The 118781-nt window shown below is 38.8% G+C and overlaps 3 protein-coding genes across 4 annotated transcripts; 1 reads left to right on the top strand and 2 right to left on the bottom strand.

The window, feature by feature from the left end:
* Positions 1-7601: 7601 nt before the first annotated feature.
* On the bottom strand, positions 7602-23395 carry BST1 (bone marrow stromal cell antigen 1). The gene is made up of 9 exons (XM_058024619.1): positions 23223-23395; positions 19359-19488; positions 18199-18334; positions 17634-17716; positions 16965-17041; positions 14349-14441; positions 12788-12874; positions 12279-12338; positions 7602-9206 (listed from the first exon to the last, which is right to left on the bottom strand). Exons 1-9 carry the CDS (start codon positions 23387-23389, stop codon positions 9092-9094), a joined length of 948 nt encoding a protein of 315 aa, XP_057880602.1. The 5' UTR covers positions 23390-23395; the 3' UTR covers positions 7602-9091.
* A 5134-nt stretch (positions 23396-28529) lies between these two features.
* FBXL5 (F-box and leucine rich repeat protein 5) lies at positions 28530-62504 on the top strand. Its single transcript, XM_058023992.1, has 11 exons — positions 28530-28655; positions 40086-40301; positions 41984-42079; positions 42866-43049; positions 45297-45479; positions 47818-47943; positions 48421-48569; positions 48764-48846; positions 50635-51357; positions 54096-54244; positions 61864-62504. Exons 1-11 carry the CDS (start codon positions 28530-28532, stop codon positions 61938-61940), a joined length of 2112 nt encoding a protein of 703 aa, XP_057879975.1. The 3' UTR covers positions 61941-62504.
* Positions 62505-63294: 790 nt separating this feature from the next.
* Positions 63295-116647, bottom strand: CC2D2A (coiled-coil and C2 domain containing 2A). Of its 2 annotated transcripts, XM_058024527.1 has the most exons (35): positions 116572-116647; positions 111046-111134; positions 110436-110537; positions 108537-108638; positions 107539-107715; positions 107223-107370; positions 105921-106057; positions 104832-104963; positions 102729-102938; positions 100473-100576; positions 97582-97722; positions 97010-97166; positions 94713-94942; positions 93643-93820; positions 92305-92461; positions 91063-91210; positions 88939-89077; positions 87905-88108; positions 84454-84546; positions 82559-82650; positions 80631-80798; positions 79095-79200; positions 77610-77719; positions 77394-77490; positions 76046-76144; positions 73350-73526; positions 72522-72542; positions 71217-71420; positions 70652-70741; positions 69760-69873; positions 68332-68466; positions 66469-66591; positions 65801-65859; positions 65176-65353; positions 63295-64140 (listed from the first exon to the last, which is right to left on the bottom strand). In XM_058024527.1, exons 1-35 carry the CDS (start codon positions 116618-116620, stop codon positions 63952-63954), a joined length of 4659 nt encoding a protein of 1552 aa, XP_057880510.1. In that variant the 5' UTR covers positions 116621-116647; the 3' UTR covers positions 63295-63951. The 2 variants fall into 2 exon arrangements, with proteins under 2 accessions (XP_057880510.1, XP_057880511.1); XM_058024528.1 differs by lacking the exon at positions 72522-72542.
* Positions 116648-118781: the final 2134 nt, after the last annotated feature.

The raw sequence follows: 118781 nt of genomic DNA, 5'->3' as shown, positions 1-118781 counted from the left end.
AGAATAAGGAGAGAGCAGAAGCAGGGATGGACGGTCTGGGAGGAATGTAGAAGCATTTCCCAGACTGTTAAATTATGTAGCAAAGCTTATCTGCACACCCACAAGGGACCTTGGAGAAACAATGGCAGAGTGGGGAAACCAAGTAATATTCTTCCTGAGATGTATTGTGGGGTGCAGGAGAAAAGCAGTTCATGATCACACAAGACTTGTACTAAGACATTTAGGAGGGGAAGCAACGGTGGGACAAGAGGGATTTGGGTAGATTGTGAGGAGCAAGAGTGGTAAAATAGACAGGTAAGGGACTTAAAAGGGCAACTGTATATGAATAGCTGACTGGTCAGTTCACTTGGCAGTGCTCTGTGTCTGCTTGGGCCAGTCTGTCCTGCCTTCTCCAGCTCCTTCCCAGCCCTTCCCTGGGTGATTTTTTCCAGTCTGTGTGCCCAGGTGTGTACTGGGGTGTGAGTACAGCAGTGGGTCTGTGTCCCTGGTGCTGGTGCCTGCAGTCAATGTGGGTGTGGGAGTGATGGTGTGAGCTGGTGAGCAGGTGGCATGACTTGGGAGAAGGGGGTGAATGTGTCTCTAAGGGTCCATTCTGGATGAAGCAACACCTGGGTGTCTCTAAAGTCAGGAGCTATGGGACCAGGGGAGTCCTAGCTGGTCCTGTGTGTGTGACAGACAAGCAGGGAAGAAATTAAGAAAGCCAAACTTAAAGCAAAGCTAAAATTGGTGAGGTGTAGAAGGGTACCAGGAATGGCTCCAACAAACAAAGCTGAAAAACACGAAGAAAAAGATAAAGCCACAGCTGAACAGAGTAGGTGACCCAGTCTCAAAGAACACTGATAAAGCAGAGGTGACTGACAAACTTCACTTTCTCTTCACTGGCAAGGTCTGTTCTCATGTCTCATGGGCTCTTTGTGCCTACAACACTCACACAGGAGTTTGGGGCAGAAAATGACACCCCCATAGCAAAGACTGATTTAAGCACACGTGTTGAATCCAAGTCCCAGAGGAGACACATCTGAGGGCCATAAGGATAAGTGGGCTTATGTCACTGCAAAGCCGCTCTTGTCCTTCAGAGGAGCCTCAGGCTGTCACTCTCTGGAACCATCATTTCCTGGAAATGATTTGCAGAATGTTTTCTAATGACTAACTAGTGGAACTAAAGAACTTTATCAGACAGATCCCCAAAGATACTGGGATTTAGGGAATTGAAGATAGATGGAAAACTAGCCAATGTTTCCTTGAAGAAAAGAGCTGAAGCCAGTTACATGTAAGAGAAACATCCAGGTAGCTTAAGGTTGACTGTGAATGCAACATACTGTGGAATATTACTTGTGCTGCCAAAATTAGAATTTTAAGTGTTCTTGATAAAACATATTAGGCATCAGGTTTTAAAATAAATAAAAATAAAAATAGCAGTCATCCATTATGACTGCTAAAATTCTATGTACGGCCATAAAAATAAAGCTGTCTTTCCAGTTAGGCAGTAGTGTCATTAAATAGAAAAGAGACAATACTATGTGTGACAGGCTCTTCCAGAAAGAAGACATTTAATCATTTCCATTCTTAGAAAACTTAAAATATCACTGAATGATGTAGGGATGTCTGCAGATTATCTGGCCCCAGCAATTCCTCAAATCATGGCTAACTATAAGGTTAAATTTGGGTACTCAGGGTGTTCTTCAGTTCTTCAGTTTTTTCTTCCATCTCTGTGGATGAAGAATCAAGAATTTCTTTGGGAAGCCTCTCTCATATTTAATCAGAATTTCATTGCTGCACAGTTTGTCCTTTGTCTTTTCACTGTGTACCCCTGAAAAAGAGTATAGCTTCATCTGGACAATGCTCTCTAGATAGTAGAAGAAATTATCCTTTGTGGAGAACTTTCTGATATTCTTTTGGAAGATTCGTTGCTGTAGCATACAGAAGTGTCTCATGGAGAGCTATGGTGTTCAGCCTTTCACAGGGTTCTGACTCCCATCCACATGACTTTGTAAAGATTTTAATGAAATGCTTCCTCTTAGATCAGTATTTTTGGAAGAAATTGATGAGATTAGGGGAAGCTGGGGTAAAGAGTTTCAGCATGGCTGTGTCAGCAGAGATTAGGGGTTTTTCCCCCAAAAAATTATTTCCATTAGGGATTTCATAAAGCAGAAGTTGTGGACTCTGAGTCCTTGAGTCCTAAAATACAATCTCCATATCACCTAATCTGTGTCTTTCCAAATGTGCTTACTTTCACATGGGAGATCACTAAAAGAAGATAGGAAGAAAACTATCTTTTCCCCTCTTCAAACACTGTGTTATGGCATTGAGAAGAAATCTTTTATCAGTAAGTGCAGTAACTTTTCGAGATCAGTAAATTAACTTACAAAATCTTTCTGATTGCCTGGTAAGGTATGTTTGTCTTTGTATGGATGGTTACTGCCTGTTTTCCTGTGAAGTTCTCCTTCAATTAATGGTTCAGGGATGTTTTGAAAAGTTTTTTAAATTTTGTGTTTATATATTAATTTCTCTAAAAATCTTCCCAATCAGGAAAGTTCTACCAGACATACCATAGAAAACTATGGTATGTCTGGTAGAAATTTTTTATTTTTTTATATAAACTCAAATTTTTTATATGACATTGTTTCACCCTAGGCTATGGAGACAGCATAACAAATAAAAGCTTTTCAAGGCCAATAACAGAGCTTAAGATTCCTGAATTGATTGTCTGCTTTTTCCATTGGTGTTGTGCTCTGCTGAAATGGCACTGGAATGACACATTTTAAATGGTTTCTTTCTAGGATGTGATATATGAACAGTCATATTATTTCAGCAGAATCAAGCAACTGGTGAGATGCCCTGACATGAACAGAGACATACCCTGAGCAGTCTCAGGAGTGGTGTCATCTGTCCTTCAGCTCTGATGTTTCAAATTGCACTGCAGCTTTGACTGCCCTACAAACTAATACAACATGACTGGATGTGCGTTCAAAGCTCATGTCCAGGCGGGGCTGTTTGGAAACAGCCAGTCCTTGACCATTCTGCATGCAGATAGCACAGCCTGGTTCCTGTCCCCTGTGTGTCTGAGCAGCCCAGCCTCTCTGTGTGCTGGCTGTGTGAGCTCTCTTGCTGCCAGCTGGAGCCCTGACAGCACTGACGGTGCTGCTCTCTGTCAGACAGGGCAACACACACCAATTACTGATTTCTTTCTTTGTTCATGGTAAACAAAGATCCCAAAGGATCCAAAAAATTCTCCCTCTTTGGACCAAGTGTCTTCCTCCCCTTTCTGTGCTTGTTTCCCCTGCTGGCTCTCTTCAGTGTCACCCCATCTGCTCCTTCCCCTTCCCTGGGAGAGCCTGGCAATTCTACAGGTGCATCCTGAGCTTTGCTGTTCCTGAAGAATTTCCTGCTGCCACCAGTGCTGCTTCTTGTATTTTGCAATTCCCAATTCCTTTTTTCTTTAGCCAAAGTGCTGGGTTTGTAACAAAACAAAGTCATAGCTGAGGTTTGCACATTGATTTTGTCAAGGAACGAGGCAACATGCCAAGAGATTTCTTACACACCAACACACTGCTCCAGTGGGGAGGGATGTGGAGTAGCTCCAGAACAGTTTGGGGAAACAGGTTGCTTCATTCTTTTGTATCACCTTCACCACTTTTTGTTATGCCTTTCAGAAAATTTTGCCCTTGGCAAACTAGAAAAACACATTCCAAACTATATTGTTTAAAACCCAGCTCTGAAGAGTGGGAGGGCCGTGTTTAATGACTCATTAATTCTACTTGAATCAGAATATGAAGAAAGTGTTTTTTACTCAAGACATATTTAATTTATAAAAATTTTTGAAGAGCTATGATAGTTGAGTTTGCAAGTAAGTGAGAGCTTTACCAAAGCTACATCCTATCAGTGAGGAATCTCTGATGATTCTGGTGAGGTTGCTGTACTTTTCTAGGGCAAAGCATTTTCAAGGTTTAATTCAGTGCAGGGGAAAAGCACATGCAGTAATCCTACCAACTTTCATGAAACTGAGTGCCTGTTTTCTAGCCAGGACTAATTGTTATGCTGCTCACACATTCTGAAGAGAAATACCCATAAGGCTCCCATCTCACTGAGGCAGCCAAGGAAACACAGTTGATACAGAATTAGGCTCTTCAACTCCAGGAGTGCGTAAATAGCACAATTACTCCTAAAATAATTACACAGGGTAGGCAGGCCACTTGTAAAGGCTTTATGTGATGGCTCAAAGGTCAAAACCCAAAAAACTTGACAAAGAACTTGTCCAGTTAGCAGCTATCTAAAATATGTATTTGTATACATGTGTAGAAATATTTGTCTGGGATTTGATGCTGCATTTTACAAGACTATTGGTTATGCTTAGTGTCCTTAACTGCTTTTGAAGTGATATATGTCAAGTGATATATGTCATCTAACCCCCTGCTAATGTGCAGTAGTGACAGAAAGTTCTGGGTGAAAGCCCAGAGCATACATTCTGAGTTGTGGAAATACCAGCTTTGGATCTTCTGGTACCTTTCATCAAAGCAAAGGGATAAGTAAAAATGAACTCAACACAGGCCAGCACTTCCTACAGTTGGAACTTGGTATCAGAAGATTAAAATTTCCATGGGATACTTATTTCTATTCATTTTCTTCTTTGCTTGCTGCTCTTCAGAATGGCACAAAGTAACCTAGGATCTTTTCCACATCTGTACCTTGACACAGAGTAGCAGATAGAACACCTGTAATTTCTTTAGCACTCTTTACTTTACCAGCACAAATAGGGAAAAAATAAAAAATCTTCCTGCAGTTTGGTAACTCAGAATTCCCCACAGTCTTGACTTATAATTCTGATTTCTGCCTATGATACTTAGATTCTTTGTTAATTATTTATTAAGTATTGTAACTAAGGGCATAAGATACTCCAGGCATACTGGAGGAATTCTGGAGGATCATCTCTGTCTGCACTTATGGAATTTACCACATTTACTGCCCCCACAGCCCACAGGTATTCCTAGTCAAATGGCCACAAGTGAGAGACCACTTACATCACTTCCACAGCACTGCCTGCTGCTGGGAGGAAATGTACACTATAATTTCCAGCTTTGTTTTCCTCATACAGGAACCGCATCACTTTCTGCTCACATATTCTGCTAAAAATCCAAAGTAGCTCATCTGAATGGAGATCAGGTTCACCTTAGCTGCAGAGACAGGGAGAAGGTAGGAGGAAGGGGCTGCCAGCAGCACGGGCCCTCTGGCACAGGGTGAGGGGACATTGGTGCCACCCTCCCAGGCTCCAATTTCCTGCACCAGCCTCCCTGCCAGCCTGCACTGGGAATGCTGCTGCTGTCAGGGAGCGAGGATCTCTGAGCTTGCCTTCATGATTCTCAGGAAGCTAGGAAATCAGATGCCTGCAGATTGTAAACAAAATCTGACAGATTATATTCTTTGCCTCTTACATAAAATTGCATGCAAATTTTGGCCGGGGAGAAGCTGGAATTAGGAAAAACCTGAAAATCAAAAAGAACTTGTGAAGTGTTTGAGCCACCCTGACATTCAGCTAAATTAAGATACTGTGCCTCCCCATACTGAGCTATTTTAAACCAAACTTCTTGGCTCTGCTAAAAGCACTCTTCTTCCACTTCACACTATTGTTGAAGCAAAACACATCAGAATTATTTCTAGGTAATTCAGTTGAGAAAAACACTATAAAAGAGTTATCTTTAATGGAACAAAAAGTATTATTCAAATTCTTGAGGTTTCAGGTCACATTTCACTACACTGAAGATTGTTGATTGAAAACATAGTCATGTCAGCTGAATATCACATCGAGACCAATATGACAAAAATAAACACCGGCAGTGTAAAAAGGGCAGAGAGGTGATCAAGTTGTCCTCACTTTATTCTCATAACTTTTTACTCCAGAGCACTCAGGACTTTGCATTTAAAAATAGGCAGAGCAGGTGTGAGCAGATGTACATGTGTCCATGCATATACAAGCTGGAAAAAAGGAACTACTCTAAATTGGCGTTCAGCTTCTGCCAGATACAATGACTGAAATGCATGTAGCAAAAAGAAAAAATAGGTTAGTAGGAGGGGAGACTAACTTCTATACAGGAATGAAGAATGTGAGATAACTGAGTTCTTACGTGGTCCACAAAATGGTCACAGCAGGAAATACTGCCTCAGTCTCAGTAGCTTCCACAGGTCTGTCTGCACAAATGCAGAAAACCTTGTAATGCTCCTGTACCTGATGTTTTCATTTGCTACAAATAGTTGGGTAGGAATAGATTTACACAGGATTTTGGCATCCAACAGGACTCAAAAATAAGTGATATACATATTGTTTTCATCTGAAACATTTTCTCCCTCAAATTCACATCTGGAGATAGCTGGTTTTGTAGTACTGCTAGTACAAATATGAATGCTTGAAACATTTTGAATTTATATTTGTGAATTTCCCCAGGCTTGAACGAGTTTAAGGAAAAGGGTAGATGGCTTTTGGACAGTATGATTTCTCCACATTTGGCACAGCTCTTACATTAGACATTGCTAATCAGAGCATTTTCTGAGTGTTCAAGACATAGCACAGGCTCACCTGGCTGACAGTCACCACTTCACTGTAACGTTTATCTGCAAATAGTGCTATTCACACCCTTATACACATAGAAAAAAAAAAAAAAAAAAAAAAAGTCATGTTCAAGTCTCTCCCTCCCTCTGGGAGTAACAAATGACCTTATTGTTTCTTGCTTTGCTGACACTCCTGCCCCTCAGCCTGAGACACCAGTCACACTGCTCTTTGCAGAGATCAAAACCATTATGTTAAACTCAGAACAAATGATTCACACTCACCTTGAAATCTGCTGCCTCTAAAAGTCTCAGGAAACCTATGCATCTAGAACTTTGCCTTGTTGCTTTTTTTTTTACTAGCTATATTATTTGGTTAGCTAAAAATCTTCACAGATATTCCCAAGTTTTTTAAGCAAGTTTGAGACACTTTATTGAACAGGTATTAGAAAAAAAATTGCTATCATTGCTACTGAGTTGAAGTAATGGGAAAAGAGGAAAGAACATTAGAAATAATAAAACACTGCAAGAGGTTCTGAGTGTGTTGTTTTTGAGATAAGGATATTCATTAAATAATCTCAATTGTTTAAACTGAAGTGATCCTATTTAATATTTTAATTTTTTTTTTCCCAAAACAGAATTTCTACAGAACACTTTCTACAGAATGTTTGGTACCATGTGTAAGTGCCAGCACTGACTGTGCTGCTGGAGTCAATTACATGCAGAGGCCGGAAAGCTTTCATAATCTGGAAAGCAAAAGTTGGCCAGCTGGGATGCTTGGCTTGTGGCTGCAAGTTGCCTAAGAGGCACATGGCTGGTTAATGGGATTAAGCTGCTCTCTGGATCTCACACACAGCTCAGCAGGTAGCACACACCAGCCCTGATGATGGCTGGGACACCTGGGAGCCTCACACACACAATCTCTACAGCCTGTGGCCCAAAATGTGTCTGATATGATCTGCTGTGGGCAAATACAACTGATGCCATCTGCTGTGGGCAAATAGAAGATTGATCAGAATTGCTTGGCTTTAGCTATCTGAGGTGTTACAGATACCTTTCTTACTACTCTGGTGGCTGCTGTAAACAATAAAACATGAAACAAATCAATAAAAAATGAACAGGATGCTCAAGGAACTAATCAAAGAACTAAAGTAACAGCACAGATAGGGAACAATTTTGAGGCATAATACAACCCAGATTTTTAAAGGTCTGTAACTTTTGATTTCAGTACTTCTGTACTTTCAGTACTTTTTTGTGTCTGAAACAGATACAAAAATCCTCCAGGCTGGAGCCTAAACCCTCCTGTGATGTAGGCAAAACCAAATATGTGTGCAATGTAAAGAGATTTGCATTAAAACAAAATTAAAGATTATTACAGGCAGGGAAGCAAGACAAATAAGCAACTACAACATATTTTAAATACTTTCTCTTTCAAACATACAGCATGATACAGTTGCATCAGGAATTGAAAGGATGCAAATCTACTATGGACCCTTAAATCAGTTTCACTGAGATAACAGGAACATCCTCTCCAAATTTCCTGGCAACCAGTCAATACAAACACAAATAAATAATACAGAGGCTAAAAGGTGCAAAAAATAGCGACATACAATTATTCTCTGTAGAATGACTATTTTTTTCTGAAGACTTATGGGCCATCCTGGTAGCTGGATGTCCTGGTGGTTTAGAGGAGCCTCTAGCTGAAGCACTGGAATTCACACAAGTAACCCAAGAAACCACCAGGATGGCATCTGCTGTCTCCTCAGTGTGTTCTGAACCCTGTATCCGAGTTCACGGCAAGCAGGCCAATGTCTGACTTGGCAGGTTCTCATCTGAATTTGATATACCATAAATCACACTGTGCTGGAAAAACTGGGGAACTTTCTAGACCTGGTATTTCTGACTATTTGCTATCCAGGGGCCAGGAAACAGCCAGCTGAGGAACAGCTGTGCAGATGATGAAGCAATTGACATTATGTGTTAAATTACTGCACGCAATATGCACCCAGAATCTTGCTATACCCCAGTTTTGAAGCTTGGCCCAAGTACTGGACCACTTATGAAAATGAGTTTACTTTTCCACTGTTTTACCTATTGCATCTTGTACCAAGTGAGTATCAATTTAAGATCTCTCCTACTTAAATTTATGTTTCACCTTCCCAAAACATGATAATCAGTCATTTCGTTTCCAAGGTCAGATGCTAGGATAGTTTTACAAACAAGTAATCTCTGTGGGTGATGTATGCATAGTATCATTTTTCTTTCTGAAATATGTGAACAGGAAGTATTAGTCTTGGTTTAATTCTGGAGAATATAGATAAGAGGAAATAGCCATGAATTTTTCTAGAAAAAGAAAATGAAGGGTGAGGCTTTCTAGCAGCAGTGGGATAATTTTTGATATGGAAACAAGCCACTATCTAGTATGCAAGGTTTTAATATGCAGGTTTTGCAGTCCCAAAAGTAGGATGAAACTGCAGTTAGAAATCAGCTGAAGCAAAATTTATAGCCAAGGCAAAGCTAAGGCAAACATAGGATATGGATTCAGTTGATTAACTCAGTACACTAAAGCAAATCTGAACAGAAAGCCTGCAAAAGAAACAAACATGAGCTTGTTCCAGCTGCCTCCTCTGTCTGAAGATATAGGTCCTCTTTGTGCTGCTGGTGCAGATCTGAAGAAGAGAAAACAAACAGGATGTTCACAGCACAGAGCTGAGTTAGGATTCTTTTAAATATCAGGGGTTTGTTGCCAAGGGTGAAGTTTGTGGCCCAAGTGCTAAGCTAGAAGTTTCTTTATATGAGCCTGCCAACAGATTCCCTTTGGCTGTCATGATTCTATAAACAGAATATCTTTGCAAAACCCTGGGAACTCTTCTTTCTACCTTCACTCAAGTGCCTTCTTTTCTCTTCACATCCATGTGCTGTCTCTGGCCTTATGCTTGTGATTTTGTAGTGCTCTCCTAGACAGCAGTGGTCCTGGAGGATTGTATTGCACTGGGGGCAGTAGTACCCAGATCCACTTCCATGTCTCCCTGACATTGCAATAATGCAAATAATCCATGCCACCACTAACAGCTTGTCTGGCTTCCCTCCTGCTTGCATTTGTAAGCCATCGCTGCCATCTAGTGGGTGTTTTTTACTCACAAGTTTTTTTCTAACGTCAGGGCGTCACCTTAACAAGCCGAAGTCCAAATGTGACTCGGCAGGAACATCGTTCAGGTCTGGAGAGGAGGTAAGGGGCACCACCACCATGCAAGAAGCCCCAGGTACATTACAGCACCTTCATGCCCTCTGCTGCCCTGGCCCAGCTCTCTCCTTTGCTATGCCTGCGTAATGGGAGTTGTGGTGACATAAAAAGTCACTTGTCCAACTCTGATGTTTTTGGGCTCAGGACATTATTCTGTGGAGGCTGAGAGGGCAGCCATCAGCCTTGGAACAGCAACCAGCCCTGGTGAAAGGGGATGCACGAGCCCCTGCATGCCTGCCCCACTGTTTACTGTGGAAGTGTGAACACTGACAGCACCTGCTCTGCAAAGGAAACTTTTCCTAACAGATACCCACTCCAATTAGTGATACCCCCACTGACCAGCCCCCAGCCAGCTAATGGACCACCACAGAACACAGAAAAAGTGCCTAAGAAGGTAATCAATCATCAAATCATTTATATGCATCTGCTTAAGGCTCTTTTTGAAAAGGCAGCTCGTTTCTATGGAGGTGGTGTTATTTGCTGCAGAGAACTGAGTGATTCTGGGAAGAATGTAAGTATTCATTGGCTTGAAATATTTAAATTACTTAAATTTCAGGGAGAGGAAATGATAGTTTTGCATTTAGATTGGGAAGCTCTGTTGTGATTTGGGATAGATAAGAAATTAATCAAATTTATTACAGTGCCATGCATGGAGGATGGAATACAGAGCTCATGAAGGAAACAAGCAAGGAAACTTTTCCTAAGGAGGATGAGAACAGCTGAGTTGCTCTGGAGTTACCCCAGGAGAGGGTGAGGCTGGTGTTTCAACTTCACCAGGGATTGTGTTACTGTGAGCACCGACAAGGATGGGAGGGAAGGGGCGGCTGCTCCCCTGCTTGCACACTGCAAACACCTTGTGGCAATACTGCAGAACTGCATGCTCACTCTCAGCTGAAAGGAAAAACACACTAGTGGTTTCCAAAAACCTTCTCATCCAGGCTTCCTCAGCTGAGTAGCACACACACATCACAAAACTTTGAGGAAAATTATTTAAAACCTGGGAGAGGAGAAAAATCTTCTGTCAAGACCTCAATAAAATATTGTTTTTTTCAAAGTCCTGTGCTCTTCTTCCAGTTTGTTATTATTATCATTATGTTCACAGCTATTATTTTGAAGGGGATAACTGTGTTTTCATTTGACACGTTGTCCTGGGGTGACCATTCAGTTGCAGAACAAGGAAACCCTATTTTAATCCACTGAGCAAGTGGCATTTTGTAACCAATCAAAGCCCTAACAGGACGTCTGTTCTATGACCTACTGCCCAGAGGTCTGGAGCTATCAGTGGGATTTATAACCCTGCCATTTGCATAACATTTATATGCTAGGATATAATTTGCATGCAAGAATACATGTTGCATTGCAAGGTGAGTAAAATTTTTCAGTGACCAGCAAGAATAGGGAATACTCACTTTCTGTCAGTGAAGAACTGACATATGTTACAGAACTGGGCATATGTTACAGAAGGTGCTGTCCACCTCCTTTTCTGTACTGCAGGAAGCACTCCATCAATATATGAATGCATGTACAGCCCCTCCCAGAGGCAGGCAAGCTGGAGTTGCACCTCTGCTGCCATAACCAGGGACAGCAAATCAGGACTTTCACTGCAGATGTTGTCATTGCAATATCACACAGGTATTAACAAACAAAAATTTGAATAGGGAAGAAAGAAATAAAGCATGGATTATCCATAAGAAGAATATAACCACAAATCAGTGTTTATGTATTGATATATTCTACAACATTCCAAACAGTGAGGAAGTTCTCATTCAGATGTTCAAGTATCTCATGTGTACCTATATATGCCATAGCATATAGATAATGAAACATAGTCAGAATTGAAAACAGTAATCTTTACTGTAAATTCACTGAAATACACGATAAATTAATATAGTGCTCCTCATATAATATAGATAAATATGGATAAGTAGGGAGTTTGGGAGCAATGCTTGCTAATCAAGAAGTTATGTCTTGGATGTAATCTGCATTCTTTGTAGATAACTCACTGACCCAAGGTAAATACATCAAAATATAGAGATTAAGTCTCACACAAAATGGAAGATAAAAGAAAACTTCCTCAAAATTTAGAACTGAAAATTCCAATAGTTGGGTAAATGTCTTTTAGATCTGTTGCCATTTGATCTACAATTTGATTATTCAAGAAATTTTATTAATGAAAGCAACTTCAAATTTGTAATAGATTTTATATCAGAACAGTGATATGTACAAACTTCACATCATCAATGATATACAGTGTTACTGTGTGATCAATGAGAACCCATTAACACCTAATTTTGAACAGCAGGTTCAGCTCACAGACAGCTGTGCACAATTTGTGAATAGAAACTGCTAATTCAATCCACAGTAACTAACAAATTCAAGACCACTGTGTATTGCATAAGAAGAATATATAACAGGTGGTAGAGGTGGGATCTGTTGACTTCTGCCTAATTTATTCAGTTGTAATGACACTGGGCTAGGTTGAACTTCTTTTACTTACGATGCAAAGGCACACTTAGAATGATCAGGATAATCCAGGCAGAGTAAGAACATTACAGACCTGTGAAAATACCATTTTATTTACCACCTTTCAGGCAGACAACTGAGAAAAAAAAAAAAAAAACATGAAAAAATGAAACAAATTCACAGTACTATCATGCTTAAATCTTCCCTTCATTAAATTTATCTTACAATCTATAGGAAATACTAGAGCTGTGAAAGCTATTGTGAATAACTGGTAATTCAGCAGACATTCAATAGTGTTTTTAACTATTGTTTAGATTTTAAATCCAAGTACGTGAGGCCATCTTCTGTGTCTGACATTAAGAACAATGTTCCACTCAATCATACAGTAAGATGCAGTGTTTTGCTCAATAAGCAATCAAAAAATGCCAAGTCTTAAAAATGTGACATCATCCCTCCAAGATATCAGTCCCTCCTGAAGACATGACATTTATGGCACTTCAGTATTGCACAGTAAGAATCAAAATAGGTAAGGTTTTCACTTACTTGTAATTGTCAGTGCAAGTGACATCAAATCCAAGAGTTTTCAGCCTGGTTTCTAATGTCTTTACACTATTAGTTCCACAGGAATCTCTGTGAAGAAGGTTTTCAATATTATTGCAAATCTTCTGTTTTATATTTTTTTCACTGAACTTGATGGAATTAGTAAAGTAAATCCCCATTACTTTGCCTCTTCTGTATTCCATAACACCACTAGAAGAATGGTGTACATTGCTCTTTATGTTTCATTTGCTTACATTACTGTTGTTTCACAATTCATCCTTTTCACAGTTTACAGAGTCTGGAAGATTAGCTTCAGCCAGTGTAGCATTTTCAGATTCTATTCACTAATAATCCTATGTTTAATATTTGATAGAATAGACAGAAAAAGACCTAAATAATTTTGTAAAATATTGTTTTGTTTGTAATATTTTTGGCAACTATTTAGGTAGTGATAAAGTTGATGTTATCTGTCTTTACACAATAAGTATGTTATAATAAATGAGAATTATACTTGTTGTTTGAATCTTGTTCTCTCTCTTGAATACTGAATAATAGAAAAATACAGAGAGAAAAAACTCAGAAACATTCCTAAACACAGCTCTTGTTTCTAGCACTGATTTTTAAATTTGTAGTCCAATTACTATAAGAAAGTTTACAGAACCTACTGAGACATCTAAACCTGCACCAACATAAAATATTAAGGCCAGTGCTACTTATCTGCTGGTCAGTAAATACCCATGACTAAAGAAAGCATATAGAGACCAACAAAGTAATTGTAGGAAACAATTAATAAAAATATACAATTACTCCCATGCATCCATTTACTACTAAGATTCAGTGCGTCTTAGCTTTTCTTTGTAAAAAGGGCAACTTTTGCAAAGATTAGCTTTATGTTTTTTCACTCCCAGAGGGTATGATTCTTTGATTTAGAGAGACTGAAAAATGCTAATCTGAACTATGTCATGTACACTCAACAGCATTGTGGTAAAATTCACAACAGACAGCCCAAACTGTTTGGACTGATCAGTTTTGTTATATTTGCTTATTAATTATTTGTTTGCTTTATTTAAATTACCAAAATTAGCAAAATTAGACACTTTTAAAGCCTACATTTTATTACTGGATTAATTATTGAGAGAAAAAGAGCCACCAGTTGGTATTTGCCCGCTTCTACAAATTTTCAAACAGTTAAGATACGTGAAAATGAAAAGAATGCATATGGCAAGGTGAAAGAAATATCACTAATCAGCACTTAATCTGAAATTCAGATTGACTCTTAGTAAAACTGTTCATGCTCTATCTTCATTCAGGGTCTGAGATCCACACACACATCTTAGCAAGAGTTGGCTCCAGATCTAATATTAGAATTTATTTATATTTTCTCTAATTCTGATATTTCTATACTCTCTGAGAATGGCAGGTTGTGTCTCCTGTGTACATGAAAGCATCTAAAATACTTTGCTTTAAGTAGTATGCAAATACAATCAAACAGAAAGATAAGGTGAAATTATAAAGACAGGTTCAAAAGGGAGAAACTAATTTTTATTTTGAAGACACAACTTACCTATCTGGTCCTTCAATATCATCCACAACCCAAATGACAATCTGTGAGATTTTGTCTTTCTGGAAATTAGGTATTTCATAATCTGCAAAAAAACTGATTGAAGAAAAGAAAATTAACTATAAAGAACATGAAAATCAAATAGTCCTTTTCCTCTTCTGTATTAATGTATTCACCTAAAAGTGAACAAGAATGAACTTTCAAAAATGCAAAAACAAATCAAAAAGCCTTTGGTACTTCCTCATAATATCTAATCTAAGAAGCTATGAAATCCAAAGGTTGATTTAAATGTCTCTAGATTGATTTTTTTTTTTGTGAGATGCTGGCATTTCAGAGCCATAGATTTCTAACCCTTTTAGCAAGATACAGTGTAATGATTTCTTATCTTTTAGGGGTTTTTTTTCACTCAGAAAGCTTGAAAGGGCTGAATGCCTGGTCCAAGTCTGGGCCTGGGTCTCTCCTCTAATTTACTATTTGCTATCATGTGTCTTTTTAAATGTCTGTATCAGCACTACAGTGTCTCTGAGCCCTTTTAAATGTTCTCAGACCTCCACAAAGGTCTCAGAACATTTAAAGAGAAGAAGGGACCATTATTTGCCCTTCCTGGGACCAGCAGTGACAACGTGGGTCTGTTCTCCCAGCCCTTCAGGCTCTGCCATGCAAGCACAGGACATGTGCTGCTTGCCAGGGGCTGGTGCTTCATGAAGTCAGCAAATTATTTCAGATTTCTGGAGAAGTGGAACAGGAGGACAGATAGCAGGAGTTGCTTTCTCTGGTCCAGTCTGGTGTGGTGGTAGCTGACCAGAGACCAGCAGCAGCAACAGCACGTTTGCCTTTCTGTCCAAGGTGTCCAAGCCTGCCTAACACATAGTGAAAATATAACAAAAAATAAAGATTCCCACTCATTTACTCAGTCATGCATAGGCTATTCCCAGAAAAAAAGAAGTTTGCTCCCAAATTTGGAGAAGTGTTTAACTAGAGGTGTCAGAAACTGTGGAGGAACAATGTACAACTGACTTCAGTAAAACCGATTTTTGAACTGGCTTCTATTATTAAAGAAATCTGCCAACTAAATTCATACTGTGTGAATGAGCAAAGTTATTTTGCCATGAAATGAGATATAAATCTTAACTGAAATGATATCAGGTGACTTAATGGTGATTTAAGTGTACAAACTTTAAACTGAATAAACTTTGAAAAGTACTTGAAATACTTGAAAACAGACCAGAGAGATGGTTAGGAAGACAGGCAGATCTTTCACATTACTTTTGCTATTAATTATTCAACTTCCAGCTTTTTTCAAACATGATCTCTCAAACAAATTCAGTCATAAATGGACCAGAAGATACAGAGCAAAGAAAACAGATGGAGTTACTGGCTTTGTTTTCTCCTTGGCAGGCTGAGTTCCAGGGGTGATTTCACTGGTTAAAATACCACCAGACTGGTAACCCAGGGGGCTGGTGGAATTAATGTGTGTGTGAGATGCTTTTTGAAATAAGGAATCTGTAAATTAACAGAAATAAGGAATCCATTTCTAAAATAAGGAATCTATAATAGATTCTGGGTATTGACCTGCTGCCAGGTATTACCACCTGCAGAAGATTTGATCCCAGCTGACCATTTGACCAGCCCAAGAAGACAGTTTAAGTCTTTGTGATTGGCTGAAAGCTGTGTACAGAGATGGATGTTTTGGGGGACAGAGTAAGTAGTTAGGAGGTGTTTTGGAAAACATTGTTCTTCTTTCTCTCCCATCCAGAAATAAAATTGCCTTTCAAAGGTTATTTTTAGTGAATAATGAATACACAGGAAGAAAGTCTCTTCTAAGGGTTTTTAAAAGATGTAATTTTTTGATCTGCCTTGGACAGGACAGTTGCTGAGGCAATGAAGGATGCATTTCTTACCACAGGTAAGCAGTCACTACAGATACATAGTAAAAGTTCTAAAGGTTGTACTTTTACAATAAATTCTGAAGGTAAGCTTAGATAAGCTTCTGCATGGTGGTACACCTCTGAATCAGGAAAAATACACCTGTCCTTAATATAAAAGGAACTAAGAAGAAGAAGAAGCTCATCTTTGCTATTATCCTCCTCAACAAACATTTTTTTGCTTTCTGAAACAATAAGAGACTTCAAACTACATTCACTCTTGGTCATGGAGAAACAAATACTTTCCCTTTAGAACTTACCAAGTTTGCTGGTAGGTCTGACAAAAGCTACACTCCTTATAACAATATACTCTATTTAGACATGTCCCTGAAGAGAAATTTCATTGACTCTCAACTTTTTGAAGATCTACACATTTTGCCACAGTACATTGGCTGACTCTAGGGCAGCCTTTAGAGCATTCACCATGCTTGCCACAGCAGTTTGTAAAATGCAGGAGTTGAAAGGATTGTTCCCATCCAGTATGTATTATTCCTTCAGCTAGGGACAATTAACAGTTGTCCCCACAACTCAGCAGCCTTTGATGCAGCAGGTCCTTTCAGCCACACTTCCCATGCTTTGTGCAGCAGACGACCCAAACAATTGGTTGACTTTTCTATTTTTTTGTAGTCATCCAGACTCTACACAGAAAATCACACTACACAGACTCCAGGCAGAAATCAGTCGGTTCTCTTACCCTGGCTGTGGATAAGCTCCTCCCTCTGCAGAACCATTCAGCAAGACCTGGATCACCCCAGAGCTGTGCTTTGCATACTGCAATAGATAACAGTGCTTTTCAGATCTCTCAGATTTGTCATGTAACTTGGTATTTTATTGCAAACAACAGTAACCGAGGAAAGAATTTTACCACAAAGACTATCGGAAGCACAAAAATAATCTAGACTAGCACCCTAGCAGGTCACTGAAGTAAAAAGGACAGGAACCAAACAGGCCATGGTTAATTCAATGATTCTTCTCAAGCTATTTTCTCACATTTATAAGTATTCTTCAGCACAAAAAGAAAGCACTTTGGCATTCTCTATTGAGTTTGATATGTAAGTAAAGGGTTTTCAGCAAAGCTGTCAAATTAGGACCTGTAACCAGTAGACAATCAGTATGCTTACTCTGCTTAGTATATCGTTTTTATTAACAAAGCTAACAGAATTTTAACATGTTATCTAGCTAAGGTGAATGTTAAGTTCTCCTTGCTAAAACATTTGCAGCTAGTCTAAAACAGTGTATTTCTATCAGGGGAAATAATCCAGTAGAGTTACAGGTTTAAGTCTGCTGTGAACTAGCAGTGTTTTCCTGAACCACACTGGACACACTCACAGATGTATGAAGTCAGCACTAATAAAATATTTACAGTGACTGAGGCAATCCTCCAGAAAGAATCCACTGCATTGTTCTCACATTCCGCCATGGTGGGGCAGGATTCATAGTCCAGGCCTGTAGGAAGGCAGGGGATTTGTGCCATTAGAGAGATGATAATGACTATAAAATTGACTTTAGCAAGCAACTAAATATATTTGTGCATTACTCACTGACCCACAACCTATGTTTGACATAGCACTGAAAGCTGTTGTATTTTTTCAATTATCTTTCATCCTCTGTAGTTTACACAAACAGTGACATTCTGAGGATTCAGTAATTTGGCTGAAATGGCTCTAACTCTGTTCCTGGGATGCAAGGAGCTCCATGTTCAGAAGACTTAATTAGAGGTTTATCCCCACTGCAGGACCATGTAGATTTCACTGTGTGCTCCCCCGACTGCAGTGTTAAATATTCACATGATACAAGAGAGAACAAGACAGTGAAGTTATCCCTGATTTTTCATGGGGTAAGAGCAAATTTAGCTTCTCCAGGACACAGCAGTTGGTCTCCATTATGGTTTTACAGATAAATGTTGAACATAGCTCTCATTGTCTTACCAGGGCTGTCTGCCTGCCCACACCAGATCAGAAAATCTGCAAGGAAGCCAAAGAGAGTATCACCCACAGACATGTAGCGACGTCCTCTGGCAGCAAGGCTGGTGACTAGCAGCTGATTATTTTCCCAGAAAAGAGACTAGAAAAAAAAAACATAGAGAAGAAATGTACCAACACCTGGGTGCAGACACGGTGAGATTATGGGGTATTGAAAACAGCTGAAAACATGTTTTGGTATTTCTTTCAAAATCAAGCTAATAACCAGAAATGTTATCTATCTCTTTAAAAGAATAAAGTTTTTTAATTTTCCAGAGGTGTAAATTCTGATCACAAGTGACTTGAGGAACAGTAGTAGTTTGATGAGAAGGGATATCGTCCTACTTTAAATATAGTTAGGCCTAGCTTTGCCTGCCTCAGCAGACAGATTTAGGGGAAGAAGAAAAAAGGAAGATATTTATAAACCAGATATATGTCACCAGAAATCTCTCAACGTTGCTATGTTGGCTTATGGTGTGAAAAAAACCCCATATGTCTAGATGTTATTTCTGTGTTTGCAGAACTCCTCATGAATTAAGCCATGTTGACAGTAGTATTTGTTGGTTTAGCTTGTAGCATTTAGAAATGAGGAATAATTGTTCCAGAGGCACAACACATCTTTTGCACTTCCATGGTTCTTTGCCAGCACATCAAACCCTTACTGTTCTCTGGCACACAACAACACCCTCTCTCATTTCTGCTTTTGCTTGTTCAGTGTGTCAATGTTGTCAATGGCACTGCCATGAGACTTAGCTGTGAGGAGTAAAAGCAAAAGGTGATAGCAGGCACAGCATTTGCAGCCAGAGCACCTAACTTAAGGAAAAGCAGAAGTGGAAGTTCAGGGACTATGGCAGAGCTCCCAGCACAACAGGAAAAAGGGGAGATCTCTGTAGTATGAAAAGAGAGACATTGCTGAGAAGTTACTGCATAAAATAAATGGAGCCAAACACATTGAAACATGCTATCAAGTCTGAGTCTAGTTTATAAACTACAGAGTCCAGTTTATAAACTACAGACTGGTCAAAAGAGTGACTCACAAATCAGTTACAGAATGACTCGTCAGTCTTGAACTGTGTCACGTAAAATCTGTTGAATGTCACAGGGCAATTAACATAAAAAGTTATTACCTTGTTAGGTGGAATCGTGTGAAATGTGAGGTTGATAAATAATTCATAATCCTCAGGTAGAATGCTGCAAGGATCCTTGTTAATAAATGCATTTTTAAATGCTTCCCATATCTGTGAACAATTCTTCTCACTGTAATCATTAAAAAAAAACAAATAGCAAAATTGTTTTTTCAAAGCTGAGCAAGAAAGATGCATGTTCTCAACTCTTTGAAGTACCTCAATTAAAATTCATATAAGGTTAAGGCAGAAAACTGAAGTCAGGGTAGCTCAGGAAGAGCATAGACATCTTGTCTTCTGAGTCATAACTGCAGCAGATAAGGAAGAAGTAGCAAGGAAAATATTAGCATTTACAGTGTGGAATTAGAAACACATTATGATTCAACAAAAACCTTAGTAGGTATGGTATACACAGCAAGTTTGCTCTTCAACACTGTAGAAATACTGAAGAAATAGCTTTCTTTAAAATTTTTCAGATTCAAAACACCATTTCAAATAAACCATAGCTAAACATGCAATGCTGCTGGAATGCAATACTACTCTTAAAATGTCAGATTCAAATGCAGGACAAATTGCTAAAAAGCTTTGATGGTAGAGTAATGATGGTGACAGATGCCTTCAGCTTCTAGGCCCTGGGACTGTGCAGTTTTCTCTTGCTGGAATGAGTACAGTGACCAGGGACACACACTGTCACTATGCAGTAGTTACAAGAAGTACAAGTATGTTGCTAGCATTCAACACTTGGAGTGCTGAAATAAGATGCTAGGCTGTGCACTCCTACATTTCCCTTCTGCCAGCTCTGTCTTGGGGACAAGATGGGGACAAGAACCTCCATGGAGGGACAAGACAGGCTGTCTAGAGATGGAAGTGTCCTATCTCTTTGGACTTTCAGGATCTCACCTGTCACAGCTCTGAGCCTGCCTGTAGTAATTAGGAAGGGAATTTCTGTTTTCACCACTTTTCCACAATACCTTCCCCACATAATGCTGTGACAATATCTATGCCAGGAACACTCTGCACAACAGAATAATTACATTATGTGCATACAGCCTTCCTAACATGAATGGCTGTCATTGCAAAGCTCTAGCTTGAACAACAGTAGTCCTGATAAGTAAACCAAACTTTGCCATTACAGTGCTTTGCTCAGTTAGTATTATCCATATACAGCAAGGTTTCTGCTGGTACAGGTTCTTTAGGAGCTGCTTTGTGACACTGAATGTCACAGACACTTTAAAGGAGCCCATGTGATGAGCTCTGCAGGAAATAGACCACAGATTTTCTTAAAGAAATCTCTTGTCATGCTTCCAACAACTATATAAAAATTCCCTATATACTATAAGCAGATATGGATCTTGACCTGAAAATTTTCAGTGATGCAATATGATCCTTGATCACTCGTTTCAAGGTTTAAACAGATTTACTTAATAAAAGAATTTGGACCCTATTTCTGATTTCAAGCTGTTATACTTTGGCTTCTGACAGTTGTATATACTTAGGTCTCATTTTGCTAAAGAGCTTTCTACTCAAAGCACTTACGTTAGTACTTGTGGGTTACGATCAACTGAACTTTTAAGATCTTTCTTGGCAGGTGCATCCATCAGTAATTTTCTGGTTAACTCACATATTCCTTTTTTTTTTTCATGACTTCTCACCCAGTTTTGAACAGCTTGTAAATCAAAAGGATTATTCTGCTCTGATACTCAAAACTTGTTAGCTGGCAAAAACACCTTTTGAAACTACAGGGTTGGGGAGGCCTGCTGTTCAGGACAATTCCCTCTAATCTTACTAGACATTAATAAGTCAGATTAATTTCACATTATTTAGTTAAAAATTGTTTTCAAAGCTTTCATTATATGCTACAAATAAACAAATATGGATGAATTATGCATATGATTATGAATTATATGCATTATAGGAACCTTAGTGTTGTTTAGCGTACTCCTGTTAGGAAATGTCAAATATGATCTTAATTCAAATTCATCACTTCTGCATGGCCACAGCATTTTGTAAAATGCCTCTTTTGATTGCCATTTTGCACATTCTGTTTTAACATGTGGGAAAGTTTTTCTTCTGTTCCTACAAACATTTTTATGTTTTAACAATCTTGCAGTGTAAAGACATGTTTTGCTAGCTTCCTTTAAGTTAGCAAAGTCTTTTTAGAAAATTTGCACATAAATTCAGAAGAAAAACCTATCCAGGTGGTCACGTTTCTATAAAAGCTAGCCAGAGGCAACTAAGAAACAGATAATGAACAGAATGGGATATTAATAATTAGAATATCTATTTTGCACCTGTGCAATATGAAATTTCCATTTTCTTTGGTTTACATTATTAGCTTCTAGAGCTAAGGGAAAGAGAAAAATCCTCACATTATAAGAAATCAGTTGAGTAGCTCTTCTTTTAATAATGCCATTTTTGGTCTAAATTCAGGAAAGTAGTCTTAATGTCCTGCCTGGCTTCATGCTATCCTGAGCATTGATGAACATATTCAAACATCTAAATTTTAAAATCATGTTGTGAAAATGTAGCCAGAATTCAGTAAATCACAAAACTATCATAAACATGAGACACACAGAAATGTTTTCCAGAATATTGCATTTATATCTCTAAAAGTCCAACAATTAACAATACAGTTCAAATTTCTACAGTAACTATCCTTTATGTTGCTCATTTTAGCATATTCTGGATTATTATTCATGTCCTGTTTCAGATATAAATGAAGTGGCATCTGTTAAGTCCTGCAGAAGCTCTACCTATCTATAGCCTACTGCATTACCAGATTACCTACACAACTGTAAATTAAGTTCACATATTTTATATTATGTAATATATTGTAGGAATGTAGAAATCTACCCTTAAAGTTTACTTCCACTTTCCATTGTGACATGTTTATAAATTTGGTAAGCTTGAACTGTTCCACTGAAATTCATGCATTGTGTTATTTGCATGACAATGATCTTTTTTCCTTCATAAAAAACTTAAAAGAAAACACTTCTAATAGGTTAAGAGTATTATTGTGCAGAAGTATATTGTTTCGCCTTTGTTAAAAGGGAAAAATTTGTTTTAAGTCCTTTATCTTCCTCTTTTGCAACAGGAACTGAAAATGGGAGGTTAGGGAGTGGAGGTGATATTTGCAATATCATCTAATCCTGTTTAAAGAAAGCAATTCAATGCCATTGGAACACAGATAGAGCCCCACTGCAAATACCTCTTCACCCTTTTAGGACAACTTTTTAGTGGTAGAATAAAGGGTTGAACTCCAGGAGATTGTCCTTCTTATTTTCTTCCTCTTTACTGAAGCCCTTACAATGCAAGGAAGACAGAAAAGTGCTTGTTTTAGCAAAGTGTGTGATTTACCTCCAGTTCTGTAAAATTAGCACAGCCAATAGAAGCTCACAGATAACCCCACTGGAGCAGTTGATTAGCACTTGATTTTTCAGGTGGATGGGCTAAACAGTTCCTTCAGTACCACAGGACAGCTGTAAAGCGAAGTGTTCCCTTTTGAATATGATCTGACACAAAGACATGCAAGGTAAAGCTGTCTTCCCAGGACTACTGTCACATTTGGTACTTCCAAAACACCATCCCTGTCATTTCTGTCTGTTGTTCTCCTTACAGAAAGAAAGGTGGGGTGCAGTGGGCAAAAAAGTGAAATAAAGAATGGAAGAATTAAAAATCTTGCCTCAATTAGACTACTTTAGTTAAAATATGACATCCATCAAAGTCATTTTGTTGTTTCCAGACAGCTACAAGCATGTTGGCTTCAAAAGGATCACTAGCATGGCTAGAAGCATAACATCCAGCTTCTGATTAACAACCATTTTGTACAGAACATAAAAAACTAATCCAGAAACAAGCAAAACTTACCCAACAGCAGGGTTCACAAGTCTAATATACTCATAGCATCTTCCAATGACAATACTTTCCAGGTTTTGAGTAGTACCTTCACCTTTCCATTTCTTTCCCTGCACTGCTGAGAAGCTGCTCATACATAGAACAGAGACAAATAAAAGAGGGAAAAAAAGGCTCATCATAATGAATTCTTGACAATCCGAATTCTTGACAATCCAATACTTAACAGAAAAAAAAAATAAAAAAGGAGAGTTCAATGATACAATTTAAATGGAAACCTGCAGTCTGAACATTTAATATTTTCAGTACTAGCGACAGCTCAGCACAGAAGACAAAGGCGGAAAAAAAAAAACCTTGCTGGAAACTATAACCTAACTATTTCCTGGAACGATTGCAGCACAGGGATACATCACTTCCTCGTGTCTAAACTATTCCCCACTTCTGAAAAACGAGAAACTTTGAAGGCCACCTGGTGATAACTGAAGAGAATTGCAGTATATATCCATAAAGGGAGGAAAAAAACCCTAACCGCTTGAATACTTAGGATGCCTTTGGGTCGCTTAATATTCGTTGCTGTGCTTCCCTTTCCTAAACCATTAAGAAATGCTTGCAAGCAAAACAAAACAAAACAAAACAAACAAAAAACCCAAACCTAAAATATGCAGTTACAGCAAAGACAGTGTAAATATCCAAGTCCCTGAGTTATCTTATCAGGGGTAACATTAGTCAGCTCTTTTTCCATCTCTGCCCTGGGCAGTGACAGTGGCATTTTGTTGTGATGACATGTGCATCATGTGTTCGTGAAAAAACCCTGCCTTGCAGTCATGAATCAATCATAATGAGAAACATAAGGGTTACAGTTTATACCCTGTGCACTGAACAAATGTCTTCAGCTTCTGTTGTCATCCTCCTCCAGGTTCTTTCCCCTAAGTACTCTGTTAGAACGTCAAAAGGCACCAATCAATCTAATCTTCAGAATATTCCCTGGTACACACTGCTGCAAATACAACCACATTGGGTTTTTTTCCTTTAAAAAAAGAAATTCAACCTCCAAAACCTCCAAGTATTTTTGCACTCACATTTCTGAGGAACCATGCTGGTTCTTTCTTTCTTTCTTTCTTTCTTTCTTTCTTTCTTTCTTTCTTTCTTTCTTTCTTTCTTTCTTTCTTTCTTTCTTTCTTTCTTTCTTTCTTTCTTTCTTTCTTTCTTTCTTTCTTTCTTTCTTTCTTTCTTTCTTTCTTTCTTTCTTTCTTTCTTTCTTTCTTTCTTTCTTTCTTTCTTTCTTTCTTTCTTTCTTTTCTTTCTTTCTTTCTTTCTTTCTTTCTTTCTTTCTTTCTTTCTTTCTTTCTTTCTTTCTTTCTTTCTTTCTTTCTTTCTTTCTTTCTTTCTTTCTTTCTTTCTTTCTTTCTTTCTTTCTTTCTTTCTTTCTTTCTTTCTTTCTTTCTTTCTTTCTTTCTTTCTTTCTTTCTCTCTTTCTCTCTTTCTCTCTTTCTCTCTTTCTCTCTTTTCTTTTTCTCTTTCTCTCTTTCTTTCTCTCTTTCTTTCCCTCAGTGAATTTATAACTTCATTTTTTGTGTACTTATTCATGTAGTGTTATACTTCTGTTGATACACTGGTACTCAGCTGGTGGATTTTGCTGAAGGAAAAATCTGGCTAATCATTGAGTAAATTCCTGATGATGGATTTCTGCTATAAATGTGATGAAATATAGCCAATTGGTTGCTACCTGCAGCAGAGTCTTCAGGAAAGACTTACTTCAGATTTACTCAGAAATGGATGTGAAATGTTGTGCTTGATATAGTGGAGATACAGGAAATTATGTACTTTACTCCTGTTGCTTCTCTAATGCTTTTTATTCCTATTTCTCTCCCTAACCTCTCTATGTCCATGCTGATAGGGCACCAGAACAATAATAAAATGGTTTCAAGCCAATACTTTGGATTCAGGATTAGAAAGTGCAATAATCATGGAAGTCACTGAACATTTTCTTTTATTATTGACTTTGCTGCAATCAAATTTTGCTCAGTAATTTCAAATCTAACAGAAACCAGAATGTGATGTGATCTTCTATAGAGAAATGTGCAGAAATTGTCACTGATTTTTGCATCAAGGTTAGAACTTTTGCTTAAATTATACAGTATAAGTTAAGAAGTCACACAGATACGGAACGTTTCTCCAAGTGCACACCTGGTTAGGACACAGCACCTTGGGAAAGAAGATGTGGGTTCCTTAACAAATAGACAACCTGTCAAAACATCCCAGAGGAACTGGATCCAAGAGTTGTTAGGATCCCCATTTCAGCTCCTGTCAAGCTTCCCTTCCCCACTGGCAATGTCCAGAAACACAACATCAGGCCAGGAGGGCCTCTGATCTGACTCAGCACAGCCATTTTAAATTTGTGTTCATATTTTTGCTCTAAATATTTCATATTTTGTTCTAAATATTTTAACAATTTCCAGGGTTCCAGAGTTGAGAGTAAAACCTTAGCTCTGGCCTGAACTTGTCTACTTCTACCTTCCAGTCACTGAATCTCATGATATCTTTTTCTGTTACATTAATGAAGAATCCCTCCTCAGAATCATCTCTCCATGTAAATTCTTGTCAAAAATTACCAAGTCAACCCTTAAACTAGTCCATGAAAATTCAGTATTTTAATAATTGTATCAGGTAATTTTTCTTGTAGTATTGTAATTCACTGCCACAAACTGGCTGCCCATCTTGCCTCCTGAGATCTGGCAATTCATGGTGGATGCAGATCACCGTTCCTTCCTCTCTGTCCCTTCTCTCCTAGATTATGTTATTGCTCATGAAGAAAAGTCAGAAAATTGGCAGCATATTGTCTCTGGAGATACTGCAGTTCACTGTGACTGTGGTCATAGGGGTTCTTGGATGAGGGAAGAGACGAGAATGTTGACTCCATATTTCAGAAGGCTTGATTTATTATTTTACGATATATATACATATTACATTATAACTATACTAAAAAGAAATAGAAGGAAAGGTTTCCTCAGAAGGCTAGATAAGAATAGAATAGAATAGAATAGAATAGAATAGAATAGAATAGAATAGAATAGAATAGAATAGAATAGAATAGAATAGAATAGAATAGAATAGAATGATAACAAAAGGCAGCTCTCTCAGACTCTGTCCGAGATAGCTCGGCCTTGATTGGCCATTAATTATAAACATCCACGATGGGCCAATCAAAAATCCACCTGATGCATTCCACAGCAGCAGATAACCAGTGTTTACATTTTGTTTCTGAGGCCTCAGCTCCTTAGAAGGGAAAAAATCTTAAGAAAGGGTTTTTAGTGAAAAGATGTCTGTAACAGTTCACAAACTGAATATTAACCCAAGCAACCATGAAATGCAGCAAATGTTTACATTCTGAACCCCAGAAGATGAGGAACCAACATGTTCTCTCCTGTTATTTCTATCAGTTGGGAGTGGTAAGTTCCAGCAGTAGGAAGGTGTAACAGATGGTAACATTAATCCTCTGCTACTACTCAAGCATGAATTTCTGAAAAACCTCAACTCTGTATGGCCACATGCTCTAGGCCTGGAAATAGGACCTCATATTCACAAGCTCCTCTGTAAGCAATGAACTTCAAACATTGTTTCTTAAGGTTTGTGTCTTCAGTGCATCAGTCACCTACAGCAGTAGCACAAGGTCTCACCTGCTCCTTTGTGTGCCAGGGCACTCTCTCTGTGAAAGTCATGCTCCAGCCCAAGCCCAGAGCTCTGCTCACTTGCCAAGCAGTAAACACAGCTGTGTGCTGGCTAGCCAGCTGTGTAACACCTGTGCTTCGCCTTCCTTTCTTCCCTCCTGTGTAACTGCTTTCTTTTCCCACACCAAAGTTGTAAGAATTTAACCTTCCAAGGTTTGTACATATTTGCAAATATGGCTAAGTAGGTCAGTGTGTTCAAAAGTCCTTTGAGGTGGAAGGGATTCACGGAAAAGGAAATGCCTAGCTCTGCAATTGCTTAAGACTCATTTCCTTAGATAAAGAGATAAAAAGATTATTGTGCACAGTGTCAGCTAAGTAACACTCATGAGCTCTTCTGCTTAGTTCACTATTTACTGCTTTTACCAGCATTTTATTCCCAACATTAGTATGTTGAGAAATACCAGACTAAAAACTCACATGACTTTGCTGAAAATATTTCAACACATTTACAATTAATTGCTTACACCTGTGACCTTGCTAGCTCTAATACATTTAATATCTGCAACATAGACCTTGTATAGTTTTCAGTCAGAAGGGCCTGCTGCATCTATTGTGTGTTTGACAAAGTATTTTGGTGACATTTACTGAGCATTGCAATGCTGGTCAACAGTTTTACAACACTAGGTGTTGGTTGACAGTTACAGCTTTTGTCAAACGGATGTGCAATCTCAACTTGGGGCAGTGTTCCTGTTTGCTTTGAAATGTTGCACAAGCAGATGAGTATGACAGGCAGGTGTTTCTGGTCCATTTGCCTCGTATGTTAAACAAACAGACTTTACTTGTTTGGCACAAATGCTGCAAAGGGTTGGGTGCAGATTCCATGCTGCAGCGTACACAAATAGCTTTCCTAGGACTTTTCTTGGTGAGGTCACACTGCAAATCCTGGGTCCTGTTCTGTGTTCCTCAGTTCAGGAAGGACACTGAGGTGCTGGAGCCCATCCAGAGCAGGGCAAGAGCACAAGCCCTGTGAGAAGCAGCTGGGGGTGTTTAGCCTGGGGAGGCCAAGGGGGTGCTCAGCGCTCTCTGCAAACACCTGGGATGAGCTGTAGCAGGCGAGGGTCGGTCGTTTCCCCCAGGCAAATAGCTGTAGGACAGGACAGTCTTCAACTGCTCCAGGGAAGGCTCTAGGATGGACATTAGCAAGAATTTCTTCACAGGAAGGGTGGTTAGACATCGGAATGGGCTGCCCAGGGAGGTGACTGAGTCACCAACCCCGGAGGTGTTTAAGGAAAGGCGACGTGGCGCTCAGTGCCATGCTCTAGCAGACAAGGTGCTCGGTCACGGGCTGGACTCCATGACCTCAGAGCTCTTTTCCAACCTAACTGATTCTGTAAATGTTTTTTACATCCGCAAGCCGCTACCTTGGCCTTGCCAAGGCATGGGATCTCCAGTCGGGCAGTACTGCAGCCCACAGGGACGAAGCTAGAGCTGTGCCACCGAGCAGCGCGCATCCCACAGGGAGCCCCGCCGGGCCGGAGCCGCCCGGGCCGAGGCAGCCCCGGCTCTGCCGCTTCTGGCGGGAAGGGGCGGGGCCAGCCGCGCACGCGCGGGGCGGCGGGCGCGGTCACGCGGGGCGGGCGCACGCGCGGTGCGGATGCTCGCGCCGCCGTTCGCGGCGCGGCTCCATGGGGAGAACATGGCTCCCTTCCCCGAGGAGGTGGACGTGTTCTCCGCCCCGCACTGGCGCATGAAGCAGCTCGTCGGGCTCTATTGCGACAAGGTAACGGGCCGGGACGGCCCCCGAACCGCTGCCCCGGGGCGGGCGGGAGGGTTTGGGGAGTGCGCAGCTGTCAGCGCCCCGGCCCCGCCGGTAACTTCTGCCCTGCGCTGCCGCGGGGCTCCTGAGCCCCTCACGGGCCGCCGGTGCCGCTCCCCGGCCGCGCAGGGCTGGGGCTGCCCTCGCTGCCCTGCCGGGAGCCGTGTCCCGCCGGGCCCGGCGCGGAGGGGCGGCGGTGCCGCGCAGGGAGCGCCCCCCGCCCGGGCAGCCCGGCTGAGCCGCCCCGGGCCTGGCGCTCCCTGCGCGGGCAGCGCGGCCCGGCCGTGCTTGCCGTGCTTGCACTCAGGCGGGGCACGGGACCGTGCTTGGGGTCTGTGCACAGCGTTCTGCTGGTCGCTGGTGTAAAGGTACCCTAGGTATGTGCTTTTATTTTTAATAGAAGTAATTTGGCTCGTGGACAAAGGTAATTTTTATTCTTGCATCAGAGTAGTTAAGTAATCAAGGCTGGTGTGTCACCTGAAAGGCAGACTTCCCTGCAGCAGCTTTGAGTGTTGTGGGAGGGTTTTGGGCAAATACTTCACAGCCGGCACTCCTACTGCAAGAAGTTTTGCCTCCCATCTCCGGGCATAAATGGCTGTTTGGGAGAGCCAGATTGGCCAGAGAGATTGAAATGAACGGTGGAGTTCCATGAGAGGCAGTTACAATGGGTTACTGCTGCCAGCAGCATGGGAGAGCTCATGCTTCCCGATTTCCTCATGGCACCTTGCACTGCTCTGCGATTCACCGCATCCTTTCGTGTGCCTCTTCCATTTGCTAACAGGTTAAAGAAAACCTACAGCTGTTTTTTGCAGGATTTGCTAACTGTGCAGGCTGACCACAGGGTCTGGGGGCAGGAGAAGGGGAGACCTTGTGTAGTTTCTTTCACTTTGCCTTTTAGTTGAGAGTACATTTGCAATTAACTTAATCTGTGGTGGCAGAAAAATTTGTGCTATTGGAACAGAATGGATTTATTTGAATGAAAACAAACACCCCCACTGACTCCAGGTAGCTGTTTTAGTGTGTTATTGACAGAGCTAAACAGGTTTCATTTAAACATCCAGATCTTGTAGTTTCTTGGGTTCTGTTCCTAGAGAGGCATTTTTGTCACTTTTATTGAGCCTCCCACAAAGTTTTGACCAAATTTACCATGCCTGATAAAGCTTCCTGGGGAGCAATTACTGGTTTTCCTGAGTATTGAAAAATTTTATTAAAACTATCCAGTTTGTAATGTTCATAGCCTTTCATTTTCTAACAGTTTTTATACAGGAATTTTCTTGCTCCCCCTTTCTTTTGAATAAGGGCAAACAGGAAGGAATGGCACTTTTTTAAAGTGTTCAGGTTTACATCCTTTAACCCTGTTGCAGAACTTGGGGTGTGTGCCATGCCTGTGACTTTTTATAATGTCAGCTTTGCACCAGCAAAGCTCCCAGTATTTGCATTTCTTTCTTGTGTGATTGAGATGCTGCAATTAGGTAAGTCTGTAGTTCTGCTTATATGGCAATTGTAATCTCCAAAGCCATGCTCTTGGTAAGTTTAGTTTGACCTTGAGGGTTCTTTGATTTTGTGAATTACGTGTTACCTGTGTTCATCAGGTTCCCTTTATGCTGTAATATAGTTGCTGCTAGTGTCTGAATGTGGTAAATTCCCCCGAATGTTAGTGAGGGTGAAATGGGCTCGTCCATCTTTGCTTCTCAGGAGAACAATTACATTGTTTCTGATGGATAAAGTACGTAGGCACTTAAATGATCCTTTAGGACAGAGATACACAGTTTATTTTGTTCTCCCGGGACTTCATGTGAGACAGAACAGTAAACTGGACCTTTAAGCTGTTTAGTGCTTTAGGAAACTTATTCTACTTTTTTTAGCTGTTGCTAGCGAAGATCTCCCTGTACCTTTGCTGCATTCCTAAATGACTTTTTTACCTGTATTGTATACACTGCCCTGGACTTGGATAATGTGAGTAATTAGGATTACGTTTAATAAGGAGATCCACACTGTTGCCAAATCTATCTCCTACTCTGATGATGAGAAAATTCTTCAAGTGCTGTGAGGATGTCCCCCCTGTAGGCAGTGGAGTGCTACAGCAGGCAGTCTTTATAACTGAAATGCTTGTCCTGATGCCTGACGTCATCTTTGCTACAAATAGAGCAGATTCTGTTTTCCCATCTCTAGTGAACCGTTCTCCGTTTGCAGAAGGATCTTGTGTTGATCTGCAGTTGTAGCCCTGTCCTCCATCTTAGCTTAAGCAAACGGATTCATTCTCCTCCATCACGTGGGTCCGGCTCGCTGTACCCCAGTGTACTTGTTGCTTTTGTCAGAACTAAGCTGCCATTCTCTAACAGTTTAAGCTATGTGACTGCTGCTGTTGTGATTGCCTGCCTCTCTGGCTCCCATCAGTGCTTGAGGTGACTCAGGCTCCAGACTGGCAGAAAACATTTTTTTTCTGAAGCAGGGTAGGTTTTCTGTTGATGTAGTGCTGCCAGCAAGCCCTGGTCAGATCGGTAGTGAGGCCAGTGGGAGGCAGGGAGTGGGACTGTGACAGACAGCAGCTGCATTGACTGAAGCTGCTGTGAAACCTCAGCCTGATTATGTCTGCGCTTGCCTGAAATCTTGTGCACAACGGGACAGCACTGGTGTCGAGGAGAGCAGATTTGTTGTTCTGCAGTTCTTTTTTTAACAGCAGTGTATTTGCTTTGTGCTCCTCTAATCCCATACTGCTCTGAGGACTGATGCTCAAATTCCCTTTCATTTTTGTCATTAGGCTCCTGTCCTGTATGGAGCACTGTGCACTGGTCCCAGTCAGCGTGCTGATGTCCAGTCTCTGTTGTCGCATTATGGTCTTGTGTTTTCTGCACTCGAGAATGTGCCGCTTGTGTAATACCAGCTTTCCTAGCTGTGTCTGAAAGCATTGTATCTGTCACAAATGAAACACAGATTTCAGCTGGTAATGAAAATCCCATTTTGGTTTGGCTGGAGACTGGTAGCTTGGGCTTGAGAGCACTGTTTGCAAGTGTTTGAGCTGCCCTGTGAATTCCTGCAGGCTCAGTTACTTTGCTGTAAGGCAAAACAATACCAAAAACCTTAGAGAGATCATGATCTGTAACATGTATCATTTTTCTTTTAGGTGGTTTGGTTGTCTTATCAAAAGGAAGTCAGATTCTTTTCTCTAAACAAATCTGTGCTGGCCAGTTATTACTTCTTATAGCTTCAAGATTGGGACTACTAAAGTAGCAGACTGGTCTACCTACAGACTGCACTTAAATTTTGGCTAGGCCTTCCCCAGAAACAAGACACCATGTCTTCCAGTATGGGATTTCAAACTTCTGCTGGCTTGTGGAGTCACTGCAGCCAGAGCTTGTTTTCAAATCTTTGTGGTACAGAATTGCCCAGCAAGTTTAGGGTGCTTTGGGAGTACATAAAATGTTGCACTCGTAAATGCTGTAATGAAGGTACTGGTGTTTGGTTGGTTGTTCTCACCTCCTTGTGTCTGCCTCTCCAAACTGGTGTGGATTCATCCTGTGGCTGAGTGGCTGTAATAACTGGCTGCTGCTGGAAGGGTTAATTGCTGATGATATCCTTCATGCTTGTCTGGCTGCTTGATGAGCAGCTAGTTCATCTGGGCAACTGAAGCGAAAGGTGATTCAGTAAAACTGGCTCAGTAAGAGGTCAAACAAGCTCCAGAACCAGGTTGTCAGTATGGGAGGGAACAAGATGAACCATGGCAGGAGGGAACAGCTGCTTTAACAGCTCAGCTTTGTTGTGAAACCTTTGGGTGCTCCAGCAAAAGGATCTAAGGTCCTTCTTTTGTTTGCCTGACTCCAGTCTCCAGTGACCTCATCTTTCTACAAAAGACCTCTGCAGTTATTTCTCATGGTTCAGTAATTGCTTTGGCTAGTTCTTCCTGGAAATTTAGATCAATTTTGTCATATTCTGGTGACTTGAATGCATTCAACTTGCATAAATATTTAACTAGTATTTTTCTTTTCTAGTCTACACTTCTGACTCTTTGCTAAAATTAATTGCTGTTAATATTTTTCCTAGTTAATTTTTTCATGTAGATTTGAGCAAAGAAGACATTATTTTTTTCTGTTGTCATCTGCCTTTCCTGTTAGATAGTTGACCTAAAGTATCATTTTTCTTCTCTTATAATCTCTGTTCTCTGTCCTCTTGAAGTCTAAATGCTTTGTTCAAGTTACCTGCACTTACCTTTGGCTTCTGCTGAATAGAATGAAATGTTTTCATATGTTAAATTCGTGATTTTTTTGTGTCATCTGTAGTGTGATGAAACGTTTAGAAGTGAAAAATACTCAGAATTGAGTGGATTTGGCATTGTAAAGCATTGGACGGGTCGTTATATAAGCACATCAAGATCATGCTTTTTCTGGCAGCCATGGGGACTGAAATCTGAAAAATTCAACCAATTAACTTAGGACTTGCTGTTTCAAAGTGAAATGTTTTTCCCTTGATGCCCTTGAGAGCAGAAAATGCATGTTCTGAGAAGATAAGTGTATCTGTGTTTCTAATAAAAAAGTTGGTAAAGCTTTTTTCTCCTTTTGAAATCCCTTTTCAATATTTCAGTACACTGCCATTCATTTTCCAGTGTTGCTTCAAATAAGTGTGTGTTTAGAAATTCATAGTTTTTGGTTATTCCCAATTAATGTGCTGTAGCATTGAGCATCTGCCTTCACCTATGTTTGGGAAGAAAGAGCTGCTTGAGGTGTTTAGTCCTGGTAGATCTGCAAACTTAGGCAGACTGTGCTTTCACTGCAGGCAAAAGATGGAAGGAAATTCCTTCATTGATAGAAGGAAATTAAATCTCCTCATTAGCATCCAGGGACAGAGGGGCAATTTGTTGTCTATGTCTGTTTCATCAGGAGCTGTACCAGTTATCTTTCTTGAGGTTTTTCAGAGCTGTATAGCAATTTCACTTTTTTTTTCTGGACACTTCCAGCACTTGTTGCTACCCTCTCATTGTTTATTTAATTTTGTCTATCAAAACACCTATTTTTTCTTGCTTAGCAGATTCTTTTATATCTTTTTTTGCCTGCCAGACATGGTAGCAGTTTTTTCTCCCAAGTAATTGCTTATGAACTATTTTTGCCCCAGCATTATATGAAAAAAGTTTTCTCTTCACCTTTCACATACTGCTCTGATTTTTCATCCTCTCTCCCAGTCTGCTCTGGAGAGCAGTAACAACCCACCTTTGTCCTTTTTGCAACAAGTTATTCTCTCCTGTTCTGTGTTACAAGAAAAAAAAAGAAGAAAGAAAGAAACTGATGTCTTCTAAAAATCCAGGGACTGAGGAACTGTAATTGGTGTGTATCAGTGTTAGTACAGGTTTTGTGCAGCTATCCTAGAATATGCTTTAACTGATTAAATACTGCAAGTTGTAATTGTTGAGACTTGGCTTTTTGCTTTCACAGTTAGTGCCCAAGATGGATTGAGCTGGGGTGGTGAATTTTTCCCGTGTTCACCTTTGTGTTAGGAACGTGGAGTCACACTGGTGCAGAGGTGCAAAGACATTTTTGCTCTGGTTCTGTTTTGTGAGTTGCTGCAGTGGGAGATTTCACTCCTGGGGCTTCAGGTATGACCTTGCAGAGGGCCAGAAGAGCAGGTCTTAGTAGGAACCTGTATCCTTGAGGGTATAAACCAGGAAAGAAGTCTTCCATGGCATGTAGAATAGTGTGACACAGGTAGATAAATAACAGCATAGTTGCAAGTGTTCATCATGATTTCATTCAAGGTCCTTGTAGCTCATATATTTAGTAGCTTTTTAATTGGTTTTAAAATTTTTTTTGCTTGTTTCTTCTCTAGAGACCTGGTGATATCCTTTTTTCTTCCAGCCTTGGTGAGCTTCTGCCTGTGGAAATCACATGGTGAAAGAGGCTTAGCTGATTTTATCAATGCATCTTGGGCTGTGCTTTCTACTGTGAACCCCAAGAGGATCTGACATTTGTAGCAATTGCATCACTGAAAATCTTGGTTGAGTTAGTCCCATGTTGTAATTCATATCTCATTGTGAAATGCTCTTCATGATTCAAAACCTCATCTATAGGTGTTCATTAGACAAAATTGATGTGGATATAGTACAAGACACTGATATGGAAGAAACCAATGAAAATGGAAATACAGGAGGTTTTTTCACTGTGCTGATGTTTGGCATTTATCAGCTTGATCTTAGCCTTTGAAAATAGAATATGAGGTTTCACCTTCCCTGTTGCCAGTGTTCTTTGAAAACAAAATAATTCTGTAATTCTGTGTGCCTGAATCTTCTGTGCTCTTTCTTGGTTGGTTTTGGTTTGTGGGGCTTTTTGTTTGGTTTGGGTTTTTTTATTTGAGTAGTTGGATTTTTTAAAAAGCAACTTCAAGACTTTAGTGATGCTGCAAAACAGCTAGAAGATTACACAGAGGATGGGGTGGCATTGAGAAGACAACATCAGAAAAAAGGGCATGGGAAAGCTTTGGATTTCTTGTTGAGTTCTGCCACGTTCTGTCCTTCCTGCTTAAATAATTGCTATTATTTTGGGTTGACCCATTGCCAAGAAAAGTGCCCAGGGTGGAAAACTGATTTCTCCCCTGGTTTAAGGCTTCATGCACATAAAGGGGTGGGAGTGTGGAGCAGTTTAGCTAATTCTCTTACTGTTTCACATAAAGAGCAAGCCAAGGAGAGGTGACACTGAGGACAGCCATTCTCTTGGCTTGGCTACCTCAGCACCTGAGTTCTTCCTTGGGGACAATATCAGCTGAACTTCTTGGGGGTTCCTAAGTAGGACATGGCTTGTAACTGGGTGTTACCAGTGCTCCAGCCTGGTGAGGAATGAACCCAGTAAAAGGCAGAGCTCCTCCCTGGATCAGTTCACCAGAGGGATTCATGGTGCAGCTGCATGATTGCCAGCACATCTTGTGGGAAGCAGCAGGAATGTGCAGTCAGAGGCAGGGCAGCTCCCTCGGTGTGTTTCCTGCTCCATGCCCACGCCCTCATTTCCAGCAGATTAACTATAACATGAAACCACATGCTCTTGCTGTTGACACAGGCACACCTTGTTATAGATTTTGTTCCTCCATTTTATTGTGCCTGGAATTGAGATAAATGCCTTTGCAGAGTCCAGGTTTGTCCTCTGAATTTTAGTGCTACTGCATGTGCAGAGTGCTAATATCTTAGAATGTAACAGTGAAAAGATACAGCTGGCTGGTAATGCCTGCTCCTTTTTTCTCCTGGTGCTATTTTATTCTAAAAATCAGTTGGTTTCTTTCATAGAATGGTAGAATAGGATAATTCTGAGTATTCTGAGTTGGAAGGGACCCATCAGGATCATTAAGCTAATAATTCTTGGCCTTGTGCAAGAATCCCAACCCCAAGAGTCACACCATGTGCCTGACAGCGTTGTCCAAAAGCTTCTTGAACTCTGTCAGGTTTGGTGTTGTGAGCACTTCCTTGTGGAGCCTGTTCCAGTTCCCAGCCACCTTGTGGGTGAAAAACTTTCCTGATAATTATCGTGATATCTTTTTTCTTTTAATCGGAATGGTCTGTCAGCTCCATAATGAAAAATATTTTATTATTTTTAAATTAGTTTTAAATCTAATTAGTTAACTAGTGGTAGAACTCCACTCTACATTGATTATCAGGAATATTATATCTTTTATTTCATCTCCTATGGCTATCAGCTGATTGTCTTGATGTGGTTATACACAGAAAATAGAATATAGAGGAATGACCTCTCAAAAATGTAGCTTGGGATGACACATGAAAATGAACAATTGATCAAGAAGACCAGGAAGAAAAAATGCCTTCAATTTTTTAGCTTCCAGACTGAATTTTTAAGGTTAGTGGTGTTCACAATTCATGTGCTTATAGCGAAAAATTTCATTTGAAATTAAGCAGCTTGTGAATTTGTAGCCACATTAAACTTTTTAACCTTGAGAAAATATTCCATTTTAAATTAGTGAAATCTGTAGGGAGAGTGGAAAAATAAATTTTTTTGCTCCTATTCTCCTTCCTCAAATTTTTGTTGTTTTCCAGCTTGTAGTTGGGAATAGAGATACTTGTAACTGGGAATGTTAGCATGCAGCATAAGCTTTGCTTATGGCTGTGCTGGTCTGATAAGAGCAGTGTACTTTTTCTTTATTCCTCTTTGCTGCTTTCTCCTTGTTGGTTCATAGTATGCTTGGAAGGAAGAAGGAAACATTTTTCACTACTTAAATGTATTTTTGGCATAGTTAGTAGGAAAAAACTGTTTCAATTTACTCACTGTAAACTAACATTGCTGGAAAATTAATTTCCTTCTTCTAAGAAGACATTTTTCCATGTTGGCACATGTGTAAAACACTTCCAGAAACCAAGTTAAATACTGTGTTTTGTTTGGTTATTTAATTAGCAGTTTTGAGCTTCCTTATTTATTCACAACATTTTGGATAGACATGTCTATGTCTTCATCAGATAGAAAGTTTCACTTCTTTTTAATGAAAGCACTAAAGCCATGAGGGAGATGCAAGAGTTGAGGGTGGAGTTATTTCAGTTGAGTGTTGTGAACGTGAAGCACTGTCTAAAGAGCAATTGCTGTTAGTATTGCCAGGATTGGTATCTTGTTCTTAAAGCACAAAAATTAAACAGTGTGTTTTAGTAAGGAAAGATGAATGTTTGCTACAAGTCTGTACATTCACCTTGACCATGTTAATGGCTCTGTTATAGTCCAATAAGGTGGACACTCAACTAAAGCTGGCATATACTTGTCTGAGCTACAGAGATTTTTCAAGTATGGCTATGCTTTAATTGCATCATTTATTTTCTTTAAATAAAAGTTTAATAAATAAAGTAAATTTAAAAGCTCCTGGCTACTTCTAGACAATGCCTGTATCAGCCATAAGTCTCTGAAGTGTTTCAAACAGACATTGCAGTCCAAAGGACTGAGTGTTGTTTGGATGGTTGCTCAGGCTGTTTGGGTTGTGAATAATTCTGAATTTCAGGAGCCACTGAAACCGTTGCTCTCGTGGTACTGCTTCTCAGTTAGAGTTTGCATTCCAAACACAAAACCAGTTGTGCTGTAAGGTACAGCTGTTTAATTGTAATGTCTTCACAAGCCCAGAAAGTTCCCGAGTTTCTTGAGCACTGAGGGCTGTGGTTTAGTGCTGTGTGTTTTAAGCCTGTTCAGGGTTCTCACATGTGCCGTGCTTTATATTTTTGATAAGTCAAAAAAAATCCATTATACAGTCCATTTCCTCTTCCTTGCCATTCTCTCTTTGAATTTGGGGGTGTGGGATTTTTCTACTTGCCCTGCTAAAGTCCTGCACTAGTTTTCCTTGTTAGAGTTGGTGAAAAGTGGACCTTGGAATGGAGTAGCTGCTGTCTGTTAATAGTCTTGGTCCCCTATCAGGAGACTTCATCAGTCCTGGTAATGAAATTACAGGTCTGACCAAGTGACTTTGTTGCTAGGCTACATGTCCTTTGAAAAGCCAGTTCTCAGCTTTGGCTGACCTTTTTAATGCAGTGATTTCTGATTCAAGTATAGTTACTGAGCTTCAATATCCTCTCCATAAGTCCTAATCTGTTGGATATCTGCTGGAAGCCTCAGTAGCAGAGGTGAATATACAAGTGCTTCATGCTACAGTGGCTTCTACAACAATCCATTTCTAACAGGCGTTCTTAAATTCCATGCACAAAGAGATTATTTATTTATTCCTGATCTGTGGATGACAATAGGTAGATTCAACAGAACATTTTGAGTCTTGAAAAGGCTTTGAGTCAAGATGATGAGAAGATTCTAGTTTTTTATCAGAAACAATTTCATGATTTGTTTTTAAAGCAAACAGCAGAATACAGCAGATTTGTGGAACCTTCCTGTTACCCACTTCAGCAGTCTTGTTTACATTTTTTAAGTCAATCAAAGTGCTAAGCATTTGGGAGCACGTGGGATTCTTGGAGGGAAAAGGGTCTTTGGAGATTGCCTTCAATCACTTTGTGGATCCTTATGGGTAGAATGAACTATATCAACACTGTCCTTAATTAATCAAAGGAAATGGCACCTGAGAAACCCCAGTTAGTTATTGAGATGTTACCCACAGGTGCTGGGAGGCGAGGAGCCTGTCCTGAGGAGTTGTTTCTGTGCCCTTTGCCTGTGCTGGCTCAGCCTTCTGCTTTTCAGTGCAGAAAGTCAAGCCCTCAGTTTCATGAAGTGTCACTGCTTCTAGGGCTGCGTTCTCTGGGCCTAGTGGGGGATTGAAATGGCCTTTGAAGCCAAAATCTTTCCCCATTAGGAATACAGCACAACATATGCTTCAAATCCTAACAGTGTGTTACAGACATCAGTTTTTTCTGACTTCTGTCAGTAATTGGTCTAAGGAGTATTGGAAAAAAAAGAAAAACTAAAAACCGCTCTTAAGCCTCACTTGTGCTTTCTGACTTCTGGGGCTAAGTAACTTTCTTTTTCCATAGTGAGAGTCATTTTGCTCATATGTACAGCATGTCATGTACAGTACGCACAGCTGACTTGGAGTTGCATAAGGATTTGGCAGGTGTCCAGCATGTTTCAGTTGCATTTTGCTGGTGCCTGCCACGAAGTGGCAATGCAATGTCACAATGAGTAAGTACATTTAGGGGTTTTTAATGAAAAAAAGTTTTGCATATCTCACTTTGTAGTTGTTTTTGATGTAACTAATATGTATGTCTCAGATTCCCATTTCTTGTAAAACTCAGATTCCAGAGTCTTTGTAGGTAAGCCACTTTTGAATATTGTGGAAGCTTGTTTTCTGAATTGCAGTCTACTTTTAGAGTGCTTGGTCTTGTAGCCTACTACTGCTGTAGGCTATGATTCAGCTGCACTTGGAATGAAGCATAAGAATGGAAAAGTCTCTGGTTTTCTGCCTTCACTGAAGAAAAATGCAGTTTTTAAATGTATTATTGCTGATGGTAACTGTACACATGTAAAAATGGCATTACTGTATTACCTAGAATTTTGATCTCTCTTGATTTGTTGGGTTTTGCTCCATTGGGAACCTTCTCCAGCAGCTAATGTAGTTTGTATTCACTGGTAGGAGTCAATGTTCCCTATGGGTAGTACATGCCTAAGGATGGGCTCAGGGGTCTGTAAATGGCTTTTTGGTATGGACAGAAATGTGCATTGGGAAAGGTCCTGTCAGGGATCTGCTGGGCTGGGGAGATTGCATTGACTTCTGCCAGGAAATCTTTCTACATTTGTTTACCTCAGTGTTTCACAAGATTTAGTTTATGTTGCTTAAATATAACTTTGATTTTAATGGCTTTGTTTTATGTTAGAAACTGACGGTGTTTACCTTTTATTAGTAAGGGAAGTGATGAATTCCTTGGAGCTGATGCCTGTTCTAAGGATTTGAGTTTGACATGATTTTTATTGTTTCTTTATGAACTTTTCTTTTTCCTAGCTTTCCAAGACCAACTTCTCCAACAACAATGATTTTCGGGCTCTGCTGCAATCCCTTTATGCTACATTCAAGGAATTTAAGATGCACGAGCAGATTGAAAATGAGTGTATCATTGGTTTGCTTCAGCAGCGCAGCCGGACCGTGTACAACGTGCACTCGGACAACAAACTCTCCGAGATGCTTAGCCTGTTTGAGAAAGGGCTAAAGAATGTCAAGGTGAGTAGGCTGTGAGAGATTTGTGACCTGAGGAAAACATGCTGTGATTACATATGAGTTTGCCTTGGCTCTTCTTCATATTCGTTATGAATGAAACTAATGAGGAAGAAGAAACTTTTATTTCTAGTCCGAAACACAAATTCTTTTGCCATTCACCACAATTACTAAGTTTCTAGTAAAAAGTCTTTTCAGAGATGTGTTTTGTGACAGACAGTCTTCACCATATAATTTGAGGTGTTTTGGAGAGATAGCAGGAAAGTTTCAAATATAAAGACTGTTTGACTAATTGTTCAGAAGTTCCTGGCTATAGAAATAATAGGGTTTTCTTAATTAGTTAGGAAACCTTGAGGATCTTTTTTTTTTGTGATTGTTGTCACAAGTGGAGATGATTCCCAGACTTACAGAAAAAAGCAGCATTGTTTTATTCTGTGACTCATATACTCCTTCCAGTAATCTGTGGCTCAGCAGTCCTGTTAGTAGTCTAGTCATCAAAGAACTCTAAATATTATTTCTGCATCTGGCTTTTTTGACAGTGACTTATCTCTAAGTTCTTCTCCAGTAGAATTTTTCTTGAATTCTTCCATGTCTTTCTCTTGGGGTACCCAACTCATCTCCTCCTTCCTGCCCTGTAAGAACTATAGTCTCCAGTTTGACATCCCACATTACATTTCTAGTATGTGTGGTACAGATTATCAGTAAGAAAAATACTAAATATGGAGTTGATTGACTCAGTTTTACAGTCTAAGCCTCATTTTGACTTGGGAACCCTACAAATGATTTTTCCCCTATGCATAATAAATCTTAAATTTTGTTTTGTGTCCATTAACTAATCAGGAAATGGAGGAAAGAAGGAAATTGAACACTTGGCTTTGTTTCACCTTCTCTGGTAGGATGCTAGTGTTATTCTGTTACTTGATTTCTTAAGTGTGCAAAACCAGATTTCTTCAGTGGCTAATTTAAACTGATGGCTTAATCTTGTCTCTGTAATAGTCAGGATTTCTTGATGTTGTAGAGGCTTGAAAAGAAAAACAACATTCACAGTAAAGAGTTAGAAGGAACTTCAGTGTGTTGCAATTACTGGGCAGATTTCAGAACCAGCTTCTTACTAGTGACTCAGAGAGTACTCTTAACAGATTTATACATGAGGTTGGATGAACGTTTACAAGTCAGTTACATCTTTATTTAAGAGTTCTTTCCATTTCCAAAGTAAAAATCTATATAGCAAACCTGACTGTAAATTTTGATTATAATTTGGAAGTTAGAATTTTAGAATAACTAAGGTAAAATGTCGTCAGTTAAAAGGTCAAGTAGAGCTGTTTTATCGTAGAACACTTTATATACAAACCATGCAAATACTTAAATTAGTCTCCTACTACTTTGAACTTTGTGTGAGATTGTAGATTGGCAGATTTCAGTCTTTGCTTCAAAGTAAAAATGGGATTAGAGAAATGAATTCAGGTATGCTAAGACAATAAATGGGACCTTTGCTCTGCCTGTTAACAGGCCAGTACAGTGTCAGCATCATTAAGTAAACACATTCTCACCATGAAATAGGGCAACCCTGCTGCATGCATGGGAAGGGCGTAATGGGCTTTCCTTTGAAGCACTGCTTTATTGGACAGTTCAATCCTTGGATGACTGGATGAGATTGGGTAACCATTAAGTCTTTGCTTTCTTCTCAGAACGAATATGAACAGCTAAACTATGCCAAACAGCTGAAGGAGAGATTGGAGGCCTTTACCAGGGATTTCCTTCCTCATATGAAAGAGGAAGAGGAGGTAGGTAAAGATTTTCTTCAAATGTGATGAAGACCTTCCTTGGAGTTTGGAATAACTGAATAGGGACAGCTGGCTCAGAGGTTCATTGGTTTTTCAGTTCTCTGTTTTTATTGCTATGCTGATTCACATTCAAGACTGTGGTGTCATTTTTCAGTACTCTGACTGAAAAGTGACATGTTCTGAAACTGAGAATATAGGAAGTTTATGCTGAAATTCTAATTCTTAAAAAAATTGATAACAGAAGTCCATTGGGGCTAGGATTGTTTGCAGCAAGTGGTTTAAATGGATATGTAGCAGAACTTAAATGAGAAAAGAGACGTCCTGTAAACCAGTGCTTCATGACTCAAACTGACACTCCCAAACAGCTTCTGACCTATATTTGAAACACGGACTAGTACTGCCAGTCTGGTGATTTATGTGTATCCAAAAACTGGGAAGCATCTTGTCAAGTCTGTCCATGAGAAGTCTTTTCTCATGTTTTTCTTCCTTTTCACTTTGCCTTCCATGTGAGTACCTTGATAAGTTATATAGGTTAAACAACTTTAATCCCTTCCTTATTCTGGTGGGGAAAACAATTAAAACAACTTGCCTGATACTGTGCTGTGTTCTGTCAGAAAGGAGAGAATTAGAATTTAAAATTTCCATGGTCCTGTCCTTAGGTTCCCTTAAGGCATTACATGTCTTTGAGAGAATTTGAAACAGGAAATTCTGTTTTGGTAGATCTGTGTAGCATTATTGACTATTTCTGTCAGCACCAGATTTTTTTCCCTTTTTCCTTTGTGTTAGGTTTTTCAGCCAATGTTGATGGAATACTTCACTTATGAAGAGCTGAAAGATATTAAGAAGAAAGTAATTGCACAGCACTGCTCACAGAAAGAGGCTGAAGAATTCAGAGGTCTCAGTAAGTGGAATCAAGCAGAAGAGCTTCAGAAGGTCTTTAAGTATTCTGTGGATGAGAAGGCAGATCAAGGTGAAGTATCTAATTAAAGTAACTTTCAAACTGCAGTTTTTATTTAAAAAACACACCTAGTGATGTACCTAGTTATGGATGGGCAGAAAGAGTAGTTCTTATAGAATGGGCATATCTGCAAACCAGTTTTGAAACTTCAGAAACTTTGTTGTTTAATATGAGCATCTTGGCAGGTTGTAAGGTAGATAGTACTTCACTGTTTACCTGTTGTCAACAGTCTTCTTCTCTCTTCCCTCCCATATTAATATTTGATACAATAAACAGATGGAAAATGTAATTAACTTCTAATTTCATGCTTCCATTGAAATTATATTTTCTATTTCCAGACTCTGCATTTCTTTCTTGGTTTGTAAGCTTTGTAAGCTTTTTCTGTTGATGTTTTAATAACACAGAATAGTTACCCAAGTGACAATATTTCAGATTAAAAGCATTCACCTTCCCAGCTCCTCTACCTAACTTTCCTGGGCCTCTCAGGAATGAGAAAGGATCTGTGAGTAATGCAAGTGAATGAATCTGTGCAGCATGTGAATAAGTGAGAGGAAATGTGTGTTCTGAAAGTGGGTACTTACTTTGCATTTATCTCTAATTACCTTTTCTGGTGAAACTTAGAATAAATAACTACTAAAGTAGACTTCAGGCTCATTTTATGACTCCTGAATCAGCCTAAGTTGTCAGTATTTAGAGTTTTCTCTCTTAACAGAAGAGAATTGATGCCACAAGGAAGGGGAGTTAATGTACCAAAAGTGTGAGGCTGGTGTGAGTCTGATATGTAGAGCGAGCTCTCAAGGGCTGAGATTGTGATATTGATAAGATGTGCTGCTCTCATTAGAAAAACTTGACTAATTACTGTGTATCAGATTTTCTTGATAAAACTTGACTTCTCTGAACTACTCAACTGGTCGTTTTCTGCCCTCCAGGTGAAGCCTTCAGAAAAGATCATGGTCCATTCTGTGAAATACTATTGAGTCTTAACAGATGAATGTGACAGATGTAGCTTTGTGGCATTACTTGCTGTTAAATCTAGCTGGAATAGCAGTTTGGGGACAGTAATTCTGCAATCATTGTGTTTCAGGCTTTGGGAGAGGAGAATATGTGTTTTTCATTAATTTTTAAGAAAGAGAAGAAAGTAAAATAGCTTGCAGTCCTGTGCAGGCTTAACTGTATTTTCCTGCAAAATTCTCTGTAATTCATGCAGCAACATGCTAGTTGTACAAATAAATACATTGATTCATAAGTGAAACTGTATTTAATTATATTTTTTGAAGTAGCAATAGCTTATGACGTGGTAAAGTTTACATTATGCTCACTTTTGGAGCTTCTTTGCAAAACAAAAATCTAATGCTTCTCTCTCTGTAAAAGTTCTAGGCACTTTAGAAGTAAAACTCCACTATTAGTAAAGCCTGCTCTTTCAAAGTACTCCTGGAAACTCCTTTAGAAATACTTTTTTCAAGCAAATTTTTCTGAAAAAAACCATTAAAAATCTCTTAAAACAGCCAAAGGCCTCACTAACCAAAGCTCTGAATTTTTTATTTTATATAGTTTGCAGCTGTCTTTGCAGTATGGTGATCAGGGAGAGCTGTTGGAAATAGTTCCTACTGCTGTCCATTGAAGTATTAATTATAGTGGTCAAATTTTAGTCTCTCACCTAATACTTAGCATTATCTCATCTTAGTATTTATTACTTTACAGCCTGAATGGCTCATCACCATTCAGAAGTTAAAATTGTCAATGCTAAGCAGCTAAAGCTAGAAATAAAATTGAAGGCAGGTGCCAAGAGTTGAGCATGAACTTTTCTGTGTCCCAGTCAAGAGGCTGAGTGCTTCCAGCGAGAGTGGTCCCAGCTGGTAGGTTCTGCGTGCTAGTACTGTTTCCTGGGAATGTGGCAGACCAGGTACAGATACCATCTGCAACAGAAGGCATTTTTCTTAAAGCATTTCATTTATAGCAGGTATGGCTTTCATCTTTCTGTGGTTGAGTAGCATTAATTTACTTTTTTTTTTTTTGAATGAATGAGCCAGATGAGAAAGTGGCAAACAGAAAACTGAGCCTGATTTGTTGTTGTTGTTCAAGGTGTTTCATTACAGTGAAAGCTTTTTAAAGCCAAACCAATACCTATCTTTAACAGTTGTTAAAATTTTTTCAGACACATTTTTTGACTTTTGGTTTTCAAGTCAAAATGTGAGTTGCACTGCTGTTCTTAAAGCTGTGAGGCTGTGCTTCAATTAACACGTGCTTTCTGTATTTCAGAAACCGAAGTAACAGGGCACACCACAAATATTACTAATCTCCCTCCTGAAGTAATGGTGACCATTTTCAGTTACCTTAATCCCCAAGAGTTATGTCAGTGTAGTCAAGTAAGCACTGAATGGTCACAGTTGGCTAAAACTGGATCTCTGTGGAAACATCTTTACCCTGTTCGCTGGGCCAGAGGTAAGTCCCATGTATTGGAAGCACATCAATTATCAGAATTTTTGGGCCTGAAAAAAAGTGTGTTTTAGTATAGGCTGAGCCTGGCAGCTGAGCAAGTGAGGTGTTTCCTTTCTGACAAGGATAGTGTCCTGAAACTTGATTGAATGTTAAAAATCCCCAAAATATACATCAGTCTTGTAGAATTAAGAAACTAGAAGTTGTCTTGATTGAAACTCCTGAGCACATTTTGCATCCACCTTACCTAGAAAACTGAGGTAAAACCCCACCTTTTTTGCTTGTATGAATGCTGATAATATGTTCACTAATACAACTTCTGAATTATTAAATAATCTAAGGAGTTTTGAATTATAAATACTGCTGTTACACTTATGTCAGTAAAATTATTTTCTTAGGTTACTAGGTAAAAATGAAATGCATAACTGCAGAGAGGAAGTTTAAAATAAGTAGAGTTCTAATGTTTCCTCACAATCTAGTTAAGCTTCAAAGAAAACTGAATAAATGTTTAGTTTTAGTATTGATTCTTTAGGTATGGTATATTACTTCAGTAATTTCTACTGCAGTAAGTGTTTTTTTAAAACTTTTTTCCCTCAAACTCTTCTGTTAATTAGAATTTCCTATTGAGGAGTATAACCTTTGCAAAAGTACCTGTTCAAATAGACAAAATACTCTGTATTCCAGTGAGGCCACTTAAAAGTCATCAGTGTATTTGTAGCCTTATGTCCATATTTATGTGAGTATTAAAGAATCACTGGAGTGTGGAACTGCAGGCTTCTCAGTGCTGTCACGTCAGTGTAGTTCAGTGAAAGGAGAAAGTCTGTGCTGCTTAATAAGTCTTTTGTATGCATTTGAGATTTTAAGAGAAAAAGCTGTGTTTATATAACTTAGCTTTAGAGATACATAAAAAGTAAATACTTTATGGCTTCTAAAATTTGTACAAGGCAGGGAGGAATTAAATAACTTCTTGGTCTGATTTTTTTTTATTTGGGTAAATCTTCCTGAAAGCAATAGTTTGGTTCCTGAGCTTCCAAAGACTGAGTAGAGAGGCTCCAAAGTTCAAATTCTTAAATTTGCTTTTGCAGTACAGTGTCTTGATAATTCAGTGCTGCACACACACACAACAAAAAAAAGGTAATAGGCAACTGCTAAAATGAGTGCTTCTAAATCTGATTTGGCACAACACAGGAAGCAGCTCTCGTGATGTACTGTTTGTACTACTGCAGTTGTTTGTACAGAAGTGCTCTAACTGGGTGGAAGCTTCTCAGATGGGATTTACTGCAACAGGGAGGGGAAAAAATTTGTATTTTTATGTAGGCTTAGTTAAATTTTTTACTTTTTTTCCCCTCCTAGTACGCAGAAGGCCTCTGACGTTTCTTATGCAATATGAAGATGGATTAAAGATGATGAGAAATGTTACCAAAACCTTCATGGTTGACAGTCAATTAGGATTTCAATAACACAATAGCATTGTGTTATTCATAGAAGAAACATTGTTCTTTTAGCTATGACTCAACAGGAGTTGCTCTTGCTTTAGGAAGAGTAGGGTTCCCCCCTGTGAGACAGTTCAATAAGGTGGTTTGTTTTTCAGTATGTGTACATTGAGGGAGGCTGCAGAGCTGCTTATCCTGAGCCCAGTGCTGCCATATATCCAAACTGGAAGTAAATTAATGCCTGTGCAGTAACCTCAAGGGGGAAGGGGTGCTCCACCAGCTAAAACAGCAGAGCTGTTGCTGATCTTCATGTTCATCCAGATGTTCTAAAAAATGATTGTGTATTGATTTGAGTCATATGTATGTTACAAGTATTCTGTAGCTGTTTTAAGTAGGATACTTGCAGAATTTGGTGTTTTGTGGTCTTGGAGTTGTCATATGCAGGGGCTAAAACCAGGCTGGTTAACTGTATATTTGTGATATTTCAGAGGAAAAGACAGATCTCTTCAACCAAGTATTAAACTAAAAGCTGATGAATAATTATTTACCAGAAGGAACTTGAGCACCTAGACAGTCCAAATATTCCATAATTGTTTCTGTTATTTTTGTGATCACATTGGTCCCTACTAAGTGAGGACAGCAGGTGTGTATCAGACAGGCAGACTAAGCTGTGACTTCTGGGGTGGTACTGAAACAAATTCTAAGAATCTTTTGAAGCTTAAGGATAAAGATCAAACAAATAATTATTTTAAGGTTTAGTCCAGTCTTAGTTGAGATGAATTTGAAATTCATTTATGTCTCTTAAATCAGGTCACAGTATACTGAAAAGCTTTCAGTGCTGATTTCTGCTGCAGTGAGAAATTTTTATTAACTTTTTTTTCCTTCTTCTTTTTGGGGGTGGTGGTGAGTAGGTGATTGGTACAGTGGTCCTGCTGCAGATACTGAGACTGAACCTGATGAGGAATGGGTGAAAAACAGAAAAGATGAAAGTCGTGCTTTCCAGGAATGGGATGAAGATGCTGACATAGATGAATCTGGTAGGTAAAATTGATTTTGGTGAAGATGACATAGCTGTAAGAAACAAGCTGAGTGGAAAAATGGGAGATGGAGTTGGTAGGAGACAAGCAGGCATCTGATTTTAATGACTGGAATTAATTTGTCCAGGGAAGAGAAAACATGAGAGGAGGTAGAAGAGTTATGGAGATGTGTCTGAAGGTACAGACTAGGCTTCGTCTCTTCAGAAAGTTTGGATTAATCATCTTGCATCCTGATGCACTCTAGGCTTGATCTAAAATTTATCCTAAGATGTTAAATTAATAGATATATCTAGATAGATAGATAGATAGAGAGATAGATAGATGTATAAAATGCTCTGTGAGATAGAATTTCAATATCTAAAGCAAGTTGTTGGAAACAGCTGCTCTGGGCTGCCCTGAGCAGTACATAACCTGTAGTAAATATTTCTCCAAGTCCTTTAATGATTTTAATTCTTTCTCTCTGGGTTTATTTTGCAGAAGAAGCAGCTGAAGATTCACTTGCCATTAATATAGCACAAATGGAAAAACGTTTACTTCATGGCCTAATTCATCATGTCCTCCCGCTTGTAGGCTCCTCAGTGAAGACACTGGTACTGGCCTACAGTTCTGCAGTGTCCAGCAAAATGGTGTGTGATTTGAAACTTTTAATTGTGCAACAATAATAATTGTGGCTATGCAGTCTTTAATTAATAACTGACGTGTTTGGGGAGTGTAAGTGGGTTGCAGTCCAAAACAAGGCTAATTTGTAAGTTGTCTCTAGACACTGTGTGCAGCCATACTGGCTTGTATCTTTGCTGATTATTTTCCTTTCTTTTTTCAGGTTAGACAGATCTTGGAGCTTTGCCCCAACTTGGAATATTTGGATCTCACTCAAACTGATATTTCAGACTCTGTATTTGAAAGGTTAGATAATTGTTGTTTCCTTTAAAAAAACTTATAATCCAGGTTTTTTAATGTGGGGCAGAAACATTCAAACATTTCTTAGTCCATTGCCAAGAATGAAAGCAATAAAGATAAATCAAATTATTAACTCCCATGTGACTTGTGACTAAGAACTAAACCAGGGTAACAAATCACTAAAATATGAAGTAAAACATGTAACTTTGTAGTGGCCATTTAAAATTCTCTGTGTTCACTCTTGGATGCTTTTTACCTATCAGTGTGTACCTACCCATAACAATAGTTGTGGTTTTTTCTCTAGTATTAAGAACTTGTCCATAGATTTTTATGGAGTTGCTCAGTTAAGGAAGTTCTCTTGGCCTGCTACAGCTGCTAGGGTGTGGAATATTGCTGTTTCAGACACTCCAGTCAAATGACAGGCAAAGCTCTAAGGCTTAGGTGTATTGTCTGAGGGTTCCTGAGTGTTACTGAGGCCTGCAGAAATGTCATTGATGTCAGTGGGATGGTGTATGGATGCAGAACCTGCACCAGTGGGTCTGACTGTGGTATTGAAACTCAGCAGGCATTTCAGTGTTCTGCATTTATGTCATGTAGTGCTCTCAGGTAGTGTGAGCACCACACAAAATCTTACCAGCATGGATGCTGGTAGCAACACCCTGCAGCTTGTATAAGAAGTTTTGTTTGAAATAAAAGCTTAATAGAATTTTCAGGGCTCAGAAGTCAGTATCTAGTGAAATTTACCTTATTTGCCACTCATCATATATCTGTATTTACAACACTGCAATTTGTAACTCAGAAAATGAGTTTGGCTTGCTCTAAATATAAATAGTCACTTATAGAGGTAAATTACTTACAGTAAATTTATAGTAAAATCAGATAAATTATTTATATAAATTAAAATTTAATATTAATTTACTTATAGTAAATTTACTTAAAGTAGTAAATTATGGTAACTTTAACAATGGATAGGTAAAGGTGAGTTAAATCACTTACGTACTTTTATAGCTAATAATGTAAAAATATTACTGTAGGTAAAATTTCCATTCCACTTGAAAAAGGTAAGACTAAGGGAGTAAGCTTTTGTTAAAATGGAAAAGTCTGATTTTTAATTAATGATGGAATAATTAGAAACACAGGTTCTGTTTCAGGAATCCATCTAGTATTCCTAGGAAAAATGGGAAAGGAGGATATATGATCTAAGTACACTGTCATTTCAGCCAAACTTGAGAAACTCAAAATTCTAGAAATTACAACTGTTACAATACTTCCAACTGAGTATGGAATCTCAGATGTATTTTTTGGGGATGAAATTTTGGGGGTGAAATTTGCTGGTTTGGTATTTTCAGCCTTTTAAGAAGTAATTTTAATGTTTAGTAACTCAGATGTCTCGTGGTAGCTTCTGGTGAGTATAATCCACTTGTTTTTCAATATTGTTATGTGTGTATTTGGTGCTTGCAGTCTGATCTATTATTCAAACATTTATTCAGTATATAGTAACTTTGGACTTCTTTTAAGTCTCAGTACATGGAGAATATAAGTTGTTACTGATTCATGAATGATTTCATGTTTCTCGAGACATAATTTTTCTAGGTGTATACAGAGCACTTGGAGTATCAAATCTAATCTGCCTGGGGTAGCTTCTCTATATATTATGTGAATTAATAAAAGTACTTTATTTGTGAAATGTTTTTTCATACTTTTAGCCTTAACAGTTGTTTCTGAGCAAAACCTATAAAAACTTCACCACCACCACTCAACCAAATCACTTTTTTTCCCCCCCCCTGATTTCAGTTGGTCTTCAGTTGGGTATTGTCAAAATCTACGCCACCTTGATCTGTCTGGATGTGAAAAAATTACAGATGTGGCTATAGAGAGGATTTCCAGAGCACTGGGTATCATATCAACTCATCACACCAGAGCTATTCTGAAAAGCTGCAGGAACAGGAGTGCTAAGACTTTGTGGAAAAACAGAGAGATTACACTGCAGTCTAACCAGAAGAATAATGGTTTGCATGAAATCAGCAATGAAAATCTCATTCAGGGAGGAAATGGTGAGCAGCACTGGACTAAACCTGACGGCTCAGAAAACTTCAGTTCTGCTTATGTGTGGATGCTAGATGCAGATGATTTAGCTGACATTGAAGATGCTGCAGAGTGGAGACACAGGAATGTTGAAGGATTTTGTCTTATGGAACCAACATCCCATATTAATTGTTCTGCATTGTGCTACAACAGAGACATTTATGGGTTAAGGACTAGAGGGTGGCAGCAGCACTGTGCTTCTACTGACTTCATTTACTGCGGTCACTCCTTTTGTTGTGCTGGGACAGCACTAAGAACTATTCGAGCACTTCCAGAGTCCTCTGCACTGTGTAGAAAACCAATAAGGACTAAGCAGTCAGAGAAAAAAGACTCTGCATACTCTGGGAGTGAAAAAACAGAGGAAGAGACTGCACGAGTTCTTCAGTTCCTCAGTCTGTCAGGCTGTTACCAGATAACAGACCGTGCTCTCAGGTGAGGAGATGTTTTCAAACTGTTTTGCTGTGGGATATTTTTTCTGATTTTATTTGTTGGACCGTTTTGGGATGAATGCATAATTTCAGTAGAAACATTTTTATTGAAGAAACTGGTAAGTTTTAAGTGGTCTTTCCCTCTTAAATAGTTACAGTACTAGACTTGAAAAGTTTTTCCAGCTTTTCTTTTGGAGATAACAGTAAAATCTTTTATATATGTCTTTTGAAGTCAGGTATTTTTGTGGATTTGTTATTCTAGACAGTATTAATGCTTTTAGACTTGTTAGTGATTTATTGTTAAGGAATTGTGTTGATTCACTAATCTTTTCATTATGCCTGCAGTATGCTTAAAATTCTGTAAAACTGGAGTAACATCTCGATTAACCTGTCTGGGTAACAATATAATTTAGGGACAGGCTGAATCAATGAGCTGAGGCCAGTTGTTTGTTCAATGAGGTGAAGTACCAGGTCCTGCCCTTGGGTCACAACCACCCCAGGCAGTGCTGCAGGCTGGGACAGAGTGGCTGGAAAGCTGCCTGGTAGAAAAGGACTTGGGGGTGCTGATTGATAGTGAGTAAACAGGAACCAGGTGTGCCCAGGTGGCACCTGGCCAGTATCAGCAATAGTGTGCCCAGGACAGTGATTGTCCTTTTGTTCTTGACACTGGTGAGGCCACACCTCAAATCCTGTGCTCACTTTTGGGCTCCTCATTGCAAGGAAGGCATTGAGGAGCTGGACTATCCCCAGAGAAGGGCAGTGGAGATGGGGAAAGCTCTGGAACACAGGTCTGTTAAGGAGTGGCTGGGGGGGCTCAGCCTGGAGGAAAGGAGGCTCAGGGGTGATCTTCCTGCTCTTCACACCCACCTGAAAGGAGGCTGTAGCCAGGTGGGGTCTCTTCTCTCAAGTAACAAGAGAAAATGGCCTCAAGTTGCACCAGAGGATGTTTAGATTGGCCATTAGAAAAAAATTCTTCACTGAAAGGTTTTCAAGCATTGGAAGAGGCTGCCATGGGAAGTGGCATACCTGGAGGTATTCAAAGGCTGTGACACTTGGTGCTGTTAGTGGTGGATTTGGCAGTGCTGGGTTAACAGTTGGATGTGATTATCCCAAGAGTCTTTTCCAACCCAAATGATTCTCTGATAATTCTGTATGTGCAGAACAACATGTTCAATGCAGCCTCATATAACAGTTAAAGGAGGAGAAAAAATGTTTGACTTGAACATGGAGATGGCTTTGTGAGTTACAGAATTTTCTGTTTGCTGTTGCCACTGATACTTTGTATTGTCAGAAAAATGTAGTTACTGCTTTGTAGTGAAAATGGGAGGAGGCTGGGGTACTTGCAGCCTCCTGCTCAGGTGTGCTGCAGCACTAAGGGCTAATTAAAGCTTCTTGGAGTGGGAAGACTTCATGCATTTCTGTGCTGTTTGCTCTGGTAAACTGAGGAGTAGTGTGAGGTGCTGCTGGCATCAATTTGTCTCTCCTGAGATTCTGTCCCCATTTGATGTTCACAAGTACCAGCTATTCAGGTGTCACTTGTGATTCTTGTGACACTCCCTCACCAGTGTTACCCTTCCTCAGGGTATGCTTCAGATAGCTGGGCGTCTGTTGCAGCTTGTTTCTCTTCAAGTGTTGCAGTGGACTTGTCCTGACAGATTTTGTTGGGTGCTGCTTAGGTTGTGCTGTGTGTATTTTACAGGTTACTGGTCTGGTTTTTCATGACTCAGTAGTGTGGGAGCAAAGGGAGATTTGGTCACTGAGTCACAGCAAGGGTTTAATTGCATTGCTGGTTTCCTATTGGTGCTTTCTGGGTAAAAGTATTTAGGAGCTGAGAGTGTGTTGCAACAAGTGCTTCTTGTAGTCACAAGAGTACTGGAGTCCCTGGGGGAAGAGAGTGAAACCCCCCAATACAAACACATGCCAGTCCATTTTTACTCCATGTGAGTTGTTACCTGATGGCTGCTTTTGTGGCCTGCCGTTCTACTTCTCCCTGCTGACAGGAGAAGATTGTACAGTGATGCTCTGAAGGCATCTTCAGTTGTAAATCCTGGCTTGAATCTGCAGTTTGGTGATTCAAGCCTGGTGGGATTTTTTCAGGTGGGTGAGCTTGTTTCTGCTTGAGCTTGGGCTGGCTCACAGAGAAGAGAGCAGGTTCAATGGAGTAATTGCTCAGGTGTGGCACATGTGTGTGCCTGTTGAATCAGCAGCCAAATTCTCTTACACTCAGAGAAAGCTAGAGAGCTGCATTTGAACAATAAAGGTGCGTTGGCAGAGAGAAGCTCTGCTGTCAGTCCTAGGAAAACACTAATTTGGATTCCAAAATAAGTCTAACAAAAAAAGGGTCATACTTTGGGAAGCATAAAAATAACCAAACTTGGGAGTGTGTCATGTTTTAGTGTGAGATGAGGAGTATACATCACTTTGGAAGAGCTGACAAAATAATTGGTATTTTGAAGAAGAATGGCTTTGTAGTTCTTTGAAATAGTCGGTCGTGTCTGGTGTCATCCATAAAAAAGTGGTTTCCCGCTAAAGTCTTGCTTCTGTAGAAATCTGTTCAGGTCTGTTGTGTGGCTCAGGGGTGATCCCCCTCTAAAAGGGAGTACAGAAGTGCCAGGTTTGAAGCTCAGTGGTTCCCTAGGAGTGTGTGTGTTGCAGGAGGTGCAGCAGCTCTGTGATGGGATGGTGCAGCATGGTGTCTGTGCTTGCGCTGCGGGCTCCTAACGCTCTCTTGTGTCCCCACAGGGCGCTGACTCTGGGAGGAGGACTGCCACATCTGGAGCACCTGAACCTCTCAGGCTGTCTCTCTGTAACTGGGGCAGGCCTGCAGGAGCTGGTTTCTGCATGCCCCTCTCTGAAAGATGAACACTTTTACTACTGTGACAACATTAACGGTAATGTCTTGCTAGGAAGATGTGGTGCTTTTCTGGGGAGTGATGCTCGGTGTAGGGAGTTTTTAAAAGAAAAAGAACCACCAAAACTCACCTGGTTTTAATGTCTGTGTAGCACTGGGTTTCACAGATTAATTACAAAATTATGACTGTTAAATCAGTTTTGCCTTTTTTTTGTTTGATTGGTTTTTTTGGTAACACTAGTACAGTTCTGTATTACATAAGAAAGCATTTTTAGTGCCTGTGTCTCTTAACTTAGTTTAGCCTAACTAATAGCGGTAGAAAGTAAGTCTCCATATAGCTGCTATTACACACTTGCCCTGTCCATATTTCCACTGTAAACCATGCAGTTGTGTGTTTTCTGTATGGTCATAACCTCAGACAGAGGCTTCATTAGGTTGGTACCAAAGCAGGGATTTTTAGGAAACCAATGTTGTGTGTTTTGCCATGCAAACCTCCCATGTTGCACTAATTTTGGTATAGGATATTTTTGATTCTACCATCACACGTCCTTATGGAAAATGTAATTCAGTTTTTTTTCTGGTTTTGCTTGAGTCAGTAACTTAGGGATGGATCTGGAGAAGGATGTGTAAAAATGCATAAAGTCTGTTCATGGTGCAAGTCTTTTTGGTATTTTCCACATTGGAATTCAGTCTATTAAGTAAGCTTTCCAAGCATTAGAGATGGGAGCCATGGTGTGACTGGTATTCTGTGTGTGAATTTAAAACAGGTAAGTGCAACAGAAGGCAAGGGAAAAGGAAGATGATAACCAAGTTCACAGGCCTGTACATCTAATTGTGTGTAAACCAAAATTGTATTACCTGCTAGTTCATGGTGTCCAGCTCAATAATTGCTTCTATATTGAGATGCAGTCCCAGCCTGGGAATCAGATGTCAGAACTTTGGTATGCAAGTAAATCTGTACTGATATTTGGTATTCAATCCATTGAAATAGATACAAGATGATACACTTGGATTGGATTGTAATATTAGAAGTGAAAGTACTAAATCTTACCTTGTTTCCATAATTTTTGCACTTTATGCACTTTTTTGACCCTGCCTTTTTTTTTTTTTTGAGACACTTGCTTTTTGTTACTTTCTTGCATTCTGTCTGGACTACAGCATTTAAAAATCTGCTTTCTGTTGTCTTTCATTTCCACCTGAAAATTTTAAGGTACTTTTTTAAAAAATCCTTCACTGACTCTCTTTCCTGCATTGAGTTTAAAGATGTCTTCAAAGACCAGTTAAAATCCTGTTCCTTTTACATCTGATTGCTTGCTACTTTTCCTCTGTTTATACTTCTGCCAGTAAGACCAGACATAATTTGTCCTCAGACATTTTTGGTTTTCATCTTGTCCCTATAAAATCCACCAAAACATCTTTATATTAGTTTACTATGCCCAAATCTGTGTGAGTCCACCACTTTAAAGCTTGGCTGTTTCATAGTATCCTCAAGAAATTATTTCAATTTAAACAATATTTTTGAATCATTCTGTAAAGTTGTCTGATCCTCTTGCTGTTTACTTCCTTCCTTTTACTGCCTGCTGGAATCTGTGAGCCTATAAGCTCTGCTTAGTTCTCTAAAGCCTCCTGCATGCCTTTGGGTCAACAGTTATTCCTGTGGAGAGGAGTGCACAGGACAGAGAGCCTCTAAGGGTCTGACTTCTTACATCTCTTGAGGAATAATGTCATCTCAGGAGTTTATGGCTTTATGGAAAGTAGCCTTTATAAATCAATTCCCTGCAGTTTTGTCTGGGTTTTGTTCCTTGCATTTTCAATCAAACTTCATTGTGATAGGGCTGTTCAGTGTGAAACTGATGGGTTACTCCATTCTATGGGCAGCAGGATTTCTACAGCAGCTGTTTCTGTATCATTTGGTGTTTCTAAAGTAAGTAGGGAAAGCAGTAGCTGTTGCAAGTTTAAATCAATCCATACCTGAAGCTGTTTGTCTGCACATTTACAGATTGTATTACTAACTGCTCTACAAAGTTTACTGATCTGTAAGCATGTACAGAATAATTTCATAATTTTCTTTGCCCACCAGCAAAGAAAATTTCAGTGATTATTTTTGGGGAGGGAGTTGTACTCTGGGCTCAGAGATTGGAAAACCTGTCTGAAAAAAGCAAGGAGCCAACAGCATGGAATTTAGCCATCTATGAATAATAAAGATACAACTTTGTCATCTGCTGATGAATAAGGGCTTTGCTTTTACCTGCAGCTTATATTCGGATTATTTTTTTCCTATCAACACTAAGCCTAATGGGACCCCTTAGACACAACCCAGCCTCATTGGAATGTCTTTGTGGAGGGCTTGTTTGGTAGGCACATTGGTTGCAATTTTTGTATTTTCAGCAGTTACTATTCTACCTTTTTAGTAGAGCAAGATTAGAAAAGTAGAGCAGCTATGGTGACGTAGTTGGGTTTAAGTCTGACTGCTGTTGCACACCAGTAACATGGTACAGTTTTTATGACCAGAAACCATGAATTTGCATATACTTCCAAATCTGTTTTGTGTTTGTTTACTGTTAGCTTCACTTCAGTTTTTGGTTTGCATACTAATGTTTAGAATCTCTTATGTTTTTCACAGTGCTGGAGACTTGGAGTTATATAAATCTCAGCTGCAGCTGAAAACAAATCTGTCAGTGCACATCCCTACTAATGGCTGATTTCATTTGCCTAAAACTAATTTGGTTGTGGATCACACTGAACTCAGCAAGAAGAGTTTAATGTTTGAGTTGCATCTTGCCACTGAGTTCTTACTGTCCTCAGGCTGTTTTCTCCAGTTGTGTCCATTCTTCTGACTCGTTTCTCCATTTCAAAGCCTGGAGTGCTTTCAGCTTGGCATTAGAAAAATGAGCTCCTTAATTTCTGCAGCAGTAGCTCTTTGCAGCATTTAAGTATGATTGAGTTTCTAGAGGTTTTTTTAAATTATGTAGTCCTCAGGTTCTGTAATTAAAGAAATAGGGCATTAATAAAATAAAGTTTGACTCTAATTATTCACTCTTCCGGCATTTAAAAGTCACTGGTCATAGTTGCTCTGTCTTTCAGGTGTCAGGCCAAGACTTTGCAAGTTCTTTTAAGGATCATGGACCACTGTGTGCAGACTTCTGTGGGAGCACAGTGTTCCAAGTGTAGGTCTCAGTCTAAATTCTGCAGATTACCAGTGTACTCACAAATCTCTGGAAGGATATTATATGCTGGTGGCAGCCAGTTGCCCTGGCAGGAGAGGTTCTTTTACTGTGGTATTGATCCGTGTTGTCATGTGTTCTTGGTGGAATGCCAAACTTCATTCTAGGGAATTCTGACTAATTTTTGTTCTACTAGTACATGTAACAAAATGGAGTAATCAGATAGATCTGCTCCTCTCCTACATTACCAAACCTCTTTATGTGTTTATATGTTCACCACAAGTAAACAGACCTCACCTCTATTCTGAGTCCCCTAAGCATCTGAGTAATCAGATGTGCTTGTAAAGAGCATTACAGTAATCCAGTTTAGAAGTCACTAAACCAGTAATGTAGACTGTGGCAGGTTAGATGAGAATCTGAATAACTTTGCTTTCCCAGGTGAACCCAAAACACATTTAATTGAGCACTTCACTGCTAGCACCTCCTAAGCTTTCAGAGAGGGAAATACCCTTCTTATGTTCCACTGCATGTACTGTTCCTTCCCCACAGCTCCATCACATGTTGTTTTAAAAGAACTACATTTTGGGCTCCTTGTTACATCCAGCAGTGATGGTATCTGGCTCATCCCTGTCAAGATGTTCTATTACATGAGCCAGAACCTGACACTGCAAACACCCAGTGGTTGCTTGCTATACCTGCCCATCAAAACTGTCAAAGTTCATTCAGATCATCAGCTGGTCCTCAAAGTGTGCAGTGTGTGAAGTTGCTGTATGGAGCAGTGTCCCCTGGATACCCAGTGCTTTGCTAACTGGGCTGTGCTGAAAGCAGTAATGGGCAAGTGAAGATGGGAGATAGTGGAACAGGTTACCCACAAAGGTGGTGCAAGACTCATCCCTGGGCATGTTTGGAGTTAGGCTGAAAGGGGTTTCTGAGCAACCTTATCCAGTTAAAGATGTGCCTGATTATTGCAAGGTGGTTGGAACTAGATGGCTTTTAAAGGTCCCTTCCAACCCAGACTGTCCTGTGATTCTGTGGAAGTGATTCATCTCCACTGTTAGGTTGAAATGACCATCACACTAGCCAATATGAAAGGAATATGCAGTTACCAGAGTGCTTAACCTTAATGCTTCAGTGAGGTGAGAGGAGTTGGGAGACCTCGTATACAGAGTCCAGAGGAAACAGAAGAGATGTGTTCTTTTGGCAAGATTGAAGAGGCCATTTGAATTTAAACAGAATTCTAAAACAAAGTCTGGTCCAAATGAGGTCAGTAGGAAAGACTGGGGAAGTCAGAGGTTACAAAACCAAAGAGATGTAGCCAAAGGTCAATGGTAGTAAATAAAGCCAGGAAAACAAACCCAGTGTCCGTGGCTATCAAAAGTAAAGGCATTTAAATTTTGCTCTCTGTACCAAATGTAAAAAAGAGCAAAGTAAGCACTAGGGATTTTATAGAGGAGGTAAATGACTTATAATGGAGGAGATCAGCTGACATGTCAAACCATAAATAGCTCAAACCCAGATAGCCTTACTGTTAAAACAGCCATTAATGATACTTACTGCCTTGTTATAACAAGAACATAGAATACACTCCAAGTGATGGGAGTTGCCCATATATGATAAGAAAGAGTACAGGGAGGGCAGATTTCAGAAGATGTGGTTGAACACTGAATGTTTTATTTTATCTGAATTCTTTATTACAGGCTGTAAAGGAAAGTTAGTGGTGGTATGAGGATTCGACATGGGGCAAGAAATGCAGTGTGGGAAGAAGGGTGAAATTTCACTGTGATATGCTTAATGTAATTTGTAAGTCAGTGCCTAATAAATTGGGAAATGAACATAGAAGCATTTCAGATGGTTCAATTTACTTAGAAGTATCCAAGTTTTTCACATCTTAAGTTGCTGTTAGAGTGGCCTAAATTTAAAAACTGAAAGCTAACTAAAGGATAGGAAGAAAGGGAAGAAAGGGCTTAATGGTCACTGTTCAGGAGAGGAACCTGGGAGGTGACAACTTTGTCCCTGTTCCCCTCCCAAGAGTTCTGTGCTGAGATCAGTCTTACTCAGCATTTCTCTTATGTTGTGGTGTAAGAAATGCACACAGTAATTTCCATGTTTTTGAGTGGTGCTTTGTGGTCTTCAAGTAATGACAGTGATACTGATGATTTCTGGAAGCTTCACTGTAGCTGTATGTGTGTTGAAGGTCTGGGTGGCTGGGAATAATCAAACTGTGATTGCATGAAACAGAATTCAGAGCTGGCAGGTGCAGTGTGCAGATAATGATTTCAGAGAGCTGTTGGTGCTAATTCTGAGATCTTTCCTATTTGCAGCAGCAGCCAAAAAGCCACCAATGTCACCATCGTCAGGGTGGTGAGAACAAGATAGAGGGTGCTGTGCATGGTCCTGGAAGCCTTGGGGCACTCACAGGTGGAGCACTGCATGGTGGGCTTGGTCTCCCCATCCTGAGGAGAGAGAGTATGCACTGGAGTTACAGAAGATACAGAAGAGGCCTTCTAAAAAGTTAGGGAACTGAACACTCATTAAGCTGGATGTTTCAGTGTGGGAATGAGGTCGCTGAAAAGGGAGCATGACTGTTACAGAACTGGGAAAGCAGTAGATGAGGTGAATGTGCAGTGGTAGTTCTCCAAATTTTGCAGTGTTAGAGCTCAAGGGCAATGGGTGAATTTTACACAGATGCACAGTGTAGTGAACTTTGGAACTTGGTCCTGTGGAGAATTGTGGAAGGAGGTTTAAAAAGAGGTTAAAAACCTGCATGCACAACTGAGCCATAAACAAGTACTGAAGGACATTGACTTCAGTGTCCCTGAGGGAACAGGTAGGGTAGTTGGAAAAGCACAGAAGGTGCATGATAGGCTTACATCGTGTCCCTAGACACCACTTGCTGTTGCCAGTGGTGAAGGTATTGTTAGATGGAGCATTGCTCAGACCTAGAAATTGGTATGTTCTAGTTAGGAGCATGAGGAATAACAAAATGAGCAAGAAAAGGATGGAAAACAATATTAAATTATACTTAGAATTCCCTTCCTTGAGATGTTGTGGTTCTGTATGTTTGTCAACAAGCATTTTGCTGGAAATGTGACAGTTGCTTCAGCATCCCTGCTGTGCTGTGCAGCTGTGGCAGTGCTGGGAAGGTCAGCCAGCTTGGGAAATGCTGCTGCACAGAACGTGCTCTGCCAAGGGCTGCTCAGGAGCACCGAGTCTTCTTTCTAAAGGACTTACGGAGAAGCTTTCAAACCCTAGCTCGGAAGTGACATGGAGGATCAACATTTAGTTCAGGTGAATAAAAGGATTTGAAAAAGAAAATGAGTTTATTGACCAGTGAAAAGTTCACTATACTGTAACTCTAGTCTGTCATTACAGTTTCAGGTTTCATTCAGTCTTATGTATCTTAATTTATTTACAGTATGGAGTATTGCTTATTGGTCTGTTGCATAAAGTAGGAAGCTGTTTTCAAGACCCCAGACTCTTGGAAATTAATTGAATTATGGCTTTACTGTTGAAGGTGGTAAAAAGCCAAATATGGCATGGTGCCCTAGTTCATTAAAAGATATTCTAAATACATTAAAAACAGCTGAAATCTTTGTTGATTTGTTTCTCATACAAATGGAGAAAATTTCTGTTGTCCTGGTTAGGTCTTTACCAGCTTGTTTGAGTTGGCTCAGCAACCCACTTCCAGTGTTTGTTGGGTGCCAGAGTTGAGCCAGCCCGAGTGTAAATGGGTCTCAAAGCAGGCATATGGCTGCAGGAATTTAAACCCTGTTTGAATAAATGCAGTAATTTCTTATCTCATGGTCACTTTAACATTTTGCATGAAAGGAGTAAGTGAAGGTAAGTGGAGGTGGGTAGTTACAGTGTTGGTTTGTGCTTTCAACTCATTATTTTTTCTGAATGGCTCATCTTTAGCCTTATGGCTTCTGATGACTACAGTGATGTTAAGGTGATTCTATTTATAGTTTTTGAATTTCCAGTCAAGAGTATGTGAGAGTCTGGCTAACCATGAAGTGTTCATGGAGAAAAAAAAATACTTCCAGGCCAAAAAACCTGTTTCCATTATCACAGACATAGTTTCAGAGGTTATGGTTTCTTTGGTAATGATCATCTGAATTTGAAAAATGAGAATTAAAAATACACTGTCAAAACCACTCTGTTCTGAAGCTGTGGCAGCTTGCATAAAGTTGCTCATTTAGCGTTGCTTATGGTACTTCTGTGTAGCTTGGGATGTGTTATCTTCATGGGACTAAGCTGTGGAGCAAAAATCTCTTCAAAATAAAGCTGTGGAGCAAAAATCTCTTCAAAATTCCTGTTCCAAGTGAGGCTTTTACACCATGATAGTACCGGCAGCATTTCGGACTTCATGGTACTGAGTGAAGTGTAGTGCATTGTGAAAAATGAGATGTTTTCTGAGTCGCCACCAGTTCATGAGGATTATGAATCTAAATGAGTGGCCTTTCCTTCTTTTCACGTTTGTGTTGTTTTTGTGCAGGTCCTCATGCTGAAACCGCCAGTGGATGCCAGAATTTGCAGTGTGGTTTTCGGGCCTGCTGCCGCTCTGGCGAGTGACCGCTGACGTCTGATCCTCTACTCCATTTAGCTGAGCAGGCTTCCTCTCATGCACTTTACTTACAGCTCGCATCTTGTGTTAACAATCCTTGGAGTGAGACTTGGTATACTAGCCTGACCCTGCCCACAACTTCAGAATCTTAATTATGAGTGTACTGTACAGTGTTGTAACAATCTCACAACCTCATTTGGCTTGAAGGGTGTTGGGTTTTATTTTACATAATTTGGGGAAGATGGGAAAATCTTCAGTTTTTTTTTTAATGCCACTTTATTCCAATTTTGGCACTTAACTGTACTTTACTGAATTATTTTGTGTTAGGTGACTTTCTGTTTTTAATTTTGAATCCGTAAGTACAATATAAACCTCCGCAGAGAATTTGAATTTTACTGTTTGCATTTGGATAACAATTATACATCTTTAGCAGCCTGGTTTCTTCCCCTTTTCTCTCATCCTGAAGTTGTTCTTTTTATTGCAAAATTAGGGAAATTGCCACCTTCCTTTTGCATTTGGTTTTGTATTTGGGCTTGAAAGACATAAATAAAACATTCCCACCAATAAATAAATGTGTGCAGCAGTTGAATATCTGTGCTTTTAGAGTGCCATGCCAGAAGGCTGCAGAGGTTGGGCAGGTGAGTGGGTGTTGTCATGGTTGCAGAGCTGTCAATGGTATAAAATGTATGGGGGTTTTTCATTTGGTTTTATGGTTCCCATGACTCTGCTAAGTTGCATTTTTGAAGTAGCTTCCAAGGGAGTCAGTTTTCATTAATCTGAACTCTGTGAAAAGACAGCAATGCATTTTCCCTCTTGCTTTAATAGTTAGAAGGATTCCTCTCTGGGCAGTGGAGACTGGCAGGGAGCAGAAATTCTGTTGTGATGAGTGAAACATGTGCTAGGAAGCGATGAGTAAATAGATGAGTGTGTGTGTGTGGTGGTGTGAGGGAGAGCCCAGTGGGTGAAGGATGAGTACTGGAGCCCTGCCACTGGTGGTGTCCCCCAGGGTTCAATACTGGGCTAACTTCTTCATCAGGGACTGGAATGAAGGTCCAGTGCCTCCTCAGCAGCTTCACTGACAACACAAAGCTGGGAGGAGCTTTGGCCTGGTCCCCTGAGTGCAGTGCAGCCCTTCAGAAGGCCCTGGGCAGGGTGGAGAGATGGGCACAAAGGAACCATCTGGAATTCAACAAAGGCAAGTTCAGGGTCCTGCTGAACCTTCTTCCTAAGCTCAGCCCAGTGTCATTTTTACTTGAAGAGTCTGATTAGCAAGACAACAGCAGGAAAAGCATATGTATATCAGTATTAACAGCACAACTACTTACATACTAGTAAGTGGATTTGGTTTTTATTGATAATCTTCTACTTGCAAGTTTGCTAACTTGCAGACAAGGATTTCACACTCCTAAGTAATTTAATCAAATTCTTGTATAAAAGGAATGAGCTTCTGCTTATGGTTCAATAAAAATATTTATTAAAGCCTTCATCTTTAACAACTTAAGAAAATGTCTTCCGCCTTTAAAAAAATTGGTGCTGGCATTATACAGATATAAAATAGAGCAGGATATGAAGCAGCCTCTTAAAAATTGACTCTTCACTGATGGCTCTTAGGTATATAAAATTTATTCATAGCTAAAAATTCAGGAACTGAGGTAGAAGAATTTTTTTTATTTACAAGTGTCTTTTGAAGAGGAAGAAGAGCTGTAGATAAACTGACTAGCTACAGGGATACCAAGGAAACATTTTACTCTGCACTCTCACTTATGTGGAGATGTGTAATGCTTAAAGTGTGAGGCTCCACAGGGAGCTATAAAAGACTATATAAAAATCACCTATTAGTACTGGAAATTTATGCTGTCAGTCTCTTCCTTAGCAGTAATTAGTGCTTTTAGGGCAAATAAAGCTACTAAAAATCATGTTATTTGATTTTTTAAATACTTGGAATAGTTCAGTAGTGAGAGAAATCATATATTTACACCTATATAAGCAAATTTCTTGCAGTATTCAGACTGGTCTGTACTACCTATTTCGCACAAGTGAAGCAACATAAATCCATATAGAGAGAACATTTTGGGGATAAGCATGAATATACACAGCCAGAGCAAATTCAACATTGGAAACATCAATGGTGTGAACTCTTGTGCTGTGTACAGCTTCTATTAGAGGTCTCACTTCAGAATATGGCATATGAATAGGAAATCCAGAGACCTGGAACAAGAAAGAAAAGAAAACATGTGACAAGAAAAGATGAAGGCACCTGAATAAATACATAGTTAAAAAAATTTACATGCTGAGTAAAACAAATTCTCTATTGCCAGCCTGAAGTGATGCAGGTGATGCATAGAAGAACCTAGAAGAACCTATGTTTGTATTTGATAACACCTCCCTTTTTCACATACTCCAGGGAAGCTTCTGCCATTTTTCCTCTCTAATTTGGTTTAAGTTGTAAGTGAAGTTCTTTAGAATCCACTAGAATGAAGTTATATTAATGAACATGGATAGTGGAGCTTCATTGTTTTTTAGCCTTGCAGCTTAAAACCACTCAGGGGCTGTTTTAAATCACTGTGTTCTCCTGGCTTGGGATTTCAGTGCAAATGTCTCCTGCTCAAGAGGAACTGAAGCCTCAACTCATTTTGGAGCTGGCCAGAGCTGCCAACTGTCCCAGGTGTTCCATGTGGAAAGCAGAAAGCCCTTCCAACAGCCTGGAGGAATGATGCACAGGCACCCAGTGGCTGCAGTGAACACATCAGTCAATTTTCCTCTGTCTTTAGAGAGTGAAGCAAAGACTAGAAAGCTGAAGAAAAGCATGTTGTGTGGGCTCCTGCACCTGTGAGCAGACTGTGTGTGGCACTGCTCAGCACCAGCAGCAGGTTCCTACTGACCCTGAGAGCTGCTGCACCAGTCAGCCCCAGAGCAGCTGGTGCTGGGAGGCTGCACTGGTGTGGATGTACTGGCACTAGTGGCTGTTGTGCAGCAACACATTTCTGCTGAACATGAGAATATAGAATTATTGGGTGCATTGTTGTTTTATCTTCAACATTACAAATGAAATAAACCAGATCATCACTCTTTCACTCTATTAATATTATAATGGTTTCTCTTTGGTATAAAATCTCTTGTGAATTTTGGCAGTAGAAGAAATAACTAGCCTAGGACACTCTTCTATACCACAGAAGGCGATACTAAAACCTAGGGATTTAACTTCTTGCTTCTATGCACAAGGCATTTATGTTCACAGTGTACCCTGTAATCTCCCAGCTGTTTTTGCAGCTCTGCCTGGTGGTCATCTTCTACATCTTTGCCTTGATTTTGTTCCAGCAGTGGCAGAAAGTTGCGCAGGGTGGAGGTGCAGTATCTGTTCCAGCGTGTTGGGCGCGTTGGTCTCCATTCCATAATCTTATCCTTTAATATTTTTTCAATCCTGCAGTAAGATAGACTGATTATTACAGTTCTAGTATTGGACATCTGAACTGATCTCCCCTGGCAGACAGTACAGATTCTGAGAACCACACATGACCTCAGTTAAACTACAAATGCAGAAAAGCCAACACAGCTGTGTAGTAATGAGTGCACTGTCAGTGTCTGCATGGAAATCCATGGAATTACAACACCTTTTAGTTTACACCCTCTCCTCTCATCCCCCCACAGCATTTTCTTCTTTGTAAAATGGTGGAGCAATGACTGATTAGTTCTTTCTACCTGGCAATCTCTATTGAAGAAGAGAATTTTAAAAAGCCCTGAAACAATAGCTTCTGATTTTTTAGGCCATTCTCCTGGCACTGAAAGCAAGTTTTTAGGAGCTAGGCATGAATACCTAGGAATGCTCTGGTATTAGCACTGATGGCACTTGTTCTGGAGGTGGCATTACCTGCTCTGCAGTTCCAGTGCAGCAGCCTTATCCAAATGCTCATAAGTTAGTTCTTCAGGCTAGTGATAAAAAAATAAATATTAAAACGTGCAATCTCTTCTAAATATATAACAATGTAACATCAGGAGTTTCTGCCTTGATAATGCTCAGAGAAGTTTACAATTATGCAAAAAGAATCTATTCTTTAACAGAGACATGATGAAAATTTAACTAGATATTTGTGTGTAATTCTGGGGTTTTTTCCCCCCCAGTAAATTTCAACTGCTTACACCTTTCATAACTGTACAGGAATTTCTGGCTTTTTACTAGTGATATTCATACATCTTGAAAAAAATGCCTTCTTAGCCATGAGACAAAAGTTGATTTTTTCTTTATAATACTGAGCTAGTACTTTAGATATGTTTGTTTAGAGATTTTTTCCATTTACTTCACTGTTGCCCTGAGATCTCAGATAGAGGGCAAAAACATTAAATCTGTATGAAGTCAACTTTTTTCAGTATTCCTGCTTTAATTTTTTAAAGGATTAACTAGGAAATCATTTAAAAAACCAATGCTATTACATAAATGTACTTAACCAAAGAAGTCCAAAGAACTTAGTATGTGCTTCTTTATACCAAGTCTGTGATGTCTCAACCCCTCTTTTGGAGCTGGCAATAATCCATCGATACCTGAATGCTGCGGAGACCAGGGAATGGCAAACTTCTTGAAAAGAAAGGCTTCCAAAGTTTTGGTTTGCTGATATCAAAAGATATCCTTCCTGGGGAATCATATTCTTGCATATTAAACCAAATCTGCAGGAAAGCAAATCTGGTTTAGCTTTCAGCACATAATCAACACCTATGGAACACATTCCACTTACGAAGCAATAAAATCCTGTATGATGTTAACCTCCTGTAGCTGCTTTTCTGCTGTTCTGAGCTGCATTTCCACCCCTCTGGACTGCTGCACAATTCCTTCTGAATTCTGATTAGATTCCTGCAAGAGCCCACCCCAGTGCTGCTGTGGCTGTGATGCCTGGTAGCTGCTGCACCCCTAGAGTACTGCTTTTTTAAATGTACCTTGCAGAATACAAGCAGAGACTGCTGACACACAAGTCACAGCTTCTGTGCACATTTTGTCAGAAGTGGCGCCCATGTCTTACACTCCCCTTCTTTACAGATATTCATTTTGGCCTCTGTGCCTGGTCTGGAGCATGCAGGCACTGTAGGATTCTTGTTCTAACAGCCTTTAAATAACTATTTCTAAGGCTGCAAAATGTACCACCACTTACTATGTAAATGGGTGTGACCCTTTGTAACTGAGGTTCTGTGCAGAGCCTTCTAGGACAGCTGGTTCTGCCCCAGTTGGGTGTGAGCTGGTGTGACTCTCCTGGCTGAGACTGCCCAGTCTCACTGAGAATGGAATTAGGTGTCTTGAAAGGTGGTGTTGTGTTCTGCAGCTCAAGTAAGTCCTTAGTTGCTTCTGCCAGCAATTAACAACTGAGTTACATTTTTCTTAACTGCAGGTTTATCATTGCTTACAAAAACACCAAACCAAACAACTCTACCACTCCCCAAAATGCTTTCAGTGAAAGAAGTGACACTTTTAAAATAAATGTGCTTTAGAATATTAAAATTTCATCTAAAGTTAGGCTTTGTGTTTAGAATAGAACATAGAAGATTAAATAACAAAACTCATAATGCATGGCATTCCAAAAAACTGAGGAGCAAACTTTTAAACTCAACTTCCAGTTTCCATTCAAATAAACACTAGGGTTCTTTTTTTAAGTTTGCCTTCTATTTTCTCGTTTTCAGACTTTCAAGCATCTTTCTACCTCGTTATCATGCCCCTGTTTGTGTCCCCAGAACGTGGGAGGTCTGGCTCCCAGCCAAGTCAGGGAATGCTGCTGCCAGGACACTTCCAGGTTTCTGAGCCTCCCAGCCTGTGGCTCCTCCTTCCCCTGCCCAGAGCTGCACAGCTCTGCGATCTCTCCTCTCTCCCCGCACTACCTCTGAGAGTTTACAGCCACACAATTAATCATACATTATGAACATGCACCAGTATTATCTGTCAGTTTTCAAATAAATGGGGGGACTTGATGCCAAGCTGAAAATCAGTGTTGTTTTGTGCCCTGAGGTGCCAGCTCTGTGTTGTGCACGTTGAACCATTCAGGCTGTGTCTAATGTCACATGGGCAACTCAAGTGACTCTTTATACTTTTTTCCTCATTTTCAGTCACATTTCACCTGCAAACTATTATCTTTGAGGAATGACTACTCACCTAAGCAGCTGTAATCTTAGGCCACCCACTCTGGGAAACATGTAAGTAAAACTCAGTAATGAAAATTACATTAGCAGATCTCTTGATCTACCTAAATGCTGATTTAAAAAATCTTTCTTATTTAAAGTAGCTGAAAAACCTACTTAAGATTTAATAATATTTCTGATAAATGATAGCCTAAACATGTTTACAATGATGAACAAATGATGCCAAAAAATAATCAAGTTATTAACTCTTATGTATAGAATTGTGACAAGACTGGGCACACTTACATTATCACAGCTGATCAGACAGTACACATTTTGTAAGGGGCAGAAAGTATCATACTGCCCATAAAAACATCCAGTACTGGGGTTCCAAATTACATATTGACTTTGTTCCAAAGTTAATACATATGCAGTTGGGCCCTAGGAAGGGGAAAAAAAAAAGTATGAGAAAGATGTTTGCAAACTGGCTACAAGGACAGTATGCTTTGTTTTCCTTGTAATACTAAATTTTTACTATTGAGTTTGATAGTGCTTTTTAGGGCAAACTGCTTGGAAGAACTGACAGGTTCATTACAATTCAACACTTATATAATAATGTGGGAGAGAAATGTCAGACATGCAGAGCTCCAAGCCAATTTTTACATATAGAATCTGAAAGCTCTTGTCTCAGCAACAACCAGATGTGAAATTCCACATACAGGAATGTTTACTAGATGCACTTCAGTATCAACACATCCTGCTTGGCTACTGCCCCAGCCCTCATCCATGGGCAACCTCTGAGCTGAAGGATTTCCATCCAGGCAGCACACTCTGTGTCTCAGCCACCAGCCTCACTCTCAGGCATGTCAGGAATTTCCCAGCTCTCTTCATATGCTCTATCAGGAATCCCTAAACTGCTCTCCTGTGTTCTTGTCATCCCTTGTATTTTCCAGGTATCTTGAAATAACTGGAGTAAATTTCCTCTTTATAAACTGCATTATTAGTGACTAGCATCTCCATCAGATCTTGAGGGGAAGGAATGTATCTGAGTACCTGCTCCTGTCACTGCAGTATCTCAAAATGTGCTTAAGAAAAGAGCTTAGAAATTTTTACCAAACAAACCTTTCATATGTATGTAGAAATCTGCATTATAAACAGTTAGCACCTTTTAAAAAAGAGCAGTAGTGGTTAGTTGGAAATCTGAGTATTTCCCTGAAAACAGAGGCATCTCCCAAGCAGTAAAACAAGCTCTGCTTCAGTTCTGGGCCAGTCTGAGCCCAGCTGCTGCCACAGTGGCTCCCAGCAGCCCAAGGCAGATGTGTGTGACCACTAAGGATCCCTGGCATGCCCCTAGGCCTCTGTACCAAACCCCACACTAACTCAGACCCTGTGCATCCATGACTGACATGCTGTCAAGGGACTGTCTCCATCAGATACACCATTTATACAAGCCAAAGTCAAATCAAGGGTTACAGATGCTTGCTACTGTATTGTGATGACAACTACTACCAGTTTAAGCACGGAAACTGAGGTCCAGGAAAAAAAACCCAGACATATACTAAGATAAACTTTCAATTTTTTATTTACTTCTCTGAAAAGAATCAGTGCCCAGCACCAATCTTTAGATAATAGCCTGGAAAAACATCCCAGCAAGAAACAACTGTCCATTGTTGGGGGCCAAAGACTTCACAAAAGAGAAGTTAATACTTAGGCCAAATGAAAGAATGCTCTTACCTCAGGAATGGCATTTCCAATGATGAGCCAAGCTTTTTTCCCCATTCCAAGGAAATAATTACACAAGAGCACGGCGTGTTCCTCCTCATCTCCCGCCAGAAGATAAAGAAATTGCTAATTGAGATATTAAAAAAAAAAAAAAAAGGTTTTTCTAGGCAGTTACCAACTTAGAATATTTGATAATGTTTCTTAACACATCTGAAGCAAGGAGTCTCTCAGATCTTTGCAACTGATCTTTATTGTTTATTGGTCACTGCTTCAACACACAGGATGAAGAGTGAATGGTGTGAGACTACATGAGATCTGAGATCACAACAACCAGGGTCTTTGTCTTTTTTAGAAAGACCATTCTCCATAAAAGTTTTGAGATGATAAAAACTTCATCTATGATAAACAATGTCTGCTGTTATTCTCTAAATTACAGGATTTGTGTGACAGAATACTAAATATCTCATTATTGCTCACACTACATGCAATGTCTTTCCTGTAGTTCCTTGGAATGACAATGATCCATTTTAAGTCTAGTTGTAAAGTCTCCATCAGTCAGCATCCCTTCACTTGAGCATGTCTATGACATCATGGACTGGTTTGTAACTGAGAAAAAATGGGAAATGCTTTGAAGCCCTAACATATTTTTACTTATTGAAACCTATTAAAGTTAAAACTTTTGGCTCAGATCAGAATAAGCAACTTCTTTCAAGCTTTGGTCCTCATCCTTTAAAATAAATGGCTCAAATAAAAATATTCCTCACAATAACAGAATCACAGAATAATTTAGGTTTGGAGGGACCTCAAGAGCTAATCCAGTACAACCTCCCTCCAAAAACACAACCACTAGGATGTACTATCACATTCAAGAGGATAAAGAACTTCTTTTTAATACATTGCTTACATCTGATGTGCTCCATAAATCACAAATTCCAGCAAATGACACACTATCTGGCAAAAAAGGAATCAAAGCAACGTATCGAGCCACCAGTTCCTGCAAGAAAACAAAACAGAGCAGGTCACCCCTTTAATTCAAAATGCTCTAATGTTATACCAGATGTGAAGAATATTGCTGCTTCCACTTAGTGACAAAACACTGAGTAACCTCAGTACAGTAGCAGCTAGCTCATTGTAGAATTTGTATCAAAGACTGATACGATTTACTGCCATTGAGGTTTGACAATTCTTTGTCTTTTAAAGGACAATACTCATTAATACACTTATTTTTTCCCCAGAGAAAACAAATATTATTTTGCAGTATCATTATAGTTGGACTTACTGTGTATTACACATAGTAATTCACAGTCATTACTACTTTTATTTTGTATCTGTAGTTTTTCCTTTGCAAAAGGTGCAGCTCTGCAGCAGAGACACAAAGCTGAGATTTGCTTATGTGCATGTGCACAGGCTAACAAACAAATCTTGCAATCTGTATCCCAGAGACTTCACCATCTTTTCTAAGTACTTACTGCTGCTGTTTGAGATCTATTTAGGACAGCATCAAGAAGCTCCTGTGGTGGATTCAGAGGTTTGATGTATCTGGTAATAAAAACTGTTTTTCCATCAAGGTCAATTACAGTTGTTAGGCACTGGCGGCTTGGAAACTTTGATGTACATTCAGCTTCGTATTTTTCTGCTGCCTGGAGCAGTTTCTCATCTTCTTGGGTATCAAACTTCAAAAGACAATAGAATTTATACAAAACCAGTTTTATTTATAGTTTGGACTTAAGTCTTTACTATATTTAGCCATATTTCACCATTTAGAGGACAATAAAAATATTGCTAAATTCTTTTCTAATAGCACTTTGAACTTGCCTTGTAGTATAAAGTTTTGATTACAGACATAAAAGGAAGGTCAAGGCAATGGAAAATCAGGTAATTTGCACTTACTTATGAATGCCCCTAATGATCAATACATATAAACTGGCTTTATTAAAGCACTGAAGAATGTAGTGAAAGTTAAACTGTAGCCATCAGTTAAAGTTATGGTCAAGTAACATGGGGGCATGAGGATGTAACATCACATATTAAGTAAAAAATAAACAATTATAGTTAGGTACTAATCCTATGTGCTATTCCCACAGCACTCCATTGAAACCACAATTGACATTAAGCATAAAATCCCAATGACTTTTATATAAATAATACTGCAACAACACTGCTCAATGCCAAAATATTTGCAGACAAGGTTCAAGTGATTTTTAGACGAATCCTTATAATTCAAAGGTGTCTAGAATTTCCACATTTTTAAATGGGGTTTTTCAGAAGCAAATGTAGGACTCAAAAGCACATATTCATTATATAACAATGACAATTATTTCATGATGATACCTAAGATGTCATCTTTTAAAGGTATTAAGATTGGTCAAAATGATCTATTTAGAATTCCTTATATACTTCTAGTGCTGCTGAGAATTAAAGTTCATCCTTTGTAGTATTTTTGTTTAAAATAAGTCACTTTTGTCATTTGTTACTCTTCTTAAACTAACCTGAGGTGGAACAGCTGGGCATGCCCTGCAGCTAGAGCTCCAAGTTAGAAGAGAAGGCACACAGTGGTGATTCTTCTCAACCATAATTAAGAGCAGAAAGTAGAGCCTCTGGCATGTTGTAATGTAAATGTAGCAATTTACTGCAAATATTACTGGCAAATAAACAATTACTATGTCACAGTCAAGTAACACAAACTGCAAAGAGGTTGCTGAATGGCACAAACCCGAGCTAAATCTTAAACTGGGAACAACAGGAGTATCTCAACTAATTTATTAATGTTGTACCTTCTTAAGCATTTCATTCATCTAATAGAGGTTCAGGAAGGACAGCAGGAAAGAGAGGAAAAATAAGTAAAGAAACAAAAAAGGTATCATAAAATTAAACTAAAATTAAGCTTAGCATCCTAAAGCACTACACAAGCATTTCAAATTAACTGCAGGTCAGGAAGAGGAAGAAAGTATGGCAAATTATTTAGGTTTTTTTTTTTTTCCATAATATGCCAAACTCTTTCTATAATAGGTGTATGTGTTGCAGCTGGAGAGTTGCAGCAAAGAATTGTAATGACTACTGCTGTTAGTCTAAGGCACTTCTGGTTTACTAATGAAACTGAAAAAAACAGCAGCTGTTGTTCAGGAATTATCTTCAAGATCTCGAGGCATGCATGAAGCCATAAATAATAAATGCCCATTTGAACAGTATAAACACAGAAGCAAGAAAATACTCTTCGCACCTGCCACCTCCTTTTTGTCCACTAAATCCTTTTGTTCACAAATACTCACACAAATGCTTTATTGTTTACACAGGAACATGGGAAAACTACAGGCTCACAGACAGGAATGCCAATTTGCTTTCTCTGAGGACTAAAATTAGATACCTGGGCAAAGTTACTTCTCATGCATTAAGTGCACACCTCACTTAATGGTGCATCTAATTATACTGAATGGAGATCTTTATTTCAAAAAATTTGAAATAAACCACTCCAAATTTGTATGAGTGTCCTTCTGTACTTGTTCATGTCCTTTGCTACACTAAGGAGAGCTATTAATATGCATCTCAAGAACTGCAGCACTGGAAACAAAGAGCAAGAGAATGATGAATTAGTGATTAGTTACCTTCTCTCTGACAGACTCTCCAGGGATGAGCTGTGGTTCAATGGTAATGAACAGAGTTATATATGAGCCCTCACTCAGATTTCTCACAGAATCAAAACCTCTCTCCATGCCCACGCTCTTTTCTTTGCTGTAGCCAAGGAGGACTGGAGGAATATTGACCTTAAATGTACCATCAATCTACAAGAGATACAGAGAAATACTTCTCATTAAAAGCAAAAAAGCAAAAGTTCCCTCTCACATAAACTTGCTACTTGTGTCTGCATATTTTCTTCTTTTGGTTATTAAAATTACAAAATGATAAAATGAGAGAATATGACATTTATGTTGATTAACTGTGGGGAAAACACAAGGTATCTCACTGTTAAATGCATTAATCACAACTTGATTTCAGCCTCTCTTGCATATTATGAACACTAATATTTAATGGAATAGAAATCATACACACTAGTTCACAGAGAAAGAAAGAGTGCTGGCCTTTCACTACTTTCATTTCAAACAGCAAACTCTAAATGGCTCTGTTTATCTGGAAAAATGAAAAAATGGCAAAATACAGGTTGGATGTCTATTCTTCTCAAGGCAGCAGCAGACCAACAGGCCTTTGCCTATGAGTGCTGTGGGAAGGATGCTCCAGCATTCAGATGGACCCTCTTCCATGCACAACCTACTGATGCTTCTTGGGTGGAACTGGAACTGGACCATTTATCATGCTTCTGTATGGAAGTGCTCTGCCAGCCCCACCAGCCCTTACAGCTCCCCCTGCTAGCACAAACAGAGAATAAGGACTTTCTGAAGGGCTGTCTGAGACAAGAGATGGCAGGCCCACACTTGCTTGGGCAGGTTTCCATAGTGGAAGTAGCCAACTTTAAAAGAAAAGCAAAATCAGTAAGCTCCTGATTTGGACACACTTGAGGTGACTGCCACCAGAAAGGGTATCTTCAGTGGATGAGGGAAATGAACAGATGACTCACTGGCATGGCTCATCAAACACTTCAGAACAAAATTAAGTTCTGATGAGGAAAAAACTAAACATATCACTCAAAATTTCTGCTCCAGTGTATTAGAACAGGATGATGAAATGCTTTATTTGCTACTGAAATTTAGCTGCTAGATGCACCTTGATATAAGCACTGTGCTGATCAGGCTTTTTCAAATTCCACATGAAATCCTATTCAAATGCAAAGAATTTCTACTGCTGGGAAAATCTGTACTAGCACTCACACTCTGCTTAGGCAATCACAAACTCCAACACCTCCTCAAAGAGACTCAGAAGTGTATCTGACAGGAACTCTGGTTCTACAGCAGAAAGACCAAGAAGCTGAGGAACAGAGGTTGACATCAGTATGGGAAATCCTTAAAGATGGATTGTGGATGGTGGTAAGCAGTCTGTTAAAATGTCAAATCTGCCCATTAGGTCTCTCTGTGAGCAGACACACTTCTCAGGTGGATTTCATTCATTCAACATGGAACAATTCCCTAAAAATGAGCACTGAGTCATGTTGTTTCCTGTTTGCTGACCTACAGCAATGGTGATCACATTATGTGACATTTTCTGCACAGGATGGTCAAAGACTCATGAAAAGAAAGTCAGATCTTACTACTTACATCTTTAAAATCAGTGAAAGCTTCATGGTACAGGGCACCACAGCTCTCAAAGAGAAAAATTAACTGATTAATCTCCCAAGCTGAAGAGCACATATTACTAATGATGTAGCAGAAACAAGTGGACTAAGCCTGGTTAGACACACACTGTCCAAGATTTCTCAGCAATGAAAAGTGCTTTCATGCTTTCCTAAATCCCCTGACAATCACATTATGTTATGCTCTGCAGACAGCCCAGTAAAACCACTTTGATCATCAAGCATTGCACTCAAATCAAATGAGACTCCTACAGACCTTCCCTCCACCCAAAGCATCTGGGAGGCTCAGAGTATGCCTTGAAGTCCTTAAGGTTCTGAAAAGTGCCCCTTAGGGCCACAGAATACAAATGAATGTGTCATTAGGAATGCAACTGATGTCTCAGTTTCTTACTTCGTGAAGATTCTGACTTGTGTGATCAGATGACTTGATCTACACCATGCAGAAGCCCTACAGCTGTGTTACAATGTGATAGGACTATCAATGGAAAGAAGTAGCTTCCTTAAACTAAGTCCAGGATGAGTAGCTGGACAATAAAATATTTCCTCTGAAGAAGAGCATGTTTTACAACTACTCCCATGACTAACTGTGGCTATTTCTTGGAGAAAGCTTCTCTTGAAAAGTTCTAGAAATGGAAGAAAGAAGGGATTGGGAGAGGCAAAGATCAAAATCGTGGAAAGTGTGAAAAAAAGTTCAAATTTCCTCTTGTATCTGGGTGATTCTATTCCCAGTTCATCTATCCAGGCTGTGCAATACCACAGCCCTCAAAAGCCACTGAGAAAACCACCTAAAAAATCGGTGCTTTTAATGTTGCTACTGAAGGAAGTCAGGCTGCATTGTCACTGTTGAGTATATTTTATCTCTTCTCCCTTTCAAAATCTTGAACTTACTGGGGAATACTCAGCAAATATGTCAAAAAATCCCAGTGGTTTCAAAGACATGTTCAAACAATTCCATAAAAATAAACTAACAATTACAAAGAATATAATTAAATCTGACATTCCATTTCCAGCCCTTTTCCATTCTCAGTTCTGTACTTTACTTCAAATAAAATCACTTACCCTTGCTTGAAAATATATGGTAGTAAATGGAATCTTAACACATCCCAGCCAGTGTCTCTCAATACGAGTGTGGATTCCACTTCCTCTCTCATGATCATCCTATTAAAACGTTGCCCAACATAACACTTTGTAAGATATCTTCATTTCCTTAAATTGAATCAACAACTGAATCCAGGCATTAATAAAAAAATCTGTATTAATTTTCTGTAAGTATCAGCTCCATTACTTGTACAGCAGTCATTATTCTGCACAATTTCAAGCACACCAGATGCTGAAAACATATAACAACATCACAGTCCATGACAAAACATGCTTGCACTTTAGGGTTTAAGTCCTGTATAACCAGTGATGGAGAACTTAAAGCTCTGACAAGGAGTCCACAACACTCTTCTCAGACAAAGTAAATGAAGCTCTGGTCTTCTAACAAAATATTTCATTAATATTTAGAAAAGCTTTTTGAAGTTACAATTGTAGGAAAACCTAAGTAAACCCTGTGAAATGGAAAAACTGTTTTCATGTGTACTGCCTATCAGATTTCCAAATCTTTCATGATCAGCCTAGAATTATTTTTAAAAAACCTCTGGCATGACATCCAAGTTTCAAGTGTGTAGCTTTCTTCCTTCTGCTTCATCAAGTATCATTTCAGTTTTGAGGACAGAATTCTGTTCCCAGTGAAGTGTGTGCATTATTTATTTCTGGGCTATGTTTTCAAGAATGTTGAGTGCTGCTATTTTTGTGTCTGCTGAATTGACTAGGAAAGCTTTCACTGGATTCAACACGGGAAGGAGTTATGCCATCACTGAGAGCTTACAAAAATTTCTTGTTACTAGTACTTGCAATTCTTGTCTCATTAAAAGAAATTAATGCAAACAACCAGTAGATGGTTTGGGCTGTTTTTTATAATTTCACCAAAGAGCTTGTAAAACAAGATGAGACAAAGCACAACAAGATACTTAGCAAAAAATACAAGAACTGAGATCACTCATCTGGAATGAAGTAAAAAGCTCTGATTAAGGTTAAGAACAGAAGTCAGATTCTGTTGTTGATGTCTCTCAATTTTAGGATCTTCATTAAGGATCAGTAAAACATATTACACACTTGTGATGTGCTCAACTCTAGCAGCATTTTATGTGGTACAAGCTGAATTTGTACAAAGGTTAACACTGTAAAGATTGCTCCCTCTGATAACCTTGCAGTATTGACTAGATATAAAATCATAAGGAATGACAAAATAGAGAAAAGAGAGGCACAGGATGGGGAAATTATTATATGGAAAAGTCTTGTTCTGACAACTTCAAAAAGCTCACTATGTTCTCTAGTGTACAATGTCCTTCAATTATGAACTCACCTCTACAGCATCATGAAGTACTTCATCAAAAACATTAATGAAGACTTCATCTTTTACTGACTGCAAACTGTGGGTGCTGTAGTCACCATTAGGAGCTCTGAAGAGGTAAAATAAATCAAAAAAGTGATTGGAACAATACAGGAAAAAGAGGATAAATTTGTATGCTCAAATTAAACTATTATTGTGCAGAAACAATTTGGTTTCATTTTGCCATACCTGAATGGAAGCTCAAGTTCCTCATTCCAGCAAGGGCTTGGACCTTCTGCTGTTGTTGTCCTGCAGACTGTTCTCTGAAAAGAAACTTCTACAAAAGGACGGACCAAAACCTATAAATAGATATCAAAACAAAGGAAACAGACCTCTGGAAATTCATCAGGACACATTAAATTACACATTTCAAGCATTTAGAAAAACATATGTTGTGGCAATCAGGCTGGTTCTGCCCAGATATAAATTTAATACACCTTAAATATTGCACTTCATGGGTTTCTAAGCATTTATAGAAGAATTCATAAATTCAAGAATTCGTATTCTTTTAAGAATATTTTATACACTAGCATTTCCAAAAATTTATGTGTATTCTAAATACTTGATGTATTTATATACACTGTCAAAACCACATTTTCTCCTGAGAGTGGAAAAGGTACAGGCTATCTAATCAAGGAAAGCAACTGAATCAGAACATGTGATCCAGACAACAGTGGGAAAAAGTGCAGTTGTATCCTCTTATCTGTAATCCAAGAAGCCTACAGCTACAATCCCAGCTGTCCCTGAAACTGGCTCCTATGACAGATAAGCAACCTCATCTAGACAAAACAAACCCCTAATGTGATTAAAAATGCCTTATTTAACATTCAAATGCATATGGCAGAAGCTTTTCTACATTTCAAAAAGCTGTAATTTTGAAGGAAAATCACAAGGAAAACAGTAAAAACCCTGAAGGTCTTTCATCTTCATTCAGAAGGATGCTTAATTTAGTTTTAAATAGCAAGAAATTGAAATTTCAGTGTCAGCCCTAAGAATGGCTGTGCTGGTTTAGACTAGGGGTGTACTGGACCCAAAGTGCAGCCTGTGAAATCAGCCAGCAGCCAACACACACAGGAAAGTAAGAACTGAGCAGGCATAGATGGTATTTTCTCCTATTACTCTTCCAGACTTCAAACATTTTCAGATGAAAGACTTTCCTAAGTCTGTAATGATTTTTCTATTAAGCAACTCCCAATGGATCGCTCTTCACATACTTGTCCAACACCCACTTCAGCACAAAGCAACCTCTTTCATCCACAATACATGCCAGCAACTTCTCTGGGCACGGGTCAACTGCTGAATGCAGAATCACAACTTCCTTTTGAACCTAACTCCTACCAGCTTCATTTGCCCATCACTCACATTTGTGCTTACAGTGCCAGGAAAGAGTCAATCCTTATCCAGTGTCTATGATTCAGAATTTTGTGACTTTCTACCATATTTCTCCTCCTCAACTCGCAGTTATGGGTGCTCTGGCTCAAAGTCCCACCATTTTTCACTGGGCAGGAGCCGTTCTGTATATTCTTCTCTGAACCTTTTGTAGCTTTACTCTCCTTTTGGAGATAAAGGAGTGGGCAAGGAAACCTTGCCAATAAAGTATCCTTCTGAGGGTGAATGCTAGTGTCTGTGGAAAATGCCCACAGCTTCCCAGAAGATGTCAGTTTTGTACCATACCTGGTTGAATGCCCAGTCTGGGCTGTTGGGTGGGCTCTGAGCTGATGGAGAGGCTGCAAACATCTCGTTAAAGGACCTTGAAGATTTTGATGGCTGTTGAAGTTTGCTACAAGAGGAAACAGACAACAACAACCAGGAAAACAGAGAATTCATTACGAAATGTCAATCCCTCACATTGTCTATTAGCCATACAGAATTCTGGAAATACTGATGGTTTTGGTTACAATTTTAACCTTGGGAAGATATTTATTAGATCAAATAACACAAATAAAATGCCAGAAAGGGGTATTGAATGTATACTTCTTACAAGCCTCAGTGCAAGAGTACTTTGTGCCTGGAGGCTCTCTTTTCTGAAGGGTTTATTAACTGCAGACTTTTTTGTTGCCTACCCCACACAATCTCTTTGAGCTACAAGCTTTTAAGTTCAAGTACTTGAATCCCTGCAGAATTCATGAGCAGTGTAGATCTCATGGTTTTCATGCAAGGCCTCTATGGCAAAAAATAATTCATATGAATATTACAGACTTGTGTGTGAAGTAAAAGACAATATATGTTATATATGTTAAACATTTATTTTTACAGCACTTCCACATAACTTTATTTTTTGTGGTAAGACCACATTATAGACCATAAAAGAGTAACTATTCACATATAAACAGCTCAAAATAAGATGTCATATAATGCGAAAGACTGGATGGGGTTTTAATTATTTTTGTAATTCTGGTAAAAAATTGAATTTTCCATCTTCTTTTTCCTGTTAATGAATTGCTTTTCTCAGTATCAACTTATTTACAGAGTGCAGCAGAACCTCTAATACAGTAAGAGAAAGAACAGCTGACAATGTTGAATTCTGTAACTGGCCAGCTTGGAAATACCTCTGAGTTAAATGCAAGGTGTATCAATTTGGGGGGGAGAGAGTGAACACTACATTAATACACTGCTTCTGGAGCTGAAGCAGACTGTTCAGGGTCTCTACATGACACACAACCATGCAGTGCAGGCATTGTCTTAATGTGCCTGAGTGTAAAGGTCACCTTTAGAATTAGAGCCACATTAGGCTCAGTCTATTAACTTAAATGGTTCATCAAGGAGAAGATCAACATGCTGCATTCAGGAGACAAATATAGTACCTCATAGTGAAGAACTGAGTTTTTTAATATTTGGTTTTGGAATTTAATTAAGATATTATGAATTAAAATTTCCCTGAGTATCATCAAGAAGCTTCCTTAAGGGATAATTCATCTGGCATTACCAGAGTTATAATGCTGTCAAAGCTGTAACTGATCTTTCTGACAGTTTCTGGTAAAACATGTCTTGAATTTCACAGCTACTAAAAAATTATTGTATTAATCTACAAACTTACAAAGTATCAGTCCTTTATCATCATTTGTAAAAAGAGAAATGTATATATGTATGTTTTTATCATGAGAATCAAACAAACACATGGCTGAATTGTAACATCTGTTGCTTCATCTGTCTTCAAAACTGTAGAAGCCAGAAAATGAATCTGTACTGGAAAGAAGCTTTTAAACATACCTCATCACTGGTTTTCTCACTGGAATATCATAGGCTCTGATGATGTTCACTAACAGTTTTATGTCTCCATCTGATAAATTCTGTGCTGTGACCTTCTTCCTCTCTTTTCTTCTTGGCCTTAATGGTCGTTTTGGCTCTGCCAGTTTAAAGAGGCCGAGTCCCAAAAGGCTAATAATCATAAACCAGGTATTAGTCAGTTTTGCATAGAATCCAGCATTCCAGTGTTACCATGACACACATGAAAATTATGCACTAACATGAAAAGGAAATATTTGCTCCTGTTAGTGCCAAACAAAACACTCTGAATTGTCAAAATGTTGCAATTGTTAGTACTGCACTAATCCAGTTCTGTCTTATATTTCAGGAATTATAACTTCAATGTGCAAAAAAGATTGGTTGTTTGGCTTTTTCCCCCCAAAACTATGCTAGGTGCAAAAAAGACAATTACACAGCTTCAAGACAGATCTAAACTACAGTGCTATAAACAAGGGATCTAGCAGATGAGGATAAGCACTGTACAGAAGAGGCAAAGCATCTCTCTACACAGCTATGTACACTGAATAACAGGCTACAGGGAGGAAGCAGAATCAATACACCACAACATACCCTGGACCCTCAGAACTTATAACCCAAGGCAAAGCAGAACCAAAGGAAAAAAGAAAAACAGGAAAAAAATAAAATGAAGATGTGTGCTTCATGTATGCAGATGTATGTAATGTTTACATCATTGCTATCAACTGCAGACATTCAAAAGACACATTTAAAAACTGATGGCTAATGGTATTTCTTCCTTAAATAAAGACCCCACAGTAATTACTGTTAAAATAACACAAAATCACGAGTTACTGAAATATCCCAGTAAGTGAATATTAAACAAGCCACGGTGTATTTTAAATTCAGTAACCATAAATCTTCACAAATAGAATACAATATGAATTAGGATTCATTATGAGAAAATAGAAATGAAGCATTTGATTCTAAACAAAAAGCGAATTGTAGTTTTGTTCAGATGTTTCTCTACTGTGGTGTGAAAACATCAACTAAAAACAAGCATGAAGCCTTTTGTAAGAGAGCAGGTCTCTGTGTCTCCAGCAGATGGGACTGTTTAGATTTATACAGCTGGTTGGAAAACACTTTGACTGTATAAGGGTGCTGTGTTCAGAGTGAACAGAAGCAACTTCTACATGAAAGAAAAAAATAAGATTCACAACTTGTTTACTTACACAGATTTTAAGTGAACAACACTAAGAACCATCTATGCTGGGATGACTGATATATGTTAAAATTGATAGGTATGTGATTTGAAACAAAAATCTAAAGAAAGTGCTCATGTAATAAAAGAAACAATTATCTTAGAAGAGAAAAGCAGTAATTTCCAAACTCAGTATATTTTTTGAACATAAACAGCATATGACAACATTCAGCATCAGAAGTATATGGGAAGTAAAACAAAGAAAATTACAGTTAAAAATCTATTGCACATTATTTACAGGGCATAGGCACTGACTGTAAGGAGGCATCACCTACAGAACCAGTCAGTAATAGTGTTACTAACTCTGATAGTTGCCTGAAAATTGGAAATATTCAATCTGGCACCAGCTGGACTATGCTCAGCTCATCAGAAATGCATCATATCCTGTTATATACACGCTGCCACTTTATTTCTGTCAAAACCAAGCTTTTTCTTAAAGAAGTTTTTACTACACTTTGTTTATCAATGCACTGTACTGGCAGAGGTGTACACAGAGGTGTTTATCAATAAACTGTATTGGCAGAGGTGTACACAGTGATTGCAAGTTTATCTACTATACTAAACACAAAGTCACAACAGTTAGTCACATCAACACACTTTGTAAAACAGAAATTAAAAAAGCAGGTGGTTTTACATTCATTTCTTTTATTTGGAACAAATAAAGATAGGTCCTTACCCCAGGCCTGGAATCTCCTCTTCATTGACAAGGTCAGAGAGAATGAAATGGTGCTTTGCTATGAGGAAACGCTTGATTACTGATTCTCGAACCTGTGAACAGGGAGGGAGAAGGGACAGAAGTGCATTTCTAACCCAGACCCACTGCCAATATTTGCATTCTGATTGTTAAACACAAACAAAACATCCACATACATATTCTTCATTTTTTTCTGAATTTTATGAGGGTCACAGTTGAAAGAAAAATTTCTTTTCTCCAGCTATTTCTTTAGAATGTAAGAGCAGCTCATTTTACCAATACAATGCTTCTCTAGAAACAGACTGGCTAGATTGACAGAAGAATATATGAAAACATACAATCAAAAATTATGCCTTTATCTGCTTACAGCTCACCATCAGAAACAATTACAGAAACAAATGACATCAACAGACATCTATTTTCCACATCTAAATGAAGTTGCGAAAAAGGCTGTAGAGAAATCTTTATGGCACCAGTTATGTGGATCAAAAGAAATAATTTGGGCTACAGAACTGGTGAAGCCTGCATTAATATCCTGTGATTTCAAATAAATGTTTAAAATTCTTAGTTCCTTACATATCTTTGTTGAGGTCATAGAGTGAAGCACAGAGATAAAAGTCTTCCCTCATCTCCTAACAAGTATGTGGAAGCAGACTGAAAGAATATTGCCTTTATCCTTTTTTCTTAGCACTAATGCTAGTAGTGGCTTTATACTCTGTGCTAGTACAACATCAGAAGTGATACATATATAAAGATCACATTTTGGAGTGAATTGAATTTCAGTTCTGATACAAGAAATCTAATTTTTTAGCCCATCTGACAATTTACAGAAATGTAAAGTATCCAAGTACTGTTTTAAAAAAGGCTACTTGTATTTAATCTAAGAAAGAGGCAAACAAAGGTATTATAATGTATGCTATTCTGTACTACTCCATTACTATTCAGTGTGCTGCAAAACCCATATGTTCAGTGCCATGCAAAACATATGGGGCTGACACAGACATGACAGCTTTGTCAAAAATCATTTTTATACTCATATTGAATCTGGACTTTGGCAGTTGCCTGCAAGATTTAAACACTTTTTCCCCTACTCGTCTTTCATGAAGCATTCTAACCAATAATTTGTTTTGTCCTACTTTAATTCAACCTTATCATCATATTTCATGTTTTGCTGGCAGGCTAGGATTTGATACACTTTTTGATATTTACACAACTGGTAAGAAACTGGTAGCCATGTTTCACACTTGCTTTTTTGTCAGTCTGAAATTGTAAACTTTTCTTGGTTAGATGATGAATATTTTCCTTCTTTTTCCCTAAGGATTAAAGAGAATGTCATCTTAATATAATGAAAACTAGAAAAATTAATTTAATCAATATAAGGGAAGATGTTACTGTAATACCACAATGAAGGTAAATGTGACAGATTATATGCCCTCTGCCTTAGGCTGCAGAACAAGACTGTGTACTACATTAAATGATTTTTAGAAGTGATTAGGGCCACTTTCATGGAGCTAATTAAGTTCTTAGCATCACAGCCTACAACAAAGAAAATGGGGAGGAGGGAAATCACTGAATTCCTGGGACTCAACAGTATAAAACTCTGGGGCACTGAAGCAAAGAAGAATTTACAGAACTGACAGAAATACACAGAATGGCTTGTCATTTTGTATATTGCATCATTCTCAATAGCATTAAATAACACAGACCTCCATTTGTTCAATTACTCCAGTTTCAGGCCTAACTTGGAATTTTAAAGATGTCTGTAGGTCACATTTAGAGATGAATGAGGTATTAATATTCAAGGAAACAAAGTATCCAAGTACAAAAGCAACATACAGCCTACAGGAATATGGTGAAGTACATATTTAGCATCTTACCTTCTGCAGATAGTTGGCAACAACTGCTCTGTGTGAATCTAGGTAGTTTTTGCTGTCAATCACATCCCTCTCTTGCACTCTCTTCTCATAGTCCTAAAGATATTTATTACAGTTTGTGCTTCAATATATATTCAATACTTTATCACATATAAGAAAAAATGCTAAGTATTTCATTAATAATAATGTATGGACGACAGAAAACCACAGCAGAGTGAAGTTTGAGGAGTTTGTGAATTATTACTCGTTCATGTAAAGCTATTTTTAATGCTAGTGTATAAAACATATGCTAAATTTTCATGAATAGAGACAAGAATACCATTCAGTTACAAGATTCATGTGGTTTAAATTACAATGAATAACTTGACAATTTCCCTCTCTTCTTTGAAAGCTGAACTTTGACCTGCTGTTATAAACTGAAATTCCATTTGAACTGGAAGTGTCTTCACTTATTGCAGCTTTAACAGGAAGAGTTCTTTACAAACAGAAATTATGCAGTCTTCTTGGAAGATGGTCAGAAATCTGAACTGTGTTTTAATACTATTAAGTACTTTTCCAAATAATTAGTAATTACTTTTCATAGGGTGTAAAACTCACTTGGTGAGTAGAACTTCACTTGGTTCTTAGGGAGAAGTATGTTGGTGGGATATCTCTCAGGGCTGTGAGAGATAGATGGACTACAGTGACAGCTCTACTGAGAGATGCAACTTCTATTCACAAGTTTAGGAAAGTGTCTCATAAAATAAGAAAAGGCTGGAGGTAACACTCAGCTTTCAAGCAAAAACCAGAGCTTACAAGAGGCTCTCCCAGGATCTGAGAATCACACTGGCTTCAGAACCACAGCTAGTTATGTAAAAGCACTCCGTAAAATTAATCTTCAGGTCTGAGCTCTAACAGTAAGAACAAACAGCTCAATGTCTAATTAGTGTCCTCTAAAAAGCAAAGGGCCCCTGGGATTGATTATATTCAATTTCTTCACGAGTGACCTGGATGAGGAAACTCAGTGTACTGACAGCAATTTAGCCAAGGATACTTGATTAGGAAGAGTGGTTAATGTGAGTGACTGAACCATAGTTCAGAGGGCTCTTTATGACTTAAAACTATGACAACTGAAGCCTCAATTATAAAAAGGGAAAATTCTGCATTGAGGGTCAAAAAATTTCATGCACTGGCACAGTCTGGAAATCAACCAGAAGAATAACAGCCATATTAAAATAAGTGTGGGTTTAATGGCAACAAGTGACATGTTCTTTTGGCAAAAGGCAAACCACAGGAGAGATAAGGATCAGCATGTCCTACAGACAAACTACCATCCTCTCCAGCCAGACACTGCAGAGGGCATGCCTGAAATACTGCAGCCAGTCTGCAGCTGCCAATTCAAGAGGCATTTGGAGACAATGGATGGGATCCACTGAAGGGCTACTAACACAGCAAGAGGCCTAGAGGACATGACCTACAAGAAGAGGCCAGAATCTTAGATTAATGTAGGTTTGAAGAGACTTCTGGTGGCCATCTGATCCAAACTCTCAGAATCAGGACAACTTCAATTAGAATGCTCAGGGCCCTGGATTTTCAGTATCTCTGGAGATGGCAATTTTACAAACTTGATGGACAATGAGCTCAAGAACTTGAACACATTCTTTGTGAAAAATGTTTTAATTATGTTTAACTGCAATGACTTTGGGAGTAACTTGTGTCTATCATCAACTCACCTCTAGGATGAGTCCCTCCCTGTTTTCCCTGCACCACTGGGTACCTGAAGGGTGCAGTAAGAAAGTCCCACAAGCCTTGCCTGCTTAGGCAAAAACAACCTCAGTCCTTCCTGCCTCTCCCTGTAGGTCATGGCTTCAGCAGTGCACATATTCTGATAGCTCTGTACTGGACTTGCTCCAGTGTTTCAGAGTCTTTCTTGCACTGGGCAGGGTGATCAAATTCATCAGGCTGGTGAGGAAGAGATTAATGAGCAATGCAGGATCTGCTCACAACTCTTTGAGGGGCAAAAGCACAGGGTGCCAAAATCATCTCTCTAGTTCCAGACAGTACAACAAGGGAAAGCAGCCATTAAACACAACCTGGAAGGCTCAGGTTGGATGTGACTTTTTTCTTTCTTTTTTTTTGAACAATCTCTGGAAGGATAATGAAGCACTGGAACAGGTTATCCAAAAGGGCAGTAGCGTCTCCCATTTAGAGGTTTTCAAGACTTGGCTAGACAAATAAACAGCTGACCTCATCTAGTGCTGGCAACAGTACCACCACTTCAGTGGAAAGCAGGACCAGATGATCTCCAGAGAATATTTTACAAATAGTATTTCCATGATTCTACGAACTTCCAGACCTTTTTGCTAAACAGCTAGTAAATCAACTGGGAACAAATCACTTGAAACTTAATTTTGAAGATCACAGCACATAAAATAAACTTGGAATGGGCAATCATGGGTTTATCCAATTTATCTTAATGGAAAAAACCAACAAACCTCCGTCAAAATAATTCTTAAACTATGGTTTTCAAATTTTGAATGATTACATAAAATGAATGAAAATAGCTCATAAAATGAACTGGATCAGAAAGGTGCAGCAAACATGTGGTGCATCTTTAAATAAAAGATACAGAACTAATCTAAACTTACAAAAAATAATAATATTTATTGCAAAGAGATATGTCTGAATTAATAAATATCTTTTAAAAATATTATCATACAATAGAAAGGAAAAAAAGAATTTTTCAAGTAAATCTATGTCAGAAGAAGTAGGGATGAAACAGCATTTGCCAGAATCTGAGATGACTCTGACCCTCCTAAGCCAATGAACATACCAAAATGTTCCTTAGCTACATGAACTGCAAAGAACAAAAAAAAAATATGCATGACTTAACAGTAATAACAGAGTTGAGATAAAAATAATTGAAGTATAACCCAAATAAAAAATTGCACACATTGCATTTCAATAAGGTAATTAACAGACAGGCAAGGGCAAGGTAAGCTAACTGGAGCAATGTACTAAAACAGAAATATCTGTAACACAGGCTCTAATGAAACAAAAAAAGGTTTTAATTCTTGTTAGAGTCATTGCTTCTAATAGTCATCCCCTCCTCCAAAAAAGGGCTCAAAAGCTAATAGGCCTAAACCTGAATTATCTCTAAATTACCTTTTTATATCTAAAATCACTTTTTAAAAAAGTATCTCAACTTTAACGAAAACTACTAACTCATAACATTTTTGCCTACAGCAGTTTTTCTGTTTTATTTAACTCTGAATGAAGTATGGCTATGGAAATATTGCCTTGGAAGGAAGCTAGTTTAATTAGATGAAAATACCACTAGAAAAGACTGAAGGAATATTTTTTTTTTTTCATGTCAGCATAGCTTTACATTCTTTAAAGAAACACTTGACTTAACAGCAAGTCAAATATCATAAGCATTTAAACTAGAAAAGAAGTATTCCAGAAAACATTCTACCTGGAAGATTTTCTCACTGATTTCTCGTTCATGTAAAGGGACTTGCTTGTAGTTTCTGAACTCTGCCACCTCCTCATTTCTGAGCTGCAACAGTCGGAATCTCTTTGATCTATTAAACTCCTCATCAGAAACAAAATTAAATTCTTGCTGCAACTGCTCCAATCTGAAGAAATCAGGAACATGTGCCTCTCCGCTTGTAGTAATCTAAATTAGTAACAAAAATATGAACTTTTTCATACAAAGTGACAAAAATCTATAAAATAGCCTTTATAAGTTTTGCATGCATATTGCAAGGATGTTCATTTTAAGCAAAAGCAATAAAGATGGATCACACAGACCAAACACCAAGTATTTTATAGCAGTGTTTTGCTGAGCAAAGCATATGAGATTATACATTACAGAATGTAATAAAATTCTTTTTCCTTCTATCATAAACAAAAGATCAGAGAATATGAAAACTATAACATGCCAGAGTAACCTAGGAAACTGTACAGTAAGGGAGATCCATTTACAGAACTTCAGCTTTTAAATAGCTATGTAAATTAAACAGCTATGTAAATAAACAGCCATGTAAATTAAACAGCTATGTAAACAGCTCCTCAATTTGTTGTTTAGAAAAGCTGAAGCCTCTACAAAACCTGAGATCTCTGTGCAATCCTCATTAATGAGCAGCTTCTTATCTAGTACCACACAAGTACATTGGAAATTCCCATGTATTTTAAGGAAACAACAAACTCAAAATCCATATTTTGTTTTTAATTTATTAACCGATCTGTATGCACATTCCATTACACCTATTTTTGCCACTACTGAATGAATTAATAAATCATATTCATTAATATGTAAACAACCCAGTACTAAATGCATTAATCATATTTTAGTAGATATTTTGCTTCTTAACATTCACACAAGAATGTCCATCACAAATTCAAATGCTGCTACCTCCCTGGATGCATGCAGATTGCCCGGGGAGGTTCTGTTGATCAGGAGCTCCACAGCTCCAGCAGCCCCTCAGCTCCGAAAACACCACTTACCATGATCAGCTGCATCAGAGCTGCATTGTTTGGGTCATTGGGATCAAGTTTTGCTTCAGCTGCCCACTTAGCTAGTTTCTTCATATCAGTTAGGCCTGATGTGCCAATGGATGCAATTGCATCAATATTTTTTAAAGCACTAAAAAGATAGAATTGACACAACTTACACCTAAAGCACATTTGATTTAGCAATATAAAAAAAGTATTTAAAACAATCTTAGAAAAACCCAAAAAGCTCCTCACAACCAGAATAGTAGATTCCAGTTCACAGTTCTTAGCTGTAACTATGAAACTGAGGGAATGATCAATCACAAAGCAAAGTAAATGGGAAATATGAAGGAAAAGATGGAAGACAACTTTTATACAGCTAATAAGGTGCTTTTTGATATACTCCTGATATACCTATGCTATTCCATGTTGCTGCAAGTAAGAAGATAAATTGCCTCACACAGTGAAAGGTAACATAAAAATTTGGACAAAGAACGTCTCAGACATACAGTCCTTGCTTGTGTTGTATCTTAGCTCCTGTCTCTGACCTCTCCTCCTGGACGGTGCTTTCAGCTCTGTGTTTCAGTCCACACCTCTGCCCCCTCCTCGCTGTTTCTGCACAGACCCTGAATCATCCCCTCACCATGTCTGGGACTGCTGCCAGCACTCTGCTCTGCCTGCCACGGCCACACTGCCTGCTGCCTGGAGAGGACACTTGGGAAACCCTAGCAGCCTTCTCTCTTGTGATGCAGCACCACTTATGATCCTCCCTGTAGCTACCAGTCCCAAGTCTTCATCCTCTGGGTGCTCCCACTCACTTTCTTGTATTCAAGGAAGCATGGTAGGTAGTCTGCAGGCCATTTGTACACTGCCCTGCTTGCCATCTGCATCTTCTCACAGGAGCCACCTCTGAAGGCTCACTGCTACTCAAACCTTGACACATAAGGCCAATACACCAGGACATGTGTGTTATTTATTAGCCAAATACCACTGCAGAGGATGTTGCCCCTTCTCATTTTAGGGGTGCTAGTTTGTCTTTCATCTCTACTTAACTTGAGCACTTTCAAGAAAAATTTTAAACTTACAGGTCTGTATTGTGCTTGGTTACAAAGAAATACCCAGTAGTTACTGGAGCAGCAGATAAAGCAGGGACATCAAGTTTATCTTTAGGCATCAGTGTTGAACAAATGCCAACTGAATCACATTTGTGCTAAAAAGCTCACGGGCAGCAAAAGCTAACATTAGTCATGAAAATCCTGTCTCTAACCTTCCCAACAGACAATGGAAAGTCACAGAGAGCTGTTCATCTCCACAAGGTGCTTCAAAGAAGTGTGTTTCACAGAAAACTTCCTTCTGAAATTCTTCAGTTTTCCATTTATTACAGTGATTAGTCTCCAGAGTTAAAGTTAGCTATTGGGAATCCATCTTTACATTTTGACCTCATCTATTCTGCTTTCACTGAAGTCAGCAGATACTGATGTATTGATCAGCAAAGTACTTGAATGGCTGCAGCTTGGTTAACAATAGTAACAGAATGATTTGTATGCCAATGTCTAGCCTCTAAATAAAAAAAAACACTGACAAATTAATCAGCTGGAAGAAGTATTCATACTTGCTCAGTATTCATAACTATGGGAAAAGTTAAGGGTTTATAGTGAAGGTGCCTAAGGATGTTACAAAAGCAGCCTTTATGCATCATCTCTTCAACGTTACGGAATTAAATAAAAGCAACAAAATGGACAAATAATCTACAATAACCAACTTGCAGCCTCAGGGCAAATCAGACATAGCCTCTCCAAATGCACTTCAGATAAGAAAGAAGTGGAGTTTCTGCTCTCAGCAAAATAATTACAGGAAGGTTCCTTGACAATATATTCACTCTCTATTAGAAAATCATAAAATCGAATTAATTAGCTTGAATTTTCTAGAAATAATAGGCTAAAAAGTATAATTTCTAACTAAAATACATTTACCAAATACATGTACCCTAAGATATCTGGAGAGGGTTACAGCACAAAGTAAAATATCTAAATATGAGGAAAAAGATTTTTTAAAGTCTTGATTATGAAATTTATTTTTTTTTAATACTAGTACAATCAGTTTCCCATGAATCACTGAAAATTCATGTCTTATTACCTTGGAATGCCTGTGTTTTGCTGAGATACTGGAGGAATTAAGGGGATCCCTTTGTCTCCAACTGCCCAAGAGACACTACTGGATACTTTCCCAGAGGTCATGAAAGTCATTTTGTTGCTACCATCAGCTTCAAATGAAAAGGACACGCCTATCAAAGGGGAAAAATACAAAGTAGTATTTATGCACTCAAACACAGCATCTTAATATATTTAAAATTATTCCAGAAAATGAGTAGTCAAATAACCTGTGCCTTTGTATAAAAAGGTTCATGTGGAACCATGGTTCTGCTGTGTGCTGTGGGGAAGAACTCTGTTCTACAATAATGAGTGAAAGATTCCATTACACCTACAGAAAGGCCTTCCATGTGAGCTGGAAGGAAAGGCTATGCCAAAGGCTCATTGTTTTCCTCCACAGATGGACACCATTTAATACTTCTGATACTTTTCAGATTCAGCATACTGATATTAACAAAACAGAAATTCAGAGTCAAAAGAATTATGTATGACTGAAAAGTCAGTCCTAAAGCTTTTGACACACAATTGTACATATGGTCATCACAGTCAGTGACATTTACTGTAATGATTTTTTTACCCTATTTTTTACGTCCTCATTTTTTAATCTATTCTCCTTCAGCTTTATCTGTATTTATATATGGCAAATTTATGCAAGCCAGTCATCTCCCAATGTTGTTCAAATTCATTATACACACTTACAAGTCCATATGCTGCTATGTATTCTTCATTTCCCCTTTTCCTATCTCTCCCTTGTTTTATCTTCAGCCTAAAGCCCCAGGGAAAAGGTGTGTGCAGGTTGCCAACAAAGCAAACAGGAGGACAAAAAATTCTGCATATACACTTCTACAGACAGTTTTTCAGTGGTTTAAAACATTAAAATCACTGGAGCTATAATGATTAGTATCTGCTTGCTCTGCAGTGTCAGAGGCCTGATTACTCAAATGCTCAAAAAATCCCAAACATCTTCTATAGCTTGTAAAGCTCCATTAATACAATACAACAAATAATAAACAGACACATTTTTATTATGCAGAGCTTAAAATTAGTAAGAGATAAAAATTCCACAGCAAACTTCAATAATAAAAATCACGACAATTATGGAAGACTCAGTTACAGAAGCTGTGAAGGCTCCTAGCAGGGTGTATTCTGAAACCCACTCCAGCCTCTTACTGCCACATGGTTCCAGCAAAACAAGAAACACTGAGCTAAGGAAAGCCAGAGTCCTCACCACTCCCAACTCCTTCATGATCCAGCATCACACGCTGATCACTGCTGAACTCTATTTCCTCCAGAGGAGCACTGCCTGTCAGAACTGCAGTCTCAGGAACAGGTAAGAACACTTCAGCCAACAGGGTGGTACTGCTGATACCTGTAGTTTCATAAATCTAGGAAAAATATACGATGGGGGACAGAAGAAACAATTTACATGGGCATTCTTGAGAAGCTGAAAACATATTGCAGGGTATTTAGAGAAAAGGTTTTACTATGGCTTAAGCATGAAATAAATAATTTAAGGCAATTGTATCATTTCACTTTCAAAAATATCCAATTAGCAGACATTTCAGCAGCTATCAGCAGCTTAACTTGATGTGAATTCTTCCTACAAGTCCATCTTCTTCACTATTCTAGTGCACCTGAGACAAGTATGACAAAGCCAGGCTTTTAAGAGCATCACTGTACAATTTGCAACTGCTTGAGACATTCCCTTGGATCAGCTGAAGATTCTGGAGGGATTCTGTCTGGCTCATTCTCCCTTGACATGAAAGGCAGGATGTGGCACACAGTCCCCATCCTGGCAGCACTGCAGGTTGCTCCTCTCTTTCCTAGCCAGCTGCAGGCTCAGAGTGGTGGATGATTCTCCATTCAATTGTTTTGAATCCAGGAAAATGGTCTTCCTTCTCCTTTTCAATTTATGCATTAAATAAATAAGCAGACAAGGAGTTTTTACATCTTTCCCTGAACTACCTGTTTTACCTAACCAGAGGAGTCTTGTAAAGGGAGAAGCAGGATCCTGATCCTGTTTCATATTAACTATGAAAAGTACATACGTGAACCATTTATTAATTAATACTTGGATTTGGGGTTGGCAGTACCTTGATTTAACTGCACTGCTGATCAAGTCAAGTGCAGTTATGAACATTACTAGAAATTATTTTTTTTCTTCTTCCCCTCCAGTAAACATTATGAGGGTTTTACTGTGTGGAAAATAACATTTTAAGATGACCATGTTAGTAATTTGATCTGCAACACAAATCAGTTTTTCCAAAATCAAGAGGCCGATCCACTAACATATTTAATCACAAGTCCCAATTATTTAATTTCTCCCATCCAAACTATAGCTTTTTACTATATATTTCTAGAAAGCATAAGCATCAAAAACATAGCAGCAAAGTTAAAAGTTAAAGACTGGGGAAGCAAGGAAGGAGGGTAAGATTGATGATTTACAAAAGGTCTTTCATAAGTTTTTCAGTCTTTATGACACTATCACAGAGCAAACCACAAGCACTGCAGGAGTAATTACATTTTATATCATCTTTAAAAGTTATTGCAATAAATCAACATCTACCTGTAGTTTCAAACTCTCTGGCCAATTGATTATTTGTAAATTGAAAATCTGTCCAAAGTGAACTCTAAAATCGGAACTTATTGGTCGGGTAACAGTCCTTGACACTTCCTTGGAGTTGAAAAGGACTTTAATAAATGCTGAGCGTTTCTTCACGTCCTCTCGTCGCAAAACTTCTGCTCTGTAAATATGTCAAACAAGCTATCATAGCATTTTTAATAACATTTTTATTACTTATTTTTAATGAAAATCTGATTTCTCATGGGGAGAAAGAACCCACCTAAAAATAGATGGTATTCCTGCAAAAAAAGTCACTATACTGGAATGACTTCAGAACTCTTACTTAACAGGTGTTTTATCTTCTTGTGAATATAAAATGATTTTAAAATTATCAAGTAAAATTTTGGATCCACAAAAACTAACTCCATATAAAAGAAGTTATCTATGAAAAAAAAATTCTCTTCCACCCTCTTCCTCCAAAGCACAAAAATGATATCAAGTTAAAATTTTGAGGTTTTCAATCATTGGGAGTACAACAGCCAAGCAGTATTCCCTGATGAGGCTATTTGTGAACCAAGTACAAAACAAAGCAGTGTTTAAATTACTGAAATACAGCAGATGTATGTTAAATTGTGTGTGCAAATATGGAAAGTAACAGAAAACAAGTGCATTTATTTCTTTTATCAACAGTGCAATCTCTGGTTTAGTACACAATTCCTTTCTTTTCCCTTTGTTGAGTACAGCACAGACCCTGTGCAAAGGACTAGCTAATGAGAGTGGTACTGCCAGCTGTGAAACCAGTTTCTTTGTATCTGCACCCTGTTCTGTGCAGATGCTCAAGGAATAGTAGAGGGTTCAAAGGGATTGTGCAGACATGCATTTTTTAAGTGCACTATGTACAAGGTTATATGTGACTTGAAAATGAATTAAGTTATATCACCTTCAAAAGCAGAGGTTTCATCACTAGGTGAAACAGAATGGTGAGCTCATGCATCTGAACTTGTATAAACAAGCAATTAATAAATTACAGAAATTCACAAATAAGGTAATTTGCTGGCCAACATTTCTCTTACCGAGGACACTGCTCAGTTGGAGTTATGCTTCCTGAGAGGGTCAGCTCAGGAACTAGAATAGGCTCTCCAGGTTTCCTTCTGCAGCTGTCAGCTTTTTCTCTAACCTGCTGCTCTATTTCCAGGCTATTGGCCATTTTAGGAGGGATGGGTTTTATACGTTCCTCACCAAAATCATGATCTTCTGATTCTTCATCTACAAGAGTATCTTTCTTCTTTTTCTTCTTGGACTTCTGCATATAAAAACAATAACATTCTTTCTGAATGTGTTTCAATCTCTGCAATTTTTTCTCTTGTTCTCTTGATTCACAAGTGCTAAACACAGATGGTGTATGTACAGTAAAATGACAGTATAATTTTAGTATTACACACAAACACATAAAAGGTTTCTCTCATTGTAAAGGACTGCATCAGTTTCAGAATTCAGCAATACATTCCATTCCTATGCTTCAAAATAATAATGTGCTCCAAGCAAAACATTTACTTAATCTTCTCTACCAACTTTCAAAATCAGCATGTTTCTTGAACATTCTGGCTAGATGCTGCCTTCTCACTTGCCTGAGCTACCACGTACATTCTGTTAGGATTGAAGGGAGCTTACTCAGCCAGCAGACACAGTTGTTTGAGATGCACTGTCTGCACACACACTGACAAAACAAATGCACATGTGCCACAAACTCTGGAGCACAAGTGCTGTTGGCTTAGCAATATCTTTAGCATGAGCAGAATGATCCTTTCCCTCCCTTGTGCCAAACAAGAATAAACAAACAGAACAACACAGGCCTTCCAGCATCTCTTGAGCTACAAAACTCCAGTGTTTACATGCATACCCAGCTTAAAACAGCTGCTAAACAATTCCTCCTTCCACAGACTTCTGGATTACTTGGAAGTACAGCTTGCTTGGAAACACCAAGCCACTTCACAACTTAACACATCATAAGCAAAAGAGGAAAGAGAGCAAACAGATTCTGCTCATTAACTAAAGCAGGAAGCCAAACAACTTGTTCACATATTGTTCTTAAAAAATAATGTTTCTTTGCCGAATTTTGTGTTATCCTTCTTGCTCCTGTATTTGCTTTTATATTTATTTAGTCCCACCTAGCTCTAGTGTGTTTGATTCATCTGATCTGTACTAGTAAGAAACCAACAGGAGTGATTAAATTGAAAAGTACTTTGAGTAAAATAAAATAAGGCACTTCAGGGTAAGAAAGAAAGGTAATTTCATTCTAAAAGGAAAGAACCAAAATCCTCTTAGTCTCAAGATAGTTTGTGACTATCACAATAAAAAGATGCCACAATGGTATTTGTGAAGGCATGGATGAACAGTTTGCATTGGGATCAATGTTCATGACTACCTGCCTTCATTTCAAGGTTTACACTTATTAATTTTATCCTACAAGTGAATCTACATGATGTTAATGAGTCATGTGCCCACTTGTGTTCTGATAACAGGAACTTCCAATTCCTGTATATTGGCTTCCTCTCAAATATTTTAAAGCCTTCCGTAGAGGCTGCATGTACATGAAAAGTCTCTCCATTAAAGTATCAGCAGACACACTAGATTCTTGAAAACAGTATTTGAAGCATTTTCTTAAGCTTTATTTTTCTTTGGTATTCAAAAACCCAGGTGCTCAAGCTGGGCAATAATCAGAATAAAGTATAATCACCATCACCCCAAGGAATCCAGTATACTGCCAGCTAACTGTGAAAGCAAACCCGATTTTGCCACAGCTGATTTCAAAGATCATCTTGTTGCAGGGTGCTGCTGCAGCACCTGTAATTCCCAGTATCCCAGTGAAGCACAACTGAGACCTTAACTACAGCACAGATTCTTAGCAATAAAGCTTTTCAAAGGTGAAAGGCTAGAATTAAATCTTTCAGACATTCCTAAACATAGTGAGGCATTCCCAAACACATATTTACACGAGATGATATCAACTGCTAGCTCATTAGAAACACCCCTAATTATTCTGCTTCATCACTCATAGACACAAAGTTCATCCATGCTTTTTCTTTGCAAGAAAGAAATTAATTTAACAGAAATGCTGCAAAATTACCAAACTGAAAGAAAGAACTGAAGTACTGAAAATCAGTAGCAGAAAAACAGTGCCTCACAAAAACCTAATACATTCTAATTTTTTAATTAACAACTACCTGACTGACAAATTCTACGTAGACAGAATGTATTTGAACATAAAATATACACATAACTCTGAAATTTTTTTCTGTATTAGAAGGAGAAATTTTTGACACATTTACTAGTAATTTTTTTTCTGTGAAGTTGAATGATTTAAACAAACCTGTGTCTTCTTCCAGGATTTCCAGTCATGTAGCTCAGTTTTATACTCCTCCATTTTCTTTTCATATTCTTCCATATATTCTTCTAGCAATTCCTTTATCTCAGCCTGGATTTCTGCTTCATATGCTTTTTCATCTGATTTCTGATCAACTTCTTCCCTTCAAAACAACAATTAGCAGCATGTTACATAAAATTACATAAGGGTTACAATTAAGTCTGTAACATATAACAGAAAGCTACTTCTCCATGAATTAACTTCATTATATCAAAAGTATGTTTTATTTAAAAAGACTAGCATAGATACTCTTAAGTGTTGATAGCAGATAATTATATTAATTCCAGATAGTAACTTTCATTACTCATTAGTCTGTAGACATTCCTTTCTGCTACAGTTATTACTTATTTAAACCTTTCCTCTTCCCCAAATTCAAAAGGAATAGCGGTAGGCTCAAAGTGCCAGCACTGCTCAAAGTCTTACTTCTGCATATCAAAATTCTAAGTTTCTAAATTAATTAATCTTATTACAACTCCACTGCTAGCAAATCAATTACAAAACGTGTTATCAAGACATACTTCCTCAAATAAAGTTTCATGGGTGTGTTAGTGAACTTCTGAAAGTCCCGGAGGGATTTAATTTGTTTCCAAACTTTGATAATGGTCTTAAGCAATGTTCTGTCTTTTTCTTGTTCAGCATCACGAAGTCTTCTGGTTTGTCTAGAAATACACATACATAGCACAAGATCAATCAGAATTGTCTCACTCAGTGGAACAGATTGAAAAATTGGGATACCAAAAGCCAAGTGACAGGGGTTTCAGGCTGATTGATGGCTGCAGTGGTTTAAATCCAAGGAACATAAAACTCAGACTTGAAGATTGCAGGATTTGATTTCCTCCTGTATTCCAGTCTCTTTCATTTGGAACAATCTGACTTCAGTTAAGTCTGTTCTGCAGAGATCTCACAGTTTTCGGAAATGCTTATTACAGCTGTACATAATTTAAAATATTTTAAAGTAAATTCATGTAAACAACAGCCCAGAAAACCTACACTGCTGCTGTGAAGTAATGCTCATTATATGTGTACATTACAAAAGATGTTTTAAACTTCATATGCCTCTAGCTCCAGTAAAAAGGACCTGAAGAGATGAAGTAATGTAATAAGTCCTTTGACAGACGTAGAGGATTCTTAATACAAACAAAATTAACACAGTCTTTTTTGTGTCTCAGAATTGATATTTCACATTTCAACCCTCTAATTTGTTTGTAAAAGAGCTATTTATTAGCACTTTTAATGACCATCACACACTTCCAATGTAAATGTCCATACAGAACAAGCACAGGCGGTTTCCCCTATTATCCTGGTACAAAACCAAGTCTGTGATTAAAAAAAAACCAATGTAAACTAACACATTGCTACTTGTAATGTTCAGAGAATGTGGAAAACAGAGAGAGAGTTAGAGGTCAGAGAAGAAAAACATCATACATCATTTAACAGCATAAGCCAATCTAGGGAAAACAAGGAACAAAGAAGAAATGCAGACTTCAGAAAGCAATATGAGTAACTTGTCCACTTCATGAGCTAGCAGTTTGCACATTACTTATCCATGTAGCAACCTTTTCTTTTTTGTCTACCAGATGACTCCAGAAGATGAAACACGAGGAACACAGAGATCAGTAACCACACTTATCTCATGTATGGGATTTGGAAGTAGGACCTTTCAGCAGAGAATCATCTCTGCTAAAATACATTACCCACAGGAACCTGAATCATGGAATGCACAGCATATGTTGGCTTCCTGCTTCAGGAAGTGAAGATGAATGTCCTAATCTGCAAAACTTTTCTGTATTCAGATGACATTTCTTCCTCAAGCCAATGGAAAATTACAGCTTTGATCTCCAGAAAGCAAAGGGTATACATCTGTTATGTTATTGCAGGGTGGAGGAAACAATCAGATTATTTTCCATGCTATATGTCTGTAACTTCTCATGAGTGTTCTACATTGACCATCAGGGAAATGCAATGTTAAAAGAGAGACAAGGCAGGTCAGATGATTTTACCAACATAAGTGGTCCAAGTTAGTACTGAATACCATGACAGCAAAAATTCCTGAGCCCATCTGAGCTTCATATATGTAACAACTTCCAGTAACAGAGCTGTAGCCAAAATGAATTACAGATATGAAAAGCTCTAGAGTAATCCCAGCCAAACTCATCTCATGTTACTTGAGCAACACTGATCTCACTGACTTCAGCTGAGTTTCTCCAGATTCATAATAGCATGAAACTGAACTAAAGCACTCCAGATATAGAAAAACACATCAGATACACAGAAGATGCATTCTTTCTTGCTGGAGTTCACCATCAAGCAAGCCTCAGGTGCCAAAACCCAAGAATCTCATTTCCACAGTGAATTTTCCCATCTCCATTCTCATGCTTTCCCCAGTGAGAGCTCCTGTCTCTGAGGTACAGTATGGTAACTGCACACCTCCTGCTCCTTGTCCTCTAGCAGATATGTTAATAAGATATTGGTAAAAGCTATTCCATTTTAATTGAAGGAATTCTTTTTCCTTCAGTATAAAATAATAAATTATAGACTGCTTTATGTTCTAAGAGGAGTGTGTGGATGCATAAGTTTAGCAGATGTAAATTTCAAGGCTGAAAGTAGAATTGGTATTAAGAACATCTTTCTTCGTCATATTGTGTGTGTATAATGTGACCCATTACATCACTTTACAGTTGTTTCTTTAAATGAATACATTACTGCCTACTCTTAGATTGTGAAAATCTTTCAGACTTTTGTTATTTGCTAGTTAAAAGGCTGTTCAGTATGGATATCCAAAATAACTTCTTTTTTATCATACTGCTAACACTAACAGCTCATCACTGTCCATTTGCCAAAAATAATACAAACTGTCACTACCAAGCCAAAAACTGCAGCACATTTTTACAACTCAGCTTTTCTCCAAGAACAATAACTGTGATCTTGTAAAACAAAATTCTACCACTTTATTTGTATTAACCCATTGGCAAAAACATGGCCAAAATACCTTAGAATGGGAAGGAAATCAAGAACATTTGTGTAATGAGGAAGAGGATGGAAAAAACTAGGAGTTTTGTCTGTTAAACAAACTACCTTATTGCATTGCCAAGGCTTTGTGCCTCCAGCTGAAGTATACTGAAACTGTAATTAAATTTAATTATAGAAAACATAGCAGTAAATAGCTACTAAGAAATTAATAAATATAATCAAATTATACCACTTTAGAATGAAAATTTCAGCCTAAACTGTATTTTCTTCATAATGTTTTATGCAACTTATCAGTGAGAACTCTTAAATTCTACTCTAAATAGCTCTAGAAGAATTTTGAGGATTTAAAAGTCTGACATGAATCATATTCTGTACCAACACTTAAAGGAAAAAAGGAATACAAGTTTAAAAGCCAAGAACTGAATGAATTCATACCCACCTGATCTCCATTTTGTATTCAGGTATGCTTTGCTGAGCCACAGGAACACCATCCCCACCAGCACCTTCCATACTGTACTGCACAGCACTCCTCAAAGCATGCAGCTTGAACAAACAAACAAAAAAGGCAATTAACAGATGGCTTAACAAGGTATCCAGTGTGCTGCACTTTGAAAGGAAAGAGCAATTACTAATGACAGAAAACCCTGAACTACCCTGATTCTGCATTTACAGGGTTTTGCTAAGTCTGTGAGGCGATTCCTCAGCATGACATTTTAATTAGGATCCCTGGATATAGGAGGAAGAATTACTAACTTTTATCACTGCAGCAGATCTAATCAAGGGGAAGACTGATCTAGGGAGCATTCTGAAAGCTCAGGAATGAAGGGTGGAAGTGGATAAAGACCTCAAGTCAGCAAAAACCCCCAAGTTTCACAAAAGCCTTTTTTGGGACTAGGAAGGGCCACTAAAGGCAATCCTTAGTGAATTAGAAAATCCCAGAATCACAGAATAGAATCACAGAATTATTAAGGTTGAAAAAGACCTCCCAGTTATAAACTAAACTATAGCACTAAGTGCCACGTCCAGTCATTTTTTGAACACTTCCAGGGATAGTGACTCCAGTTCTTCCCTGGCCAGTGCATTCCAATATATAATCACCATTTCACTGAAGAAATTCTTCCTGATGTACAACTTAACCTTCCCTGGCACAGCTTCTGGCCAGTCAATCCTCTTGACTTGCCTGGGATAAGAGACTGACCCCCCATCTGGTTACAGACTCCTTTCAGGCAGTTGTAGAGAACAATAAGGGTCCCCCATGAGCATCTCCAGGCTAAACCACCCCTGAAAAGAGGCTGTAGACAGATGTTGGTCTCTTCTGTCAAGTAACAAGTGATAGGACAAGAGGAAATGGCTTCAAGTCTCAGGGAGGTTAGGTTGCATCTTGGGAAAAATAATTTCTTCACTGAAAGCTTTGTCAAGCAGTGGAACAGGCTGTGCAGGGACAGGCACCATCCCTGGAGGTATTTAAAAGATGTGCAGACTGGCACTTGGGGGTTAGTGGGCTAGTGATGGATGTGGCAGTGCTGGGTTAATGGCTGAACTTGATGGTATTAGAGGTCTTTTCCAACCTTAATGAAGACATGGATAACCCAATTGTTCTGTTTCAGACAGCATTAAGGCAAATCCTTCAAAACTAACAGAACAAAATATATCAAGGAATTATTTTGAGACACTGTATGAAATGTCTAAATGGTCTGCTTCACAGAGCACTAAAGTAACTCCTTCAAAAGTACTAATAGAACAAATATACCAAGGAATTATTTTGAAACACTATGAAATGTCTGTCCATCATTAGAACTAGAACCAAATGCTTTATATAAAAATTCAGAAATATCTCTACACCACCTACTGACCCTCATTACACTAATATAAAAATGAGCTTGTATACAATGATTATTTTCCCCATATAATAGCTCTTTAATGTATAAAATAATGACCTTTAGTTTATGGAAATCTGAATGTATATGTACTTAATAATCCAACTAATCTTTGACAGACAAGTGTTCCTGTGTGCCCTGATGACATCAGAATTGTGCTGCCTAATGTTCATGTACACACTTAAACCAGAGAAGACCACTGCCATTACTGCCAATGTACAGAGAGAGGAAGAGGTGGTACACAGGGGATGAGCAGCCCTGTCAAGCTCAACCAGCAGGCCAAAAACAGAGCCAGAAACAGAGGAGTCTACATCCAGCCTTGGGTTCTGCCATGTCACAAGAGTCCCACAGTAAATGTGGCAGCAGTTTGCAGTTAAAATACAGCATCTGTCACAGACACATACCTGGAAATGGGTTCCACTTCTGTACAATCTGGTGAAATTAAACTGCTTCCTTTTACTTTGATTTGATAACTGAAACTAAACTTCACTAACTTCCCTCCATCACTGAATAATGTCTTTTGCTGTCTCCCTGTCAGAGCTGCTGTACACAATCCTGTAATGTCTAATCTGTCACTCACTGGGAAACATTTTGGGTACTCTAAGGAATACTAAGCAAAATGTTATTGTATTCCTTTTACCTTAGCGTTAATTCAAATTCAAAGATCAAATAATTTCTTAATCTTAAAAATGCAATTCTGCACTGAACACACAGCAACTCAGTAAAATATTTAGGGTTTTAACTTATGACAAGTTCAGCTTTTACCTTAAACTGTCATGTCATTGTCTCAACAAAGTAGGGAGACAGAACAGAAATACCTTGTCTGTGAGAAGTTTGGTAAGATTCTTCTGTTTTCTTGCTAAATACTGATCATATAACTGAGCCAGTTTAGCTGCTAACACATGCTCACGGCTAAAACAGGGATGATGGGTGAATATCAGTCCAGAAATATCAATATCCAATTGAAACATCCCCTGAAAATCTCCAGGTCCAACAAGATACTGATTGGTAGATGTCATTTTTATTGCCTGAAAGAAAAAAAAGAATAAAATAGATTTACAGATTCTTACAACAGTATCTTTCAAGGATTTTCTTTGTCAGAAAATGTCCCATTTAGCTACATTTAAATGCTGAGTCAAACTGTGTTAACTTCTTGCCTTATTGACAAGTGGGTGGTACAAAACCACCATGGATATTCTACAAAAAAGTATTTTTATAGTCCATGTGAGGCTGAAATAAGAAGTCACCTTCCTATGCTGAAAGTTCTGCTGAGCAATGAAGAGAATGACACTGGATTAGAAAAGCAGAGCCTGCTAGTTCTCTTTTGACACATTTGTTTGGTATTGTTTTGTTTCCTCTTAGAACTGAGCTCTAGGATAGGGTCCAGCTCTCAGAACAGCTCTCTTTGTAGATTAGGAAGACAAGGAGCTCTCCTTGTAAATTGTGTAGATTAGGAAATATAATATATTTCCTAATATTTTATATATTGCTTCCCCATTCAAACACCAGGGAAATTCCGACTAACAAAGGCAAATGAAAGTTTTCAGCAATAAAGTTTAAAAAAACTACTTCAATCCACTGGATAGAAAGACATCCATGGCTTACATCCTCAAATTAATGAAATCAGAAGAGAATTAACACTGCTTCCAGCCTGACTACTCCGGCTCCCTTATAAGGATCCTTCAGAAGACATTCATCAGAAGACATTCACCAGAGGCACTGTGGTGCTGTAAAAGATTTTTAGTTATGTAGTGTTTGTTGTAGTCCCTTCCTGAGAACAGGAAAAAGAAGGATTTGGAAGGAAATTTAGCTGTTGCATAGGACTTACTTAGCTCTTTTACAGGACTGATATAAATGGCCATGAAACACACTGGAGTCCACCTGATCCTTCCACATTCAGTTTCTCATCAAAAGATACCATGTGTCATAGGAATGACAACTTTAAATTCCTTATGCTTTAACTATTTTTCTGCCCATAAAGGACCCTTAAGCTCAGTGTCTTACCACTGTGACTTAGATATTTCTATGTCACTGTTCATGTTAACATGGTGTTCCTGAACCATGAGCTCCCTTGGCCTATCTTTACATGATCTAAACAGGAAATTTCTCCTGCCTGCAGAAGCACCCTGCACAGATCTGTGCTACTGGATATGCAACCCTGTGGGTTGCATATTTATCACCAGCATCACCTGAAGAGCCACATTTAAATCTCTATCAACAACAGCAGTCAGAAACACTTATGTGTCCCAAATGAGCACTCTATTTTAAAGTCTTAAAAGTCAGCTTTTCCAAAGGGAAACAGAGTTCTAGCAAGCAGAACAAGTAAAGCTTGCTTCAAGATTGCTGAATGGTTTTAACTGAAACTTATTTTGACTTGTACCAATTGCATATTGAAACTGCTGTTTGCCAGGGTAGGTATGCTGTGACTGGAAAAAAAAAAACAACCACAAAAACCCCTGCAAACAAAAGAAAACAAACATGAAAAACAACAAAGAAAAAACTCCACAACCTCCCCAAAATATCTAAATTGATGCTACATAACTCAAAATCAGTCACTGTCTACATGAGCAAACTCTACATATATACTAATATAGAACTACTCTACTTTGGCATGAGAATATCCAAGGGAGCCTCACAATGATCTCAGCAGCTCACAGATTTTAAGGGGTTTGTCAGGAGCTGACACTTTACTGCTTCAACCAGCACTACCTAAACTCTTCATCCATTTGTATGCATTTTTAAAGGAAAAACCAGATATATATACTTAATAAAGTAGAACTGATTTAAAGAACATATATGAAATCACAAAAACCAATCAATAGTCATGGTTCTTAGCACAAAACCCTTCATGTCACCGCGTTTCTGGTGCAGAAGAACTGGGACACCGAGTCTCGGGAATCTCATATATGAAATATGCTTACCTTCCTATAGACTGTTTCAAGTTCTGGTGCAAGGCCTTCTTCAAGTGAGAATATTGGAGGCCTAGTACAAGACTGTTTAATTGGATTAGGCAATGCTAAGATTTTGCCATCATCACCAAACCATTCTTTCCCCTACAAAGGAAAAGAAAATTATATATTGTTTCTTACTTTATAAAGGAATTACTTGCAAAATCATAATTATTGTAAAAAATACAGAATAAAAGGTGACTATGGATTATTTGTGACTGAAATAACCAAAACTTTCCTAATAAACCAAAATGAAATCTTAAAATATACTAGAGGTAAGTCTTGAAATTAAAAGACCAAGATGTTGCTCGAACTTTGATTATACTGATTTACTTTTCCTTCAACATTCAGTGTTATAGATTTGAAAGAAAAAAAAAATCAACATGTCACTTATTTAAATGTTATTTTCTTAAATCACTAAAATGGAAAGAATCTTAAGTCTTGTTTTACACAAGAGCTCAATGGCAGCTCAGATGATTTACCAAAGCACCTCTCAAATCTTCTAGTCCAAAACTACTTAAACAGCATCTATGAAAGCCAACCAGGTAAGTATTTAACAAGCAATTGCTATCCATGGCCCTGCATGTTCAGCATTGTCCTAATTTATCCCTCTGCTCTCATTACCTGGATTCAAATACAGCTTAAACCAGTGCAGCTGTCCAAGAATGCTGCCCTACCCTGTTAGCTTCATACCTGTTCTATATACCTTGTATTTATATTTATTATTATTTTCAATACCTGACCATTGAGCCAAATGTTGATGTGGGAACACCATGAAGCCAAGCAGAAAACTAACTGGATTCAAACTCCCCATTAAAAAATTTTAGAAAAGACATCAGTTTTGTAAGACCCAGTCTGATGTTCTGACAGTGGTGTTACACTAAAAATAGGCTCCTACAAAAATATCTATTTCCCAATATCTGATGCTGCTGAACATTTTGGAGATGAAAGCCCTATATTAGCAAGACCATCCACTTACTTAACTATAACAAAAATAAGATACTTATAAAGATAAATAAAATACTGATAAAAGTTACAACTAAAAAGGTAGCAGTGACTTACTTGGTCCTGTCTGAGTATTCTGTTTTCTAAAATATTTTGATTAGACTGTGTTACAAAGGGCCTTTCTCCAGTGTAAAGACCTTCATCCTCAAGGTACCTGGGCTGCATATTTCTAGGCATCTTCTCAGAAGCAGGCACTAATGAGACATTAAGAAGAAAATCATGTAAAATGTCTTGTAACTGTAGTTTTAGTTTGTTAATTCTTAAAATGATTGGCATTGTGTATTAAGTATGCTATCAGAAGTATTTTATTGCAAAGGTAAAAAAGAAATATAGAATTATAACAGGTCCTTATCTTAATCAAGATAGATATCTTATACTAGTACCACAAAGCATCACAATTCCAATAAACCAATAACTAAAAATTTCCTTACCAAAAATTACTTCCAAGTTACTTAGTGGCAATAAGTGTTAATGGCTGCTTGCAGAACAGTGTAAAAATCCTGGAGCACCAACTGACTAGAGAAGCATTTCTAAGTCTTTCCAATGGAAAATGAAACTTTCAGACTAATCAGACCTTCAGTTAATAAATAGTTCGCTGAAGACAGTCTCATACAGAATACAAAACATGCCTAAAAGAGTTATTTCAGCCAAATAACAGCAGGTGGAATTTGAAGACCTGCCTGCAAGGCTGTTTCACTGTGTGTATGGATTCAGTATTTTTGAAGAAGCAATCTCAAAACAGGGAAGGATTGTGCTGAGGGTTACAACAAAAGTTCTCCCCTAAATCAGAACACAGTGGATCACACAAGAAGTAGTCAGAACTAATTTACAAGACACGAAAAAACAGAGGCACACAGTGTCAAATATTATGACATTGCACTGCAAGCTGCATTGGTACCATTCCAGTACATACTGGGAGACTTGCTTCTATTTCTTTCAGTTCAAATATCAAATAGCAAGTGATACTATAACACAATTTTTTAGGACTTTGAAGTTCTGTGGGAATAAAGCAAAAAAGGCAGAGATATGATCAATGCTGCATACAATAAATAGCAGCAGAAGAGAGGCTAGCACTTTGCATTTCCTACAGACAGCAGTGAGGAAATTACCCCCAAGCAACTGAGGTGCCCTGAGCACACCTGCCAGTGCAGCAGGTGCTGATCTGCTGAGGTGTGCATGCTCCCAGCTGATCCATCTGCCAGACACTCTCACACCCGACTGGATGAACAGTGTCAGAGAGCTGCAATGAAACATCTCTCTCTGCTGCCAGATAGTCAGCACAAGATTTACTCAGCAGATCAGAGGGTGCCATGCCATGCAAAAATCCAGGAACCAGATGGATAAGCACAATCTTCATACCTGCTAACATGCTGGGAATGAAGAGAAATTCTTTTTCCCTTTTCAGTTGCTCAGTGTAGCTTTCACAATCAACAGGTTTCACTACTACAAGGTCTTCATCTGTCTGCCCTATGAATAAATCATCTTTCACTAGGCGTACGTCTTCATCCTATTGGTCAAGTGCAAACTTCTGTTAGTTTGTCTGTTTCTTAAGAAAGTTTCTTGAGAAAGTACACTTTGAGAATTTTTAAGGAAACCAAAGATGCTATTTTATATAGACAAATAATATTTTTATTCAGACTTTTATTAATTTTAACATTAATCCTATAGTTCTCACCATTTCGTCCTCCTCTTGTTCGTCTTCATGAGTTTCGTCACATTCCTCTTCTACCTCTTCTTCTTCACTTAATCCATTCTTTTTCATGGCTCCAGTTTTCAATTTCTCTGCTACAGCATCAAAATTGAAGGTAAAGAAATTATATGCTTCTTCCTCAGAAGGAAAATCATTCTGTAACTAAAAAAAGAAGATAATTTATTATGGTATTCTTAAGAAAATTAGGGCAAGTTAATAAATTGAATAAATCTGCCCATTAATAACATGAAACAGCAGCATGTATAAACATTTGTTACAAGATAATTATTATTATTTTATCTCACACAGAACTCACTCAAATGCTGAAGCTAACTGAAATTGTAAATGATTCATGAAACTTTCTCTATTTCTATATATTAATTCAATATTTCTTGCAAAGTTTTGTTTAAAAAGTTACCTGGTCTAATTTTAACATTCTTATTGTTTTAAATCTAAATAATTTGTGAATCAGAACGCCAAAGTTTAAGTTCTGGCCATATTGCAGGTACCCAGGTAAATGATATCAAGAGAAATTTCTAATGGCCTTTTGCCTCTGAAGGATCCAGGACCCTTTAGCTTTAGGATGAATCCTCTAAGAAAAGAATTAACATTAGTACTTTGTGGCTAATAAATATCAATATACTAGGATGTAAAATGCTTTAACTGCCAACTGGTGGCATTCAATAAAAAGGATTTAAACAGAAGACGCATTTTTCCTGTAAACTCCAGTAGTGTCCAGATGGATTTACGAGAGCTTTTGGGTTTTTTAATCAAATGTCCCAAAGCCATTCTTGTATTTGATGAAGGTTCCTTTTATATACTTCAATTGCTGGCATATACTGCTTATGAATTTTTAAATGAAATAAAATCTTCGCCACTGCTTAAGACTGAATTCTGTCTCCTTCTTCAAACAGAATCATGAAGCCATATAAAGGTTAAATTAAATTAATATTCATTATTGAAATGGAGGAATTGGTACTTACTGTTGACTTTTGCTTAAGCTTTTTTACAGAATCACGAAACTTTACTTTTGATGGTAAGTGCGAGTCACCCTCTGGCATCTCCCTGAATTTATCATTGCCAGACTGCATAAAAACATATACATAAGTTTTAGCATACATTTAGTGAATCATAAAAAAATGCAAACAACTGACTACAGTTATTAGATATTGGATTTTTACAAAAAAAAAAATAACAAAAGAAAACATCACCACTGTGGTAACAAAGGGATTGCATATTTATTTTACAAGGGTACATCTAACTGTTAGCTAATTCCTTTGGGTCCAGAAACAGACTGCAGAGTATGAAGAAAAGGTTCATTGCTTAAATGACAGTAGCTGTCTGCACTGCTGCTGGGATCACTGTTCCTGCACTCCTGAACACAAGCAATCACAGGCTGACGTCCCGAGGGACAGCAGGGAGGCAGCAGTGGCTGCCCTGGGCAGACAGCCCCAGCAGGGCAGCAGGGCCAGGGGTGCTGCAGGCAGGGGCTGCAGCCAGGGCAGCCAGGGCTCCTCTCAGACAAGCCCTGCTGCAATCAGGAAAACCCTCTTTGGTATTGTTTGTAAATGTGGTGTTCATTGCTTGGTGGCTGAAATACACACTTGATTATTTAGTTTATTCTGTCAAACATTATTGCTAGGCTACTCTCTAACCTCATGGGTGACACAGCCCTGCCTTTCCTTGAAAAGAGGTATCATGTTTATCCACTCCCAGTCAAGATCACTGTAAAGGTCATTGGTTCTGAGGTTGCTTCAGCAACTTCATTTAACTGCTTCAAAGTTAAATTTTCATTAGGCTTAACCAACAAAAACACATCTACCATTCTATCTGTTCTTCCATTTTATCGGTTCTTCTTCTTTGTGGCCTAATGGTTAGATTAAAGGAAGACAATTCTTAAGTTTACCTCTATTACATCCATATTTCAAAATAATAATTGCAAAAAGAAAATTTCAGACTCTGTCAATCTGATGGCCACTTGTTTAACAACAAAACAATACCTTGTGCATAAATAAGTACAAGAAAGAAAACCAACATGTAGAAGGTTTCACATATACTTGATATAAAATTAATAAACAACTCTAATAAGTATATCACTTCTGTATTTTCCTAATACAAATATATTAAAACAGTATTACTTAATAAAAGCTGTAAACAATTACTTATTATAATATAACATTGCCAAGAATCTTCCCACAACACACAACATGGCAATTCGTCCCTAGACAGGTGACTTAGCCAGGCTAAATCATATTGTTTGGAATTCCATATCAAGGTATTACTGCTATATGCTGTTATTTCCTGGGAGTAACACATTCTTTGGAACACATTTTCTACAGGCAATTCTTTTTGTGAATTCTGAAGAATATGAGTGCCAGTTCTGCACAGGCAGAGCCTCTATTTTTTTTTCTTAATAAAAAATTCATTTTTTGACAAAGAACATGCTTATACAAAAAAACCTCAATATAAAATGGTAACAAGGAAATGCAATAAAATACAACGACAAAGTTAATACCTGGCATTTAGCAATTGCATTGTTCAAATTTATTTAAAGCTCTATTACAGTGGGAGCCTTAATAATATAAAGATCCTGTTAGAGTAAATTTTAAATACTTCAAGGGATCTTAAGCAACAGAAGTCAAGAACCTCTAAATGACACAAGTTTCACATGATATCCATACTGCAATGTAAGCAATTTATTACCATTAAATATATATAATTAAAACAATAATCAGAATGGTTCCTTTCTGGTTACTAATTCAAACAGCAGCATAATTCTGCTAAATGAAATTGATCTTCAAGAGTGTGCAGACTTTGATTTCTTTCATGTTTCACACTCCCTTTCTTATGATAAGAACAGCAAGACAGAATGCACATTTTACCCTTTTATCCACTCCAACTCCTGGTTTCCTTTCTCTGGTGCCTTTTAAGCGCCTTGGTTGTGAGCTGGGGTCTTCTTGTGATAAAGTAATTTCAGCTTTTGTCTAAGCAAACAAATGAAAAAAAAAATGTTTAGCTGTAATAGAAACAGAAATAGATCAAAGCTACAATGATTCCTAGGAACTCAACACTAATATTTGTGTTAGGGACAGAATCTATAATTATAAAATCAGCTTAAGTGGTTTTCCAGATCCATTTATTAATACACCTTATTAAATTGTACAGCAAACACACAAAGAAATCCATTGCATTCGAAATAGTGTAAGAATTTTTTTGGCAAAGAACACAGAAGGGACTTGTAATGACTGTATCATCTGAATTACAAAACAATGACACCTTTTATGTTACTATCAACAAATTAAATATTAACTTTAGAAAAGAAAATAGCAATACAGAATTTAACTGTACTGATGAACTGAGTACTCTTTCAGCTTCAGAAATAAAAAAGCAGCTATCCCAACTCAAATCCACATAGCACAAAGCAAGCAAAATGAAGTGGGTGTTCCTTATAGGACTGAGGTCAATCAAACAGGACTTCTGAAGGATTCTTACCCTTGCTGCTTTTAGTTTCTCTCTCATTCGCTGCCTAACTGAAAGTTCTGCAGAGCTTGTCCTTGATGTAGAAGGAACAGGTGGCAACTCTGAAACAAAAAAAAAAAATGGAAATATGTTTAAATTAAGTATTTTCTGAAATAAATGTATGGAAAATAAAACCATTTATACCAGAATTCCATGTTCCAGGAGAAAGAACTTGCATGAGAAAATATGAATGAATGAAACATTTTTTTTTGGAATCCAGTCCTTACAATTTAAATGCCTTTAAACTACAACACATCTATCCTTCATTATATACTTTGAACCACTGTAAGAAATACTTAAGCACACTTTTAGTCCACCAACATTTAGAAAAGAAAAATACATTAAGATAAACCTCATCACTACTGATTCTACTCAGAATCATCAAGAGATTTGGGAGAATCCTAATATTTCTAAATTATACAATTTATTGCTTGTATTTCTAGAAAAGAAACATCCATTGCATTTGGAAACTTTCAAAAGAATGAACAAGGTGCAAGTGCTAATCACTTATTTTGCAAGAATTTTCAGCATCTGCCTCAATCTAACACCTTTAAAAGATTTATTAATGATTTGAATGGTGCAATAGTGTTTACTTGTGTACAGAAAACACAAGCAAGAATTCTCAGAAAGTCACATTTTCTCACAGATGGCCTTTGAAAAGTTTTTGGAATTGAGAAAAATCTCTAGCAATTTTTGAAATTTCAGGCTCATGAAAGATTATGACACACAGAAAAAAGGCTCTGTCTGCTGGAGATGGAAATGATGAACTTTAATTGCAGTTTGAAAGGTGGGTACACACTGGAAAAAAATTTAACTTTTTATTCTAACACTGGAACTGAGTCCCTTAAACAGTTATGGAACCTTCACTAGTGCAACTTTTAAGTTAAAAAACAAAACCAAACAAATAGATAAACCCCAACCCTCAAAGAAACTCAATCAACAAAAAAACCACACCAAACTGTCGTGGGGACACAAACCCAGGTATCAAGACTTAGAAAAAAATATTTCAAGGAAGAAGCTGGTCTAGAGTTACCTTTAGATTTTCCTCTTGTGAATTTTTGCTACTATTTTATTCTGTTCAGTTAGCATGCAAAAACATATTCTATTTCATTGCAGCAAATCTGTCATTCAATTCCATTCTGATAAATGCACACTAGAAAGCAAGAGATTAGATGATCTGAAATCCTTTACAAATGTCTGTAAACATTTCCAGACAAGCTAGGTCAACAGTGTAAACATACAAATTAGGGCAGAAAAAAATCTGCTGCTACTTTAGGCACTCATAGAGCATCAGAGCTTATGCTCTGTATGCAGAATTCTTTATTAATTCATCTGCTCCTTGAGACAACAGGGTCATTATCTTTTCTATATATAATGAAAACCATTTTAAGGCTTTGGTAGTTGCATCAAATACTGTGAGATACTGTAGCTTTTTGAAAAAATGGCCACATTAAAAAAAAAAGGTTTTGTTACTTTATTTCTCTGGACAAACACTTTTGCTCTGCTTATGTGAATGGGCTCTACAGCCAACTAAGTTGTGCTCAACTTCAAAATACATCTTTGAAGTGAAGAAAGTAAAACTGATATCCAGGAACACATTACTTTGCAGGATCACCATCAGAAGGCTTAACAATATCCACACCATGTTTTACATTGGAAGTGTAATTATCCTACAGTGGCTTTGGATTTTATGTCAGGCAGAACTAACAAGTTTGCTGGATAGTCAAACTGAAATTAAACCTGAGAACCTGAAAATGTCATGCAGTGCTTTCCCTTGATTTCACCTGCACTCAGAGGGGACCAGAGCCTCTGGATCTCAGTGTGGCTTCAAAGCTCTCTGCACTGACACTGACTCAGAATTTCTGCAAGGATCTCAAAGGATGCAGCAACCAGGCACAAGACAGATGTTAATGCTGTGACCAAGCATCAGTTACCTGAATGAAAACAGGGAATGGTAACTTCCAGCACAGATCCTAGGAAAACTGCTGTATTTTTCATGGATACAACTGCATAAATGCACAGTAAGACATGAACCCAACAATGAAGAAAAATTCACAGCAACACTGCAGTTGTGCTGGTTTCACAAGGCAATAACTACCAGACACAGGCTTTTTATTTAAAGCAATTCTTCTTTTGAAGCCCTTATTTACTAGTCTGACTAGGGGACTGACATATAGCCATGTCATTCCATTTAAGAAAGATATAAAGGCATTAAGCACACATATAATTGGATTAGAGTAAAATACTGAATTTCTGCAAACAGATTGCATTAAAAAATAGTAGAGACTGACTGAATGTTTGAAAGACTAGTATAGAAATTATGCTGAATATTAGGTGAAGAAGTAGCTGATGGACATGTTTCAAGAAAAGCTTGCCAAGAATGATAATCATTCCATGCTAGAAGAAAATAAACCACCTATTTGAGGGATGTGACAAATTGATGATTCCAGAAAAATTATCTACTTCCCACTTGTCTTAAAATACAGTTCCCTTTCCCTGAAAAAAGCAGTCTGGGGGTGTGTATATTTTTACCACCACAGATTTAACATAATATGGTGACAACTATGACAAACTAAAAAGGCCCCAGAATAGAGGTGATATATTATCACAGGCATTAAAATAAAAGCAAAAGCAAATAGTGGGGCAAACAGACAATGCAGAACTTTTCAATGGCACCTGGAAAACTGCACAGGGAAATTATTATTATTTTTTAAATAGTTAGTTATCATTTGGCAAGAAAATGATAATCAGAAATTAATACATAAAGTATCACTCTAACAAAGGAGTGAGAAACTCAAATCTACTCTTACTTGATAACTGGGCAACACAATAGCTAACAGCAGTTGTCAGCATATTCAAAACCATAATATATAGAACATGGAAATTTAAATTATTTATAAATCTGTGAAACTGAATCCTGGAGAAGTGAGGGGAAGTGAATTAAATTTTGAATAGATACATGAAGGCTTCAGCTCAAGGTGTAGCCTTTCTCAAAATGCAACTTCAAAAAACCCGACCAAATAGATGGATAATTTATACTGCAATTAAGTAAACCAATGCTACAGAATTCTACCCAGAATATCTCATATTGTACTTTTCACTTGATGATATGAAGTTTGCAAAATTAAAGGTATTTTGGAAGCAAAAGTAACAGAGCACAATACTTAGGAAAAGAAAACATTTATCACATATGGAAACTAGCGACTAGTTTTCTTCTGAAGAGTACTGCTGAGCTATTCTGTTTATTATTGGAAAATAAGCTTCTGTAAAAAAAAAATAACTAGAGGTTATCTAGTTATAAAAAAAAAAAATCACTAGAGGGTGCCTTAATTTCTCCGTGCAATCAACTCTGAAAATTGTTTGGACTCTGTCTGGCAACAGCATAGCACTTCCTAGCACAAGCTGGTACAGTGAGACTCAGAAAACTTACAGAAGAAATGTATGCAGACACTGAAGAGCTGGAAACATCCCTAAACTGTGAATTAGGTAAATTAAATTGTAAATTGTCTTTAAAAATTTGACTGTGCCATATTTTGTTAAAATGTGCTTAAGGATGGTACGTACATTTTATTTTGGTAAAACTTGATGCTGATGAAAACCAAGTATGTTTATACTTCATTAGATTTTTGTTCTACTGATTTTTTAATATTCTGCTCTTAATTAGATCTTTTATGCATTCTATTTAGGTAAACCATAAACCCATGCAGAAAGATTAGACATCCAGTTCTACCAGTTTCCCACCACCACCTCACTCCATTACATTGTAGGAGTATTTAATGTGTGACATTAAAATAGCATGCCAATAAATCTATACATCTTCATACCCATGAGAAACACTTCAAGCACAAATTATGAGGTTTACAGTACCAATAGGGTTGGAAGGCACCTTTGGAGATCATCCAGTCCAACCCCCATGGCAAGGCAGTCACCTAGAGCAGCTTACACAGGAATGTGTCCTGGTGGGTTTTGAGTATCTCCAGAGTGGGAGACTCCACAACCTCCCTAGGCAGCATTTTCCAGCGTTCAGCCACCCTCTATGTAAAAAATTCCTTCTCATGCTGAAGTGAAACTTTTCAGTTTATGACCATGGCTCCATGTCCTGTTGCCAGGCACCACTGAAAAGCCTGGCACCCTTCTCTAGGCCCCTGCATTAATGAGATCCCTTCTCAGCCCTCTCCAGACTAAACAGGCACAGCTCCCACACTCTCTTTTCACAGGAGAAACAGGCCAGACCCCTCAGCATCTTCACAGCCCTCCACCAGACCCTCTCCAGTAGCTCCATGTCTTTCTTAGTCCTGAGGAGCCCACAGCTGGACATGGCACTCCAGCAGTGGCCTCACTATGGTCAAGCAGAGGGAGAAGATCCCCCCTCTGGACCTGCGGGCCACCTATTCCTGAGGCACCCCAGGATACCACCGGCCCTCCTGGCACAAGAGCACTGCTGGCTCATGGACAGTTTGTCATCCACCAAGACTCCAGATCCTTTTCAGCAGAGCTGCTCTTTAGCAGGTCAGTCCCCAGCCTGTGCTGGTACTTGGGGTCATTCCTCCCCGAGTGCAGGACCCCACACTTGCCCTTGTTGAACCTCACTGAGTTTCCTTCTGCCCAACTCCAGCCCATCGAGGTCCCACTGAATGGCAGCACAGCCCTCAGGCATAGCATAAATGCATACCTGAGCCACTCCCCAGTCTGTACCACCAGGAAACCTGCTGAGGGCACATTCTATCCCATTGTCCAGGTTGCTGACAAACAAATTGAGTGAGACTGGACTCACTATTGATTCCTAGGGAATGCCATGGACTCCTCTGCTGCCCACAGCCCTCTGAGCTCTGCCATTCAGCCAGCTCCTGATCCACCTCACTGTCCACTCACCTAACCCACATTTCCTGAGCTTACCTGCATGGATATCATGGGAGACAGCGCAAAACCCTTGTGAAGTCCAGACAGACAACACCCATTGCTGTCCCCTCACTGATCCATCCGGCCATGCCGTGACAGGCAGCTGTCAGATTGTTCTCCCCATGGCAGAGCCATGCCGACTACTCCTGATGACTTTATTCTACACGCTAAGTGATGACCTCTGGAATGATCTGCTCCATCACCTCCCCAGGTATGGAGACAAGGCTGACTGGCCCGTTCACGTCCAGTTACATAAATACTGCACGTGTACATAAATATATCTGAAAAACGAAGGGCTTTTCATAATCTAACCACATTTAACCGCAATAGGAGGAGGTCGTTCGAGTGCAGCGCTGCCTGCCCGCTCGAAGCCGGAGCTGACCCGGTGTGACAAACACAGACCCCCGCCCACCCCTCGGATGCCAGCAGGGAGCACACAGGAGGAGCGAGGAGCAGCCCGGGAGCGCCGCACGCTCCTCCCGCAGCAGCGCTGCCGTTGTGCCCGCGGGGAGCCCCGGAGCGGGGCCGGGTCCCGCAGAACAGCGCCGGGACTGGCACCAGAGCCCGCCGGAGCCGCGCCCGCCGCTGGGAGTCACTCACCGCGCACTGCCTCTGCCTCGGCGGCGGCGCTGGGCCGTGCTGCCGACATGGTGCCGCTGCGCTCCGCCCGCAGCCCGCCGGGACCCGCAGCGCTAGGCGGCAGCGGGGAGGGAAAGGCGATGGCGGCGGCGCGGCCCGGAGCGGGACCCGGAGCGGCACCCGGCCCGGCCCGGGGCAGAGCCAGCGCGCCTGCGCGGGGCTGCGCGTGCGCGGGGCCGGGAGCGCGCGGCGGGGACCCGGCCGGGACAGACGGACAGACGGACGGTGTGAGGGACGGACGGAGGACAGCCGTCCGCGCTGGCTTCACACCAATATATCTTATATATACACTTATAGACATCTGCCTTATCTTTACAGTTAATCTCCTCATACCATTGGGGTTTGGGCATTCCTTTCCCCTCCTGACATTTTACTGTTTAAACATAATCACCTCAAAAACTGCTCTGCAGGTGAGCAAACGGAATAACTTCGTGGTTTTGTGACCTACGCAAGGCTAAATATATTCAACAATAATTTGAACATAATTTAATCCGCGCTTTTAACCCGCATTCATACTTTGAGTATGGATCAAAATGAAATAGAATTTTAAAAAGCCAAAAATCCAAAACACATCGAGGGTGCCTGCTTCCAGCACTGGTACTTAAGAGTTGCTGTGTATTTGCACAGAAATTAATTGTGCAGATCTGAAAGAACTAGAATGGTACTGACAGGTGAGAAGAACTTAAAAGAGAGTCTTGCCTTACTTATTTCACTTTTCACAGCTATATATGTGAAAGATTCCTATTATTCTCAGTGAAAAATGATCATAAAACATATTTGTCTCCAAGAACTGGACACTAACCTCCATGATTATCCTGGGGATTTTTCACTGCAGTTCTCCTGGGCAGTGGCTGATACCTGGCTGTCACAAGCAACACAGGAATTACTCAGATATGCTTCAATATGTGCATAATGATCATGAGAGATGTTCCACCTGTCATTTCCCCCCCCCCCCAAACACTTAAATTACACGATGTAACATATACAGGCTTAGTATGTGTAAAAAACCTTGATTTTTTTCATAAAGGAATGATTAAAAATATATGTATGCATTCAGTTATTCCATATAATAGTGAATAATGTGGGCCAGTACCTGCTGTATGAACACTCGTGTTTTGTTTTTTTTTTTTTTTTACATAAACAACCCATCTTTGATCCATAAAGCCCACTGCAATATTCAGATCACATGGATGCGTTCCCTTTCCCCCTGCTTTCAGCCTTGGGCTGAAATCACTTCTATCCCCCAAATTACTTCGGTTTTGTTTCCACTAGAAAGTGGCTGTATTTGTTTACAAGCACTGGGGAAAGTTTTACATTTATATCTACACAACTCAATTTGTTGCTACTCTTCCTGCAAGTTCCCGTCCTGCTTTGCCTTTCCCAGAGGGAAAAGCAGCCGTGGCTGTAACTTGTTCCTGGCACAAAGTTTGTGCCAGCCTAGCTGCACTTGTGCCAAACCCAAGGGCTGATGTGCTGTGCTCACAGATGAAGTAAATCACAACAGCATTGTTTATCCTGGATTTTAAAATCCCCATGAAACAACTTGTGGCAGTGAAATGTGGGGCCTGGCTAAATCTTCTTTGGCAAGAGGGCTAACTGCGGCTGACACAGGTCACCTGTGATTTCCTTGTCACTGCTTTGTACCAGGTGTGTACAGGCTCATGCATACTTGTTCCAAAAATCTCTTCCAGCCCAGCCTAGAAGATGCAGAGTGATCTTCATATCCCTCCTTATCTCTTAGGAAGTACCAAATGAAAAAGGAGAATCTATCTCCTGCCTGAGGCTTAGCTTTATCAACTACTGGCCCCAAGTATGATCAGATTTCTTGATATGTCTCAACCAGCACAGGCAGCTGAACTCACCCTGAGCAAGTGGCTTTCCTAGACAAATGTATCTCCCTCCCAAACCACCTGTGCGTTTGCCTCAGCACCACTTCCCTCAGTGTCTCTCACCAGGCTAAGGGTTATGCACCTAAAAATGGCCACATTTCCTTGCTGCTGGCAAGGCTCATTAAATCCCCTCTTCACAGCACAAAAAGTACAGCACTGCAAGGAGCAGCAGCCTTTTTATCACTTGGCACATAAATCTCTTTTTCATATCAAGCTTTCTGTATCAAATTTAAACAGTCTTTCCTAAAGGCACATGTAAATGTAGAACACTGACAACATTGA

This window comes from Melospiza georgiana, chromosome 5 (genome assembly GCF_028018845.1).
Source record: "Melospiza georgiana isolate bMelGeo1 chromosome 5, bMelGeo1.pri, whole genome shotgun sequence".
Taxonomy (NCBI): Eukaryota; Metazoa; Chordata; class Aves; order Passeriformes; family Passerellidae; genus Melospiza; species Melospiza georgiana.
Note: the sequence above shows the minus strand (reverse complement) of the source record. Positions and strands in the feature narration are given on the sequence as shown.

What these genes read in the sequence shown, in the direction of transcription:
- BST1 (XM_058024619.1), bottom strand. Translation starts at nt 23,389, where the DNA reads ATGATGAGCCTTTTTTTCCCTCTTTTATTTGTCTCTGTTCTATGTATG. An exon ending in CTTGTGAACCCTGCTGTTGG is followed by an intron (nt 19,489 to 23,222) that starts GTAAGTTTTGCT and finishes TAATGATTACAG; the next exon opens with TGAGAAGAATTGTTCACAGA. An exon ending in TGGGCAGGCAGACAGCCCTG is followed by an intron (nt 17,717 to 18,198) that starts GTAAGACAATGA and finishes GCCTTCCTACAG; the next exon opens with GCCTGGACTATGAATCCTGC.
- FBXL5 (XM_058023992.1), top strand. Translation starts at nt 28,530, where the DNA reads ATGCTCGCGCCGCCGTTCGCGGCGCGGCTCCATGGGGAGAACATGGCT. An exon ending in CCCTGTTCGCTGGGCCAGAG is followed by an intron (nt 45,480 to 47,817) that starts GTAAGTCCCATG and finishes GGTGGTGAGTAG; the next exon opens with GTGATTGGTACAGTGGTCCT. An exon ending in TGCTGACATAGATGAATCTG is followed by an intron (nt 47,944 to 48,420) that starts GTAGGTAAAATT and finishes TTTATTTTGCAG; the next exon opens with AAGAAGCAGCTGAAGATTCA.
- CC2D2A (XM_058024527.1), bottom strand. Translation starts at nt 116,620, where the DNA reads ATGTCGGCAGCACGGCCCAGCGCCGCCGCCGAGGCAGAGGCAGTGCGC. An exon ending in CAGACTGGGCATTCAACCAG is followed by an intron (nt 77,720 to 79,094) that starts GTATGGTACAAA and finishes ATCTATTTATAG; the next exon opens with GTTTTGGTCCGTCCTTTTGT. An exon ending in GTCTGATCAGCTGTGATAAT is followed by an intron (nt 66,592 to 68,331) that starts GTAAGTGTGCCC and finishes GCTTTCCTGCAG; the next exon opens with ATTTGGTTTAATATGCAAGA.